The 144179-nt window shown below is 35.1% G+C and overlaps 2 protein-coding genes across 7 annotated transcripts; one reads left to right on the top strand and one right to left on the bottom strand.

Annotated features, from left to right (window-relative positions):
• Positions 1 to 25084: 25084 nt before the first annotated feature.
• On the top strand, positions 25085 to 123310 carry LOC145690891 (uncharacterized). Of its 5 annotated transcripts, XR_014132295.1 has the most exons (3): positions 25181 to 26081; positions 91151 to 91303; positions 122398 to 123310. XR_014132295.1 is itself a non-coding variant. In XM_081766299.1 (2 exons), exons 1-2 carry the CDS (start codon positions 25717 to 25719, stop codon positions 76750 to 76752), a joined length of 1014 nt encoding a protein of 337 aa, XP_081622425.1. In that variant the 5' UTR covers positions 25085 to 25716; the 3' UTR covers positions 76753 to 85844. The 5 variants fall into 5 exon arrangements, 3 of the variants coding, with proteins under 3 accessions (XP_081622425.1, XP_081622426.1, XP_081622427.1); XM_081766299.1 differs by lacking the exons at positions 91151 to 91303; positions 122398 to 123310 and adding an exon at positions 76104 to 85844 and having other exon boundaries at positions 25085 to 26081; XM_081766300.1 differs by lacking the exon at positions 122398 to 123310 and having other exon boundaries at positions 25182 to 26081; positions 91151 to 97089.
• A 4227-nt stretch (positions 123311 to 127537) lies between these two features.
• Positions 127538 to 142905, bottom strand: LOC145690890 (uncharacterized). 2 transcript variants are annotated; one of them, XM_081766297.1, is made up of 4 exons: positions 142208 to 142905; positions 135093 to 135241; positions 133398 to 133554; positions 127538 to 130631 (listed from the first exon to the last, which is right to left on the bottom strand). In XM_081766297.1, the coding sequence occupies exons 1-4, from the start codon at positions 142269 to 142271 to the stop codon at positions 130363 to 130365; spliced, it is 639 nt and encodes a 212-aa protein (XP_081622423.1). In that variant the 5' UTR covers positions 142272 to 142905; the 3' UTR covers positions 127538 to 130362. The 2 variants fall into 2 exon arrangements, with proteins under 2 accessions (XP_081622423.1, XP_081622424.1); XM_081766298.1 differs by lacking the exon at positions 142208 to 142905 and adding an exon at positions 141986 to 142178.
• Between the last annotated feature and the right edge of the window lie 1274 nt (positions 142906 to 144179).

Here is a 144179-nt window from a genome sequence, read left to right as displayed (position 1 = left end):
AACTATAAAACTCATTATCATTCAAATATCGACCAGCGATAGCAGCATAGAAACAACCACAATGTTAAATGGCGTACTAACTTGCCAAGAAAAATTCTAGAAAATAATTTACTTACAGTAGGTATTCCAGTTATAAACCAAAGCTTTTTCAGCAATAAACTCACTTATTTACAATTTATCAAATACACTATCAACACTTAATTTAATTTAGAAGCCGATTAGGTTGAAACATTCAATTTTGACACCAAATATAATCGTTTTCCTTCCTATTTGATAGCTGCCTGTGATCTGGCGATCCCAGGTAGCGCTGCACTTGAACAAAATTATCATTCCAAAAAGTACCACCAGAGGTCATTGAGAACCATAGCTTTTCTTAAAATGATTTAAATCTCAGTTAGGATACTATGATTATTACAAATCGGTGGAAAACTTACTAACTTCCTTTTAATAACAGAAAAATCGAGGATAATTACAATTTACAATTATTATTTTAGAAAATTCAAAACCTTGACTATAAATGACATATTACACACATCCTGCCCTCCCGAATTAAAAAGTTAACATTTTTAATATAAATGTTCCTAAATTATAATCCATTTAATAAGCAACTGCCATAAGGTAACTACTAATAATATCTCGGTTAGTTAATTTGAATCATCCACTCCATCATTCATACCTAACCCCCAAAAAGAAAAAAAGAAAAAGAAACGAACTAAACAAAATCAAATACTAATAATAACCAGAATCATCCATCGCCATACAAAATTCATTCACCCATGGACCTCTACTTCTAATCCATCACCCGTTAATAATTATGGCAATTAACTCATTAATAAATTATAAGAATACAACCTAGATTATTCTTCAATCTTGTCTAATATCGGATAGATTAATTTCAAATCTTATTCCTCATAAGCATTATCAAACTATTTATCAATGCTAAAATTAACAATGTTAGCTAACCTGGAAATGCAGAATTGATTTTTTTTTTTACAGATATTGGCTCTTCAAAACATCCATTTAGGCAATAATCAATAAAAACATACTACTTACATACAGCTGACAAATTCTGCAATAATTGACAATATCCGAAACCAAACTTATTCATGGACACATACATACATCAATGGTAGTCGCGACAATACACAAAACACGGCATTGCAGGCCTTGGTAAATCAGGATCTTCATTCACCAATTGGGATCGACCAAAACCTTGATAGCCTTCCTATTAGGAGTTCTCGTATCCTCTCGTACATTGGATCCATCCCCCTGTGTACCAGACTGTTGAAAATTATGTACCACCGCCCTGGATGTAGCTCTGCTGTTTGAAAATGTTTCTGCTTGCACACCATCGCGAGACGCCTGATGTTCCACAAACCATTTAGAAGTCGGAAACTTATGGGACCTGGAATGATTAGTTTCTGCGGCAGAATCATTTTTCAAAAGAGTAGGGGTATTATTTAACCTTATTGGAACTTTAACTTTTCCACCATCTATTATAACATGTTTCTTGTTAATGTCTATTGCTCCTTTAAGAAAACTAATTCCGTCTATTCCTATAATAAACTTAGGTGACAAGTTTTTATGCAAAAAGAATTTAAGTTTGTAAGTTAAACCACCAATTTTTGTCGGTAGAACAACACATTGATCTAAATAAAGCACTTCCTTTCCAATCCCCACTCCACGAAAAGTATCTTTAATATATTGCACTCTCCAGTTAGTGTTTTGTTCCCATTCTTTAAAAGAGTCTATATCACAAAGATTCACTGTACTGCAAGTATCTAAGGCTCCTTCTAACTTTCGTCCCAAAAAATACGCATCGATAAATGTAGCTATAGGTTTCCTATTATCTTCGGTTGACGTTCTATTCATCAAGGCCGCCTGTTGTTTTTGTTGTTGCTTTTTATACATACAATTTATAACCTTATGATCCCCGCCACAAAAATAACATTTTATTCTCTTTTTACACTCAATAGAAAAATTTGACCCGCACATTTCATCATAGACTAATTTTGATCTTTCATAATTCACATATTTAACAACTTCCTCATAAAGTTCTTGATAAGTTGATGGAATAATATATTTAAAGATTGCGTATCTAATATCTGGTTTCATACCCTGTAAAACATTCACTTTAATACCCTCTTCATTTAGAGTGCCTTGAAACACCACATAAGCATCATAAATATTACTGATATATTCTAATATATTTTCATTCTTGCTCTGAATACGTTCAACAAACAATCTATTTATTTCTCGTAAGCCTAATGGTGTCAACAGAGAAGTTCGTAAGGCACGACATACCTCCAACCAGTCATTAACATTGCCCAACAACTTAAGTAATTCTGTATTTAATAACCCAGTAGTTTTTCCAATAGCCAACATCATAATACATTCTAAGGGAAACAACCTTAGTTTATTAATTTTATAAACAGAAAGCAAAAACTGAAAGAGTTCTATATCTTTGCTTCCATCACAAAAGGGTATATTACGAGCAAAATCGTTTAAAGATTTTTGTGCTGAATGAGTTACAAGTTTACTTGAATCTGTTCTCAAAACAGAAGCATTAGTATTGCATGTGAAATTATTTACAACCGATTCTGAAGGAAATATCTGAGTTCCAGCCAAGTGCGAACGAATTGCTCGTATTTGTGCTGATAAGCTACCACTAGCTGTTGGAGGTGAACGGCCTTGACCGCCGACTGCTGTTTGCTCGCGGCCACCTGACACCCCCGGGCGACTAGGCGAAGCCTTAATACAAACGTTATCGCTCTGATTTTTATTGCCACTTGCAATAACAAATGAATCATTTTCTACCGTATTATTCTTTCCAGCGTCACTCAAAACACCAGGATCACTAGTGTGATTTTCCACACTAGGATTTGTCAATTGAGTTTGGTTAATTACTAAAACTCCAGTATCACCATTTTCGAAATGATCAAGTTCAAGACGTAGGTCATGATTAACAGGTCCGGTCGCCATCTTACGAACCACTCGGTGACGCTCAATACAATTTTAATTACTTACTATTTAACTATAATGCAACCCTTTTACAGAATAATCCGGCTCTATCTATCACATAACAAAAATAATAACATATTTTACATTCCCACTCACCAAATGAGATCACAGGCAGCTATTTAGATTTGTAACGTATATCCTGTTTCTAAATATATATTTATATTAATACTACAATTATTTTGGAAGGATATTAACACGTTACACGCGCACCTGCCTCCGCAAAGACAACTTAAACGTGCACGCTGGAAGGAAGGAGAATTTAATTCCCCCACTAAAAAATAAATTATGGTTATGTTGGTATAGTTCAAGTAACTGAACAAAAGTGGGAACTTATTAAATCCAATAGCTACTAGTAAAAATACTCTCATAGCACGCCAGGTAAACTAAGCTCTACATTAGTCAAATAATAGAGTTAAATCGGATATTATCAACTTTATATCTGTAAAATCGAACAATGTAATTAATTGCCAAATTTTGAGAATACAAAAAATAACACAAAATGAATTTAATTTAGATCACAAAATTGAGAACTCAACTATAAAACTCATTATCATTCAAATATCGACCAGCGATAGCAGCATAGAAACAACCACAATGTTAAATGGCGTACTAACTTGCCAAGAGAAATTCTAGAAAATAATTTACTTACAGTAGGTATTCCAGTTATAAACCAAAGCTTTTTCAGCAATAAACTCACTTATTTACAATTTATCAAATACACTATCAACACTTAATTTAATTTAGAAGCCGATTAGGTTGAAACATATTCAATTTTGACACCAAATATAATCGTTTTCCTTCCTATTTGATAGCTGCCTGTGATCTGGCGATCCCAGGTAGCGCTGCACTTGAACAAAATTATCATTCCAAAAAGTACCACCAGAGGTCATTGAGAACCATAGCTTTTCTTAAAATGATTTAAATCTCAGTTAGGATACTATGATTATTACAAATCGGTGGAAAACTTACTAACTTCGTTTTAATAACAGAAAAATCGAGGATAATTACAATTTACAATTATTATTTTAGAAAATTCAAAACCTTGACTATAAATGACATATTACATATTCTACTGAGACTCACAGAGACACAGGCGCAGTTAGCCCTATCACCCCCACCAACAATCAAGGGCTGCGGTCGCTGCCTATCCTTTGCCAACCCAAACATCTTACGTGTTTCCTACTCCATATGTTTGAATTAATTTAATAAATCTGTATGCGACATATCTGTAAACTACGGTTGTGCTTTTTTATTTGTTAAAGGTTAAAATAAATATTTAGTTTATTATTATTTTTAAACTAATGAGTTCTGTTTGACAAAAGAAGGAAATAAAATAGTGTGAAAGTTGGAACATATAGTATGTAGGTATGTATGAATCTGTGCTCTGCCAATGTGCTTGTAAGTCTTCAATCTTAGACAATTCTAGTGTACCTCTTAGGATACATTTGTTTTTGCTCTTGTTCAAATAAATTAACTTTCGCTTCAGACACTGGTCCCAGACCTTCTTACATGGAGCAACAGAAAATCGAACTACGTGTGTAGATAGAAACAATAATTGTGTCCCGATAAGATCACGCTCTGTGTATATGTTTTACGCTAGCCTATCTTCCATTCATTTATCACAATCTTTGTTTCTGTTCCCACCGTTTCTGGAAGTACGAGTTGTAAATATATGCATATACGTTTCTCCAATTGTGATCAATGCCTCCCCCTGATTTCAACCCACCTTCTGCTCTTTAAGTATGTCATGTGACAGGCAGGCTACTGTGAGTAGACGCGACTGCGCAAACGAAATTTTCAAGGTTGCGTCGGTACCAACAAGCACTGTGTAAATTGGCTTGTGTGTTTATTCCCCCTCACGACTCACCTCCTCTTTCCACTCCCCTTACGTTTCTCCATCCCGTAAGCAGGGCAGTGCCAATAAATGCGGTATGCGTCATATTTACACACCGTTTCTTAGTTAAAATGTGAGACCACCAGGAGGCAGCTAATTCGGTAGAGCATACACACGGTATACACAGATTCTCACATTTTTCTATAATTATTGGGACCTTCCCGAAATTCGGCCAGGAGGCCCAGGGCGTCGCCACGAAGCTCCTGTAGGCTTAAAAATTGTTGGCACCGGAAAATGTCCCAACAATTTTTCCGGTCCCAACTGGTAAGGTGTTAAACCATATGCAGGTGCCAACAAGAATAGGAATGCGGGAACACACACACACACACACACACACACACACACAGAGGAATCTACACTCCATCAAATTCCCACAAAATCCCTCTACACATTCCCTCATACAAAAATGGTGACATGGTGTACACATCATTGAAAATGTTTTATTGGAAGTCCAATGAGGTATAAACCGTGGTATATTGTAATTTTCGTGGAAATTATATGTGTTGAAGACCGACCCGACCCCACCCGTGACCCAAATTGACTGACCCGACCCAAGCTGACCCGATTGGCCCGACCCAAAGTGATCCGAGTGAACCAATCCGAGGTGACCTAACCCGACAACCGACCCGAGTGACTTGACCTTACAATCTAACCAGTTTGAGAGAGCTAGAACCTTACAAAACTGCCACCAGAAAAAAATGCTGACCAATTCTTATGCATAAACCATTGTTTCGGCTTTTTTAATTTGTAGTATAATTATCCTCCTCCTCCTCCTCAGTGTTCTGCCATTAATGACAGGCCAGTTTCCGTGAACTAGGTAAGAAGCTTCCATTTTTGCGATTTCCCGCTAATATCTGCCTCGCAACCAAACATAAAGTACCACCCTCCTTATTACAATCTATCAATTCCAGCCTTCTTACACACTCTCGCTCTCCTGATATCACCCCCTTTACTACATCTCTCAGAATGCAATCCCTTAGCAAGATCGAAACTTGATATCCGTCCATTTTTCGCTTCCTTATATCGTCTAATATTGCTCTCGTCTCTTGCATTTTTTCAGCATTTCCAAATTCGTTTTCCTCTCTACCATGCTAACCTTCTTTATTTTACTCCACATCCAAATTTCCAAGGTTAAAATTTAGGCAATCAAGTTCGAAAGTCAAAATAAAATTTGACTGAGTTCTGAAGACAAGTTCTGAAGACTAAAAGAATAAAAGTTCTGAAGACAACATTATTTTCTAGTAAGGAATGCATATAGAACTTCTTTTAATATTTTTTGCTGTGTAACAAACAACAATTTCATCACGTTAACATTCCGATTTTTCTATTTAAAAACAGCGTTGCTGTCTGATAGAATCATAAGGAACTAATTGCAATGAAATATCATTCTGTAGGGAATTACCTTTTATTTTTCTTGATTAATTTATCTAGAAGATATTTGCAACGTTATATAAAATTAGCAAGTATTTTATTGCGGAGAAAATCAAATCACTACCCCAGCAATAATAATAATAATAATAATAATCTGAAGGTGACCAAGAAAGTTCTGTCTCTTTGTGGAGGTCTGTGTTCAATTGGCCCTCACACCGTGAGTTGAATGCGAATGGATATAAGGTGAAGGTCAGTTTTGGACGAGACGAGACGAGACACAATTTTCATGAAGGGGTACGAGATGAGACAGAGCTCTTTCAATAGAAACATATGCACTTTTCGAGACGAGACTACCTTCACGACACATTTTCGAAACGAGAATGCCCCAAACCAGGTCTCGTGAGCAACACTAGTAAGTATATCCAACATACTACTTGGTTGTGGCTGTTCAGATACACCGTGAACGTGCGTAAGGACTGAGTGAACATGGGGCCTTCACAGAGCGTCATAAGGGCTTGTTTGCTGTACGAGTTCAAATTGCTGCTCCGCGGGGCGGAAGATATGACAGGCCTTCGGTGAGGGTGTCGTGACTACGCGGAGAGTGCAGTGGTATGACGGTTTAAGGCGGTGACGAAACATTCGAAGACGCACCACGTGCCGGAAGACAAACAGATGTTCAAAATAAAGATCTTCAGGCAGCAATTGAGGTGAAGACAGACATGTGAGGAACTGGTACTACATTTCAGTGTAAGTGGACAAACCATTCGGCACCACCACCATCAACTTGGGAAGCACTGCAAGTAGGGTTGATAGGTCCTACATGATTTGACTTGGAGCCAGAAAGCAACGCGAGCAGACACCTGTGTTTCTTTGGTGTCTCGTCTGAGGAAGGAGCAATTTCTGGACAGGGTGTTGACATGTGATGGGAAGTGGGTCCTGTACGAAGCTCCACGGCGCCGTCATTGTTGGTTAGCATCCCATGAACCGGTTCAAAAACAGCCCAAGCCAGCACTACGCCAGAATAAGGTTCTCCTGTGCATTTTGTGGACTGCTCGAGGCATCGTCCATCGGGAACTGCTACCAGCTGGTCAGATCATCAATGCAACTGTGTACTGTCTGGATCCAGCAGTTCTGAATCGCAAAGGGGTCCTCTTGTTACAAGGCAACGCTAAGCCCCACGTGGCTAAAATGACCCAGTACATTATTCTACGCCTTGGATGGAAAACACTATTGGATCCGCCATACTCCACGGACATTGTACCGTCCGATTATCACCTGTTCTATTCCTTGGACAATCACCTTAGAGAACGCCAATTGAAATCGCTAGTAGAGGTTCAATATGCACTTGATACCTTCTTCACTTCACGTCCCACCAAGTTCGACTGCGATGGAATCCATGGCCTTCCAGAACGTTTTCAGAAGGTCGTCGAGGCTGATGGAGACGATTTTTGATATTCCAGGTACGTCTTAGGTTACATACCAATGTTCGAAGGTGTTGGTGAAAAGGCGGCGGAACTTTTTTGGGCACTCTTAAAGTTATAATAATAATAATAATAATAATAATAATAATAATAATAATAATAATAATAATAATAATAATAATAATAATAATAATAATAATAATAATGTGTCCTGCCCAAAGGCAGATGTTTGACCCGAAGGTCCATGGGTATTGATTCCAGCTCGTACCAAGTAAGTTTTCTGGTGGACAAACACCATGTGCATGGGTTTTCTCGGTGTTCTCCCATTTCCTCCCACTTTCTTCATTCAACCACTTCAATTATTTCTCATCATCACTGTCTCTCTTAGCGTTGGTGCATAACGTGGGACGTTAACTTGATATTTCCTTTCAATTTTACTTAATGTGACATTTAACTTGACATAGAAACGCAGAAAGGAAAAAGTCAGTAGCAATATTAATTACAATTACAATGCCAATTAGTTAATATAGGGTAAAATTAAAATTTTATTACTATTTCACCTTCAATTTGTCACATTTATCATTCATTCACCAACTTCGAATTGAATTCTATAACAAAGCTCTTTATAGTATTCCGTATAGAAAATAAGTGAAGAATGTGACGACCCGACCCGAGTGACCGACACGAGCTAACCCGACTGACCCGACCCGACAACCCGACCCGTAACCCGACCCGTTTGAGAGCACTCTCAGAGGGGTACAATTTACAGTACAATTTATTTTGTATGGTTTAGCATACTTTAAGGCTACCATACTTTTTGAAAACAGAAAAAACTGGACATCTTACAAATTAGTAGTAAATATTGCATTTTGTATTAATTTTATCTTTCGAATTTTACTACAGTATCGCACTAGTTATAAACTTAAAATAATGTATTAATATAGTCCATACTTAATCAACAGTGCTAAAAATTATTACAGAAGCTAGAAGCTGTTATACAATATAAACGCAATCAGTAAATATACAATATTTAGGCAAAAATTATATTTTCAATATTATTACGCATACCACCTTTACATGCTCTACATGTCTATAAAGAAAAATATCTAGATTTATGAAGTTGTTTCAAAATTTCAATAGGCTGATTTATTTTTGTTAACCTAAAATGCGAACTAAAAGAAAGCAATTTGCATAATTGTTTTTCTGAAGCAGAAAAAAAATGTGTTTTCGGGGCTGGTCTTCAACGTCACAAGAATTTGTTGCCACCTCGGGGTATACATTCTTACTTTTAGTGATAAGAGTGCTACTTAGGAGAATTTAAACATTGCATGTTATATCCGGGGAAGCAGCGATTGGAATAATAATAAAGATTAGAAGGAAATTGTTCCTATAGTATTGTCGGAATTGAAAGCAAAAGGAATAAGTCGATTTTATTATCTTTTCAGAAATTTTGATATGTAATTAATAATAATAATAAAGAAAAAAAACAGGACAAGAAGGAAAATTTCTGCACACCGGGACAAATTTTAAGAAACCGGGGCGTATGGTAGCCTTACATACTTATTTGCATGCGGAGTGTCAGTACGGAGCCACTACGTAGCAGAGTTGAAACAAAACCTCGTAAATAGGTTGCCAACTCAGGAAAGCAAAATTACCGGCACACTCTCAAAATTCTCTGTACAAATGAGAAACTGAAGACTGTATTGATCGTTATTGTATTTACCAGCAATTGCCACTTGTTTAAAATTATCGAAACAGATGAATAATACTGGATATTAGTCTTTATGTAACAATAGTTGATTCATAAAATGAAATTTACTCTATAAACTTCACTTCAAACAAAGGAAATTGCTTTAAAAAGTCATTTTCTACTCTCAATAAATGAATAAAATTCTTTTATAATAAAATATAAGTGTTATCAAATTTGTTATGTTAAACAAATAAAAACACTGCCATACATTAAAAAAAATATCGATAATGTATAATACAACGGAAATTTGTGTTTGTAAAGGCACTGTTGAAAAATTTCGATGTTCAATGTTATATTCTGGATTGCAGATTCCAAAATACCGGTCAGAAGGGGTATAATAAGAAGTTTGTACCGGTCACCGGCCTTAATCAAAATCACAGCAAATACCGGCCAGTTAGCAACTCTACTCGTAAATCAGAATGCTGAATGCACCAAAATACTTCACCATGCATTCTATAGTTTCTGCAAAATGAGTTTAATGAAGATGATCAAATAAAATACTGTGTTATAATTTTCAATTTAACAGTCTACTTTGTGAATTTGTTATATCTTCCACTTATCAATTTCCTGTACAAGATGAGAGTAACGGTTTCTGCGCAAGATAGAAAGAAAAAAACAAATGTTTCTCATAAGGATTCAGTTCACGTAAGAAATAATGAATAAGTTTAATAATAAGAGCCGAGGAGTGAAAAACTAACTCAGCAATAATGATTGTAAGTATAAATATAAATATAAAAAAAACAAAAAAAAAACATTTAATTCCATCATCGTTAGGATAAGATCAATATAGTGAATCACACGATAGTGTGAACATACCAAACCACACAATAGTGTGAACAAAGTCCTGTTAGAAAAATACTCCATAAATATGACACATTTTTTTTAATGCTTCTACCATTTATACAGTCCGCCACATTGTTTTTGTTCTGGCGGCGCCCCTAATAGAGTACAAACGAAAATTTCGCCTGCACATTTCTGTGCAAATGATGTACAAGCGATTAATATAATTTGTGATTGAATTGGATATGGTGGGGGCTACCATTTAGACAGCCCCGCTTTGTTTTCGTTCTGGCGTCGCCATTAATTGTGTACAAACGAAGATTACGCATGCATGTTTCTGTACAAACGATGTACAAACGATTACGAAAATTTGTGATTGAATTGGACATGATGGAGGGGCTACCATTTAGACAGACCCCACATTAATTTCTTTCTGCCGTCGCCTCTAATTGTGTACAAGAGAAAATTTCGCCTGCACATTTCTGTACAAACGATTGCGACAATTTGTGATTGAATTGGACATGGTCGGGGGCTACCACTTAGACAGCCCCACTTAGTTTTCGTTCTGGGGGCGTCCCTAATTGTTTACAAACAAACATTTTGCCTGCACATTTATGTACAAACGACGTACAGACGAATCCGACTATTTGTGATTGAATTGGACATGGTCGGGGCCTACCACTTAGACAGCCACCACTTTGTTTTCGTTCTGGCGGAGCCCCTAATTGTGTACAAACAAACATTTCGCCTGCCCGTTTCTGTACAAACGAAGTACAAACGATTGCGATAATTTGTGATTGAATTGGACATGGTGGGGGGCTACCACTTAAACAGCCCCCTTTTTCTGTTCTGGCGGCGCCCCTAATTGTGTACAAACGAAAATTTTGCCTGCACATTTCTGTACACACGAAGTAGAAACAATTGCGATAATTTGTGATTGAATAGAACATGTTGGTGGGGGGCTACCAGTTAGACAGTCCCTCACTTTGTTTTCGTTCTAGCGGCTCCCCTAATTGTGTACGAACATACATTTTTCCTGCACATTTCTGTACAAACGAAGTACAAACGATTGTGACAATTTGTGATTCAATTGGACATCATTGAGGGCCTACCACTTAGACAGCCCCCCACTTTGTTTTCGTTCTGGCGGCGCCCCTAAGATTGTTCAAACAAACATTTCACCTGCACATTTCTGTACAAACGATGCACAAACGAATGCGACAACTTGTGATTGAATTGGACATGGTGGGGGGCTACCACTTAGACAGCCCCCATTTTTTCTGTTCTGGCAGCGCCTCTAATTGTGTACAAACGAAACTTTTGCCTGCACATTTCTATACAAACGAAGTACAAACGATTGCGACAATTTGTGATTGAATAGGAAATGGTCGGGGGCTACCACTTAGACAGCCCCCAATTTTTTCGTTCTGGCGGCGCCCCTAATTGCGAGCGAACATACATTTCACCTGCACATTTCTGTACAAATGAAGTACAAACAATTGCGACAATTTGTGATTCAATTGGACATGGTGGGGGGGGGGCTACCACTTAGACAGCTCCCATTTTTTTCTGTTCTGGCGGCGCCCCTAATTGTGTACAAACAAAAATTTCGCCTGCACGTTTCTGTACAAACGAAGTACAAACGATTGCGATAATTTGTGATTGAATAGGACATGTTGGTGGGGGGCTACCAGCTTTTACAGCCCCCAATTTGTTTTCGTTCTGGCGTCGCCACTAATAGTGTACAAACGAAAATTTGGCCTGCACATTTCTGTACAAACAATGTACAAACCATTGCGATACTTTGTGATTCAATTGGACATCGTGGGGGGAGCTACCACTCAGACAGCTCCCCACTTTGTTTTCGTCCTGGCGGCGCCTCTAAGTTTGATCAAACAAACATTTCGCCTGCACATTTCTGTACAAACGATGCACAAACGATTGCGACAATTTGTGATTAAATAGGACATGGTAGGGGCTACCATTTAGGGGAACTCCCTCGAGAGGAATCACTCTACTTATTTATTGCAAAAAGCAGAATTTAAAAATTCGCATTCGTCCAAAGTTATCGTGTGAAGTAACAGCCGTTTGTATGTACGTACTAATATTGATAAGTTCCACTACGCGATCCCAATTAATAGTTCATATACCCGCGCCACACACACACACACTAGCATTTGTACACACGAAAGTATACCTGGTAGTATCCACACGCTTACGCCGGAAACTAGAAACAAACAAACACACACACACACACACACACAGAGAGAGAGAAAGAGAGAGAGAGAATATCTTGTTGTACCTTTATACTGAATGCACCATTGCTCACAAAATCAGTTAAAAAAGAAAAAGGAAAAAAGTTGTAAATGAAACTTTCAAAGATTGGTACCACTGCTGCGTGTCACACATGAGATTGTTCCATAATGATTGATTCGTAATATTATGTATATGGGTTTCTTAATGGTAGTATAACAAAATGCCTTCAAATTGACCACTAAATAAAAAGTGAAATTTATTTCTCAAATTTTGTAAAATCGAGGTCGGTGGGCATTATGGGAACAGTCTACAATAACAATATATGCAAATAAATATTAATATACTTCACGTTTTCCAGTGGGTGCAAGAAAGCTTCGAATAGTATTTGTTGCCATAAGCATTAGCTGATGTAAATATATATATATATATATATATATATATATATATATATATATATATATATATATATATATATATATATATCCTTATTGCAATACTTTGACTCGAAAACATTCTAATTTACGTTTAAACATTACAACATAATTTCCTAACACTATATTTCACCATCTACATTTTTACTTTCTTTAAAGTAGATAATGGTCCTTTCCATCGTCACGGGTAGGACAGTTTCACTACATTTTTAATGCTTTAAACTTGTATATTTCTAAAAGTACAACAAAAATTCTGCTAATTGTATGATATATGAGCAGTACAGACTTAGGAGTATATGTAGCTGCTGTTTAGAGTAGAAAATATTAATTCTTAAACGTCTGTCAGAGCGGGGACAATAAAGAGAAGTGACTTTCGATACACCAAGTGAATATTACAAAACTCTGTGAATTCTTAACTGAAAATGTTTTTATTTAAACGGAAATGTATAAATAATGATTTTTTTTAACAAACTTCACATAAGAGAAATTTGTCAAATATTTATATTAATAAATAAACTAAACTTGACTGTGTCACGGGCAGGACATATGGTTGTCACGGGCAGTTGCAAGAAAAGCTGTATCATCCTACCCTACACTTTAGGAAATGATTTTTTTTTGTCCATTTACACCCACCTTGTAGGGAAATTCGTAAAAAAAAAACATTGTGTAACAGTATATAAAATAGGTGCTGGTATCCAGTGCCCGTGTCGTGGGAAAGCAGCGCCCGGGGCAAGAGTATACGACGCGTCGTGACGGCGCCCCCGTAAATATGATAGGTCGATAGACCAGCCGCAAAACGTCACCATAGTTGGCGCGACAGGTAAGAAAATTTTCAAAAAAAAAAACTCCTTTTCCTTGATTTTGAGCACTTTTTAATACTTAAACGTCTGTCATTTTTTAATTTTTCCTCCTGAATTTTGCGCCCCCTTACTTTGATGCACGGGGCCGTCACCCCGCTCGCCCCTTCCCCCACGGTACGGCACTGCTGGTATCACAGGTATTATTTGATCGAAATGCACGTAAGACACATCTTCAACAGTCTTGAAAATGTTACCACAATCGCTTATGGTCTTCACACGAATTTCCTTGACTTCCTTGTCCTCTTCCACTGGGCTTTGTGCGATAGTTGCATGTCTATTTTTTTCTTTTTTGTCCACTACAGAAAAAATCCATCAACAAAAATGTTCCTTGTGTTATATCTTCAACAGCTGATCTAACACAAGCCTTTTTAACATGCAAACCTAAGTCGTTGCTCAGGATAGCTTCATGGCTTTCGAAATCATCATTTTCAGAACCTGAATAAAAGTCTGTTCGAAATTTAAAGATTTTACACGGATGAAGATCTGATTTAAAAGTTCGACGAACTACCAAATTTTCGCTGTCAAATTGCAGGAAAAAAATGTTTTGATTGGAGACATTCAATTGACAAGAGCATTTTCCCGTCTTTTATTCAAAGTGTCTTTTTTTTTCAATTTCTGTTGATGATAGTAGTAAAACATATATATTTTGAAACGAAGAGTTTAAAACTGCTACGAAATCAGCAGCACATTCTACAATTACTTTCTTTTGTTTCACAAAGTTCCATACTGGCCTTTTTGTACGTACTCCAATCCCATCCACTTCTCCCTTGATATGAACAAAAAGGTGGCGCTAATGATAATATTTATATGACACTTATTTTACGTTAAAATATCATACTGATAGTAATAGATAATCCTCTATTTAAGTAAATAATGTTCATGTTTAGAAAACTTTATTTCAGTACACATGGAATCATTTTCTATCATGAATAACCAATGTACACAAACTTTACCCCCAGTGTCATGCCCACTGTCACGGGCAGGACAAGTTTTCAAAATAAAATAAATCGTAATATATTATTAGCAATAGTCCAAAATTTGGTAAATGTGAAATACATATGTAAATTTTTATTTCTACTAAGTACGAACCACATTCTCAATTTAGTGATTCAATACAATAACTTTTGGTTGTTTTCTGTCACGGGCAGGACACTCAAGTTGACGTTTATATCTCTAAATGATATTACAAACAATTTTTATCCTGTAAATACTTTCTCAACTGCAGCTTGTAGCAAAAAGAAGCATCTTGAATAGCTCGAAGTTACTTCAGCCAAACATGCATAATATACCGTAAAATGTGGCCGATAACAAGAATAAAAAATTTCCTCGCATCTGATATGTTACAAACTCACAACTTAGACTTAAAATTGTACGTGAATTCTAAGTATAAATATGTTTTTCTTTGTGAAAAAGTAAATTTCGTTCTATTTATTTCATATATACGTAAAAATGCACTGGTTTTGACAGTTTTCGAAAATTTAGGTTCAGGCTCACTTTCGCGTGGAATGGCCTCAATGTAAACAAACCCTCATCCGCCATATCATCAGTAAGTTCAGTTTGTAACTGGTTTCAAGTTGTTGGCATTACTTCCGAAAGTGTTCCGTACATTTTTACACTTGAACTCCGATGTTTCAGTTTGTGAATTGCATAAATGTGTCTTCCTTTATCACTTACAAGTAACAATACCTGCATTTTTGCACGTCCTTGTGGCTTTCCGCACCATAAATTACATAAGGAACTTAATTAAAAAATTTATCGCGACCAAAACATACAGACAACCATTTCACATTTGTTTTGCTGAGGAGATTCTACGGATGGGACCTACAGTTTTGGATAGACTGCGATTTACTGCTTTCAATTGCATCCTCAGTGGATTTGAATCCGCAATCACGCGCACCGAAGACAGTGCTCAGATCATTGCAGCGACTGTCTTTAACTTGCTGTTTCAGAAGAAATTAACTTTACTTAATGTGAAGGTACTGGAACCATGTTGTTTTGAGAACGCCTGTGAAGCACCTCTAATATTTGAAAATGGAAGGAAATCTTTGAGTTTCACGTCCCACAGTTATGCCGGTTAGGCTAAAGGAGACGGTGATGATGAGTGATGAATGAAATGGTGGAATGAAGATAGTGGGAGGAAACGGGAGAACTCCAGGAAAACCCCGCACACGGTGTTTGTGCACCACAAAGTTCACTTGGCAGGGGGCTGGGATCGAACCCGGGACCACAAGCACCAGAGGTAAACGCTCTAAGAGATTAAAAAATAACACAGGCATTTAACAATATAAGTCTGGTTAGTCACACAAACAGACACACACTCACTCTTCATTGCTCATGAGCAGTAAAATTAAATTTTCAATTTAGTAGACATTACACGCATGCGCAGAAATATTAAGTTGCAACTCTCGCTTCCGGTCCCGATTAAACAGTGCACCAGCAGCAGACTACAACGTAGACTACAAAGGTAACAACTATGAACACACATTCCAACTTTATATATATATTTCTTTACCTCTCTCTCTCTTCCTGTCTTTGTTACTTCTATATTCTGTTTTCATTTGGATTGTTAGGTAAGCCATTTCCCCAATAGCCTCCTTTAAACCGTGGTATTACAGCTAGCAAACAAGTATATATATTTCTCTACCTCTCTTTCTCTCTGTTAACTCACACACAAGTCTTTATTCAGCAAAATTTACCATGTATTTCCTATGTTAGTCCAGCAAATACAACAAACATTTCTGCTATTTTCCCACTTTTCATTCTTAAATTCTTGGTAGGCAAATCTTACCACCTTTCTCGTTCATAACAATGTTTACAAGCTAGAGTTATCCAACAAATAAAAGCAAAAACAACTCAATTTACTTCATGTAAATACATTAAAATCGCAGTTCAATATTTTTATCATATTCGTTTATATAAACAGAACATTTTAACTTACCTTTACTTTCAGTAATTCCAAATTTAATCGCCAAAAATCACACACACACAAGAAAATGCACAAACCAACTTTCCAGAACACCAAAATCAAAGTATTTAATTTTATCTTATTTCAAGCAGTTGTATATATACACCTTAAGCTACGTGCTATGATTCACACAGGCACACATCTGTTTTCTACCTTCCGTTCCTCACAATCAACAATAGGAAATCTTCAAAGTTAACAACGTCCTTTTTTACACAAAAAGTGGACATTATTTCTTTTCTGCTACCAACAGGACAAAAAGAAAGTTAACATAGCAAGTGGGATGCTAAATGTCACATTTATCTGTCTAACAGGTGAAATGATCTTTTTCTCATCTATTTGAAATGTTCTTAAAACAGTGTCTTTTCTGACTTTTATTTCTAAAAAAGGGACATCTTTTGCAATCATCTCAAAATCGTAAACACAGGTGTTCACAACTATTTATCTGTAACACATAAGATTCTCTCTCCGAACAATAAATGTCACAATAACTTTTCTCATCTTATTCTGTTCGGTTGTATATACAGTGGTATCCAACAATATGGAGTTCCGGTTCTAACATTTTTCCATTGAAATCTCAAAAATAAATGTCACAATAACTTTGTCAAAGCGACATCTAACATCTCTTCCTCTCATTTTCTTACCTTTGCAGGTGTTAGTCTAAAAATTTCACTTCATGACATTAATGAGTGCCATTTAAAAAAACTTGGGATCTTTTTCTTCTCTCTGCCACCCTCCAAAATCTTCAGCATTCTTCCATTCCATTTATTTATTTCAAATGTCTATAACTTCTATTCTTTTAAAGTTACAAACATCAAATTTATGTTACACGTAGATAATACTGTCTTTCTGCTTCCAGCAGCTGCAGTATTGTCCCAAATCCATCTGTCAATTCAAAATGTCTATAACTTCTATTCTGTTAAAGCTAGAAACATCAAGTTTATATGACACGAATATAATAGTGTATTCTTTCGAATTTTAAACTTTTGTAAATTGTTTCCTGCGACCCCCTGGGTAAAAATTTTGAGCTCATATTACTATAAGTCTAATCAGAATATCTCTTTGCTATCAGATAGGATGATTTTTAAACGTGTTACATAATTACATTAGCTTTTATAGAATATAACAGGAGCATATCCGTTTTGTTTGCAGGTACATTATGGTCGCGTACCATTGAACAGATCCTCTTGCAGCTTTGAACAAAGTGATAAATATAATGTTTCTGAGGCAATAATATAAAAAGAAGCCGTAAATATTAACAGTTATAAATTGCATTAAAAGGTTTAGCTATAAAAAGTTCCGCAGAATTGAAATTTTATTAATTAAATTAAAAATTGAAGAGAAGTTCTAACAAAAACTTGTGAACAATAAATTTGAACATATACAACTCTTACGATTGTTATACAATAAGCGAATATATAGAAACTGCTTAAAATTATAATTAATAACTTTTATATCTTAACCTAACCTATATAAAATATATCAATTGTTTTAACTACTTACATTGTGTAGCTTTAAACAGTATTATTTATCGTTCAAAGGTACAAGATGCATTAATGTTCATAGGTACAAGAGGGTCACAATTACGAAAAAAAAGTTCTCCACTAGCTTAAATATTGAACAGATGTTAAAACTAAAAATATTACTGTATTCACCAATGATTCTACCCCAAGTTTGGACAAATAAATATCACAAACTGCGAAAACCGAAGAACACAAAACTCAAAAGGTAACTACAAAAAACCTTCGTTTTGTGGGTGAAAAAAAAAAGGAACATTACTGGGCACAACACTCAGTAAACAGCAGCCAAACGCGTTTGTAGTGCTTTTTTTCTTCATTTAATGTTTCAAACGAAATTTAATCACTGCACCTAGATAGCTCTTGTTTCGAGAAAAGCACAGGTGTTCAAGGGTACATTGTTTCATAGGTACAACGCAATCCACTATATATTTTCTTGAGACCTTTAATGAATTGCAGAAAACCTCTTGCGCTTATCTATTACCATTTTTGTTTAATGGCGATAAGTGATGAAACTTGAAATTCCTAATTTCAACACTTCCGGTTTAAAAAACAATGTTGAAGATGGAACCTATTCTCTTGACAATTGCATTTCCATATCTCTTTACGTTTTTGATCTAGGGAAATCCGTATCGGAACCAGAAGCAATATTAAATTTGAAACACTTCCTGATTTAGTTGTGTGTTGTGGATTGTCCCCTAAATATTTTGCAAAAATTTACTTCTCTCTATCTTTTACCTTTTTTTGTAGTTTGGCAATAAACGCCGAAACCGGAAGTGGTTAATTTGAATTACGTCTGGTTTGAATAGAGTGTTCACGGGCTGTCTTCTCACTTGCGACAGTCCTATTAGCGACAGGAACTGTTAATTGTCCTCTGAGCGACCGATTCGATCTATTAACGCCCTATGAGTCACCTATTGGTTCATACTAAGATAATGGAAGAAGATAAGGTTCTCTCTTCTTTAACTTGTTTTATGCTAATGTGATTTAGAGCCGAAGAAAATGTACTATGAAAAATTTCGCTCTACCTGAATTTAATACGTGAGAATTCTTTCATTATATTAACAATCTTTTATACCTTTTTCCTAATATTATATTTTTGAATTAATTTATATGAATATATTGACTCTATCAAGGGGAAACTAACTAAATATTTAGAGTAGCTCCGCCTTTGTCTATGATTCTAATACAATTAAAAATTTCATGTTAAAATGATAAGAAGCATAAGTTTAGATTGAATATGTTTATGGCATAAGAAAGTAATCGGAAAGAGATATGAGCGCCCGAAGAAAATTTTCTAGGTAGGTGCATCTCAATGGTTGCTGTATCACGTCTGGTGTACCTGGTATTTAATATACGTGGTTTGCTATATTACGTATACATTTTTCTGAGTCAGGAGGGCGACCCACGGGGTTCCCATCTGGAGCCCATGGAAAAGAAAGGGTGTTCACCACTGGATGATATCAAAGAAATCTAAAAACACGATATATTCGAAGAAATTATTACACAAGTTACAAATCTATCGTAGGGCTTTACAGTTCGTCTAGTTATAAGGGATTATTTCAGATTGCTTCGAGACAAGCTTTTATGTATAAGTCAAAACAAGTAAGGAAGGCAAATTAAGCAATTAGTTTACGTTTTAGTAGCTCACACTAGGGGAATGGTAGTTTAAAGAGTTTGTTTACCTTTTGGACTGTTTTATCTTTAGGGATATACTTTTCATGGAAATATCCCTGTTGTCTCGTTGAGTTATTTGATATGTTTTATGTCGAACCTAACTGAAAATTAAAATAAGTTTTATTTGCACAAACAGTAGAGAAAAAATATATTTGACGAACAGTATCACTGGCACGTACATATTTCGTACCAAGGTTGTTCGGGCGCTAATAACGCCAGAGGCAAACATATTTTACGAGATGGAATCATATCATCTTCCATCATCTCAATGTAAATGAATCGGTCACTCATAGGACAGATAACAGTTTCTGTCGCTAATAGGACTGTCGCTTCTGGGACTAATTCGTTCACAGAAGATACGGAAACTTTTCTTGGGACGTTAAATTGGTTAAAAAAAGTTATGGACACATTTTTCCATTTTTGCTCTGATGCCTGTCGACAGACGAACAAGACAGTTCTGTAAGACTTCCGACACTGAGGCATTGCAAGGTTCGAAAGTATAAAAAATGGACAGCTTAGGTCTTTGGACATTGATCAAACGTCGGAAATGGCTGATCAAATCTGATTAAAATACCCTAACGATAGCGGTGATCAAGTGCTCACCCGATGGATATGGGATGCTGAGCCCTTTATTTCGTCCGCTTACATCTCGGCAAGAGGTCTGATGAAACTATGATGTATCGACTAACTAAGGAAAAAAAGAACTGATATTAAATTGAGAGTGCTAGCATGAATTTATCTTCCTAATAAAAAAAGACTATATTGGGTTTTGGGGTATTGATGAAACGTCGGAAATGGCTGAACAAATCTGATTAAAGAAATATATGTTATTTGGCATCCTCAAATACTTAATACAATGGATGTAGATTATTACCCTTGACCTACGCCGGCTCATATCTAGGTAAGAGGAGCCAGTCAAAGATTGAGAATGTTTGATGAAATCTGAAGAACATTTATGTATCGATTGGCAAGGAAAAAGATTCCATTAAATACAGAAGCTGGCGTGATGGCTCGTATGCACCAGTTACATGAGTTGAGACAGATTTCTCTTCACGAAATACGAGACGAGACAGGTCACTTCGAAAAGTAAAAAAAGACTCCTCTAGCCCTTTTAAGTTTTTTCGGTCGTTTTCGACCAATATTGTAGTGTCTTAAAGATTCGATTAAAAGAGAACTAAGAATGCTATTTAGTTCCGTTTTTTGTTTTGTAATTTTCCAAGAGAGGAGGCCTTCAAGAAAGCCTTGGAAGGGTGTATACGCTTCCGAGCGTCAGAATTTAGGGGGGTATGACGTCATCATTTTACAAATTCCTTTTTTTTACTGAGGTTTAACTTCAAAATTTTTTGGTGAGCTTCTCTTTAATCCTAGAATCCTAACATTTTCCCTAAACAATCAGTGGACCAATTAGTTTTTATGAGAAATTTTGCGGATCTCTTCGTCAACAGAGAAGGGGGGTTCAGAGAGACAAAATGGTAAAAAAGGGATATTTTTGACCAAAAATCCCACTTTCGCGATTCTTGCTCCGCTCGGTTACATGATAGGGACATTTGAGTAGTACTTTCTGAAAGCTTACTCGATTCTGAAGAGAACGACGTATGAATCATCATCCTACAATAATTAGGGACGTGTCAGGAAATTTTTGAAGTTTGTATAGTATCCTTGGGAAATTTCGGAAATATTCGCAGAAGAGGAAAATATTTTTCCCGCCCTTAGTATTGAAGATAGGAGACTGGTATTTGGCACAAGTAATTAGTACTATAAGGAATATTTTTAAAGGGATTTTCAGATGTCTATGTTAAACCTGGGCCGCGCCAGAGGGCCTCAAACGAGGAAAAATGGATTTTTTCTGCAAAAATCCCTATTTTCTTCACTTGTAACCTCCTTAGGAACGTTCTAGGGACATGTGGGTGATCCCATCTATAAGCCTACTCTATTCTAAAGAGAACGACGTATGTATCATCATCCTAAGATAATTAGGGACGTGTCAGAAAATTTTTGAATTTTGTATAGTATCCTTGGGAAATTTCGGAAATATTCGCAGAAGAGGGAAATAGTTTTTCCGCCCCGTCCTTAGTATTGAAGATAGGAAATTGGTGTTTGGCACAAGTAATTAGTACACTACGTAGTATTTTTGAAAGTGATTTCCAGATCTCTATGTTTACCCAGGCCCGCATCAGAGGAACCCAAACTGGAAAAAAGGGATTTTTCAGCAAAAATCCCAATTTACTCAATTTTTCCCTCCTTAGGGATATCCGAGGGACATAAGGGTAATACAATCTGGAAGCCTGCTCTATTCTGAAGAGAATGGTGTATGAATTGTGATCCTATGATAATTAGGGATGTGTCAAGAAATTTTTGAAATTTATATAGGGTATTTGGGACACTCGGGGAATATTCGCAGAAGAGGAAAATATTTTCCCCGTCCTTAGTGTTGAAGATAGGAGATTGGTATTTTGCACAAGCAATTAGTACACTACGTAGTATTTTTGAAAGTGATTATGGATCTCTATGTTTATCCAGGGCCGAGCCAGAGGGCTCCGAACCGAAAAAAAAAGGATTTTTAAAGCAAAATCCCTATTTTTCTTAATTTTTCCCTCCTTAGGGATATCCAATGGACATGCGGGTGATACCATCTGAAAAGCCACTTCATTCTGAGCAAATCTACGTACGAACCATAATTTTACGATCAATACGGGTGTGTCAGAATTTTTAAAAAAATTTGTAGGGTGCATGTTAGGGAAATTTTGGGCGTTTTTTTTTGATGCTCTCTCAACATGGGTGAAACATTTTCCCGTCCTTACTATTGAAGACAGGAAATTCGAATTTGTCACAAGTAATAAATACACTACGTAGTATTTTTTCAAATTTTTGGAGGTTTGTGCGCAGACCCGATAGAGCCTCAGGGGGCCCCAAACTTTGAAGAAGTTTTTTTTTGGTTAAAAAATCCCGATTTTCCCTCAAATAATTCCCTTCTGGCACGCTATAGGGACATGTAAGTGGTACCGTTTGAAAGGCTGTTCCATTCTGAGAAAAACGAGGTACAAACCATGATCCTAGGATAAATAGGGATGACACTGTCGCTGCTTATCTGAGACTCAAGAAAAACACCGAAAATGGTAAGAATTTAAAAGGGCTAGACGAAACAGCTCTCTCACGATATTTTCAAATCAAAACTGCACCAAATCCCATCTCGGTGGCAACACTAGATTCAGCACTTCATCACATCGTACGTTTGATGTTCGTTTTGTTCATACTTATTCAACAGTTTGAAGATTTTGAGCGACCTTACTGACAGAAATATGCGTTGGTTTTAGTAATGGGGCTTAAAAATATATTAATTCTACAAATAGTTTGATTAGGTTCATTCGATCAATATGTAAACATGAGATATAAGGTGTTTATTTATTTAGATTTAATCAATGATTTCCAGCATTTGATTGATTTAATAGACAGACATATCATATAAGCTACCTTCAGAAAAGAGCTAAGTACACTGCAGCTATCCCTCTCTGGTTACGATAAATTCGACAATTTTTAATGTAAGTCGCTTGATACTTGTTAGATCAAATTGATCAAGGGTTTTAAGCGATTTATCGTCTGATTTGATAGATATATAGTCCCTCTTTTCTAATGTTTATTTCTGTAAGTGAAGTCAATCAAACATTGGGAATTATTGCTCAAACTTGATCAAATGAGGATCATATGGTTAGCGTTAAATTTCGAGTCTGACGTGAATTTTGGGCTAGCGTGTAGTTAACACCAAACTAAATATAGCTTATATTTATGTTAGAAAAACAGATCAAAAGTTACAAATTCTTGATAATACCTGATAAAACAATGATCAAACGATTAGCATAACAAAGAGTATAATCGGAGATGTAGGGAGGGGGCTAGACCCTTTTCTAACCTTTATTACTGTTAGTAAAGTTGATTAAAGGCTGGAAATTGTTGATCGGCGTAAAGTGGGGCTAACTACACGTTAGGCCTCTACTAAATGTAGCTTATATTTATTTTAATAAAACTGATCAAACGTAAGAAATGGTTAAAATGTAGATCCACCTCTTATACAGCCTGGCTGCTGAAAAGGACACTAAAATCTAATCAACCAAACAAAAGTAAAACGAAAATTTAAAAAAAATCAAAAGGAAGAACTTCAATCAAAGTAGCATACAAACCCTCAAGCAATTTAAATATTTTATATTGCTTGAAAAGGAAACCCCAATAAAACACAATTTTATTGTGGTAGTCGTTAATCGTAAAGGCTATTCATTCCTGAATCACTTTAAAAAATATATATATATGAATAACTACTGAGATTTATCTGCGTTATTAGTAATATGTATGTAAATTATATTACATAGTATAATCGTTTGTTTTAGATATGTTCAGTATTACTAAAAAATTAGTCTTCAAATGAATTAGGACGTTGTAAGCTTAGATGGCGAGCTGATCAAGAACGAAGAACATCTCAAAACATTGATTTGTTTTCTTGCGTAGTACCAAGGGCGCCGATCCTGGGGGCCCGGGCCCCACCAAAGCTCCTGTGGGCCCCCTACTGTATTTATGAATATGTAATATTTGGCATAATTTGAATGAAAATTGTCTTAAGATCCTCATATATATACCTTCTGCGTGTGAGTGCTCCTCCACCAAATTTACAGAGAAACGGGCGCCCTTCCGTACTACTATATACCTAGGTACTTGCTAGAAATTACAGAAGGTTATTCGCTTTATATCCACCCATTTTCGATTAGGTGCTGCCACCTGCGTACCATACAGGAATTATGGTCTCCTTACAAGGGAAGAGTTTGCCTGACCTGGTATACTAGCAGACACAGTTAAAGATGTCCTTTTGTTGGAATCTGGAAAGTCCTCAAAACTCTCCCTTCTTTTTTTGAGACATTTGATAGAGATTTACGATCCCGTTACTTGAAAATCTAACCCAACTTTAATCTTCTATTTATTGCTTTTTTTTAAATGCTTATTTTTGTTCAGTTTATGAAAGGTTACGGAAGTACGGCAACATTGAAGAGAATGACAGCGCACGTGCTGCTTAAGAGCCCTGGGTATTGTGGGGGGTATTGGGTAGTAGTTGGGGCAAGAGATCTCAAACTTGTAAGTTTCTCTCCAATAGTTACAGTAGGCGCGTGAGTGGTGGTAAGGACTGTTATCAAATGGCACAGACAATCAACGTCCTATTCCACTAGACACTTACACATACACACAAAACCACGACCATTTATTGTTCCGAAGTGGCAAATTGTGTTAAAATATTAAATTGTTCGCACCAAATATCTTAAGTCGCGGCACAAGTCACAACTAAAAGTAGCACTTGAAGCAATAATAGCCCGTATATTAAATAAATTTAGTATACGAAACGAGAGTTCGACAGTCAACCAAACCGCAATGACATACAGAAATAAAGGATTTGCTATTCCCGCTAAAACGATAAAAATGGATGGATACCTTCTGAAACAACAGAATAGCGGTATGCGAGAGTGAGCTACACTAGCGACAAAAGATCTCACTTGAACGAAATCTGAATTAAAATAGAATTCATCCGGGTTCTATTTGGCTTTCCTCCGGCTGCTATAAACAAACAAACAATGGCCGAGAGAACGATCGTGAATAAGGAAATAAGCCCTAACACAAGAAGATTGGAAATATAAAGTTGCTTTTGTGAGCGTTGTTGTAAATAATTTCATTAACACTGGCAACATAAAATTTAAGGGAAGTATAAGAACAGTGCTAAATTCTTGTAATATTTTAATTCACAATGGCTGGTGAGGCATCTGTTAAGTTGGAATTGATGTGCAAAGAAGAACTTGATTATGACTTACCTCAGGAAGATCCACTCGAAGGGAAAGGATGGACATACGAACTGATGACTGACAAGAAAGAGTTAATATTATCTACAACGGAAGGAGAGGAAACAATGGACAAGGATACAGCTATGCGTTCTTTGGATATGAAACTAAACGTTGATAGGGTGAAATCAGAATTAGCAGTAGAAGAAGATCCTGAATTTGAAAGTAATATAGAAACGCTAAGAAAAATAGTGGTTCAGGAGACTTGCGCGTTGTACTCTAATGACTCCCAACAATTAACAACAAAAAGTTTAAATTCAGTTCGTCCAGAAAGGTAATGTTCAATTCTTTATATACTAATTGGCTCAGATTGATAAAACGGTTACATGCGTTCGGAGCCTTTGTTGGTTAAAAGCAATACTTCACGAAAAATATTTAGGTATGGGATATATCTCGAACGTAAGTTAGAAACATACAATTTGGAAATGGCATGGCACACATAGACTAGTTGTATACCAAATAAAAATAATAATAAGATCGACACGACTCATACAAATCTTATGTAGTTCATATTTTGATAAAATAATTAATTCTTTATTATTGATTAGACACTTCTCACTAATTGTTGCACATATTTAAAATATGGGTGCTCGTCAATATTGTTTTATTTATATGGAGACTTATGTAAAATAAGAAATCGTGAGAATGGTATTTATCGTAAAATTTTCCAAATTTAAACGTGCAATGTATTATATTGGAACAAAAACTGTGGAGGTTTTATTTTTTACTTAGGATTTAGGTCAAATGTGTCTAGCTTCATTTTTCCGGTGGGCTTCGAAAGACATGAGGAAAATACAAGATAAAGAATATTTTGGTTATAGTTAAGGAGCCGTACTTCCCATTTAGGGAAGGACGAGAAACGCCATACTTTCAGGAATTATTCATTGAATATCTACCTACTTAAAAAGTTGGTAATATACCCAATTTTAATTAGTTAATGAGTGATTTGAAATTAAAGAAGACGTGTGTGTATTCCGCTCTCGTTGTGTTGTCAACGTTGTGTATTTACATAGGCGTTTTGCGCTTTTCAAATGTTCTATGTGACGTCATTGAATCATGGAAGTGCGTCTGCGCAGTTTGATATAGGCGGCAGCTGAGTGGAGAAGGAGGCAGAGTAATATGGCGACAACGTGCACGTGGAATGTGTTGAGAACACGGTAAGAAAAAAATGTCGGGGGGAGTGATTAGCAGTGATTATAGTTATGTGAGTGTGTGACTCATGGAATATTATTGAGTAGATGTTGTTGAAATAAGAATTACCTCGAAGGGAAAGAAGACAGTTTGAACTCGCTCGGTTGTATCCTTGAATCATACGAGGTATATGAAAATGAATGCTTCGTGGCCCTTTTTCTCTTTTTCGTTGTAATTCTTAATTTGGCCCTTGTACTTATATGTGTATCCCTGTAGTGCCCTTATAATCCTTTAAGCATTTGAGGTATGTGAAAATGAATTCTTCTTTGCACTTTTTCTCTTTTTCGTTGCATTTCTAAATTTGGCCCTTGTACTTAAATGTGTATCCTTGTAGTGCCCTTGTAATCCTTGAACAATTTGAGGTATGTGAAAATGAATGCTTCCTGACCCTTTTTCTCTTTTTCGTTGCATTTCTTAATTTGGCCCTTGTACTTAAATGTTTATCCCTGTAGTGCCCTTGTAATCCTTTAACCATTTGAGGTGTGTGAAAATGAATGCTTCCTGGTCGTTATTCTCCTTTTCGTTGCATTTTTAAATGTTGCCCTTGTACCTAATATATATGTTTGTGTAGTACCCTTGTACTTAATATATATGTGTAGTGCCCTTGTACTTAATGTATGAGTATGTGTGGGGGCAATTGAACGCATATCGCATATTTCGTGCACGTGGATACTTCTTAGTGTTGCACTAGTTATAAAATTGATTTTATTTGATGTACAAGTGGTAATATAACACATAAGAAACCCAGATCACGTTGCATTCTCACTTCATATTGGAGTGTGAATACAACATGATTTTGGTTTTTTCTGTGTTGCATTACCACTTGTACATCAAATAGAATCAATTTTGTAGCTAGTGCAATAGTAAGAAGTATCCTCGTGCATGGGAGATAAGAAGTAGCTGTTCTTAACAATTACCAATATTTTAACCATCAATGGATCTTCATTAATTGTAGAGGTCCATACATGAATCCATTTCATAGCTGCAATCATTTCTTTCAAGGAAGTCGACTTTTTACATTCCCAGGAATCATTTCTAGGGTATGGACCTCCATTTCTCAATATAGGATCACTTTATCGGCTTAGTGAACGTACATGATATATGAATTATTGTACAAACAACGCTAACCACCATGTGATGGTCGGTAAAAATAAGACTGCTATTCAGATTAGGGCATTACGCAGACTGTTGGTAATCGAGGATAGCTCTAAACTCTGTATTTAGAATAAACTTACATGTCTTACGTGTTGAATGTGTTCTTATACGTTCCAAAGTGTTTTATGGGTAACATCCTGAATTGCTTTCTTTGCTTGTATATTTGTGTTTTAAATTAACACAATATATTAGGGACGTAATTGCTTAATTATATGGATTCCTTCTTTCCCAAACATTTTTCTAGTTTTGTGTCATGTTTTTCCACATTGAACTTTGATACTTCATTTAGCTTACAGTGGTAACACGGAGTTACTTTGCACATCGGGCATTACTTCCCACAAAATATGAAAAGAGTTTCAGTCCTTTGTTGGTAAAACCATGAACTGTAAACAGGTTGGTGGTAGTTCATATTTTTCTCACTGAGTGTCTCTGTACAGTCATATGGTAGTTTGTTTCTGCAACGTCAAATATTCTGTCTGCTTGTATGTGTGGAATGCGGTGAGCGAATTTTCGTTTCATGGCGACGTTCAAGTTAGCAAGTGCGATTGAGAAACCGTAACATGAATTTAATACAAAGAATTTGAACTTGTCGTTTTTAATAAGTTTGTATTAGATTCGGATATTAACCTAGGTAACTCATATCGCTTAGCAGCATTGTGTGGTTTAATTGAGTTAGAGAAAACCTATCATGGTTGTGGTAGAAGGCTGAAGATATTTCCGATGTATGGTAAAAATGGGCGTTTATTGGTTAGTCTTGTTTGTAATAATAACAAGTGTGCTCGCGGAAAGGAACATTTTTCAGTAATGTGAACTTGAGTATTGCGCATGTTTTCTTGCTATCTTATTTTTTCATGAATCATCAATTATGAGTTCATTATTTATGAGTGTTCTGGTATGGCGAAACGGTGAGTGCTTTCCATTTTTAATTGATATTAATTTTATTCTTGATTTGCTTTGCATTTGAGTATTTGTCAAAGTATTTCTTTTGCTGCTGGTGGTTGCATTATCTTGGTGAGATGTAATTTATTTTTCCTCGTCATGCTGCACTAATTTATAATTAGTGATGATTGTTTTTTTTTTTTATTTTTTTAAATTTTCCCTCTTACGTTAGCTTTATAGTACTGGTTTGAATAAATATTGTTTTATTGGGATGCTTTTATGGCACTTGGGTGGTGGCTGGGGAGCAGTAGGCCCTATTTAGATATCGATATTGATAGTCACCGCTTCACCTGAATTGGTTAGGAATAGCGTTTAGTAACATTTTGGCCCTTGTTCTTATAGCATAATTCTTAACATTGTATATTACTTTGACTCGGACAGTAACTGTAACCAACTCGTCTGATCCGGTTCCGGGAGCAGTTGAGGAATGATTCCTAAACTGATCTGGTAACCGGATCAGATGAATAGGTTGCAGTCACTGTTTGACTGAAAGTAAAGATTTGCATAAAAACCTATTGTTAGTGATTCCTACATGTATAAGCTACAAGCCCACTCCCAAAATCTAGTAATTTCTTAAACACTCTTTTTGAATAAAGGCTCTGTCAAACTACTTTTCTGGATACGACGCAGTTCATAATTTATTTTTTCTAACAAGAAATTCATTCCGACATCTACCAAAATAGAAAATTTACCTAAATTTAAAACACAGGAGGCTTCAGTGGTAATAATTTCCTATCTAAGCGTTATTTTGGACCGGTGCAAAATTACCGCTAGGAGAGGCTGAAACGCCTTCTCCCAGTTTTACGTTTTTTATGACTATAAAACGTTACACGTTTCAATTTCAGCTACTGCATCAAAGTTCCACTATACTTGGTAGTATTCTACTAAACTAACTTTGAGGGAAATTCATATAGATATCTTTTAAAATTTATCAGCATTTACAGTGACTGCTTTTAATACCTCTACAACAACAAACTTTCCCTGTAATTGGAACTGATTTTAACCGCCAATATTGTAGCCAAAATACAATTACATATTCTATGTTACGGTTGCAGTTGAAACTAACTCTTAACTGTTCATGGTTTTCCCGACAGAAAATTGTAAATCTCTTTTCAAATTTTGTGGAAAGTAACCCCGTCTTATGGTACTTCAAAGTAGTTTTATGCAAGACATCATAATTTTGAATAAACAGTAGGCTACATATGATTATTTGGTATACCTTAACTTGAAAAAAGGACGTGCGAAAATGTTGTTAATTTACTCTGTCTCTCTCTCTGTCATCACGTTCGGAGTATGAAGCTCGATTCGTAGACTAATTTATAACAGCAAGTTAATATGCACTTACAACTAACATTATGGAGAAGGGTACTATAGATGTGAAAGACCCCAAAATATTAGGAAGAGTAGAGATGAGAAAGTGATGAAATAGGGCGGCTATCTGTATTGAATCCATAGTCTTCTGGAGCAGTAAATGTTGCTCCTTGTTATTTATTTTGCTTAATTTTTATAATAATAGTTATTATTATAATTACGATAAGGAATTGGAAATGTACCGGGAACAGACATTAAAATCGCAAGAATGTTTTTTTTTTAATTTTTTTATTTATTCTCATCAGTTTCTTATTTCAAAATTCTTTCTATATGCATTTTTCCCCTGAAGCTAGTGCTATTTCGTCTGGCACCTGGTAAAATACAAGTTTGTACAGTATTATAATAAGCATTTTTACGTAATACTGCGCAAAAAATTCGTATTGTGTATCATTTGTTTAACATAGCATACCAAAGATATAACCGAAAAACATATATATAATTAATCACAACCTATTGAGTAATAGAAGACAATACATAATGATTCCAATGATATATAAAAATATTTATAACGATCTTTAAAACATTCACCACTCGGAATCGAAAATGGCATCAATAATCAATACAGTTTGGAAATACGTCTCAAATAAATAAAAAGTTAAAAAATTGTTTGTGATTCATATCTGTAACATCCTCGAAAATTATAAGTCATTTCGGTTGTCTTTTAAATGGTGTGATTTCAAATTATAAACCCTATGATAAAAAGCTGAACTCACGCTATTATTACATCCACATTCAAAACATGCTGCAAAAACGATTGAGCATATTTTTATAACTGTTACTTACCTCCCTAGATTATAGAAAATAATTAATTATTTCATTCACCGGATAGCGATAACGTGATCTGAAGTGAAACACTTCCATGCCAGTTCCTCAGAGCGCGTAAATGAGAGGTCAAAATTTAGAATAGATAAAGAATAGAAAAAATGGATAATTGTAGTTTCTGTTATCTACGGACATACTTGTATCTTTTATATTGTATCATATAGCAAAATGTGTTTCCCTCAGTTATTACGGATAAGACAATTCAAATTATATCCTTTGTGTTGAGAAGGGGAAAAACTGTTATTACCAATCACAAGTTTGATAATATTTCAAGAAAAGGATTGGGATTATTTTCCTAACTTGAATGGGATTTGTACCTTTTACTTGCAACTATTCTACAACCAACTTTACGGAATAAATAACTTATTTCTTTTCATTTTTAGTAGATAAGTTTAACAAAATAAGAGATTGTGCTTTTTACAATTTAGATATCTGTTAGAACATCTCTAGGTGGAAACTACAAAGAAAGTTTCAATTCGTTCTATTTCAAGCGCTTTCAAATACCAATTTTTGCTTGCGCTACTTGGAGCCAATCGTAGAAGTATATGTTTGACATACTGCTATTCCTAGTAGAAGAGGCAAGTAACAAGTGAGTATTTTTTTTAATTAAGAAGGAAGTGTTAATGTCCGTACTGACAAACAATGAAAGAAATTTTGATCGTAGCATTAAACTTGGTAATCAGAACGGCTCCTACTCTGCGGATGGTATAATTTGAGATCGTTTCACTTCTTTTAAGCGAAGGATCTTGTTTGGGAATATAAAAGAATGTAAGAATATCCCAGGTACAAATCATAAAAAAATTTCCAACCATTCTATTTGAAACATCTTTCAATATTTAGCAGCTATTGCCAGTTATTTTGCTTCTATCTGCAGAGAATGTAGTTTGAGATCATGTCTTTCTTATTAGGGGAGTGAAATAAATTTTTTTACTCTGCTTTTAGATTTTAGACAGAAGTGAGAATGGCCGTAGATTCAAGTTCCGCAGATTTTGTATTTTTTATTTAAGAACAGTTTTGGAATAGAAGATTAAGAATAGATTTCTCAATACAAAATAGCTATGCAAAGTATTTTTTTTAACAAAATAGAAGCTTGATATCTTTAAAAAATGTGCCCGACGTCGGTTTCTTCTTTTTGGGTTCCCTTTAAAGGGGGGGGGGATCATTTTGACTACAAATCGTTTTCTAAGTAACGTTAGTGTCAATTTTTGTTATGGGGCAGCAGCATTTTATCAGATAATGTTCTCGTTGTATTGTTGAAAAGTGTATTAACTTATAATCATAAACGACTTTTCGTTCTTCTATATAGAAATCCTTTAGGCTGACATCATCATTATTATTTAAATTCATTTCAGAGCGATGTTAACAAATTTGATTGTGAGTTAATGAGATGTACTCATAAAATGCCAGCGAAAGGTTACTGATTTATTTATAAATTAGCCCTGTAAAGTCCACATTAAGAATATGATCGTAAACATGAAATTATCAAGTAACAAATTCGAACAAGATTTCTTAGTAGGATAGAAAACTACACCGTCTAAGCTGCATTTCATTCTTGAATGCAGGTTTACATTAGAAAATCACGATAATGGTTGAGTCCAAGTTTTTATGTGAGAAAGATATAAACTGCTTTAAGAAAAGTTATTGTCCACTTTTATTATATTTCTTACACAGGAGAATATATTTTATGTCCACTTTTATTATATTTCTTACATGGGGGAATATGTTCTATGATCCAATCGAAATTGCAGAAACGTGAGAGTACAAGGAACCAAGACAGACGATAAGGTTATGGAGCTAATGATTTATAGTTTGCCTGTGTATCAATTTTCTGATATATTTTGTGTTTCCACGTATATTTCTCTTTCTTTAATTTGCACCTTTTCTCAATTTTAAGATTTTTTTCACAATATTTTCGATCGTATTCCACCAAAAAATGAGTTTTCTATCATTTTGTCAGTACTTCTGTGTATCGATAGCTTTTCCCATACTTCATACTGACTTTTTCGACAGGTCCATATTTTTGCACTTGAAGCTGTAAACGCTGAGTTATTCTATATAAAATTAGGAAGTTCACGAGTGAAAGCTTAAAAATTAAAGTTAGATTTTACATTTCAAATGAAATTGACGTTTGTTCGATTAGCACTTATTGATGGCTCAAAGCTCATAAGATACAGGCTTGCGTGTCCTTTTTAAGCTTATGCATCACCCTTTACAAGAATCTGCATTAACAAACCTGGATTTCTTTAATTTGTACTATTGTTTTCTTTTTAAAATTTTAGCCTGCATTCTCCGTTTCTGTGTCGACTACTTACAGTCTTATCTAGGGCACTTGCCTCATGTCTTTTTACTTCTTGTAATTGTCTATTTCCGTTGCCTCGCTTTTCTGGTTAATCATAACTCACTAGGTTATGATTATGCATTTTTAATGTATCGTCTCTGAAGTTTAAACTCAACCCCTTTTTCCTTCGTTTCCTTCTATTTTTAAAGATATTTTCTGAGTTTAAAAATTACTCTAACAGCATATAGCTCATAAAAATGGAAATCCTAAAAGAGCTGGGACTGAATGAAAAAGCTACTTTATCTTCAGTCAAATATAATGTTACTATTTGGATGAATCCTTCGGGATTAATTCTAATCAGTATTGTCTTAAAATCGACAGGATAATGCGTGAGTAAAATATAATTAAAACAATAAAAAACTTTGGATTAGTAGGTCAAGGTCAGGCAAATTTAATCCATTATCTTCTGAAGTTACTGTTACGTCTACATATATGTAGGATTAATCGAGGATTTCCGTTGAGAATAGCTAAAATATCTAAGCTAGAAGCACTTTGAATGTGATCTTCGCGCACAATGTTGCGTATATCCTGGACCGAAAGAAAAAGAAATGAACAAGGACTAGGGGTTGCTAATGAAGGACAACAGATCATGAAAATAATAGGAAAAAGAAGAAGCAGCATGCTTTGCCTTCTTATTCCGCACTCCGATATGGTCACCATGCTGATAGCGGGAAATGCAATAGAAATATCAGGAAGAAGAATGCCAAGGATACAGTATATACGCAGTTGCGAAGAAGAGAAGTTATCAAGTTTTAAAACTGATCTCCCAAGGTAGAGAAGAGTTTCAAAATTTCCATGTTGGCCACCTATCTATGGTTGGGGTGAACAGGATGTAATCGACGATTTAAAGAGTGATTTCCCAAATTTACTATATTCACACTAGTTCTTTAAGGATAATTAGAACGTTGATTTCATAAATCTACGAAGCCAGTTATACCTCTTGAAGGAGGTGTACTCACCAATAATCCATGCGGGAATGACATTTCTTAGCTTTATTATGTAATGTTCGGGCAGCGTAAATAAAACTTCGAAAATAATATTTGCAAACTCTCGCATGAATACGTCGGAACTAGGTCGTGATATTTTTTGAAATAAACCGCGTTCAAGTATCGGCTGGTACAAGCTATATTTTACTCTCAAAACACATTATTTTGTTAATAATAATTTGTTTTCTGCTTTTCTTGTAGATATCTTAAATTTTATTGGCCAGTGGTTAGTGGAGGCTAGTTTTGGTCAAATATCTTTACACTTCTATTTCTTTGTTTTAACTGCGTGGCTTATTCCTGTGTCCTTGAAATCGTGTTTCCTGTCGTTGTTAGAATCTTGTAAATGTATTCGTAAAGTTCATATTGATTTTCGCTTTTTTCCCAAAAGTTTAAACATCCCTCTCTCTCTCTCTGTCACTTGTTTATTGCGTTAATCCCAACTTTGCTACGGCAAATCACGATTTCTTTCGTACCTACGTTGTGTCATAAACCGAAGCTTGGGAGAACGGCAGACAAAACATAGATACCGTTAAAATGAAAAAGTGAACAAATGATCAAATTAAGCTCAGATATTAACAAACTAAAATTATCATGTGCAAATCACAAAACCTGGTTAAACTTTACAGAAAATATGATAATACCAAATATGATTCATACAAATTAAAAGAACATCAAAAGGTTACAAATAAAAAAGTAGGATTTACTGTATATATTTTCGGCCGTTTTAACTTCTTTTATTTCCCCTTTTATCTTTTATTATTTTCGGTATTATCGAAATATCTTGCTATTTTATTTTCGGGTTTGTCACACAAAACTGAGATTACAAACGATTGTTAGGATTAAACAGTGGGGTGCTTTGTTCCAAAGTGAACACATGTTATACTTTTATGAGTTCTCCAATTGTACGGATTGAGCTTCGCAAGCTAAATCACCGTTTGCATACGTGAGAGCCATTTTTTTATCATCAGTGGTTGTACGATATTTTCATAGGCCTCCGTGTAAAATAATTTTTTCTAATATTGTGCAGAAATCAGCAGTGAAGTGACTAGTACATATGTGTTAGCACCCTAACAATCGTTTGTAATTTCAGTTTTGTGTGTCAAATTCTGGCTCCATATAATTGAAAAGGAAGGAGTAATTGTGCCTGCTTGGACGATCGCTTATTACTATCTGTAGAGGACTCCAGGGGACCCTTGGGATAATCCGACGGGGAATGCCTGAGATCCTATTAACTGCAACGCCTCTGAAGGAGTTGACCGGTCGAAGATTATTGTGAGTAAGTGAAAACTTTATTGATCAATTGTGCCACACAGTACAGTATTAAAAGAAAAAAAGTTAACACGGCCGAAAATATATACAGTAAAAGCTACTTTTTTATTTGTAACTTTTTGATGTTCTTTTAATTTCTGTTAATTACATTCAGTATTATCACATTTTCTGCACAGTTTAACTAGGTCGTATGATTTGCACCAGAAGATAATTTTAGTTTGTTAATATCTGAGCTTAATTTGATCATTTGCTTACTTTTCCATTTTTACGGTATCTATGTTTTGTCTACCGTTCTTCGCAGCTTCGGATTATGACACAGCGTAGGTACGGACGAAATCGTGATTTGCCGTAGCAAAGCTGGGATAAACGCAACACACAAGTGAGAGAAAGCATGTGTAAACTTTTGGAAAAACAGCGAAAATCATTATGAACGTTACGATTATATTTACAAGGTTCTAACAACGACAAAAACCACGATTTTATGGCCACAGGAATAACCCACGCAGTTAAAAGAAAGAAATAGAAGTGTAAAGATATTTCACCAACACTAGCCTCCACTAAGCACTGGCCAATAAAATTTAAGATATCTACAAGAAAAGGAGAAAACAAATTATTATTAACAAACTAGTGTGTTTTGAGAGTAAAATATAGCTTGTACCAGTCGATACTTGAACGCGGCTTATTTCAAAAAATAACACGACCTAGTTCCGACGTATTCATGCGAGAGCTTGTAAGTCTTATTTTCGAAGTTTTATTTACGCTGTCAAAACATTACATAACAAAGTTCAGAAAAGTCATTCCCGCATGGATTATTGATGAGTACACCTTCTTCAAGAGGTGGAACTAGCTAGGTAGATTTATGAAATCAACTATCTAAGCATCCTTAAAGAACTAGTGTGAGTACACTAAATTTGGGAAATCACTCTTTAAATCGTCGATTCCACCATGTTAACCCTACGATAGGTAGGTGGGCAATATGGAAATTTTGAAACTCTTCTCCACCTTGGGAGATCAGTTTTAAAACTTGATAAAGTCTCTTCTTCGTAACTGTCTATATATTGTATCCTTGGTCTTCTTCTTCCTCGTATTCCTATCGCATTTCTCGTTATGTGCATATGAACCAATCGGAGTACTGTATAAGATGGCAAAGCATAGTGTTTCTTCTTTTTCCTATTTTTTTTTCATGACCTGTACTGTCCTTGTCCCTTAGTCTTATTCATTTCTTTTTCTTTCGGTCGATGATATACGCAACATTGTGCGGTAATACCACATTCAAAGTGCTTCCAATTTTGATATTTTAGTTTCTCTCAATGGAAATTCTCGATTAATCCTACATATATGTAGACGCTACAGTAAGTTCTGAAGATAGTGGATTAAATTTGCCTGACCTTGATCTACAAATGCAATGTCTTTTTTTTTTTTTTTTTTTTTTTTGAAGCTAGATGTAAACCCATAAACATATAAAAGCCGTAAATAAACTTAAAAATTGAAATGGAACCGGGGGCAACTATATGGCAGTGTGCAGTTTTATGGCTGATTTGAACATACGCCTTAGTTTGCGCACGTACTTAGACAGCGTGTGAGACCCATTCTAAATATTCTCCGTTCGATTCTCAGCCTGGAACTACAGTTTGTTTTTCAAGGAGTTGAGCATTGTAAATTACGTTCGCTATTGCAACTGAAAGCGATTCATTCCTTAAAGGAAATAGAAAAACCCAAAACAGAAAGATGGAGCAGGAGGGAAACGCAGACTGTCTATGCTTAAGAGTAAAAATTTCGTTGTTCTGTCCATGCTTTCTCTGTCTCAGCATGATGCATATTATTATATTCATTTTGTTTGCATTAATTTTCCTCTCTTAGAATTCAACGTGAATGTAGTTTATCAAATCTGTCTAGTGCGTCTCTAACTGATGGACAAATATTCATTCTTTCTCCCTCCAATTGGAGAAATATACTGGCATGTCATATTTCGGGGCATCCGTATTGCTGTGTTCGGTGTCCAGCTATCAGGCATAAACTAAAAGTATTCAACTGGAGGAAGGAGCTACTATTTCTTAGAACGCCAGTCCTCTTAAATGTTAGTGGTTAGCTGACTAGGACAAGTAATAAAAAATTGGATTAAGGAGAAATAAGTGAACATTTAAGAAATATTTGGAACAATTCAGATTATGTAGCTAAACGCAATCATCAAAAGAAAATGCATATCATGGTAAAAGTAATTAGAAAAAAACAAATTGGAATAATATATACCGAGCATTAAAATTAGGAAAGGGAAAAGAGATTTAAACAATGAAACGATGGAAATGTTTACAGGTCATGGTTCCTATAATTCTTATACCAGAAGATTAAATACCGAATATGATTAAACATGTTACTGCATGGTAGACCAAACGTCGGAAGAAATCAGCGTCGAACTAACTTAGTGGCCAACGGTTTGCGTATCCTACAAGCAACGCCTTTTGGGTCAAATATATGAAATGCCGTATGATCGTTTTTCTGAAGTTTGAACCCACAGAGATCAAATAATCAATCTATGTGACTACTCTATCCTTGAATTGTATTATATGCAACTTTTCAATTTGGATTTCAGGGTAAAATTTTTACATGTTTAAATATTTGGTCCTCTAGCTATATTTTGTACATTTCAAGTTGGTAGCATTGTTATCCCGGATGTATAGGCCTGAATCAGAAATATTCGATTAAACTTTTCTTTACAAATGTTAAAGTTGTAAAATGGGCTTCTGGCAACTTCGATAACTCACTACGCTACCTGTGATTCGAGCAGGTGTGTTTCCAAACCTAGTAACTTATTATGGAATAGCTATCATTTCGCTGCGTTTAGTTATGGAGAAAGAAGTTAAGATGAATACTGTGTAGAAGTTGTACCTTATACTGGATGAATACTGTATAGAAGCTGTACCGTATAAGAGATGTAAAGAGTATTTACCAACCTTATCTTTCAAGATTTGTGTGTTTGTAAGATTGCTGAAGGCAATGGTTTCATGGTTAATTCAAGGTGAAAACATAATAGTGTCTGGAGAAAAGTAAGACCATTATGTTGTTTCATTACGTTTCTGGTTTTGAGTTTGTTAACGTTGAGTTCTGCGCTTAAATACAATTACTATTAATGCGAATACATTTTACTAATCATCTGAGCTTTCTTGACGGTATATACTATTCATTTCACTCCGTTTGCTTGTTTGGAAATAGTTCTGCAGGTGTGAATTCGTTTTGCTAATGCTTACACTAGTTTTGATATTTCGTGAATTTTCACGTCACACTCAGTTAAAATAAAAATTAATGGTTTAACAAATTGTTCATTACCATAAACAAGTAATAAAAAATATAATTTAAATTACTTTGACGATTCTCATAGTGCTTATATACAAAATTCAAAATATGTATGTTGCTTCCGTTAGTGCGCTCTAGTTCTGAAACTGAGTTTTTAACCACTCGGAATTTACGTGTCATTTGACACCAGGTGTTCGCAATAAGGTAACTCTGGTTAACAAAAAGAATGTCCTTGTAATCCACAAGGAGCGTAGCAGATAGGGTGTCGCGCGTAGCGGGAGGTTGTACGGGTAGTAGGGAGTTGGAGAGGAGTAGGTGCCGAAGAAACCAGTAGGAGGCATGCGTTTTGCTGTGATCAAATCATATCAAACCATAGAACGTAATCGTTCGATTCTAACATTATAATTAAATTTAACGTATTTTTCGTCACATTAGCCCAGTTCGAATACTAAGATAAGTCACCACTATCAGGCACCCTTAATTTATACGTATATTTGATTGCATAACTTTCAAATTAGACACATCACATTCACCACAACTACTTTTTATTCTGTAATCTCCATTAATAAGTACCAGTTGCCATAGCAAACCGAAACGGAAATTTTATTTTATTACTGTAACCACAAATACAGATTATCTATCTAAAATCAACATATATTCTATGTTTTTTCTTCTTCTTCTTAACTACAAATTGTGCATTTTTAAGTAGTATCTTTGCCCAAAATAGCTACAAGAAAAATGGAAGTAATTCACAAATATATTATATCGTTGCATGTTCTGAATTGGCATGTCATGAAATCAGAGAATACAGAAGAGAAAAGTTTCAGACTGTTTGTTTTCAGTGATGTCCTTAACAAAATCATTCAAAGTGTGACTAACCGGATTTCGAAACACGAAAACCTTTACCACGACTTTGTGTGTTTTGATCCAAGGCGGATTTCTGATTTAAAAGACGAACTACCCTCAAACGCAATGAACAAAATTTGTAGCATAGATAAAGGGAAAACTGTCGAAGAACTAAAATTTAATGCAGATATTTAGTCCAAGGCATCGCAAGGAGATGTTTTGAGTGAATATGATATTAAATATATAGCTAGTGAGTATGAAGAGGAAGCATGGTGAAGCGATATTGAACCCGGGATGTAGGAAATCAAAGTGAGCTTGCAAGTCCTGCCTCACGTGTGCGTTCAAAATTATATATGAATATCACATGTATGCCTTATGTTATACTTACCTCTTTAAAATGTACAAGTTCCTCCTTACTATCCCTCTTACACATGTAGAAAGGAAGTTGTAAATAAGCTTTTCTTGAAACTCAATATTATAAAATAAGGATTAAGAGCTAACCTCGGACAAGACAACCTTCAATCGTTTATGTTAATGAAGTATGAAAGGGATATACTAAGTACAGTGAATAAAGATGTCTTAAATAAAAAATTCTATCATGATAATGCAGAATTGAAGAAATTTCTGATATAAGGTAAGGATGTCTTTTCTTCTTGTCATGTAAACAGATCAAAGTAATAAAAGTTAAATGCTACATATATATATATGATGCACTGCCACTACATATATATATATATATATATATATATATATATATATATATATATATATATATATATAGTGACAGTGCATCAATAGTAATTAAGTTGTCTGAAACCAAAGTGAACTATCATAACTCCATTTTCGAGCTGTCAACAAGTATGTGTAAAACTGGAAACCCAGGATGTCAAATACCACAAAAAAGGTTGATTGCCACATTGTTACATCACCTTTTCATGTGAGTTTATCCACCACACACAGTTTCCAAAAGTGATAATTTATCACAAATTATGAAAAATTACAAAGTTTAATTGGATGGTCTCATTCCAAAGTGAACCAACCGCCAAAAACAGCTTTTCGAGAAATCGAGGCTTAAAGTTTTAGTTGTTTCAAAAAATCTACATAACACTTGAAAATATAGCTTTATTTCTATCTTTTGTTACAAATATTGATCTTTTAACTACGATGAATATTAAGTGGGTAACAACAAAATAATAGTGCAAAATACAATAATATTAATACAAGTTGTAACTTAGTTCACTATGGCATAAGACTTTGGTATTTGATTTGCCATTGATACGAAGAGAGAACGCTGACAGTATTCTAGTTTGTGCGAGTTATATTTTCAAAAGTCTGTTGTAACTCGCAGAAAGTAATGGGGGCGCGGTGGCTCAGTGGTAGAGCGTTCACCTCCGGTGCTTGCAGTCCCTGGTTCGAACCCAGGTCGCGCCGTGTGGACTTTGTGGTGGACAAACACCGTGCTCGTGGGTTTTCTCGGGGTTCTCTCGTTTCCTTCTACTTTCTTCATTCACTCATTTCTCATTATCACCGTCTCCTTTAGCCTAACCGGCATAACCGTGGGACGTTAAACTTAAAGATTTCACTTCATTTTCATTTTCGCAGAAAGTAGAATACTGTCAGCGTTCCCTGTGTACTATTAGTGCTTTCAAACGGGTCGAATCGGGTGAGGGAAACTCGGGTCACGGATCTGGTCTTTCTAACTCGGATCACGGGTTGGGTCACAGTAACTCGGGTTACGGGTCTGGTTGGGTCAGATGTACTCGTGTTACGGGTCAGGTCAAGCTTTTAAGCTCGAGTCGGGTCAAACAGCTACTCGGGTCATGGGTTGGGTTCAGCCTTGTAATACTCTTATTGTTTCGTCAGTTGCTCATACATCAGGATTCTGAGAGTTCTATTTATTGGTATGATCCATCTCTTTTCGTTCGAACTTATGAAAAGTGATAATACTCTTGACATGCCAAAATGAACTAAATACAAATTGCTCTGGAAATAAGTATACTATTCCGTATTTGGTCACTAATACTCAATAATTTTAACATTTAGTGTGTGATATACTTGCGAGATTTGCCATACTATTATACATCTAATATGTCACTCACACGAGCGTTCGCAAACTGTTTTTTAAAGTTAGTTCACTTTGGCATATGAAGAGTTTAACTCGAATTCATAACACAGGATAAGAAACACAATATTACTCTGTTGATCTAATTTGACCAATAAACAAAATATGCCTGCCCGTCTCAGACGTCCCCGCATTAGAATCTGGTTTATAGACATCTGAGGATCCACAACTTATGTCAGAACCGTCTTCATCTACATAATTAACGCGAACATTTCTCAGCGTTCGTTTTGAACTAACTCCCGGAGAAGCCATCTTGTTTGTGTAGATAGTTCGTTCTGCCGCCCTAAACCCAGTGTTGTTAACCTCATGCCAAACAAAAATCCTATCGTAAAAAAATATCATTTTACAAAATAGCTTGGTTCATTTTGGCATAAGAAAGACTACATAATTTGCAACTTATTCCCATGTTTAACTCAAAAAATAGAAATTTGGAGTTAGTTCACTTTGGCGTGAGACCATCCAATTTGGTTACTGATAGTTTGAAAATGCATTTAGTTCACTGTTTTTTCAGACAGCTGAATTGAGGTCTCCATAATAAAAGGGATCCAAGTTATACGTGACATTTCCAATAAGTTTTTTTTTTTTATATTCGGAAAACCACTTTCCGGATCACAATATGCAAACTTCAAGAACCACATCGCACTCCACTTACCAATGAGTGAATTGTGTCGTGGTTATCATCCAAGCTTATATACAATATTTCACTATGGAGAGTCAATTTCCTAGGCATAAATTTACCTACTTCAAAAGTCAATTCCCTTGTCCTCCAAGGTCTTCACCTTATATTTGATGTAGATGTATTATTGAGTGTAACGTAATAAAATTATGTGGTTTTGAAACTTACAATTTTGAGCGTTTAAGCGGTCTGCGAGGATAGTTTGTAATAATACTCCACATACAACTGTTGATCAGCCAGTTAAATAAAAAATACGCATATGCCATAACGTCCCTATTTTACATTCAGTGGGCCTTATTAATGATTTTAAGTCCACGTCCCTCAGAGCTTCTCATTATAACCCTGGTAGAAATAAGAACACTATTGATATTAGAAAAATCCAGAGGCCAGACTAATCCAGAGGCATGGGATAACATCAAGTGGTAAAATAGGAAATTAATTTGAGAACTTAGCTCAATATATAGTAAGAAATATCGCGAGAAGAAAAAACAAAAAAAAAGAGAGAAAAATCATACATTACTTTAGCAGAAATTATAAATCTTTAGGAACGAAGCCGAAAACTTGTTATAAACAAAATTAACTTCTCTCGAAATAACCTGAAACAGGTGAACATCACTTCCGTTTAGTTAATGTCCGTTATAATACATGTTTGTAATTCCATAAATTGTTTGGCAATAGACCAAATAGAAAAGAGAAACAAACATAACAAAATGATATTCGGAAGAATAAAAAAAATCCAAGAACAAACTTTTAGATGATATCCCTGTTGATTGCCAGCAGTTTCTTCTTGTTTCCATTCCAGTTTACTCGCGCTTTATCCTATCGATTTTAAGACAAAACTGATGAGAATTAATCGCGAAGGATTCACCCAAATAGTAACATCATATTTAACTGAAGACAAAGAAGAGAAAGCAGTTTTTAATTCACTCCCAGCTCTTTTAGGATTTCCAATTTTTGTAAGGTATATGCTATTAGAGTAATTTTTAAATTGGGAAAATATTTTAGAAAACAGAAGGAAACGAAGGAGAAAGAGATTAAGTTTAAACTTCAGAGACGATGCAATATTCAAAATGCATAATCGTAACCTACTCAGTTATAACCAACCAGAAAAGAGAGGCAACGAAAATAGACCATTACAAGGAAGAAAAAGGCATGAGGCAAGTGTCCTAGACAAGACTGTAAGTAGTCTAGAAAGAAACGGAGAATGCAGGCTATAATCTTAAAAGAAAACAATAGTACAAATTAAAGAAATCTAGGTTTGAAAATGGAAATTGTTTAAAGGGTGATTCATAAGCTTAGAAACGACACTCAAGCCTGTATTCTATGAGCTTTGGGTCATCAGCCAGTTCTAATCGAACAAACGTCAATTTTACTTGAAATGAAAATCTAACTTTAATTTTTAAGGCTTCACTCATGAACTTCCTGATTTTGTATGGAATTACTGAGCGTTTACAGCTTCAAATGCAAAAAAAAAAAAAAAAAAAAAAAAAAAATTACCTGTTTAAAAAGGCAGTATGAAGTATGGGAAAATCTATCAATAGACACAAGTGCTGACAAAGTGATACAAAACTCATATTTTGTTGGAATTCAATCTAAGATAGTATGAAAATAATCTTAAAAGTTGAGAAAAGTGTAAATTAAGGAAAGGGAGAATACGAGGAAACACAAAATATATAAGAAAACTGATACACAAGTAAACTATAAACCATTAGCTCCATAACCTTTTCGTCTGTCTTGGTTCGTTGTACTCTCACGTTCCTGCACTTTCGATCGGATCATAGAATATATTCCCCCGTGTAAGAAATATAATAGAAGTGGAAAATAATTTTTCTTAAAGCAGTTTAAATCTTTGTCTCATAGAAACTTGGACTCAACCATCATCGTGCTTTTCTAATGTAAACCTACATTCAAGAATGAAATGTAGCTTATACGGTGCAGTTTTCTATCCTACTAAGTAATTTTGTTCGAAAATCGGGATGTACTGAATAAATTCGTGTTTACGATAATTTTCTTAATGTGGACGTTACAGGGCTAATTTATAAATAAATAAATAACGCTTCTCTGGCATTTTTTGAGAACATCTCTGTAACCCACAAAGAAATTTGACTTAACATTGCTCTGAAATGAACTTAATTAATAATGATGATGTCAGCCTACAGGAGTTGTATATAGAAGAACGAAAAGTCTTTTAGAAAATAACCTTTTTAAAAGTACAACGAGAACATTATCTGATAAAATGCTGCTGCCCCGTAATAGAAATTGAAACTAACGTTACTTAGAAATCGATTTGTAGTTATAATGACTATCCCCTTTTAAAGGAAACCCAAAAAGAAGAAACCGACGTCGGGTACAATTTTTAAATATATTAAGATTCTATTTTGTCAAAAAGATACTTTGCATATTTATTTTGTATTGATAAATCTATTCTTAATCTTCTATCCTAAAGCTGTTCTTAAATAAAAAAAAAATCCTGCGGGACTTGTATCTATGCCCATTCTCACTTGTGTCTAAAATCTAAAAGCAAAGTAACAAAATTTATTTCACTCACCTAATAAGAAAGACGTGATCTCAAATTACGTTCTCTCCAGCTAGAAGCAAAGTAACTGGCAATAGCTCTTAAAGTTCCAAACATGTTTCAAATAGAATGGTTGGGAAATTTTTCATGGTTTTTACCTGGGATATTCTTACATTCTTTTATATTCTCAAATAAGATCTCAATTCATTTCACTCGCCTATAAGAAATTAAACGGTCTTAAATTATACCATCCGCAGAGTAGGAGCCGTTCTGATTATCAAGTTTAATGCTACGATCAAAATTTCTTTCATTGTTTGTCAGTACGGACATTAATACTTCCTTCTTCATTAAAAAAAAAGTACTCACTTGTTACTTGCCTCTTCTACTAGGAATAGCAGGATGTCAAATATATATACTTCTACGATAGGCTCAGAGCAGCGCTAACAAAAATTCGAATTGGAAACCGATTGAAATAGAACGAATTGGAACTTCCTTTGTAGTTTCAAGCTAAGGATATTCTTACAAATTTCTAAATTGTATAAAGCACAAACTCCTTATTTGTTAAACTTAACTACTAAAAATGAAAAGAAATAAGTTTTTTATTCCGTAATGTTGGTTGTAGAATAGTTGCAAGTAAAAGGTACAAATCCGAAACAAGTTAGGAAAATATTTCCAATGCTTATTCTTGAAATATTATCAAACTTGTGGTTGGTAATAACTGCTTTTCCATTTCTCAACACGTAGGATATAATTTGAATTTGTCTTATGCGTAAAAAGTAAGGGAAACATATTTTTTACTATATAATACAATATAAAATATACAACTATGTCCGTAGATAACAAAAACTAAAATTATCCGTTTCTTCTATTCTTAACGTACTCTAAATTTTGGCCTCTCATTTACGCTTTCTGATGAACTGACGTGAAAGTGTTTCACTTCAGATCACGTTATCGCTATCCGATGAGTGAAATAATTAGTTATTTTCTACAATGTATTAAAGGATAAGAATATATGGTAAGGTAATATGTTCAACCACTTGCACCTTCGTTACTTTTTGATTATTACTAGTTCTCCTATGTTTCTGCTCTCAACATAGAGCTTATTATAACCTGCTCTAATGCTGTTCGCAAAAATCGAAATATATAGCCTACTAGGTTTGGAATTCTGCTTTTAGAGAATTTTTGCAAACGATGCCCCTCGTGTGTTATTAGCTTCGTGAAACACTCTTCATTATTGTTTTTTACGCTAAAAGTAAAAAGGGCATGCGAAGATAAATACTACACTCTGAGTACCGAAAAATTGAAGAAATATGTTATGCATCACATTCTAAAATACAGGGAGCTGAACTGTTTGAAATAAATATTTAATATGTTGAGCGTGTTCATTTAAGTGGCATTTTATTACACTACGTTCATTCAAATGTGTATCATAAAGACGGTAACGGTATTAAAATTGTACGTCAGATATTATAATCTGAGTGGTCTCTCTTGTTAGAGAAAGGACATTTGGCACACTAGCCCTTTTACTTTTAAAAAATGTCGCGTGCAGCAGTGTTTTCGGAAAGAAACATTCAAGAAAGAGAAGACAAACAATCTGCATACTATACTTCAGTACAAAAAATTTGACATCAACCTAATCTGGTATTAGCTACAGAAATGGCTGAATCGATTGATATTAAATGTTACATGTCTGCAGTCAGCCAGACATGTAACTCAGTTAGAAAAGTTTTTATTTTTTTCTTACGTTACTGTCACTAGAATGAAGATCTTACGAGTAAAAGAACAGATTTAAATTTTACGCTAAAAATGGTGAGTGGATTATGCTTAGGAGGTTTCTTTACGCTATACCAGTGAGCAAGTGATCTACGACTTACGAGATGAAAACGGGCAAATTCCGCAGATTCCGCCTTAATATGCATTTATGACTAACAGACAATGTTTTGTATATGGTACTAGTTTATATCTGTGGTTATTTTATATTGAAGCACTTCGCAAAGTGTAATCTGAGTTGTGAATAAAACAAGGATGGTTGTTAATGGTCGTAATATCAAAATTCTTAGTGTTTCATGTTTTAAGTGCATGTTTCTTATTTTCGTATTAAACTGAGACATTTATATTTTTGTACTTTGAAATAGTTGCTTTTAACTCATATCAATATGGAGGGTAGTTTTTTAGAACAATTTCAAGCAATGTTGACAGAGGAATTAGAGAAACAATTAGAAACCATTGCTCAGAAAATGGAATTGAATATTGGACGTCCAGGACAAAAAATAGATGAATCTTTAAGTGAATTCCAGCAGTCTGTAACAGAAGCGATTTGGGAGCGTAGGAAATAGCGAATTGAATGCCAAAGCTGACACTTTACGTAATAATATCAAAGAAAGCCAATAACTCATTAACTGAGGTACGCTGTGAATTAGTTAACGCAGCCAATCATATTGATTCAATAACTGCCGAGTTTAAAAATAGTGTAGTGGAATGAGAGAAACGTTTCACTGAGAATTGTGAATACATGCGAACGGCACAGGTTGTGTTTTCAAGCCACTAAAATACAACAGTGCAAGGAAGTGCAAGGCGAAAAAGAAACCGCAAATATTCTTGAATTCGAGCCGACCCACGTTGTGGAAGATATGTGCTAAATAAACCAGAAAGTTGATTTCAGTCAGGAATAGGAAATATGCACTGTAGAGATAGCGAAAAAAAAAATAGAATCGTTATGTGGAACTGTAGACAATTATGTTTCCAATGTAACTGTTTAGCCGGCAAGTGATGCCTATGTTTCACACATGATGAACGATATAGCTGAGGTTGCGCGTACCCATCCTCTCGGAGAATCCAGGGAAGGCTTGAGAGTTCGGTTGTTGGTTTTGTGTGGTAACGATTTTACAGTGTTTTCGTTTTTGTGTCGCAGGCAAATGGTTTTGCGCGACTTAACAAATTCAAATTTGTCTTCGTAGCCATGTATGTCGAACGTGAGTTGCATTTTAGTGCTGCAAATCCGTTCCGTCTTTATCAACTTTTAGTATTGTAGAAGGAAACGACTTCAAATTCACAGTTTAGAGTGTTGGCGCACGAAGAAAATTGTGTTTTACTTAGTGAACGTCTCGTACATAATCAATCGGTCGGAAATGTTTACCGTAAACAAGCATAAAAGTAACACTTCCAATAAAGCACACGCAGTCGAAAATATATTTCCGATATAAAGACGAAATCTAACACCAAGGTTAAGAAGAAAAATAAGATAGCCAATGATACCCAGTTGAATTTTGGTAATATATCAGTTAACATAAACTCTATTTGGAAGAGCACTATTAGCAGAATTAAAATGAGCAGACGTAATCATATCAGTCTATCAGATGCAACATTTATTAATTTTCAGTTGCCGAAATGTGTGAATTTTCAAGCTAGTACTTCACTATTGCGAAATTGTAAAGCGCGAAAATATAAGTGTAGGGCTACTCAGATGTAGAACAGTTGATTCCTCGTGATGATAATATTCGTCAACCTCCGTGTACAGCGTACTCTCAGCGGGCGCAAACACGCATTAGGCGTGCAGTAGGAAATAAGTTGAGAATAATAGAAAAGTGCTTTGGTAAGTGTAATTCGGAGCGAACTCAACTCGGTGCAACACCGGATCTGTACTTACTAACACAAATGTATAAAATACCAAACTGCTGGAAAAAGCTTGAAAATTGCTCCTCCATATACGAGCCTTGGTTAATAAAGTTTAAAATTAACATTGTCCTATTTCTTTTAAATTCCAAAAAGTGAGCCTCAGGTCGTTGATATCCTATTGTTCCCGAACAAGCGAGCGAACAAATTGATTCAATTGTGAAGAGAACCGCGGTCCCCAGAGGGTTAATGTTCTGTGTGTATATGCACATTTTTTTACAACAAACTTATTCAATACCCAAACCTTTTTATTCAAAAATATTTTGTAATATTCAACTACTAAATATAAACACATAATGTAGCATAAAATTTATAATATTAATTAATATATACATTCATACAGAAAAAACCTTAATAAAGCAAGACAATTTTCAAAACAAGCATTTCGTAAAATAGTTATAACATTACTTGTATACTGATTATTTAAAATACTGTATTACAACTTACTAATATCAAAAATTCTAAAGGAATGAAAAAACATTTAAAGTCTCAAGTTTCAATAATCATATTGCTCATACGGCAAATCGAAAGACTCATTAAAATGTTTCAAATACATTTAGAATAACAGGTCAACTCACAAAACAATCCCTCTTGTCTTGCTGTTATTTAAACACATATATATGAAAACTTACATTTTTTTTTTTTAATTATCAGTAGTACTCCCAAACAAACTTCTATTTTTACCAAATCATCAACTATAACAGGTACATAGCCTTCAAAACTAATGCACGGATCTTTACAACATTAGCGAACACGCGATTTTTAGCTGATACAATCATTACTTAATCTTCTTTTCAACAAACATCTTATTGGCAACGGCAAAGTGAAACTCTACTAGCACATTTATGGGCATTGATCATGAACGAACATCACAAGAGGGATATTCTATCCACCTCCAAAATATTAAAGATGCACAACAAACGTCATCTATCATTCATCTATCCTACTTATGTATCATTCACAAGCTAGGCATTCGTGAAGCAAGAAGGAGTAACTATCTACGGAGTGAACCGCCCTCTAATGGCCTTTGGCATCACGTTAAAATACGCATACATCATAACAGTAAATTCATTTAAGGATGCCACTCTAAATCAGCCTTTTGGCATCTTGAAAATAGCCCTAAATCATTTAAAATGCTCAATTGCCATTTAGTTGAACTCAAACGTACACAGCTCTAAAATACTTTATATGCAATCATTTTGTTCGCTTGACGAACGTTATCAATTTTCACGTGCCTAGTTGGCTCATGCATTACTCCCTCAACATACCATGAACAACTTGACCTACCCATCACTAGATTCCACAACGAATCAAAAAATTTTCGTATGTCGTTTTTTTAATATCAGCATTCTCAAATTCAATTTAAAATCCATTACATAGTATTACTGTTGTGTGAATACCATTCAAACCGTAATCAGTGGAAGATTTACGGAGTTTGTAATTTTCAGGTTGAAGTCCACCCAAAATTGCATAATTTCTTCTTTTTTAAAAAAAAGAAAAAAGGAAAATACTTAATTAGACTCAAACAGTGACTTTAATCGGTTCTTATTGTTTCAATCACTTCTTGGAACTGTTTCTGCGTGAGTCACTTGCTGGAAGTGTTCGTGCCTTTTGAGTGACGTCCTTTTTGAAAGATTGGTGGTAGTTCATATTTTTCTCATTATATGTCTCTGTACAGTCATATGGTAGTTTGTTACTGTGACGTCACATGTTCTTTCTGTTTGTATGTGTGGAATGTGTTGAGCGGGTAATTGAATTTTCGTATCATAGCGACAATCGAGTTAGCAAGTGCGATTGAGAAACCGTAACATGAATTTAATACAAATAATTTGAACTTGTCGTTGTTAAATAAGTTTGAATTAGATTCGGATATTAACTCATATCGCTTTCCAGCATTGCGTGGTTTCATTGAGTTAGAGAAAACCTAATATGGTCGTGGTCGAACGCTGAAGATATTTCCGACGTATGGTAAAAGTGGGCATTTATTGGTTAGTCTCGTTTTTAATAATAATAAGTGTGCTCGCTTTAATAAATCGACGTTTGTGCAGAAAGGAAAATTTTTCAGTAATGTGAACTTGAGTATTACGCATGCGTCGTTGCTGTCTTATTTTTTCGTGAATCAGCAGTTATGAGTTCATTATCCATGAGTGCTCTGGTATGGCGAAACTGTGAGTGCTTTCGCTTTTTAATTGATATTATTTTTATTCTTGATTTGTTTTGCATTTGAGTATTTGGCAAAGTGTTTGTTTTGCTGCTGGTGGTTCCATTATCTTGGTGAGATGTAATTTATTTTTCCTCGTCATGCTGCACTAATTTATAATTAGTGATGATTCTTTTTTCTAAATTTTTCCCTCTTACGTTAGCTTTATAGTACTGGTTTGAATAAATATTGTTTTTTGGGATGTTTTTACCATACTCGAGTGGGGGGGTGAGGGAGCGGTAGTCCCCATTTAGATATCAATATTGGTAGTCATCGCTTCACCTGGATTGATTAGGTATAGTGTTTAGTAACATTTTGGCCCTTGTACTTATAGCAACATTCTTAACATTGTACATTACTTTGACTCGGAAAGTGACTGTAACCGATTCATCTGATCCGGTTCCGAGAGCAGTTAAGGAATGATTCCTAAACTGCTCTGGTAACCGGATCAGATGAATTGCTTGCAGTCACTGTTTGACCGAAAGTAAAGATTTGCCTAAAAATGTATTGTTAGTAATTCCGACATGTATAAGGTACAAACCTACTCACAAAAATTTAGTGATTTCAAAAAAAAAAAAAAAAAAAAATGAATGAAGGCCCTCTCAAACTACTTTTCTGGATACGCCGCTGTTCACAATTTATTTTCTAACAAGAAATTCATTCCGGCGTCTAACTAAATAGGAAATTTACCTAATGGTAAAACACAGGAGGCTCCACCAGTGTAAATAATTTCCTATCTAAGCGTTATTTTAGACCGGTGCAAAATAACCGCGAGTATAAACTGAAACCCCTTCTTCCAGTTTTACGTTTTTTATGACTCTAGTACGTTAAACATTTCAATTTCAACTACTGCATCAAAGTTCCAGTATACATGGTAGTCTACGAAACTAATTTAACCTTGACGGAAATTCTTATAGATGATATCTTTCAAATTTTATCAGCCTTTACAGTGACAGCTTTCAATACCTCACAAGAACAAACTTTCCCGGTAAGTAGAACTGAATTTAACCGCCAACATTATAGCCAAAATGCAGTTACATGTTCTATGTTACGGTGGCAGCTTGAAACTTCCGGTTTACTGCTCATGGTTTTCCCAACAGAAAACTGTGAATCTCTTTTCAAATTTTGTGCAAAGTAACGCCCGATGTGCCAAGTAACCCGGTCTTATGGCACTTCAAAGTAGTTTTATGCAAGACATCATAGTTTTCAATAAAGAGTAGGTTATATATCATTATTTGGTTTACCTTAACTGGGGAAAAGGAAATGCTATGATGATGTTATTAATTTATTCTTTCTCTCTTTCTGTCATCACGTTAGAAATATGAAGCTCGATTCGTATACCAATTTATAACAGCAAGTTAATATACACTTATAACTCACATTATGGAAAAGGGCACTATAGATGTGAAAGACCCCAAAATATTATGAAGAGTAGAGATGAGAAAATGATCAAATAGGGCGGCTATCTGTATCGAATCCATAGTCTTCTGGCGCAGTAAATGTTGCTCCTTGGTATTTATTTTGCTTAATTTTTATAATAATAGTTATTATAATGACGATAAGGAATTGCAAATGTACCGGTAATAGATATTGAAATCGCAAATATGTGTTGTTTTTTTTTATTTATTCTCATCAGTTTCTTATTTCAAAATTCTTTCTATATTCGTTTCTTTCCTGAAGCTAGTGCTATTTCGCCTGGCACCTGGTAAAATAAAGTTTGTACAGTGTTATAATAAGCACTTTTACCTAATACTGCGAAAGAAATTCGTATTGTGTATCATTTGTTTAACATAGCATACAAAAGATATAACCGAAAAATATATATAATTAATCATAACCTATTGACTAATCGAGGACAATACATAATGATTCCAATGATGTATAAAACTATTTATAACGATCTTTAAAACATTCACCACTCGGAATCGAAAATGGCATCAATAATCATTTCAGTATGGAAATACGTCTCAAATAAATAAAATGTTAAGAAATTGTTTGTGATTCATATCTAGGCCCATTCGTTCTGTAAGATCCTTTAAAATTTTAAGTCATTTCACTTGTCTTTTAAATGGTGTGATTTCAAATTATAACTCTTGTGGTGAAAAGCAGAATTTACGCCATTAATAGATCCAAATTCAAAACATGCTACAAATGAAACGATTGAGCATATTTTTATAAAACTTACCGACGATATTCTTATTCTTTCCTAAATTGTAGAAAATAATTAATTACTTCACTGATCGGATAGCGGTAACGCGATCTGAAGTGAAACACTTCCACGTCAGTTCCTCAGAGCGCGTAAATGAGAAATCAAAATGTAGAATATGTAAAGAACAGAAGAAATGGATAACTTTAGTTGCTGTTATGTACGGACATACTTGTATCTTCTATATTGTATCATATAGCAAAATGTGTTTCCCTCAGTTATTACGGATAAGACAATTTCAAATTATATCCTTTGTGTTAAAAAGCGGAAAAACTGTTATTACCAATCACAAGTTTGATAATATTTCAAGAATAAGGATTGGAAATATTTCCCTAACTTGTTTCGGATTTGTACCTTTTAGTTGCAACTATTATACAGCCAACTTTACGGAATAAATAACTTATTTCTTTTCAGTTTTAGTAGTTAAGTTTAACAAATTAGGAGTTTGTGCTTTCTACAATTTAGAATATTGTAAGAACATCCCTAGGAGGAAACTTCAAAGAAAGTTGCAATTCGTTCTATTTCAAGCGCTTTCCAATTAAAATTTTTCTTTGCGCTGCTCTGAGCTTATCGTATAAGTATATATTTGACACCCTGCTATTCCTAGTAGAAGAGGCAAGTAACACGTGAGTATTTTTTTTTAATGAAGAAGGAAGTATTAATGTCCGTATTGATAAACAATGAAAGCCATTTTGATCGTAGCATTAAACTTGGCAACACCAGAACGGCTCCTACTCTGCGGATGGTATAGTTTGAGATCGTTTCATTACTTTTATGCAAGTGAAATGAATTGAGATCTTATTTGAGAATATAAAGGAATGTAAGAATATCCCAGGTACAAACCACGAAATTTCCCAACCATTCTATTTGAATCATAATTCAATATTTAGCAGCTATTGCCAGTTATTTTGCTTCTATCTGCAGAGAATGTAGTTTGAGATCATGTCTTTCTTATTAGGTGAGTGAAATACATTTTGTTACTCTGCTTTTAGATTTTAGACAGAAGTGAGAATGGCCGTAGATTCAAGTACCGCAGATTTTGTATTTTTTTATTTAAGAACAGCTTTGGAATAGAAGATTAAGAATAGATTTATCAATACAAAATAAACATGGAAAGTACCTTTTTGACGAAATAGATTCTTAATGTCTTTAAAAAATGTGCCCGACGTCGGTTTCTTCTTTTTGGGTTCCTTTTAAAGGGGGGGGGTCATTATGACTACAAATCAATTTCTAAGTAACGTTAGTTTCAATTTTTTCTCATGGAGCAGCAGCATTTTATCAGGTAATGTTCTCGTTGTACCTTTGAAAATGGTATTTTACAAACGACTTTTCGTTCTTCTGTATAGAACTCCTGTAGGCTGACATCATCATTATTATTTAAATTCATTTCAGAGTGATATTAACAAATTTCATTGTGGGTTAATGAGATGTAGTCATAAATTCCAGCGAAGCGTTATTTATTTATTTATTTATAAATTAGCCCTGTAAAGTCCACATTAAGAATACCATCGTAAACACGAAATTATTAAGTACATCCCGCCTTTCGAACAAAATTTCTTAGTAGCATAGAAAACTACACCGTCTAAACTGCATTTCATTCCTGAATGCAGGTTTACATTAGAAAAGCACGATGATGGTTGACTCCAAGTTTTTATGTGAGAAAGATATAAACTGCTTTAAGAAAAGTTATTGTCCACTTTTATTATATTTCTTACACGCGGGAATATATTCTATGATCCAATCGAAAGTGCAGGAACGTGAGAGTACAAGGAACCAAGGCAGACGAGAAGGTTATGGAGCTAATGGTTTATGCTTTACTTCCGTAACAGTTTTCTCATATATATTTTGTGTTTTCACGTATATTTCCCTTTGTTTAATTTGCACCTTTTCTCCATATTTTTACACTTGAAGCTGTAAACGCTGAGTTATTCCATATAAAATCAGGAAGTTCACGAGTGAAGACTTAAAATTAGTTAGATTTTACATTTCAAATGAAATTAACTTTTGTTGTATTAGCACTTGCTGATGGCTCAAAGCTTATAAGAAACAGGCTTGGGTGTCGTTTTTAAGCTTACGCATCACCCTTTACAAGAATTTCCATTAACAAACCTGGATTTCTTTAAATTGTACTATTGTTTTCTTTTAAGATTTTAGCCTGCATTCTCCGTTTCTTTGTTGACTACTCTCAGTCTTATCTAGGGTACTTGCCTCATGTCATTTTCTTTCTTGTAATTGTCTATTTGCGTTGCCCCTCTTTTCTGGTTAGTTGTAACCCAGTAGGTTATGATTATGGATTTTGAATGTTGCATCGTCTCTGATGTTTAAACTCAATCCCTTTGTCCTTGGTATCCTTCTTTTTTTACAGATATTTTCTGAGTTTAAATATTACTCTAATAGCATATAGCTTACAAAAATGGAAATCATAAAAGAGCTGGGAGTGAATCAAAAACTGCTTTCTCTTCTTTGTTTTCAGTAAAATATAATGTAATTATTTGGATGAATCCTTCGCGATGAATTCTAATCAGTATTGTCTTAAAATCGAGAGGATAAAGCGCGAGTAAAATTGAATTAAACAATAAGAAACTGCTGGCAATCAACAGGGATATTATCTAAAAGTTTGTTCTTGGCTTTCTTTTTATTCTTCCGAGTATCATTTTGTTATGGTTTGTTTCTCTTTTCTATTTGGTCTGTTGCCAAACAACACGTGGAATTACAAACATGTATTATAAGGAACATTAACAAAACGGAAGTGATGTTCACCTGATCCAGGTTATTTCGAGAGAATTTAATTTTGTTTATAATAAGTTTTCACGTCTTTGTTTATAAATATTTGTACTAATATAATAATTTGTACTAATGTAACGCATGATGTTTTCTTGTTTTCGTTGTTTTTTTCTTCTCGAGATATTCTTTACTACATACTAAGCTAAGTTCTGAAATTAATTTTCTGTTTTACCATTTGATGTTATCCCATGCATGTGGATTAGTTTTTTCTAACATCAATATTGTTCTCATTTCTACCTGGGTCATGACGAGAAGCTGTGAGGGACGTAGACGTAAAATCATTAATAAGGCGCACTGACTGTAACATAGGGACGTTATTACATATGCGTTTTTTTTATTTATCTGGCTGATCAACAGTTGTTTGTGTAGCATGATTACAAACTATCCTCGCAGACCGTTTAAACGCTCAAAATTGTAAGTTTCAGTAAAACGCAGCGAAATGATAGCTATTCCATAATAAATTACTAGGTTTGGAAACACCTGCTCGAAACACAGGTACCGTAGTGAGTCATCAAAATCACCAGAAGGCCATTTTATAAATTTACGTTTGTAAAGAAAAGTTTAATCGAATATTTCTGATTCAGGCCTACACATCCGGGATAACAATGCTGCCAACTTGAAATGTGCAAACTATAGCTAGAGGAACAAATATTTAAACATGTACAAATATTAACCTGAAATCTAAATTGAAATGTTGAATGTAATACAACTCAAAGATAGAGTAGTCACATAAATTGATTATTTTATATCTGTGGGTTCAAACTACAGGAAAACGATCATATGACATTTTACTATATTTGACCCGAAAGCCGTTGCTTGTAGGAAGCGTGAACCGTTGCCCGCTAGGTTAGTCCGACGCTGATTTCTTCCGGCGTTTGATATCGCATGCACTAACATGTTTAATCATATTCGGTATTTAATCTTCTAGTATAAGAATTACAGGAACCATGACCTGTAAACATTTCCATCGTTTCTTTGTTTAATTCCCTTTTCCCTTTTCTAATCTTAATAGTCGGTATATTTTTTTCCAATTTATCCTTTTATGGTTAATTTTTACCATGATATGCATTTTCTTTTGATGATTGCGTTTAGCTACATAATCGGAATTTTCCCAAATATTTCTTAAATTTTGATTTATTTCTCTTTGATCCAATATTTTATTACTTGTCCTAGTCAGCTAACCACTAACATTTAAGGAGACTGGCGTTCTAAGAAATAGTAGCTCCTTCCTCCAGTTGAATACTTTCAGTTTATGTCTGATAGCTGGGCATCGTACATGGCAACACGCATGCCCCGAAATATGACATGCCAGTATATTTCTCCAATTGGAGCAAGAAAGAATGAATATTTCGCCATCACTTAGATTTGATAAATCACATTCACGTTCAATTGTAAGAGATGAAAATTAATGTAAACAAAATGAATATAATAATATGCATCATGCTGAGACAGAAAGCATGGACAGAACAACGAAATTTTAAGTCTTAAGCATAGACAGTCTGCATTTTTCTCCTGCCCCACCTTTCTGTTTTGGGTTTTTCTCTTTCCTTTAAGGAATAAATCGCATTTTAGTTGCAATAGCGAAAATAATTTACAATGCTTAATTCCCTGAAAAACAAACTGTTGTTCCAGCCTGCCAATCGAACGGAGAATAATTAGAATGAGTCTCACTCGCTTTCCAAGTGGGTGCATAATCTAAGACGTATGTTGAAATGAACCATAAAACTCCACACTGCCATATAGTTGCCTCCTTTTCTATTTCAATTTTTAAGTTTATTTACGGCTTTTAGATATTTGTGGGTTAAGATCTGGCTTCAGAAAAAATCATTGTTTTTTTAGATCAAGTTCCGACAAATTTAATGCTGTATCTTCAGAACTTACTGTTGCGTCTACATACATGTAGGATTAATCGAGGATTTCCATTGAGAAAAGCTAAAATATCCAAGCTAGAAGCACTTTGAATGTGGTATTGGCGCACAATGTTGCGTATATCATGGACCGAAAGAAAAAGAAACGAACAATGACTAAGGGACAAGAACAAGGACAGGACAGGTAACGAAAATAATAGGAAAAAGAAGAAACAAAATGCTTTGCCATCTTATTCGGCACTCCGATTGTATCACCATGCTGATAGCTGGAAATGCAATAGGAATACCAAGAAGAAGACCAAGGATACAATATATAGACAGTTACGAAGAAGAGACGTTATCAAGTTTTAAAACTCATCCCCCAAGGTAGAGAAGATTTTAAAATTTCCATGTAGCACACCTACCTATGGTTGGGGTGAACAGGAAGGAATCGACGATTTAAAGAGTGATTTCCAAAATTTACTATATTCACACTAGTTATTCAAGGATGATTAGAAAGTTGATTTCATAAATCTACGTAGCCAGTTCTACCTCGTGCAGGAGATGCACTCACCAACAAACAATCCGGGAATGACATTTGTTAGCTTTGTTATGTAATGTTCGGACAGCGTAAATAAAGCTTCGAAAATAATATTTGCAAACTCTCGCCTGAATACGTCGGAACTAGGTCTTGGTATTTTTTGAAACAACTCGCGTTCAATATCGGCTAGTACAAGCTATATTTTACTCTCAAAACACATCATTTTGTTAATAACAATTTGTTTCCTGCATTTCTTGTAGATATCTTGAATTTTATTGGCCAGTGGTTAGTGGAGGTTACTGTTGGTCAAATATCTTTACACTTCTATTTCTTTCTTTCTTTCTTTCTTTTTTTTTTTTTTACTGCGTGGGTTATTCCTGTGGCCATGATATCGTGTTTCCTTCGGTGTTAGAATCTTGTGAATTTATTCATAACGTTCACATTGATTTTCGCTTTTTTCCCAAAAGTTTACACATTCCCCTCTCTCTCTCTATAACTTGTTTATTGCGTTTATCCCAGCTTTGCTACGGCATATAACGATTTCTTCCGTATCTACATTTTGTCGTAAACCGAAGCTGGGGAGAACGCTAGACAAAACATAGATACCGTAAAAGTGGAAAAGTGAGCAAATGGTCAAATTAAGCTCAGATATTAACAAACTAAAATTATCTTGTGGTGCAGATCACAAAACCTGGTTAAAATGTACAAATAATATGATAATACCGAATATAATTCATACAAATTAAAAGAATATCAAAAGGTTACAAATGAAAAAGTAGCTTTTCTGTATATATTTTCGGGCGTTTTAACTTCTTTTAATTCCCCTTTTATCTTATTTTATTTTCTTTTAATACTGACTATGTGGAACAATTGATAAATTAAGATTTCACTTACAATAATTTCGACCTGTTAACTCCTTCAAGGGTGTTGCAGTTATAAGGATCTCAGACGTTCCACGTCGGATAATCCGAAAAATCCGCTGGAGTCGTCCACCTGCTGAAATCCCATATGATGGTTTTTCTGAAGTTTAAACCCACAGAAATAAAATAATCAATCTATGTGACTACTCTATCCTTGAATTGTATTATATCCAACTTTTCAATTTGGATTTCAGGGTAATATTTGTACATGTTTAAATATTTGGTCCTCTAGCTATAGTTTGCACATTTCAAGTTGGCAGCATTGTTATCCCGGATATGTAGGCCTGAATCAGAAATGTTCAATTACACTTTTCTTTACAAACGTAAATGTTAGAAAATGGACTTCTGGCAATTTTGATGACTCACTACGGTACCTGTATTTCAAGCAGGTGTGTTTCCAAACCTAGTAACTTATGGAATAGCTATCATTTTGCTAATTTTTTTTTTTTTTAAAGAGAAGTTAAGATGAATACTGTGTTGAAGCTGTACCGTATAAGAGATGTAAAGAGTATTTACCAACCTCATGTTTCAAGATTTGTGTGTTTGTAAGATTCCTGAAGGCAATGGTCTCATAGTAAATTCAAGGTCAAAACATAATAGTGTCTGGAGAAAAGTAAGATTATTATTTCGTTTCATTACGTTTCTGTTTTCATGTTTGTTAAAGCTGAGTTCTGCGCGTAAATACAATTTCTATTAATGCGAATACAGTTACTATTCCTCTGGACATTCCTGACTGGGTATGTATTATTCATTTCATTCCGTTTGCTTGTTTAGAAATAGTTCAGCAGGTTTGAGTTCGTTTTGGGAATGACTAGGAAAGTAGTACCCGAATCATGTGCTGCCATGTCATGATATTATTGCCACCTCGCATCCAGTGTTGATATTTTGTGAATTTTCACGTCACACTAAGTTAAAATATAAATTAATTGTTTAACAAATTTTTCATTACCATAAACAACTAATAAAAATATCTTTTAAACTACCTTGACGATTCTCATAATGTTTGGGTACAAAGTTGAAAATATGTATGTTTCATCCGTTAGTGCGCTCCAGTTCTGAAACTGAGTTGTTGACCGCGTAGAATTTCCTTACGGGGCACTTCACACCAAGTGTTGACAATAAGGTACCGGTAACACTGGTTATCGAAAAGAATGTCCTTGTAAGCCACAAGGAGCGTAGCAGATTGGGTGTCGCGCGTAGCGGGAGGTTTAGAAGTAGTTAGGGGTTGGAGGGGGTAAGGTGCCTAAGAAACCAGGAGTGAGGATGCGTTTTGCTATGATCAAATCATATAAACTGTGCCTACCTTTCCCTGCGATAGTGTAAAACTTTACTTTCCATAGAATGTAATCGTTCGATTGTAACGTTATAATTAAATTTAACGTATTTTTCATCACATTAGCCCAGTTCGACTACTAAGATAAGTCACCACTATCAGACACCCTTAATTTATACTTATATTTGCAATAACTTGTGATTGCATAACTTTCAAATTAGACACATCACATTCACCACAACTACTTTTTATTATGTAATCTCCATTAATAAATACCAGTTGCCATAGCAAACCGAAACAAAAATTCTATTTCATTACTGTAACCACAGTTACAGATTATCTATCTAAAATCAACATATATTCTATATATATTTTTTCTTCTTCTTAACAACGGATTGTGCACTTTTAAGTAGCACCTTTTCCCAAAATAGCTACAAGAAAAATGGAAGTAATTCACAAATATATTATATCGTTGCATGTTCTGAATTGGCATGTCATGAAATCAGAGAATACAGAAGATAAAAGTTTCAGACTATGTGTTTTCAGTGATGTCCTTAATAAAATCATTCAAAGTGTGCTAACCGGTTTTCGAAACACGAAAACCTTTACCACGACTTTGTGTGTTTCGATCTAAGGCGGATTTTTGATTTAAAAGACGTATTACCCTCAAATGCAATGAACAAAATGTATTGCATTGATAAAGGGAAAACTATCGAAGAACTAAGATTTTATGCAGATATTTAGTCTAAGACATCGCAAGGAGATGTCGTGAGTGAATATGATATTGAATATATAAGTAGTCAGAATGAACAGGAAGTGTAGTGAGGCGATATTGAACCAGGGATGTAGGAAATCAAAGTAAACTTGCAAGTCCTGTCTCACGTGTGCGCTCAAAATTATATATGAATATCAAATGTATGCCTTATGTTATGCATACCTCTTTAAAATGTAGAAGTTCCTCCTTACCATCCCGTTTACACAAGTAAAAGACAAGTTGAAAAAAAGCCTTTTTCGAAACTCTATATTATTAACTAAAGATTAAGGGCGAACCTCGGGCAAGACAACCTTCAATCGTTTATGTTAATGTAGTATGAAAGGGATATACTAAACAAAGTAAATAAATTCTGTCAAGATAATGCAGAATTGAAAAGATTTCTGATATAAGGTAAGAATGCCCTTCCTTCTTGTCATGTAAACAGATCAAAGTAATAAAAGTTAAATGCTATATATATATATATATATATATATATATATATATATATATATATATATATATATATATATAGTAATTAAGCTTTCTGAAACCAAAGTGAGCTACCGTAACTCCATTTTCGACCCGTCAAAAATATGTGTAAAACTGGAAACTCAGAATGTCAAAGACTACAAAAAAGGTAGATTGCCACATTGTTACATCAACTTTTCATGTGAGTTTATCCACCGCTTTTTGCAAAAGTGATAATTTATCACAAAGTATGAAAAACTACAAAGTTTAATCAATTTACTGATAGTTCGAAAATGCATTTAGTTCACTGTTGTCAGAGAGCTCAACTGAGGTCTCCATAATAAAAGGGATCTAAGTTATACATGACGTTTCTAATAAGGTTTATTTATATTCGGAAAACTACTCTCCGGTTCACAATATGCAAACTACAAGAACCACATCGCACGCCACAAGAAGGTCTACCAATGAGTGAATTGCGTCGTGGTTCTCCTCACAGCTTATATATTTCACTGGAGAGTCAATTTCCTACGCATAAATATACCTACTTCAAAAGTTAGTTCCCTTGACCTCCAAGGTCTTCACCGTATGTTTGATGTAGATGTTTTATTCAGTATAACGGAATAAAAATAAGTAGTTTTGAAACTTACAATTTTGAGAGTTTAAACAGTCTGCTAGGATAGTTTATAATAATTCTCGACATACAACTGTTGATCAGACAGTTACATACAAAATACGCATATGTTATAACGTCCCTATGTTGCATTCAGTGCGCCTTATTAATGAGTTTAAGTCTACGCTCCTCTGAGCTTCTCATTGCGACCCTGGTAAAAATGAGAACACTATAGATATTAGAAAAAAACTAATCCAGAGGCATGGCATAGCATCAAATGGTAAAATAGGAAATTAATTTCAGAACTTAGCTCAATATATAGCAAAGAATATCTCGAGGGAAAAAAAAAAACAACGAAAACAAAAAATCGTACATTACTTTAGCACAAATTATAAATCTTCATAAACGAAGACGTGAAAACTTGTTATAAACAAAATTAACTTCTCTCGAAATAACCTGGAACAGGGGAACATCACTTCCATTTTGTTAATGTTCCTTATAATACATGTTTGTAATTCCACATGTTGTTTCGCAATAAACCAAATGGAAAAGAGAAGCAAACCATAACAAAATGATATTCGGAAGAACGAAAAGAATGCCAAGAACAAACGTTTAGATGATATCCCTGTTGATTGCTAGTAGTTGCTTCTTGTTTCAATTCCATTTTACTCGCGCTTTATTCTATCGATTTTAAGACAATACTGATTAGAAACTATCGCGAAGGATTCACCTAAATAGTAACATCATATTTAACTGAAGACAAAGAAGAGAAAGTAGTTTTTTTTTTATTCACTACCAGCTCTTTTAGGATTTCCATTTTTGTAAGGTATATGCTATTCGAGTAATTTTTAAATTCAGAAAATATCTTTAAAAAAAGAAGGAAACAAAGGAGAAAGGGATTGAGTTTAAACTTCAGAGATGGCGCAACATTTAAAATGCATAATCGTAACCTACTGAGTTATAACTAACCAGAAAAGAGGGGCAACGGAAATAGACAATTACAACGAAGAAAAAAGGCATGAGGCAAGTGCCTAGATAAGACTGTAAGTAGTCGACAAAGAAACGGAGAATTCAGGCTAAATCTTAAAAGAAAACAATAGCACAAATTAAAGAAATTCAGGTTTGTTATTTATTCCGTAAAGTTGGTTGTAGAATAGTTGCAAGTAAAAGGTACAAATCCGATACAAGTTAGGAAAATATTTCCAATCCTTATTCTTGAAATATTATCAAACTTGTGGTTGGTAATAATAATTTTTCCGCTTCTCAACACAAAGGATATAATCTGTAATTCTCTTCTCCGTAATAACTGAGGGAAACAGATTTGTTGCAATATGACACAATATTGATGATACAAATATGTTCGTAGGTAAGAGAAACTAAAATTATCCATTTCTTATATTCTTTACCTACTCTAAATTTTGACCTCTCATTTAGCGCGCTCTGAGGAACTGACGTGGAAGTGTTTCAGTTCAGATCACGTTATCTCTATCCGATGAGTCTAATGATTAGCTATTTTCTACAATCTAGGAAAGGATAAGAATATAAGGTAAGGCAATATGGAGAATCACTAGCACCTTCTTTACTCTTTGATTATTACTAGTGCTTTTATGTTTGTGCTCTCAACATAAAAATTATCATAACCTGCTGTAATGCTTTTCGCAAAAATCGAAATATATAGTCTACTAGGTTTGGAATCCTGCCTTTACAGGATTTTTAAAACAATGCCTCTCGAGTGTTATTAGATTCGTGAAGCACTCTAGTCATTATTGTTTTTTACGCTAAAAGTAGAAAGGGCGTGCGTAGATAAATACTACACTCTAAATACCGAAAAATTGAAGAAATACGTTATGCATCACATTATAAAATACGGGGAGTTGAACTGTTTGAAATAAATAATTTAATATATTGAACGTGTTCATTTAAGTAGCATTTTATTACGTCACGTTCATTCAAATTGATATCATAAAGACGGGAAGAGAATTAAAATTCTACGGCAAATATTATAATCTGAGTGGTCTCTCTTGTTAGAGAAAGGACAGTTGGCACACTAGCTTTTTTACATTTAAAAAAGTGTCGCGTGCAGCAGGGTTTTCCGAAATAAACATTAAAGAGAGAGAAGACGAACAATCTGCATAATATACCTCAGTACAAAAAATTTGATATCAACCTAATCTGGTATTAGATACAGAAATGGGTGAATCGATTGAAATTATATTTTACATCTCTGCAGTTACTCAGACATGTATGGTGAGTGGATTATGCTAAAAATGGTGAGTGGATTATGCTTAGGAGGTGTCTTTACGCTATACCAGTGAGCAAGTGGTCTTCTACTTACGAGATGAAAATGGGAAATTTCTGCAGATTTCATCATACATAAATTTACCATATGATATAAAATTAATATGCAATGTACAGTACTTCATCACGCATTGTCTCATGGACTAAAGTGATCATAATATTGCTAGCATAAATGGATTATTAAAAAAAACTACGTTTCCAAGGGGATATTGTGAAATTAAGCTTTCAACTTCAAATCAACTCTTAGACTTCTTTAGATGTTTTAAGAAGAGCAATGTCAAAAACAGCAAAAAGGCTTGTAGTATACGACTTAAAGATTATTTACTGGGAAACAAAGTATTTTCATCATTTCTCTTTCAAACAACACCTTTACCCTTTCCGAACGTGCTTCTCTACTTATATGGAGCAATCTACTTATATCTAGAAGGATATCCGCGTACTTCTTGGGAAAAAAATATGGAAGAATCACTATTTCTTCCTCCGCAATACACATTAGTATTACCTGTGTCATTCCCGTGTTACTACAATACAATATTCACGGAAGAACACTTACGGACACTCTTCACTAAGTATATCTACGTACCTTTAACGGCGTCGTATATAATATGCTATCTTTAAACACAAACTTGGAGGAATAAAATTACGTAATACTGTATGTCTAATGTTGTAGTGAAAACTGGACACTTATAAACACTTACAACGTAAAAACTACAAAGTAGTAGTAGTAATAATAATAATAATAATAATAATTAACATTCGAAATAAATTTTCAACAAAATCTTTTCCTGATTTTACCATCGCATTTCGAAGAAAGTATACATTTTATTTATACTATTTCAGAGAAAGTGTATCTTCTTTCGTCTTGAATCTAGTCCACATCTCATTAAAATACGAGTTAAGATCAAGATGCTGCACAAATCCTGAACCAGGGACAATAAGCGTAAGCTCCTCCTGGTCCTGGTTGTATTTACTGTATTATCTGTGAAATTTAAAAGTTGAAGTTAAGCGTCGGTTTTCTGGACATTCTTTTCAAGAGGTAGCACCCTCGTGATCAGATGTTTGTTTTGCTGGTTACAAGAAAGTACAACATACTGAGCATACATTCGCGAAATTGTGAATCAAGGCCTAAACAGTCAGTTAATTGCAACCAACGTGACCTTCATTTGAAGTTTTCAAAGTAATTTTTCCTGTGTAATTTTATCACCAAATATTAAAATCTTAAAAGTAAAAAATATATAAAATAAAATATATATATATATTCTTGAATATATGTATACATTCAAGAATATACGAAACTCATTCACCCAGTGATTAACCAAACCCTAAGTGTCACACCTCATAAATTTAACTTCGCAACTGGATATCATCCTACACAAAACCATGCCAACTTGAATTATTATAGCCCATTCTTAGAGTATCGTATTGTATAATATTATCTTATAGCTTTTGACACACTAACCCAGCGTTTCCCAACCTTTTTCAACTTGCAGCACGCTTCAAAATAACTTGAATTCTCGCTGCACACATATTATTATTATTATTATTATTTGAAAATATAAAATACTGTAGTATAATTTCTGATTACTGACATCCTTCTCAGAGAGAAGCAAGCTTGATCATTGCGAGTTGCTTCAATATAAAATTAACACAGATATAAACTAGTTCCATATTCAAAACATTGTCTCTTATTCATAAATGCATATGAAGGTGCTTAATGTGTGTGTTTATACTCAATCAGCTGTTCGGGATCCACTCACATCTACATAGCATTAAAAATCAAGAAGAATTTTTTTTATAAGATACATTAATCTCTGTCGCTCTCAAAGTCAAAACCTATATACTTAACTTACATGAAAAATCTACATTACTTACTTTGTGTTTATCTATCCCTGTTCTTTATTTTTAATTAATTGTGTTCGCGCATGAGCTGATGAAAATAAACTGTCGACACTAGACTAATCAGATTCAAAACTTAACACCTTATCTGTATAACTATTAGTATTGTAAAAGCAGTTGTAGGAAGACTACTATAATTTAATCCGGAAAACGGTCGCCATGTGGTTGCAATCGTGTTTTTTGGTAGTCGTTAGAATCTTGTAAATATAATCGTAACGTTAACATAGATTTTCGTCTTTTCCCCAGAAGTTTACACATCTCTCTGTCTCTCTCTGTCACTTGTTTATTGCGTTTATCCCAGCTTTGCAGATAACGATTTCTTCCGTATCTACGTTTTGTCCAGTGATCTGAGGTGGAAAATTTTCCGTTCTAAAATAATATCAGTATTCAAGTAACAATTCCTCAGCAATAATAACATTGGTTGAATTCATTTACAGAAATGTAAAAATCTGAAAGATCGTTTAAAGAATCTGAAAATTTTCATGGCTCACACAATTTTCAGTACTATGTAGGAACAAGTTAAACCATTTTTCATGAATCGAAATATTTTCTGTCGTATATGTAAAAATTGCAGAACGTTTTATGAGTCGGAAAATTTTCATCATTTTGAAGCAAAATAAAACAACTTTTTTTACGACCCGCTCGGGAGAGTAATACTCCCGGAAGTACGTTTTTCCACGCGCTACTCTAGCCAGCTGTTTTACGCGCTATTCTAGCCAGTTGTTTTAAGTTGGTCACAAAATTTATAGCATGAAGTACAAGGGGAACAAAACGAGCCCTATATCATGGAGTACAAGGGTATAAGTGCTACAACTACTTATCTGCACAAAAATAAATAAATCACTTTCTTAAGTATTATTTTCATATTATTTTAATTTAATAAGTGTTATAAAAATGTAAAAAAAACTTTCCTCGGGCCGGGTTTGAACTCGCTCCAAAAGAGTTGAGTTTATTTTAGTTTAGCGTCCATTTCAGCAGCGAGGCTATATGAGACTTGGACCTACTGATTAACGTGGAATCCGAACCACATGAGCTCCCGCCGGGAATCGAACCCGGGTCTCCCACGCCAAAGGCGCCTACGCTAACCGCTTAGCCACGGAGGAGCTCTCGCGCCAAAAGAGGCTTTTATTACTAGCATATAGCGCTAGCCCACTCAGCCACCGAAGCCAACAGCAGCAAACGTTTGATTTCTGCCATTTTAATGCAACGTGGCAAGAAGTGGATAACGCCAACTAATCAGAACTGTGTTTCTCATTTCTACTTCCGGGAGCATTACTCTCCAGAGCTAGTCCTCTTTTTTTTTATTTTTTGCATCGGAAAGTTTTAATTCTCTCTAGAAACAACTGAAAAGAATTTTCATAGATCGGAAAATTTTCATCACGATGTAGAAAAAAGTGGATAAAACTTTTCATAAGCCGGGCGATTTTGGATATTATGTATAGTGATGTAGGTGGAAAATTTTCCACTATATTTAACTGCACATCCAGCTACAAAATTGAATTTCTGTAGAGGAAAGTTAGTCAACAACAAATTATATTTTTCCAATTAGATTTCGAGAACCGGAAGATTTTCTAATATTTCAAGTTGGGAAGTAAATTTTACATAGTGTTTCTCTCTCTCTCTCTCTCTCTTTTCATCTGCGAGCTCATTCGTTGCTAAGCAGTTAGCATACGTGCCTTTGACATGGAAGACCTGGCTTCGATTCCCAGCGGTTGCTCATGTAGTGCGGACTTCACGTTAATCAGTTGGTCCCGGCTTATGTAGACTCGCTGCTGAAAGGTACGTTAAACTCAAAATCAACTCAATTCAACTCCTCTCTCTCTCTCTCTGTATGTGTGTGTGTGTATGCAAAGTGCAGAGAACATGAGTTCGTAGAGTACAAATATCCCATTCTATTATTTAAAATTTCAATTTATTAAAAGTCATTAATGTTTTCCGATTCATAAAAACATACTCCAGTTATCCCTACATCGTTGTTTAGTCGTAAAATTTATTTGTAATAAATATTATCTTAAAAAGTTTCATGAAGTGAAAATCTAACAATTCTTCATTTCAAGGATGTTTCAAAAACTTCAATGTTTCTTCCCTCAGAATCCACCTTTCATCTTACAATATAAGATTTCGTCAGTTTAATATGCATAAGGCGGTTTTCTCATAGCTTTACTACTTTTATAGATTTACATTCTGCAACATTTATAAACAAGTAGATATAATAGAGAGAGAGAGCGAGAGAAAAAAACTATATGTAAATTTTTACTTCCCAACTTGAAATATTAGAAAATTTTCTGGTTCCCGAAATTTAATTGGAAAATTATAATTTGTTGCTGTCTAATATTCCTCTATAGGAATTGTATATCTCAATGTGCAGTTAAATGTAGTGGAAAATTTTCCACCTAACATCACTATACATAATTTCCAAAACTTTGCGGATTATGAAAAGCGTTTTATTTGTTTCTACATCGTGATGAAAATTTTCCGATTCATGAAAATTCCTTACATTTGTTTCTGCAGAGCAATAGAACTTTCCGATTCACAAAAAGTTGTTTTACTTTTTGCTTCAAAGTGATGAAAATTTTCCGACTCATAAGAAGTTCTTCAATTTTTCCGTAAAAGACACAAAATATTTCGATTTATGAAACATTGTTTCACTTGTTCCTACTTAGTACTGAAAATTGTGTGAGCCATGAAAATTTTCAGATTCTTTAAACGATCTTTTACATTTTTGCATTTTTATACATGATTTCAATCAATTTTATGAATACTGAAGAACTGTTACTTGATCACCGATATTTATTAAGAACGGAAAATTTTCCGGAAGAATATAGAAAGAAATTTTCCACCTCACATCACGGCTACACAACGATGTAGGAATAAGTGGAGTATGTTTTTATAAATCGGAAAATTTTCATCACTATACAGGACAGACAATTCTTCGATTCATGTAAAGTTGTTTCACTTGTTCCTACATAGTACTAAAAATTGTCTGAGCCATGAAAATTTTCAGATTCTTTAAACGATCTTTCACATTTTTACATTTTTATACATGATTTCATTCAACTTTATGAATATTGAGGAACTGTTACTTGATCACTGATATTTGTTAACAACGGAAAATTTTCCGTAAAAGTATAGAAGAAAAGTTTTCACATCATATCACGGCTAAACAATGATGTAGGAATAAGTGGAGTATGTCTTTATGAATAGGAAAATTTTCGTTTCAAAATTTTCCGGAAAATTTTCATCACTGTAGGACAGACAATTTTTCGATTCATGAAAAATTGTTTCGCTTGTTTCTACACAGTACTAAAAATTGTCTGAGCCATGAAAAGTTTCAGATCCTTTAAACAATCTTTCAATTTTTAACATTTATATACATGAATTTAATCAATTTATGAATACTGAGGAATTGTTACTTGATCACTGATATTTGTTAATAACGGAAAATTTTCCGGAAAATATAGAAGAAAATTTTTCACCTCACATCACGGCTATACAACGATGTAGGAATATGTGGAGTATGTGTTTATGAATCGGAAAATTTTCATCACTGGGTTTGTCATATACCGAATTTGGGGAGAACGGTAGACAAAACATAGATACGGTAAAAACGGAAAAGTGAGCAAATGACCAAATTAAGTTCAGATATTAATAAACGAAAACTATCTTGAGGTGGAAATCACAAAACCTGGTTAAACTGTGTAGAAAATGTAATAATACTGAATGGAATTCATACAAATTAAAAGAACATCTAATGATTACAAATGAACAAGTAGCTTTTACTGTATATGTTTATGGCCGTTCTAACTTCTTTTATTTATTTTTTTTGTCTTATTTTCTTAAATACATGTAGCCGTGTGGCACAATTGATAAATTAAGATTTCATTTAATATAATCTTCGACCGGTCAACTCCTTTATGGGCGGTACAGTTATAAGCATCTCAGGCGTTCCACATCGAAGAATCCCAAGGGTCAGCTAGAGTCCTCCCTTGGGATTCTGATAGTAATAAGCGATCGTCCAAGTCGGCTCAGTTATTCCTTCCTTTTCAATGATTTTGAGCGAGAGCTTGTCACACAAAACTGAGATTACAAACGAATGTTAGTGTGCTAACACATATGTACTAGTCACTTCATTGCTTATTTCCGCACAATATTAGAAAAAAATATTTTACACCCAGGCGTATGCAAACATCGTACAATCGCAGACGATAAAATATAAAAAATGGCTATCACATATGGAAACGGCGATTTAGCATATGAAGCTCAATCCGTACAATTGGAGCACACATAAGAGTATAACGTGTGTTTACCTTAGAACAATGCACCCCACTCGCTTTCGTGGGTGCTCTTCCGAGTGACGACCAGGCGTTCGTTCAAAGCGCTGAAGGTTCTTTTAACAAATCAAAGCTTGTATATTGTCAGCCGGAAAAATCCCGATTTTCACCCGTAGCATCGGGACCAGAATTACCGTCCAATTAGCTTTTAGTTATAACAGTTCGTAAGTGGAGAATGATTGGCCCGAAAGTCAAACATAAAGAAACAGTCACCAGAAATGCAGGAGTCACGTGATCAGGGTTCCTGTTTCTTAACCACATATATCCATAAGACCGGAGCTATGCTTACTAACACAAATGTACAAAATAACAAACTGCTGGAAAAAGATTCAGAATTGCTTCTCCATACACGAGGCTTGGTGAATAAAGTTTAAGATTAAAATTGTCCTATCTTTTTTAAATTCCAAAAAACAAGCCTCAGGTCGGTGATATCCGAAACGTTGTCTTTAAGGGGTTATGCTGTGTATGGTACTTAATTTTTGTACGAAACAATTTACATCTTGATTTAATTTCACATTTTTGCACAGTAAATAAAACGGACAAACCAATACTTCCAAGGTTGATTCGGTGGTCAGATGGTTAACGCGTTGATGTCTGTAATAAATGGTCGTGGGTTCAAGTCACAGCTGTTGTAACATTTTTCTTTCTAAAAATGTTTCTATATCTTCACATATATTATTAATATTTCTTTTCTAGCATTTCACGTATGTTATACTAGATCATGTGTTCATGGATTAGGATAGTTTAAACCAGGTTTCGTTATATATACTGACAGTTTCCTATCTTTTCTTCAAAATGGATTTCAATATGTTCACATTGGTTAATAATTATTTATATATTTCAATTTTAGTATTCATAGGTTAGCGGTGATTAGGTAGAGATATGTTTGCAGAAAATATAGAACGATACCAAAGCACATTTTTTACACAGTAATGCGTAATTTTTCCTTTATTCAGAAAGTTAATCCGAGTGTGTGCTATGCAGCTAAACCTTCCACTCACTGTTAGTGCCAGTGGCATCAGTTTTCCGGACGTACACGCATTGTCAAACAGTTCTTTTTCTTCTAAAATGACCAATGGATTATTATTCTGATAAAATATAGCAAGTATCTGTGTTAAAATTGTATTGGTTTTGTTTGAACACGCACACATTTTTATTCTATCTTTTAGAACATTCATTCCAAAACTGGTGTCGGGTCTGGCGTAATATCACGACTATTTTTTTTAAAACTATATGTTAATAGGTTCCTTCTTACTTAACTCTCTATTCAAACCTGAATTGGTTCAAGTTAACCATTTCGAATTTCAAAGTCTATCGCTTTACAGCGCATATTGAAATATAGCGGTAAGCATTTGTTTGCAAACGATTCAGCGTGTTAACACAATTTCACTACCATCCAATGTACCTTACCGAAAACGAAGATGGTTCAAATTTGCTATTGTATCAAATTTCAAAAGTAATTTTTGTATAGAATAAACGGTCAATGCTTTCATTATGCTGTTTCTTATAAATTTTTCAGCGTTCCTCGAGTAGATTAAATTTCCTCCGTTAACCGTATAGTCAAACCGAAATTTCTTCACACTAGCCATTAGTTTCAGACTTAGCTAATGAAACCGTAGAAAGAACGGTAAACGATAACGACAAGTGATTCTTCCAAATGATGCTGTGTCTACACACACCACATAATGAATTGGTAGAATTTCTGCGAAAATAGGCTCTATTCCAAATTCTGTATTGCTGCCAGTTTCAGTACCGTTTTCATCGTCTATTGCTGTAGAACGAAGACGGTAACAGGAAAAGGGAAGCGGTTTGCTGCTAAGGGTTCAGTGTGTCAAAACAACATACCGCTACTTGTTCTTGGATATTACTAGTACTACTGGTTTCAAAATTGATCTACGTAGAAAGTACACTGCAAAAGCTATCAGGAAGCGACATTTTGCATGGGATGATGCATTGCAAGCATAGGTTCCATCTTCTGTGTTGAAATCCTAATGAAACCAAACCAGGTTATACAACCAATTCCAATTTGAACTTTTATCGCTAGAGTACGGATACATAGCAAAGAGACGTCTTTCAAAAAGCAATTGAGCTTTTCGAACATAAAATGACTCTACAACACTCTACCAAAAGAAGAAGTGGCTCAAATTTAGTATTAATTTAGGTTTCAATAATTATTTCTATACGACAATCGCGGTAAGAGTTATGGAGGTGCGTTTTTACAATCAGCTCAGTGTTCTAATATGAGGTTCCAAAATTTCCACTAAACCCTATTCAAATCGGACCGATCTAAATTAACCATTTGTGGTGTTTACATTTGTCATCGCAGAATAGAAACCGTAACACACATTAATAAACGGTTTGTGCAACTGACTGAGGTTCTGTAGTGTACATATCACAACCAATATTACGTTACGAAATCGGAAGTTGTTGAAATTTTCTAAACTGGTAATTTCAATACTGATTTCTGTAGAGTAAGGACGATTAGAGATATCGAGATACGGTTTCGTACAACCAATTCAGGTTCTCAAGTATAGGTCCATCTCCTCCGTCCACCCTCTATTGAAACTATGAGCGTTTCAAATTAGCAATTTCTGATTTCAACATTTATCCCTCCAGAACTGAGAAGGTAACAGAAAGCGAAATGCGGCTTAGGAGAAACATTTCAATTTTTAAATTGTAAATATCGTGATTACCACAGAGCTCTCCCAAAAACGAACGGTTTTCAAATTTACTGTTGCATATGATTCGATATAGTTTTCAACTTTCGTTGCCATAGAACACGCAGATAACCAGAATCAGTTTTCTGCAAGAGATTGAGGGTCTGAATAGAATATATAATGACTATTCACGACATTGTCAAATACGGAAATAGTTCAAATTTACTATTACATCCAATTTCAATATCTGTTTTCTTAGAGGTAGAATGCAAAAATCTATCACGTTGCAGTTTCTTGTAATCGATTCTGCATTCAAATAATTTGTTTTTTTTTTCGTTGAAATTCAATTCAAACTGGTCTTGGTTAAAATTATCCGTCTCCGGTTTGAATATTTATCGCTACAAAACGAAAATAGTAACACGCGTTTAGTAGCTTTTGTTTAGTGACTAGTAATCCTGTTATCTAATTTTCATAGAGAAAAACTGTATAAGATGTCGAGCAGCTCTTCTGCGGTCGGATCAGCGTCGCAACGATACCCTCTGCCTTCTTCCTTAACTTTCTATTCAAATTAGAAATGCTTCAAGTTAACGATTTTGTCAACATTTATCTGTATAGAAGTGAAAGAGTACCTACAACCTACCTCTCCGAACGTCCCTACAACTAGCGAAATGTTAAACTATACACATGTTGTATGTTCAGCACAATGCCCACTAGGCGGGAGCTTGGTGGAAGAGGTTGTACAGCGGGGGACCCTTCTAAATGGTACAGCCATATGGAGATTTACGGCTAAGGTGTACCATTTAGAAGTGTCCCCCGCTGTACCAATAAATTTACAACACTTCAATAATAATAATAATAATAATAATAATAATAATAATAATAATAATAATAATAATGCTATTTAAAGTTTTAAGTTGCCCTAAAATTTGACAAAACTTACCTAAACGTTTGGGTTTCTGGGTTGGGGTTCCGTAGCTTCATGAGACACCTCTAGAGCTACTCAAATTTAAACGAAAGCTTTCCGCTAATATTTTGTGTAGAAAATATTCTACTGTAGGTTTTCAGGAAAATAACTTGAATAAAAGGAACTGAATATAATTGAATACTAAAGCTTATAATAATCTAACTTGCGAATTTTTCAGATGTAATTATGAAAACTTTGCAACAAAAATATATACAGAGACCATAATTCAGTGAGCTCTGAAAGACAAAGTAACAAAATAATGTGTAAGATTCAGTGTACTGAGCAATGGTAGCTTAGAATGTGGTATACACCTTTTCAAGAATCGAGATAAGGCGAGAAATGTTAACGATAATTTTCGTCTCGTCTTGATTCTCATCTCCAAACCATGATGATAGTGTGAGTTAGCCTTGTCCCGTCTCGAATTAAGATGATATGTCACATCCCGATTTTGTCTGTTTTGTTTTAGAATCGAGATGAGAAATTCGTCTTCTCATGAGCAGCATTACACAAAATCGATTTTTTTTGCGTAACATCACGTTTTGGCTTGTAATGGTATGACCTGAGCGATAATAATTTTTTTAATTCTAAATATTCTTCAAGATAATAATTATCATTACTAGTGTTATTCCTGAAAAGTTGATGGTTCAAGTGTTGAAACAAATCAGTATTCAAATATCTGAATGTAATAAAGCGTGTATTATCGCCGATCAATCGCCATGAAAATTCCTAAAGTGAAAAAAAAATATTCTCGACGTGTGTTCGATCGAAGAACCTCCAGATTACTGGTCAGCCGCGTAGACCACTGAACCACGATCACTGCGCTGTAAATGATTAGTCTTTAGTCTAGTAACGTTAAGTTTCTCTGCCTCAGCTTGGAAAGTTGTATATTATTTTTTCTTCTCTTCGTTTTAAAATGCCTTTCGTGTTCCTCTTCTGATAATATAAGTGAATGATCTTCGGTAGAGTTTATATTAATAAGTTGAGTTGTGCTTAAACGTTTGGTTCGCAAGTTTGTTTTTTCTCCGCATGAAACTACAGATAAAACAGATTAATTTCTCATACTGTGCATTTGTTTCAAAGCATGCGCCATTATCAGGTCAAAGACTTATGACCGCCACAATATAAATGATTGTTCAATTTGATATAGTGAAAAAACTACATCCTCTTATTTTGAGAATAGAGAGATATGGAGACTTCTCAGTGGTACTCCATTTCATATTTGTACATTATTTCATGTAATAGAACAAATTCAGCGTAATTTTATCATGAAGTGTAGCGAATGATTACATTTTTTTTTGTTACTATTTAATCATTATCTCCATTTATATTTCCTTGTTTGTTGAATTTGTTACAGGCGCGATAGCGTATTAGCTTTCCACGGAGAAGAGGATACGTTTATTAAGTTAAACGAATCCATTTCTCATTCAGATGTGGAATCTAATACTTCGATGCAGTTTGGCAAAGCATTTCATCGATCACGTTTGTTACGAAATACGCTGACACAGGAAAGTAAAATCCGTCATAAGTGCCGAAAGAGTGATAAGCACTTTAGTCAAAGTTCAACTTTCTCAAACGGTAAGTTCGTACATACAGGTGAAAAATCGCACGTCTGCAGAGAGTGTGGAAAGTCATTTACTCGACGTTCACAATTGGCTACACACATGTTAACCCACACAGGAGAAAAACCTCACACGTGCCATGAGTGTGGTAAGGCATTTAATCAAAGTTCAACTTTTGGTACACACATGTTAATCCACACAGGAGAAAAAAAACATACATGCCTAGATTGTGGTAAGGCATTTAATAGACGATCAACTTTGGCTACACATATGTTAATACACAGAAGAGAAAAACGTCACACATGCCAAGAGTGTGGTAAGGCATTTAATCAACGTACAAATTTGGTGTCACACATGTTAATCCACACAGGGGTAAAAGATCACACATGCCAAGAGTTGGTAAGGGGTTTAAACATCGTTCAAGTTTGGTTAAACACACGTTAATTCACACAGGAGAAAAACCTCACTCATGCCAAGAGTGTGGTGAGTCATTTACTCGACGTTCACATTTGGCTACACACAGGTTAATCCACACAGGAGAAAAAGCTCACATATGCCAAGAGTGTGGTCGGGGATTTTATCGACGTTCAAATTTGGCTACACACATATTAATCCATACAAGGGGAAAAGCTCACACGTGCCATGAGTGTGGAAAGTCATTTACTCGACGTTCATATTTGGCTACACACATGTTAACCCACACAGGAGAAAAACCTCACACGTGCCGTGAGTGTGGCAAGGCATTTACTCATCAATCAAGTTTGGCTACACACATGTTAATCCACACAGGCGAAAAGCCTCACATATGCCAAGAGTGTGGTAGAAGATTTAGACAACGTTCAACTTTGATTACACACATATTAATTCACACAGAACCAAAATCTCACACGTGAAGAGATGTGAAATAAGATATCATGTACGCTCAAACCTTGCAAGGCATTTCAATACATTAGTAGAAAACCAAAGTGATGAATAGAGCATAGCATGGCATTTAGTCAAGGTTCACATACAGGATATTAAATGCTAATCCACACAGGACGAAAATTTCACACGCGGAGACTGTAGAAGGACATATTACTGGTAGTTCACGTTTGGCAAATCGCATATTAAAGCAGAAAGTTCAATAACCAAACACATGCAAAGCGTGTTCAATAGGATTTAGTTTGGAATCAGCTTTGGTAAGGCACGTAACTGGACATAGCATATGGAAAAGAATTTGCCGCACACCCAAGTTTTTAAGTTTTGGAAGAAATTTTAAGTGCACGATAAATACTAAAGAGGTCATTAATAAAATCAAATATTAAAGGAATCAGACCACATTACGCTCTTCAAATGTCGTACCTGCCCTTTGTAATGGAATGTAAGTTTTGAAGACAACTTGTTAAGTCCGTATTTTGGGGGCAGATGTTATTGGAATTTGGTTCAGCATCTACTCTGAGAACGGCGCTTCCGCTTTGCCGCCATAAGGATTGCTGCATAGTGTAAAGCTGGCTGACGCCGACGGAATTTCCAGTGACGATTCCACATATGAACATTTATGTAAAGATAAAAACTGCAAATATTTCACTTCTTGAGACTTTTTATATGTAAAGGGGTTAAGGGCAAAAAGTTTAAGCGGCATGTATAATGAGGGTGCACCTTCGTCATTAGCCACAAGTATAGATTCAGCGGAAAAGCATGTTCCATGACTATTCCAACACTAGGACTTTCTGGACCATCTGCGTTTTGGCTGCATCTTGCTGGCCGATATATGCTTGCGTAGTTCCGTTTCCACCGCATATATTTATATTTCCCATTTCCAGGACATTCTTCCATTCTCATTGACAGAAATTTTGGGATAATTGAAGATAAGAAACGAACAAAAACGCAAGTCCTCGTCACTTCCACATGGGTTAAACTGATTAGACAAACTTTAGGTTAAAATAGTATTAAGGTTGTATGTGTCAAAAAATGACTCACTAATAATAAGGAACATCATCTTACTCCAGTTTTTGACGTCTTTGATTTCAAAGCGACTTTAATGGCATTCTTATCCAAAGATTTAATGACTTTATCGGAATTCGTGCTGTATGTATGGAAAGAGGGTGTGTACCAAAAGGTCGTCACACAGTATCTTCTACTCTTTCTCGCTCACAGTCGTTTCTGAAGCGCGGGATGATGATATAAAATGAATGTGCATGTGGGTTGTTTAAAATGATGTTCGAAGCTATGTTCCGTATTCCTTACTTATTCTCTTGTATACTTAAATGTTTTTGAGTATACTGACTTACCAATTTTTCACCGTTTTATAAGAAAAGTTGTTAAATCAGATTTTAAATTTTATTCAAAAACGTTCTGTTTACCTTATAAGTATCTGGTACTGTTTACCTTATAAGTATCTGGACAGCCTCGCACCTGTCAAAATGAATCAGCATACAAAATTTTAGACCATTGTATTAATATACCGGTATTTCAACACATTTCTTTAAAATTTCAAGCGTGATCCTGTAAAAACTAGCAATAATGAGTTAGCAACTTCTGATTTTAGTGCGTCATATAGTTCGGCTTCAAGCTTGGCAAGACAAATTTTAATATACAAAAGTGGAAAACTTAACATATACGAAGAGTTTGGAAAAGTATTAGGTCTATGTTCAAGTTTGGCAGGACATTTTAATACATAGATGAATCTCTCACATACAGGCAAAAAGAATATTCATATGGAGCTCACGTTTTACAATGCACACGTTGAAACGCACAGGAGAAAACATATTATTAAATACTAAGGAAAAAAACTAAAGCGTTCTACGTGTGTAGAAAGGACTTAATTAAAGTTTATATTTCGCAACATATATATTAATACAGATGGGGAGGAACTGCTCATGTCAAGGCTATGAACAATGGTATAATCGAAGTTCAATTTTGGGGAAACATGCTATCTGATACAGGTAAAAGATGGCTGTGCATAATTGTTAAAAGCGTTTACATGAAGTCCATATTTTGCTAGTGGAAAGACATTATAAGATATGTGAAACTACTAACTGAAAAATTATGTTTGTAAATAAAAATGTATATTCAAGTTGCACACGTGATAAAAGAAACAAATGCGAAACAATTGTATCAAAACTGCGATAAAATTCGTTCAATATCACGTACCTTCATCCGCTCACGTGTTGCCAATTCACGTTTCCGCTCGCGACGACGGCAATTCGACCGTGATTGATTATTCACATTTTTCAGCATTGTCCATGATGCAAAGTGTACGTTTTGGAGCATTTAGGTTTCGTAAATTAAGACAAATCATTGTTCACCAATAGTATACGTTTAAATTAAATTACAACTCTGCTAAATATGAGTGAAGACACTGAACAAAACACAAAAGAACAGAATCTAACCAAATCAACATCCATGTCACTGAGCTTGTGATAATGCGGATATTTATTGCAGGGAGCAGTAATGATTGAGTGCTTTTGCATATGTTTTTCCACAATGTGTAGACTCGAGGCGGGTTCAAAGTTAATCAACATCCATGTCACTGCCCTCTTTCTGATATTCCTGGCATGTATTGCAAGTAGTGGTAATTGTTGACTGCATTCTGAGCACGTTTTTTTCCACATTCATTATATTCAAGGCGACTTCTGTTGTTTTCCCTTGACACGAGGATGTAGCAGATATCTCCTCGAATTGGTTAGACTGGTTCATCATCAGTAGTTTGTTTTCTGTTTTGTGCCAATCGCACCAGCCTTTTTTTTTTTTTTTGCAAAGTTGATATTTTTGGAGGAGCTTTCGGGTTTTCATTTATTAGTTCTAATGCTAACTCGTTCAGATATGCTCTTCTTGTAGAATCTTTGATGTTAGGATAGTTAAAAAAGAAACAGCGACAGAAAAATAATAAAATTTTTATTTACATTTTTATGTAAATGCGAAACAAAAAAATCACGTTTTGGCTCCCTCTGACGGCAGATTGGCCGTCCGCCCTCCACTACCAACTTTACGATTGTATTAAACGGAAAGTAATGCCTAACGTGATTCAAGTTATTCCGAAGGGACATAGAAGTCTGCTTGATCCAGGCTATGTGCAGGGCGAGGCCGGTCGCCAAAATCTAAGTCTGAAAACTACATCTTACAGACAAACTCAGCGCAGCGGCTAAGTCCACATATACCTGATTTTTATTGGAGACTACCGGAGCACGTCTGATCGTCTTGGAAGTTGGAGAAGAAATGAATACCGGAACTGATCAAGGCCGTTTTCGCCTCCTTATATAATACTTGCTCAAGGTCGACCTTGGAGAGAACACGGTGGGAGGAGGTGGAGTGGGGAGCTACAAAACAGAGTGCCAAGAGGGAGGTGGGGGTATGCTTCGACAGAGCTACACTAGCGCCATGTTCCAACCTGGCGGATAAACGGCTAATCTAACCGGCTGTATTTGCTACAGAAATGCTTCGCTAAGGATATTTTTTGATGTTACACATTTATTTTATTGTATTTTGTTATTTATTTTTTCACTTCCTTGTTTGTAGCTATTCTGTTACACAAGGTACAGTGCGATTTATATTAATTATTTATGCATAATTTCCTCAGCCCTGTAGCCCCTTCTGTCGGCTTCAGCCGGCTGGAGGCCTATGCAACCAGGTTAACAGAAGTAAATAACGCGTTCCCCGATTCAGCCATCCCGAACCTCCTCCGTCCGTTCAACGCCTCCACGTTCCCCACAAGGAGCGCGGAGTTCACAATCCAGGAATCGAAAGCCGGCCATCAGGCTTACGCGCCTTATGTAAAAAATTTGCCTCGACTCATAAAAAAAAGAAAAGAAAAGAAAAAAATCAAATTTATCTCGATACAAAACAGGCGACATACTTATGCATTAACCTTGCACATAAGTAGACATAGCTTAGCAGACTCGTCAAGAAAACACCGATCAAGGAAGAGAAAAATTCATTGTTTCGAAACGGACTTTCCTTCAAGGTCAAGTTCACTTTGTAATGTAGGACTGGCAACATTGCCTGTTATTAAATGTAGAGTAGTCTGTGTGTGTAGTGAGCGGGTAGTCAGCAACTGGTATTTAAGTTTTGTAATAAATATATTTTAACACATTTAACGTGTTAATTATTATTCAGAGAAACCTTAAGTATAATAAGAAAGACTAAAGGTTACGACACATGGCGCAGTCGTGAAAATACGCCAGTATCCAGGTGGGCATTAAGTTCCTATTAATAATATAGCTGTTCTGTGGTGAGTAAGTAATTTTCAGAACATTGCGAAAATGGAATCTGCACGCATACCAGAAAAATTAAATTTGGAGGGAAATATCCAAGCTTCATGTCGACGTTTTAAGCAAAGTTTCACTATCTACATGAAGGCTGCAGGACATAGTGCTAAGTCAGATGACGTAAATGTTGCTATATTACTCAATGTAATATGTAAGGAAGCAGTTGAACTTTTGAATACGTTTAATTTGACCGATGAACAACGTAACAATTACGATCAAGTACTCAAAGCATTTGAAGAATATGTTACTCCGCACAAAAATGAGGTGGTGTAACGTTATGTGTTTAATTCCCGCATACAAGAAGAAGGTGAAACGTTTGATTCCTTTGTGACTGACCTAAAGAAACTAGTGAAGACATGTGACTTTAGTGAGCAGAGAAATAGCGTAATACGAGATCGCATTGTATTAGGTGTTCGAGATAAAGAAGTACAAGGGCGCATGCTTCGGGTTGGAAAACTGACATTGGATAAAGCCATAGAAATAGGGAAAGCAGCGGAATTGTGTAAACAACAAACTGAAATAATACATCATAAAAACGATGCCTCGATTGGAGCCGTAAAGAAAACTGCAGCGGCGACAAAAAGTGCAAGTGAAGTAGAAAAGCAAAAGCAGGTGGGTACAGAAAAATATAAAAATATGGCATGTAGAAGTGACAGTACTTCACAGTTAGTGTATTTATGTAAAAAAAAAGTGTAACACGTCACACAGTAAAGCAAGTTGTCCGGCGTTTGGTAAGCAGTGTCGGAAGTGCAACGGCTACAATCATTTTGCAGTGGGGGGCAAAATGAAGGCGATAAAGCGAGTGCAACATAACCAAATTCAGTCGGAAGATGAAGACTGTGATTTGTTAGTGATATCGTCTGTCCAGATTTGTTCAGTTACACAAGTGGGAGAAGTGCGTGAATGGATTGAAATGGTAAAAGTTCAAGACCAAAACGTTAAGCTCAAGCTTAATACGGGAGCGGAAGCTAATATTCTTTCGTTACAGGTTTACAAGCAAATTGACACACAAGCACAATATAGGCCTACAAATGTGGTGTTTTAAGTTTATGGTGGTACAAAAATAAAACCGTTGGGAATTGTAAATCTGTGTTGTACTCACGAAAATGTAAAAGCAAACATAGGTTTTCTTTTAATTAAGGATAAATATAATACATGCAAGCCGTTATTAGGTCTAGATGGTTGTGTGAAATTAGGGTTAATAAAACGTGTGTCAATAAACCCCGTAAATGTTGTAAGCAAAGATGAATTTTTAAGGCACAACAATGATGTATTTCAAGGTGTTGGTAAATATCCTGGTAAATTGCATATTACGGTTGACGAAAAGGTACAACCTATAACTAGACCTCCCAGAAGGGTACCGTTGACAATCCAGCCAAAATTAACAGATGCGTTAAGTAGGTTGGAAAAAGAAAGGATCATTTGTAAAGAGGAAAATCCTAGTGGCTGGGTTAGTAATTTAGTTATTGTAGAGAAACAAAATGGCTCAATAAGACTGTGCTTAGATCCGAAGGATCTAAAAAGGGCATTGAAAATAAATTATTCTTTGCTTCCAACAGCAGAGGAAGTTAGTGCAAGGTGAAGTAATAAAAATGTATTAAGTGTTCTGGATTGGAAAAATGGGTTCTATCATGCAGAATTAGATGAGAGCTCAAGCAAATTATGTACGTTCAGTACTCCTTTTGGATGCTGGAGATTTTTAAGATTGCCATTTGGCTTTTCAGTTGCCCCGGAAATATTTCGAATCTCAACATGAATTATTTTCGTGACATTCCAGGTGTTGTCATATATTCTGATGAGTTGTTAATTGCAGCAAACTCAGAGGATGAACATAATAAAATAATGAAGCAAGTACTAGATAGAGCTAGGCAGCTTAATGTCAAATTTAATCCCAAAAAACTTCAGTATAAAGTGAGTGAGGTGAGATACTTAGGGTATATTTTTAATAAGCAAGGTATGAGACCTAACAATGATTTCGTTAAAGCTATCACAGAGTTGAGTATTCCATCCAATAAGAAAAAGCTACAAAGGGTGTTAGGCATGATTACGTATTTATTAGGTTTATTCCTCAATATTCAACTATAACGGCTCCATTAAGGGAACTGTTAAAAAAGAATGTATAATGGCAGTGGCTATCTATTCACACCAAAGTATTTAATGAACTAAAAATGATTGTATCAACTGCTCCGGTATTGCGTACATTTGACCCAAATAAAGAAATAGTGATACAATGTGATTCATCAAGCCAAGGGCTAGGCTGTTGCATAATGCAAGATGGGCACCCGATAGCGTTTAGTTCACGTAGCCGTACTCAAGTAGAGAAATCTTATGCTCAAATTGAAAAAGAATTGTTGAATATAGTGCACGCGGTTAAAAAGTTTCAGTACTACGTGTATGGCAAACCAATTACTATTGAAACAGATCATAAACCATTATTGGCTATTGTAAAGAAAAATGTATCAGATATACCATCAAGAAGGTTACAAAGAATGTGTCTTAGATTGTTAAGGTATGATATTTCATTGAAATATGTGCCGGATAAACTAATGTACATTGCTGATTTATTGTCTCGTGATTTTTTGCAAGAAACGGAGGAGTCAGATAATTTTATTACAGAGGTAATACATAGTTTAGCTGCTAATGTACAAGCTACTGAGTCAAAGAAAAAACTAATAATTGAAGCAACAAAAAGGACCCTGTTCTGTGTAAAATTATGAAAATGTATTATGAAGGTTGGTCTGAAGATAGAAAACAGCTCGATGAGTCAGTCAGGTTTTCCCACAAATTACGGCATGAAATTGTAGTAGAGGATGGTATTGTCTTCTTAAATCATAAGATAATTGTTCCTACAACGTTGAGAAAAGAGATTTTCAATCAGTTACATCAGGGACATTTTGGTGTACAAAAGACAAAAGCTAGGGCCAGGCAAATAGTATATTGGCCTGGATTATCAACTGATATTGAAACCATGGTTCTAAAATGCCGAATTCGTGAAAAATACAGAGTATCAAATTGTAAAGAACCACTGAAATCGCATGAAATCACAAGTTTACCTTTTGAGGAGGTAGGTCTAGATATTTTTGAATATGGTGGTGAATCATTTCTTGTGTTAGTGGATTACTATTCTAAATGGTTGGAACTGGTACCGTTAAATTCGAAATCCTCAGGCGAAGTGATAGAAAAACTCAAAACAATTTTTATGACGCATGGAATTCCACCTATTATTGTTTGTGATAATGTTCCGTTTGGGTCAAAATAATGTAAACAATTTGCTAAAGAGTGGGGTTTTCAGATTGTTAACAGTAGTCCTAGATATCCGAAATCAAATGGGCTTGCGGAAAAAGCGGTAGGCATAGCAAAAAGAATTGTTAGAAAGTGTAACGAGGAAGGAAAAGAGTATTATTTAGCTTTACTTGAGTATAGGAATTCTCCTATATTAGGCAGTGAGCTTTCACCGGCCCAAATTCTAATGAGCCGCACACTTAAAACAAGGTTGCCTATACACAAGGTATTATTAAAACCGAAAGTACAAGAGAATGTAGGTATATTGTTAAGAGAAAAACAAAACAAAGACAAAAGGTTTTATGATAGACAATCACAACAATTGGTAGAGTTAAAGCCTGGGGACAATTGTCTGATACAAACAGGTCAAACTTGGACTCCAGGTCAAATCGTAAGCGTACATGCAAATCCCAGATCTTTCGTTGTTAAAGATATTAATAACAGAGTTCTCAGAAGAAACAGAATTCATCTAAGAAAATCATACAATAAACCAGAATTTATAACGGTACAGGATAATGATAATTGTAAAACAGAAAATGTTACACACGATGATTCACAAAGTAATGTTAACAGTGAAGTAGTGGCTGATAAAAGGATTACAGGTAATAATGTTCCAGGTAGTGACACAGTAGCAATGCAAGATCATGTAAATGAAACTGACACAGGAGTTCGTAGATCTAAAAGACTAACAAGGAAACCAGTTTGGTTGAATGATTTTTGTTTAAGTTTCAAAAGGGGAAGATGTAATGTAGGACTGGCAACATTGCCTGTTATAAGATGTAGAGTAGTCTGTGTGTGTAGTGAGCGGGTAGTCAGCAACTGGTATTTAAGTTTTGTAATAAATATATTTTAACACACTTAACGTGTTAAATATTATTCAGAGAAACCTTAAGTATAATAAGACTTAGTGCTTCCCGTAGATGCTCGGAGAGGAACGCAGAGGTGAACAAAGAACGGAAATGAATCTCTGGCTATGGCACTTTCTAATATGTGTAAAACAAGGATCGGTCGTGAAGATCGACAGAGTAAAAAAATCAATCCTGGAGGGATTGACGTGGTCGTTTGGAATAGCCTCTTTGAATGGAAGGCCGTGCAACCAGTTGGTCCTTCTTACTCATGTTCATGCATGTACTGTAGTAATGAGATAATTACACAAGTTGATCAGTAACAACAATATTCAACGTGATCATTAAGAAGGTTAAAACATATAGGAAGCTTACGTTCCCTTATTAATACATGCTATTGCAACCATTACAGTAGGACCCAAAGGATTGCCATACAGAAGTTCTACTGTGGAAAGAGTTAACATAAATTGGCTGAAATACACTTTTCTAACAAGATTCAACTATAAAAACAAAAGAAGTATCGAAGTAGAACATAACAGTTAGTAATAAAAATTACACTGTTCAACAAATTTTGATCGAAAGTATGTAAATTTTTTGAAATTGCGATTTTTACATTCAATTAAGCATAATATGAAAGAAAATGATAATAGAACAATTTTCTTAGCCCAGGTTATGAAAAAAATGCCCTTGTACAACAGTAGCTGTATATATACAAATGTATTATTAATTATAGAACATTTAAGCAAAATCCTTGTAAAAACCTACATTTCACTTTTTTTTATCTATTTCACTGTGATGTGATAAGCTGGGGAGTTAAGAGGTACCCTAACCTATAGCTTTCTCTACCATTGTACTTTCTTTTTCAAAATTGCGCAAATACCAGTTTCACAGCGATACAGAAAATAAAGTAACCGTGGTCAAGTTAAACATTAACAATTCCGTAATAAAAATCAGTGTTAACATCAAAACATGAAAAATATAGACAAACACCTTTTTGTGCAAGAACTACACTGCAATGTAGACAAAAGTTTCAAGTTATCCCTTGTACAGGATTATGTTTATTTTATCTTGAGCGTCTTCGCTTGGTTTGCCTTTTGTAGGTTAGATCTGGAGCATCCCTTGCAATAGTCCAACAGTAGTCGGCCAATATGTTAGAACTCCACTTTCCCTCATATCTCTTCTCCATGGCTGCAATATATTGATGGAAACGCTCACCATGTTCGTCACTTACTGCTCCATAATCTTTGGGAAAGAAGTCTAGATGTGAATGAAGAAAGTGGAGTTTCAGAGACATATTGCAACCAAGATTTTCGTAGCACAATAACAACTTTTCTACTAATTGTATGTAATTTGTTGCTCAGTGTCTTCCCAAGAACTGTGAACAAACACTCTTCAAGCTTTCCCACGCAGCTTTCTCCTCAGCTTGGAGAATTTCGTCGAACTTGTGATCTTTGAATAGTTGCCTAATCTGTGGCCCTATGAAAACACCCTCTTTAACTTTGGCATCACTTAATTGAGTGAATTGTCCTCTTAGGAACTTATAGGCCTCATCCTCTTGGTTCATGCTCTTAACAAAATTTTCATAAGACCTAATTTAATATGTAGAGGGGGAAGTAAAATTCGGTTACGATCTACCAGTGGTTCATGCTGCACATTTTTCACTCCCGGCTGAAGAGTTTCTCTGGTACTCCAATCACTTTTGCGGTAATGAGATCCACGATCTCTACTGTCCCATTCACATATAAAGCAACAATACTTTGTATACCCTAACTTCATACCTAGCAACAGTGCTATTACTTTAAGGCCACCACAAATGAGCCACTGAAAATCGTAATATTTAATGGCTTGAAGTATAGTTTCAAGTTTTCATAAGATTCCCTCATATGAACTGCGTAACCTACAGGAATTGAAGGAAGTTCATTTCCAGAGCTCCCTCGTGGCTAAGCGGTTAGCGTACGCGCCTTTGGCGTGGGAGACCCGGGTTCGATTCCGGGCGGGAGCTCATGTGGTTCGGATTCCACGTTAATCAGTAGGTCCACGTCTCATATAGCCTCGCTGCTGAAAGGGACGCTAAACTAAAAATCAACTCAACTCAAGTTCATTTCCAATATGTAAAAGCACTGCCTTTAAACTCACCTTGGACGAATCTATAAAGAGCCTCCACTCTGTAGGTTCGTAATTAATTTTTAGTACCCTCATGAGACCATTTACATCTGTACATGCCACAAATGTGTCTTCCATAGTAAAAAATGAAGTGAACATCTCCCTATTCCGATATACTGAAATATTTACTTTTTCCTGCAATAAATTCCATTGCTTAAGCGTGACGCTAAAATTTCGGCTTTGCATTTCGAGAGGTCCAAGTCTGATTAGATCACTTAGTTCCTCTTGAGTAAGTCTATGTGGTTCACATGGAGGTTCTTCTACAACAAACGTAGGGTCCTTCGAAGTACTTGATTCAGGAGCTTCAACTTCTTGATCATCATCAGAAAAAAGATCGTATTTTTTAGGTGGGTCAGGAACAGGTAGTCCTTCTCCATGTGGATCAGGGCGCATTGCAGAAGGAATGTTCGGATAGATCAAGGCCCGCTTCTTCTTCGTGGAAATTCCCTTCTTGACGGAAGGAACCTTACAAAAATAACAGTCTCTGATATGGTCGCTTGGGTCCCTCCAAATCATGGGCACTGCAAAAGGCATTGAGCGCCCCTTCCCATTAATCCAATTTCTTAGATTGCTGGCACAAGTGTTACACACAATGTGCGGTGCCCAAGATTTATCTTGGTCTCCAATTTTACAACCAAAGTAATATTGATAGGCTTTTCTTATTAGTGGTGTTATAGTCTGCTTTTGTGAGGAAAATGTCACTTCCCCACACACGTAGCAGAAGCTATCCGCACTGTTAACACAATTTCGCGGCATTTTTGTTTATTGAAATCCTCAAAATGTCAATTCGAAATACCAGTATTTTTGCGTATTTGTTTCTGTGTTTTTATGTCCTGCATTACACAAACGTCACACCCAAAACGCTGATAACTGCACTAAACCTGTCTTTTCTAACAATAGCAGAACACTACTGAGATAAGGAACACAATGAAACCAAGCGTTCATATAGTTTCTCCAGTGATGCCGGATCAGTGTAACATTTTACCCCAAACGAAGCGAATATATTTATTTTTAAAGCGTTATTATTAGAGATGCCTGTAAAACGAAAAGTAGAGCTAATATTCGAAAATAACTTTCAAATTCGTGGTCAGCACCACAAAATCAATAAGAATTAGCTGATTTTGTTCAATTTACATTTTCGTTGTTGAACAATGTTATTATTAAAAGGCGACCTTTCATCACAATACCTTTCATTACAACAACAGTTCGGGACAAGATCATCTAACAGCAAACTCGAAAACAGTGAATTATAACATTTGAGTATAGGATGTCCCTGTATTCCAGTCAACCGTTCTGGACTGGCCCGATTACAGTACAATGACTATTTTATAACAAGATATTATTACCCATTTGGAGATTTAAAGACATTACTAACATTATTGTAAATAATGATAATATTGCAAAAATATCTACTCAATGAGAGACAAGGTTGACTAGTGTGCAATACTTCTTATGCAATACTAAGATAATAGCAATGGGTTTCCTATTTACAGCAAAGTACGTATTTGGAATGATATCAGTAATTAATATCAAATTGGTAACTGGTTACAAATACTTAAGCAAATGGTATAGGTTTGATAAGTAGTTAACTTTAAAAAGTTGTCGAGCAACCTGAAGAATCCTTACTCGAGGATTTCCAATGAAAGGGAGAAATCATTTCTTATAACAGCATACATTAGCGCTCCTCTACTGAGCTCATATTAATTTTATAGTTAATATGTTCCCTAGGTTATAGCATCATTTTTAACCCTAGGTTATACCAAGAAGCAAGCAAGACCAGAGAAAATAATTTAACAATATTGGCATACTAGCAAGTGGGCAATAATTAGAAAATACAATGTCCTAGGGCCTAGGATTCGAGCTCTCTACAATACCGAAGGGAGGATGTTATTGGTTCACAACCCGAACTTACGAACAGGAAGTAAAATAAAGTCAACTCGCGGTTTCCATGTGGCTCGGGTTCAAACCTTTCTAGGCCCTCCATGTTCATTGGGTATTCCAGCGAGTCGAACCTTATTATGGAATTGTGAGTGGAAACATGAGTGAATATATCTACTGCTTCCACTGCTATTCTGAGATACATTGCGTTGTGAAGTTATGCTGATTAACAGTAGTTGATCACATTTACCATTATCTGTTAATACCGTTTTAATAGCACGTTATGGACCAGTTCACAACCAAATGCCAATTTGTCTCTGATAACCAACTACCATTGTTTGAACATAACAATCAATAAATAAAACATTAGTTGAATACCATATAGGAATTCCAAGATAAACAATTCGACGCTGAAGGTATTTGATTGAAATTACAATAAAAAGAAATTAATTCTGAAGGCATTGGATTGAAATTACCATAAAAAGAAATTAATGCTGAAGGCATTGAATTTAAATAGGGCGCTTGGGAGAATATATTAATTGTCAAGACAGAAGTGCATAGAAATTAGCACATTTGTAAGGGAATGCGTCAAATCCATACGCGCATTTTCGCGTGACAATTATATATATTGTTAACAATGGATATTCAATTAATGCCATTAACGAGAAATGTGAACAAGGGGCACACGCACCCGTGTCCCCTCAAGTCGATCGCCGTATAGAATTGGTTTCATTCCTTTACTAGGGTTTGGATGAGGAAAGAGAAAAGAGACAGAACCAGAATCAGCACCACAAAAATGGTAGGTGATCCATCAAGACTATGAATTCTCGTTCCTCATTTTCGTTCTTAAACTGCGTTATAATTTTTATTTCCCATAGAGTTTGTTATAAGGTACATATATTGTATAAGGAAACACAAGCAATTGTCAAGGTTAACGGAAGTAGTTGTATACATTTCCTGTCTGCTCAGCTAGAAGCAAACAGCAACTGATGCAGCGAGTATTAGAGTTCTGTTTTTTTATATATGACGTATTAGAAATGTACTAAGGAGAATTTAAGAAATCGTTATGAACCAATGATAAGAATTTACCGTACATGATCCAATTAAAGTTAATATTCTACACACATTAATTTTGAGTCAATAAATTAAAAACAACCTTGGACTTTATTGTTCAACGTCTGTTCAGCAACAAAGCTACGCACAACAAACCTTATAATACGACGTAACATTCGTTGGTTTTAAGTAAATTTTAATCATTGTTATTTTCATCTCACACATAGTAGTTAATTAAATTACAATTTTGTTGCTAGTAATCATTTTTACTGTTCACATCTTGCTCAGCACCGTGACTAAATGCGGCACAAACTAGAATGTAATACAAGCTAAGTTGTCAGTTCATTTGCTCTAATCCAGTATTCTTGATTGTAGGGTTTCTCTCCTGGAGCGGTCTTTCGAAGTTGATGGCGGTTCTGCATTATTCCTGAGGAAAGTCTCTGGGTTGAAGACACAATAGGAAAATTCCTTTAATAAACTGGTGTGCGACGGAACAGGAAACGTTCGTCGAATCAAACCTAAGGATTGGTAGGTACAAACTGTGCTGGGATCACATTAGTTCACTTGCGGGGCTATATGCACTGTAGGATAACATACATATTCTGATGATGGGTGTTATGACAGAGTTCGAGGTAGAGAGTTCTGACAGGAAGAGATGATTAGCCCTGGACAGGGTGAGCCGTGACACTGCTACTTAGCTTTTTCGTCTTCTTGAGATAGGTTTGAAGCTCTTTAGGTTTTGAATTGCTATTCATTAGCGGTGGGATAGCTTTTTCCATCTGGGTTAAGGCTTGAACATTTTCAGATGGGGGCGGAGGTCATGTCCACTGAGCATGAGAGTTTTTAGAAGTGTGCTAAAAATGCTTAGGATCACTAAGACGTGGTTGAAGAATTGATAATGATATGTTCTTTCCAAGATGCTTGATTATGAAGATGTGATTATATAATGTTCATCGCCACAGATGCAGACTGCATTTCGGGATTGATGGAGTGCTTTGACTATGTATGACTGGATGGGAAAGAGTCCTGGTGACTGGATACTTGGTATGGCAGCAACACGTTTCTTGTCATTGTCAGAATTCTTAGCATTTCTCCTCCGGTACATAAACTGGATTGGCACTGTCCATGGAACAACAGGAACGGTGTACAGTAGGTGATATACTGCCTAATTGATGAACAAAGATCTGCAGGCAAGACTGGTTAAAGCTGGTGGACGTCTTAAATCTTCAGTCAGCAATCGGTAGGAAGACATGGCTGACGGCCCTAGCTCCGTAGAGGTCGAGACCCTAGGAGGGACCAGTTTGAATTGGCATCAGACATCAGAAATGGCACAGGCATGAAGTGGACCTGGAAAGAATAAGCTATAAACTCGGGCTACATATACATGAACAGGAAATAATGCATACCCTGGGGGGATCCATAGGTGTGTGGAGCCATTATTCCTGTACTCCATTTTCACGAGTAATGAGGTCGCAAAAGTAACTTGGTTATACCAGTTGGAAGTCGGTTTCACACTGGGGTGTTCCAAAGTATTGTTATTATTATTATTATTATTATTAGTAGTAGTAGTAGTATGGGTCATAATACTATTAATATGACATATTCGTATGAGATGATGCAGTGAAATACATGCAGTTATAAAACACCTGGGTATACAACTTAAAGATGCTTGTTACTACTAGGCTCCTTTAATCTTATTGTATATTTTACACAGTTCAGATGACCAAAGTAGTTTTAATGTACCTGTTCAAAATTTACTCAGTGTTATATAACTACCAATTTTGTAACACTATAGTTGGCCAATATGAGAGCAATTAGGTATTGTTGGTTTACAGGTAACGACTAGTGTGGCTGACCACACATTCTCATCTGTATTTTATTTATACTTTGGTAACAAGAAGTGTAATAATCTTAACTTTTAGTACATATTCTGGCTGTTTAACAATGTGCATGTTAACTAACGGAAAGTTCGCCGACGGTGTTGAACGGTGCGCTGACCACACATCAATAAGACAAACCTCAAAATAATTTTGCAACAATCTAGCGGCCAATAAACGAGTATTGACCCTTTAATCTGTATCAGACTGAAGTCTGAGATCTTACCAGGCTATCTTTCGGAATTCCAACTAGTACGATACCATACAGTGCACTTTAATAATGACATTTTAATTATTACATGACTGAAAATTTAGAACCTCATTAAAGATAAATTAGTGTAATATTCTACAGTGTGATTAACTCATGGTGGTTTAATAACAAGACAGAAAATTGAACTTTCTCACTATCTAGACATTCTGAATAGCGCGATTTTATACTGTACTATGTAAAGTCATTAAAGTTCAGTGGCGTACTTGGTCTAGGCGGTGTTCAGCTTATAACTCTGATATACAAGTATAATTCTTTTGCTCGACGGAGTGCGTTTTATAAGGAGTGAAGTGGCGACAAAAATTTTCTATTCTCAACTTCTCTCGCTTTATGTGGTTATGTGAGTGGAGTAGTTGCTAGGTTCCGCAGAGCAAGACTGAGTCTACCTCACGACGTTTTCTTGTGTAGTGATGGAAATGTAAAATCGGGACACTAGGGTTAAGATATAATTTAGCTTTTGTCTCATGTACTTGCAAAACCCTAAACCTGCTTATGCTTCTGCTAGCTTTGGGGGGATCACAGTCAGTTTAACTCTGGACAACAGAACCGCCCGTTACACGGGATAAAAGTTCGTCACGTTTGTCCGGCGATAAGTGGCCAAAATTACTACCGTTTACCTTTGGGAGAATCACAGACAGTTTATCTCTGGACAGCAGAACCGCCCGCAGGGATGAAAGTTCAATGGTCTGTCCGGCGATAAGTGTTTAAAATCCTTTCCCATGTAAGCTTGGGAGTCACAGGCATATTATCCTTCTGGTTCAGCAGGACCCCTCTTGTCTATACTAGGGCTGTACGTCCGTCGGCTGCCTGAGAATAATTACCTAAAACACCTAATTAGGTAAATCCTATACACCGAAAACCAAAATACAGGTACATGATCCAATGTTTGGATTGTTTCGTAACCCCCCTGTGTGCGTAAGACGAAAAGTTGTTAAAAAAGAAAGAAAAAGTGAAATTAAAAATAAAAGTTAAAAAAAGTAAACAGCAAAATCATCATAAGTGAATAAATAAGCATTTTCTTTACAATAAATAGCTATGTAGTCACTTTCCGTTTCCCATTCTAAAAATTAAAGCAAATTTATAAAGAAAGGGAAGTTGAATATTCAAGTTCAGAGGAAGTTTATAAAAAAGTAAGACATTGAAATAATATGTCTTTTAATATCTTAAATTGGCGTAGCATTTCCGAGGGAAATAGCTGTCAGTGATTAAATTCTTACTATATCGGAGGCAATAAGTCGATTACACACTGCACTGGTTTATGAGGCTACTGACTAGGAAAACAGAGTTTATTCATCAAAAATGAGCTTCGCACAGAAAATAAAAGAGAAACTCTTAGATTTAGGGCAATTCAATTGCCTAAGGCAAGCACCGTTATATTTTGGATCGGTGGAATAATTATTGTTGTATTAAAAACATAATAATACTAGTAATGATGATAAAAAACAAGAGGATTAATTACGGGTCTGAACCAGAAAATGATAGACACATTGAATATGGAACAAGAGAACCCCTAGTTGGTAAGTGTCTTTATACGGAAGTAGCTCATGGCTGCTGAGAAAAATCACCCGCAGCTTAAGAGGAAGAGCGATCTACGCTGAGAAGCCGACGCCGTGAAGTAGAAGCGAAAGAATCCAGGAAACCACGCTTAAGTATAATGTATCATTTATTTTTCTTTATTTGTTCTTTTTGGTTAAAGTAAGTGGCAAAAAAGTTCCTTAACATGCCTCATATAGAGTAAAAATAGCAGAATCATTCGATTGCGAAGAAGTAAGTGTATTGGCAAGATTACATTTGGATAATTGATCAACACCCTCTTATTGTGTTTCATCTTAATTAAAGAGCGTTTAGCAAGCGAATTTCAGATTGATTGGAAAGTGATAGTAAGATTATTTGGAATTGGTATTATAAAATAAATTACTATGAAAAATTCTGGTAGATGTTAGCATATATTTTTCTAAGTTGGTAATTTGAGATGCAAATTATTTGAATAAACAAAACAAGCAATGTCTTAATTGGCAGCACAACTCGTAAAAAGAAGGAAGAATACCGAATAGTTGTCCTCTTCTCCTCTCTATTAGGAATGCCTAAATTAACCTCATAAGAATAACGAAGAGATTTAAAACCCAGAACAATAGCAACTTATTTGAGCCAAAAGATAATGCTTATTTAACGGATGACGGATCTCACCCCCCGCTCCCCGCGGAAAGTCGGTCACGGAGCCACAGTGAAAAGAGAAGCATCAGCTGTAGTGAGAAGAATTCAATGCCTCCCAATTCGGTAACGGAGAGAAAAGCATACTCGCGTGGTGACAAATGATAAACCTGAAGCAGTTATCGCTACTTACCGGAAGTGTTGTGACGCGCTCCTATCTCCTCGCAAAGGTTTGCAGTTATGTACCTCGCTTGAGATCCTCCAGGCCACTATAAATCACGAGTTGACTCTATTTCTGAAACTGAAGCCCGAGACCCATATAGTCAACCCCCCTCCATAAGAGGATTAGTCTATTTACAACTCCTTAGCACAGTATGATGTGTGGTCAGCGCACGGTTCAACACCGTCGGTGAACGTATATATATAACTTATTTTATTTAAAATAATATTTCTTTCAGTTTTCTTACCCTCTCTAGTCTTTCATATTTTTCGTAGGCCCTCAGTAATACTTCATCTCCCCGTCATTTAAATATTGGTCAATTTTTTCTTGAACATTTCCCCCTTCCCCGCTATTTCATTCATTGATAGCACTTTTTCTTCTTCTCTTCCCACAATAGGCATTGATTCAACTTCCGTTTCTATTTGAACTTTCTCCTCCACCACTTCTCGCACTTTCTCTTTTTCTCGTAAATGTAATATAGGTGGTACTGGTGCTATTACTTTTACCATTGATTGGTAGCTCTTTTTTTCCTTCCTTTTAATGTGCTATCATTTCGTTTCCTTTTCTTTCCCTTTGCTGCGTCCAATAAATTGTTTATTTTATCAAACCAGTCCGAAGTAATGTCACCTGTTGATTTGAACGGTTGTGGTTGGACCTCTATTTTCTTCTGCAAAATGAAGAAATAAACAAAAGATTAGTAGAAGATATGTTTAGCGAAAGAGTACAAATTATAATCTATACTATTAAAATTATATATTACTTTACTTACAATATTAAGTTCTTTAAGTTGCAAAAACTTATGTACAATTTTAGGGGGGCAAGCTTCATAAAAATTTCACCGCTACGTAAAAAGCTATGTTTAATTCCCGGTGAAAACCACTAAAATCTGCATAGATGTATAAGAAAAATAATACTCTTAAATGCAAAATTAAATCACATTTAGTGGTACTGCGTAGCCTAACATAATCGTTAACGCTTTTCCCTTCGGTACAAACTCCTCCGGGTTGAATTTCCGGTGGTGGTAAAATACTAGTCTTGCATAGCGTAGTTACTAAAATTTTCGGCTTTTACTTCCAATGGTTCCAGTTTTAATTTATGGTAGTAGTCTTGCATATCATAATCTTGCTTTCCATGCAAACAATTCCACGCACAAGTTTCGTCTGGTAAATATTGTTCCACGTACTGTAATTCTTATCGCTCTTCTTTCAATGCAATAATTCAAGTGCAATCCCCCCCAAAAACGCAATCGCGTCCGTACGCTATAACAATTGCGCGCGGGGCGCCCGGCAAAATATTAACGCGCGCCCAATACTCGCCAACATTCGCGTGCGTTCGGTATGCTCGGGGGTTGGTAAAAAAAACTAACATGATTGCGTTACGGTTGCACGCATTTGGTACGAGCGGTTGCGGGCCGGGGTTTCATTTTCAATAAAGCAATTAGTTAACCATGCCATATAAGTTTTCTCATTCACATATTTCAAATTAGGTTATAAAGTAATTCCTTCCTTCCTTCCTTCCCCTTCCCGAATAGTATACTCGGCAGTGGATGTTATTTTTTCAAAACATGACAAATTAAAAGTCTGTAATACCAAAAAAAAAAAAAAAAAAATACTAATGTATAAAGTTAGATTTAATTCCCAACAAAAATAAACTTTTCGCAACTCTGAAAAAAATCCTATATTTCAGTGTTATTGCAAACTCAACAACAACAATGAAAACGTAATAACTTCATATGTTTAATGACTGTAGTTCGAATTTGGTACCCCTCAACTAAACAAAGAATTTATAGTTGATTCTAGTAACTAGGCTATATTAAATAATTATCTTTTATATTACATTTGGTTCTTTTATTTTTCTTGGAATTTTACAATATTTTTATACTAATATTATTAATAAATTAACAATGATACTACTACTCGTGACACCTAGCGGGAAAAGTATAAAATATGGCTTAGTACAAGACAAGGTGTTTTACAGTGAAAACGTTTGTTGTACCCTGTCCGTATTATTTGATATATATTTTCAAGGTAAAGTATAATATTTTATATTTTATTAAATATTATATTTCTTTTCTTAACCACTAGTTAATATTTAAAAAGGCAAAACATGTCTTCCATGTCAGACATTTTCAATATACTCATAAATATGTATGTATGTATGTTCTGCTGATTAGTTTAACCATTGGTGGTCAGTACATGTATAAGTAGAATAAACTTAAATACACCTCCGTTCCTTTAGTAACGCAATAAATATTTACTTAGGGAACCCAACACCCTTTATTTGCCCTAGTCGTTAACGCTCTGGCCTTTAGCGCGAGCAATTTTGAGTTCGGTTCCCGGTAAAAACAGTGAGTCAAAAAATGAAAACTTTTTTTTCAGGCTGTTCATTCTGAATGAAGTTTTCCTACGTTTTCCTCATTTACAACAGGTAATTAACGGGATGATACCTAACTTGTATGTTCCTGGGCGCTTCCCAATCCTTTCTTCCTTCCCTTTTCCCGGATTGTGTGCTCACCAAGGGACGTCATCCTTCAAAACGTAACAGGGTAAATGTCCTTAAATGCCAAAACCCCAAAAATCTAAATTCTTTCATTTGCCGGGGACATATCCCGTGTAGCACTATTATAAAAAAAATAAAGTACATAGTCAGGGGCAAACTCCCCCTTACAGTTGGATGGAAACCCTACCATAATATTTCCTACCCTACCCTACCATTTTCATAACCCTACCATACCTTTACTTTGTAATCCTATTATCAAAAACACATACTATATAGTCTTCAGTTATGAAAAAAGTGTAGGGGGAACTAGCTAAAAAACGGAGGAAAACTCCCCCTTTCAGTTGAAGGGGCCATCACGTGTTATTATTATTATTATTATTATTATTATTATTATTATTATTATTATTATTATTATTATTATTATTATAAAGGCTCAGTTGTAATTCTATTATCAAAAACACATACTAAATAGTCTTCAGTTATACAAAAATCTAGGAATAAACTGAGTAAAAATATACGGAGCAAAACTCCACCTTTCAGTTTCAAAATAGGTCTCCATACCCACTTCACATTGCAAAAGGTACCATTCAATTTACGAAAATTATATGTTTCAAATACAAAGGGAATTCCCACCACTAATTGTCCATAACATAACATAACATTAATTTTAATTGCGTACATCTTAAAACAAGTTTTGATAAAATGAGTTTCCGTAAAATACAGTCTTACACAAAATTTACAATGGGTAACGCAAATCCTGACGGGGGACTACGCAGTACAGTTCTATATTCATTATTTCTTGTTTATCACAAATTCAAACAATAAGCTAAAATTGTTTTCTTTTCTTTCAATCTATGTATAAAATAGCAATTTTTACGATGCTGTGATCTATCTCAGAAAAGCACGCTCACCAAAAACAGCTTTAAACAGTTTCTGAACACATATTAGTAAATAATTTTTAATATAATTGAATAAAACTTTATGATAATATTTTTCTAGTCGATCAAATTGTTCATGCAAATCGTATCAAATTATGAGTTTTCTAATACATATGCAAATTATTTCATAGTACAGTAAATACATAAATATTTATTACACATGTCATTCAGACATATATCAAGCGTCTCTATGTCAAAAAGTGTTCCATATGTGTACAGACATTTTTTTTTTTACCAAATCAGAGAAATATAATATTTTCTCATAGTATCTACAAAAAAATCTAAACCAGTATTATTTAGTTATACAATTGGTTCTGCAATAAGGTGAAAAATTCAGTGATGGTTTTTCAGGGACATCACCACCACATGTTTCCTATTCAAAATAGCATAGTTTTATTTAGCTCTACCAATATTTCATGAAAAAGGTTACTCATCAGCTGTAACGTAACTAAACTAATCTTTCTCTCTTTCTCAATCTTTAGGGTAATCCCCTTAAGTTTTGGTAAATACAAAAGAATAGCCTTCACGCACTCTAATGCTGGCGGGGTCCCCCTTCATTTACTTCAACAAGTACGTTTGTGGTGCACAAATACAATATGTGTCCTAAGGAAACAGTAGTAAAGTACGTATCTAAGCAAACACGAATGAGTCAGCGGTCAGGGAGGTCCCCACTTCAATCACGGTTGGCATTATGTTCGTCAGTTTCATTCATTTGAATTAATCATCATCTCCTTAGCAAGCTCATTCTTAACTAAGCGGTTAGCGTACATCCCTTTAGCGTAAAAAAATGGGTTTAATTCCCCCCACCAAAAAAACTCAAACGCGTGCCGTACGCGTTCGGTGCCCGCGTGTCGTAACCGGCAACATCCGCGCGCGTCACGGTTGCGTGCGGGGCCGGTATAAAAAACTAACGCGTCCGTGTCACGGACGCATTCAGTGTGCTCGAGGCCCCGGACGCGGGGTTTAATTCTCGGTAAAAACATATTGTCCAACTCCTGTGTTAACATAAAGGTTTACGTCTCATATAGCCTGAACAATAAACTCAAACAAAGATACTTTAAAAACAATCATTATCTTTGAAATGAAATCTTTAAGTTTTGCATCCCATAAATACACCGGTTAAGCTAAAAGAAAACGGTGATGATAAAAAATGAATGAAATAATAAAATGCAAAAAGTGAGAAAAACGGGAAAACCCCGAAAAGAACCCTTAAGCACGGTATTTGTCCACCACAAAGTCCATTTGGGACAAGCTAAAATCAAACCATGGACCCCAAACACCGGACGTAAACGCTCTACCACTGAGGCACTCCGTCCCCAACAATCATTCTCATAACTTAATTTCAACATATATCTAATCGTTTACATTTCTTGCCATAATCGATGAAACAGTTCTGCGTAAGCAAAAAATCAAGAAGACTTTAAAAATTACACACACACACAGACAAACAAGCCAGAGTTCTGTCTCACCGAAGGCAAAAAAAAAAAAAATCAAAAAAATATGGTCATTCAAATACTTATGACACGGTTTATTCACCCCCTTCGTTTTCTATCTATAATCGATTACGGAAGTTACCAGTTTCCAATGGACAATTTTACACCGTATCATGCCCTGGAAAAGCAATCAACACTTTTATCATTTTTTCACGTAGCGCGTACTCCAGTTAAACTTAGTTCTCAAAACAATGTTAGTGGGTTATACTAGTTGATAGCGTCAAAGATGTATCTACAAACATGCATTTAAAGGTAATACCTACAAAGTAACAAATTAATTTTTCGATTTATATTCTCAACAGAAAAAGGGACATCAAACAGTAATTTTCAAAGTATCATAAACATTATCTCGTGTTAAATTTTATTCTTGGTAAATAAAAACGCAAACACTGGTCATTTTTCTCTCTAAATATATAACAAACCGTAAGACATTCAACAAAGAATTTGGTCACCATCAGATAATGTTCAGTGAGGGTCATTCAACTTTTTTTAGTACAGGGAAAAACGATGACAATGAAAGGGGTCGTCAGTTCACCCAAGCACGTTCCAACTGGCGGGGAGGGGAAATGTATCCTGCTATCTGTAGCAGAAGCACTATGTTGAGGACAGGAAGTAAACAACGAATCAAATTCAAGTTCTATTAGTAGGACAGTGAAAGTCCATCTGTAGCTGAGCATTCGCAAGAAGAACTCTCTCTCGCATTTGAGAAGTACCTTTTTCGAAGAAAACATCACGTTCTCTACGGTTCTGCAAAACGCAGTTTTTTTCTCACATCTCGCAAATATGAAAAGGAAAATTACATAAATCAAATAAAATAAAATATACACCAACTAAATACGAAAAATTAAAATAAAATAAATGAATTATCATTCTTCTTCTTTCCTGATCCCTTCCCTCACCACCGCATCTCTTCCATTCCTTTGCAAAACAATATGTTTTCTATTAAAATCCCCCGCGGCGCGGGAGGGGCAGGTGGTGTGAGCTTACATATCAATTTTTAATATACTCAAAGTATGTTGTTGTTCGTAAACCTTTCGCACAAATTTTTCTTCAAATTTGTGCAACCAACTAATATTACTCTTGTGCAATTACGTGCTAATTAATTTTAATACAATCATAAGAATTAAAAATTGTTCGTTAATAAGGAAAAAGCTTCTAGGAGATAGAAATCATGTTTCACCCAATATACTCAATCTAAGACATTTTTAATTATAATTTCCGTTAAACAAACGTGTAGGATCGTGTTTTCAACAGAAAGAGGTCAACATTCCCTCCTACATCCTCCTCAATCCGTTTTATGACCCCCGAAATAAATTTAGCATGTCGTACTAACCTGTCGGGGCGGCGGCGTGCCCCACAGACAAGAAAATATACAAACTAACAGTTCAATGGACCACCGTCGGTTCTTTTGTTGTATATAAGAAGCGAGAGGACCATATGATATGGGTTGCCAGATGATCATATTATAACAATCAAATCTATTATATTTATGAACACAGTACATGCAATACAAACTGTCGGAAGCACGTTATTGGGTTACTGCGCTATTGGCTGTTAACGCCACAGTAAAATTTATTTAAGGTGAGTTCAAGCTCTCGATATAATAGTTTGTTTTCTTAGAAACTCTCCAAATGCATTTTCAAAATTGATATGACGTACAATTTGTTTGTGTTTGACTTGTAGTCAACATTAAATCTAGGCTATAATCAGGACTACCCATAAGCGGAGGGAAGCAATCCCGACAAATGGGGACACGAACCTTCTGGAGGACACACGATATATTTTTTTTATTATTTCATAACCTTTATGGAGAACAATTTAAACAAAATTAGATTTAAAAACATGGATTTACCAATCTTCTAAACACCTTTGCTGAGGTGAAGGAAATTTAGTCTATTGGTAAAACAAAAATTTAGTAACTTTTATATTGTTATTTGGTTATTTTCAAGTCCACATGAAGAACTTCTTAGTGGCTAATTTTGCGTCGGAGACCCGGGTTCGATTTTCGAAAGGAGCTCATATGGTTTGGATTCCACGTTAAACTTTACGTCCACGTCTCATATTGCCTCCATGCTGAACGAGACGCTAAAATTATAAATCAAATCAATCCCACAAAGATTATTAAAATACAAGGGTCGGCAATCCTTCCATAGCCTTCCTGAAACAAGATAGAATGGGCACGAACTGGAATCAATATGAGGTGAGGTGAGGTGATTTTGAGTTTAACGTCCCGTTCAGCAGCAAAGGTTGCATGAGACGTGGACCTACTGATTAACGTGGAATCCGAACCACATGAGCTCCCGCCAGGAATCGAACTCGGATCTCCCACGCCAGAGGCGTGTTCGCTTACTGCTTAGCCACGAAGGAGCTCTGGAGTAAATTTGAGTCAAGCATTCCATTCAGCAGCAGATTATGAGGCCTGGGCCTACAGCTTAGCATAGCTTGCGATCCATATGAGTTTCCGCCGGTAATCGAACCCGGGTCTCCCACACCAAAGGCGCGTACACTATTGACATAGCCACAAGGGAGCTCTGTGTACGATTTGAGACAATAAAACCTATGACAGAAGTAAATGGGCAGATTACATTTCTCTAAGTTAGAACCATTCATTCTCTCGGACGTTTGAAGGTAAAATTTAGACAATATCAACGTAGGAAGTTGAATGCCGCAATCGAAAGATAACTCATTTGATACTGAACCACTCCCAGAAGAGACCAAAGAAGAATAGTTTAAAATATTGGCTCTTTTATCTAATCGTACACAAGATCGTGTCTCAATTAGATTCTCGGTGCATAAATGAGAAATATGTGCTTAACTTTTCAAGCAATTCTCAGAGTAACACTTTGGATGACAGTGACGCAATCAAGAAATTAATTACAATCTATTCTGATGACATTAGTAATTATTTTGTCTAAACTTTACAAGGATCTCAGAATTTAGTTGCGTGAAGTGGCTTTTGTGGTGGACAAACACCGTGTGTGTGAGTTTTCTTCCCACTTTTCAAGTGTTTCCTCCGACTTTCTTTATTACACTATTTTCCATTTATTCTCATCATTACCATATCCTTTACTTACACGGCATTATCGTGTGACGTAAAATTGAAATATTTCATTCCAGTTCTTTAATCGCGTGGCATAACGGAAAACAGAACATTGTATAACAGGAGATTATATTAAAACTCCGTTAAAAGAGCAAATGCAATTAAAGGGCTATCAATTTACTATGCTATTGGGATATTAGTTATGATTTGTATTCATTTGTTTGGAGCTTAGTGTTCTCTTTTAGCAATGAGACATCTAATCTGTCTAATGAGACATCTCTCGTCCCAAAGGCGACAACATTTACCACTTGTTCAAGAGGATCAAAAACAGAGGTGCCTGGCAACTCTTCCTTTTACTTCAGGTGTGTGTGAATTTTCACGATAATGAGATATGATAAGATCGGAATGGAAATATGGTGGCGAAAAAAAGAAAATCAAGTCGTGGTAAACAACACCATGGCAAACAACACGCCACCACTGCACCGGGCAGCAAATAGGGTAAGGCCGGTCCTTACCATATTATATGATTAAAAGCAGACATTCCTTTCGAGGGTTAGGGAGGAAATGCCAATATTGATTTCAGTTTATCCTCCCTTTGCGGAACAAAGGCTGTAAGATGTGGGACCTGTTCAAAGTTGAATCCCGCACCGCTACTTGAGTATGTATCCCAGACTAGTTCCACACCGAATTTTGAACCCAAAACAACACACACAGAAAATATGAACGGTACCGTCCACGAGGAAGCGTACACTTTAGGAGAATTTAGACGTATTCGTCTGAATCGCGGAGGAGATTAGCGTCTCTGGTGTCTTCTTATGTATGAACAACTATGATTCGTTTATTGGAGTTATAATGTTAAAACAAATGTTAAAATTTCAGATGCCATTTCTAAAAAAGTTGACCACAAGGTCGAACAGACCTCTAATATTATATGTATAGTTGACTGGAGGATTTGGAATTTAGTGTCCGTTCAGCACCGAGGCTGCAGGCCTATGAGTTTTGGACATGCGGCTTAATGTGGGTCTGATTCACATGAGCTCCCTCCGGCAATTGAACTCTGGGTCTTCCGCGCCAAAAACGCTTGAGTGGATATAGCCACCTGGAATTAAATTTTATAGTACAGGCACATTTGAAGATTTTTAGGTATATAATAATTGAAGTTATGACAATATACATGATACGCTTGTTAATTCATAGCAAATTCTTAGTTCGGCTTGTGCATAAATTCTTGAAGAATGAACCGCAAATCATGACCACGAAGCAACTTTTTCTATCGGAAGAAATTAGAAAAAAGTAAAAAGATTGTTCTGAACATAAAGTTCAACCTACTTAGTTAGCTGTCATAGTTGTTGGCTGGCAAACGAAAGACAAACTCGCTAGTTAAAATTTCGTTTGCTAGGGAAGGGATATTAGCATAACATGTTGTTATATTAACTGTTATTGAATATAACCATTTCTGATTTCCTATGCAGTGGCGTATGTATAAGTTCGTCAACGGGGGTTCCAGTTCCAATTTCAGGTGTTTGCATATATGTATGTCCATGCTCTGCTCGTCCGCAATCGTGAGTGTCAATGTCCTCTTAAACCTAACAGACTTCGCTCGTGGCTATATAATTAGAACGGGATATTCGAGTTCGACTCCTGCAGGAGCTTATGTGATTTGGGTCCCACACTAAGCATTAGGTCTACGTTTCATGTAACGTCGGTATTGAAAGAGACGTTAAATTTCAAACCAACTGACAAACACATTTACCCATATGAGAAGATAAGTACAATAAAGAAATTCCGAAAAGGGGACTTAATTTATCATAGAGGAATCGAGAAGTACTGCGACTCAAAACATTTCATTATAATCTAAAAATCAAATTATATTTAACAGTCAAATATTCTCCATATTCTACTTGGTGAATCTCTCCTACTCTTCTCCACGATCACCAATTATTCGCAATTCTTATTAAAGTTATTGTGCAGTACGTCTTTGTTTCGTTACACCCTTGTATGAGATTTTCCTTTACTCCTTGTCTCTTGACAAACAATGAAAAATATCATCACTTCTCCTTGCAATACATCGACCAACTGCCACTTCAATACCTTCATTTTCGTGACAATATCTGCAATTCCTCTCATACTTGTGAACAAGTGATTCTTTTCCTATATTTGCGAATGGTTTTCAACAGTGTACGAATTAGATAATCTATATTGGGGGGATACAATTAGGCCAACAGGACAAAAGGTCTGAAGGTGCAAATTTCAAAATAATGAGACGATAATGCTTACTCTCATATATATATATATATATATATATATATATATATATATATATATATATATATATATATATATATATATATATATATATATACAGTGGCGGATCCAGGATATGTTCAAGGGAGGGGCTAAACCGTATTTTGCCGTTCTATCCAGTGTAAAGCAGGATTGAAGCCCATTTTATCCAGTGTATACCTGAGCGTCAAGGGGGGGGGCTATAGCCCCTATAGTCCTCCCCTTGGATCCGCCACTGTATATATATATATATATATATATATATATATATATATATATATATAAATAATATGACATCTGTAATAAATAAGAGATTTATTAATTTAATAAATCTACCGACAACAACTACGTACGTATATATTGTCTGACATACACACAATATATAACTTCGTGGAAAGTGTACATAAAAGTTTAGATAGTAAGGAGAAATGTATAGGTGTTTTTCTGGATCTTTCGAAAGCATTTGACTTAGTGTCACATAGAAATCTTCTCTCAAAGCTACAAGATTACGGAATAAGAGGCATTGCATCCAAATGGTTTCAATCGTATCTGAAAAATCGGCAGCAAGTAGTGGAAATTACATGCAATAACAGGGATACAAACCAAGCTACACACTACATATCAGAGAAACAAGAAATAACATGTGGAGTGCCACAAGGATCCGTATTAGGGCCGCTATTATTTTTGATATATATTAACGACCTACCAAGTAATATTGCTCCAGCAGAAGCATCCCTTTATGCAGATGACGCTAATATTATAGTAAAAGGTAAAACAAATGAGGTTGTTGAAGGTAGTGCAAACGAAATCCTTTGTAAAATCTCTCACTGGGTTAAAGAAAATAAGCTTAAATTAAATATTGATAAGACACAAGCAATCAATTTTCATCACATGCGCAACAAACATGCACAGCCTAGAAACATTGTAATTCAAAATAATGAAATAGAATACGTAAACTCAACTAAGTTCTTAGGAATTTGGATAGATAAAAATCTTTCCTGGGATGTGCAAATAACTAAGCTTAGTAAAAAATTAAACCAAATATATTTCGCAATTAAAGTTCTTAAAATGTCTTAAGAGAGTCTACTTTAAAAACAATTTACTTTGGATTATTCCAATCGAATTTAACATATGGTATTATATTTTGGGGAAATACACACAAGGCCAAAGTAATCTTTACGATACAGAAACGAATAATAAGAATGATGGCAACTGCTAAGCCAAAAGATCATTGCAAACAAATATTTAAAAAACTTCGTATACTTCCAGTACCCTGTTTGTATATTTTAAATCTATTGATATTTGTAAAGAAATACCTACAAGGTATCCTTACGCGAGTAGAACAGCAACATGATCATGATACAAGAAACAAAGAAAACTTTTCTATTGTAGAACACAGAACAGTATTATATGAAAAAGGGTGTAAATACGCGGGTATCATGCTTTACAATAAACTTCCGAAAGAAATAAAAACTCAGGACTCTGTTGCTAAATTTAAAAAAGAACTCCAGAAATATTTATTACAACATTGCTTTTACTCGGTAGAGGAATACATGAACTGCTAAGTAAATAGAAACGTTACAGGATGTACAGTAAATCAATGTCATTACTTGCTTTTAGCATTATATATTTGTTGGAGGGTTTCTAAATACACTGCAAGTAATAATTGCTAAGTTTATTTTTAACAATGATGTCATGTAAAATGTATAGTGTAATAAGATGTAAGAAGTAAGGCTTAATTACTAACCTAGTGTGTGTAATTTTCACTATTATTGTTTCTTTTACTTTGTATTCATATATAAATGACGTGTCCGCTTCATATGCATTGTATTACAGTGCTAAATGTATGAAAAAACGACGAAATAAATACAATACAATACAATACAATACAATACACCCCACCGAACCTTTCTGAACGTGTTTAAATGTACTCACTGCTGTTCCCGTAGCTCTCTAAGGTTTATTTACTTAATAATTCGGCCCGAGCGATAGGCATGGTCACAAGCATACGTTAATTTTTCACTCATATTGAAATCTTCCACTTCGAGTTATTATATACAGGTTCAAAAAAAAACTACTTGTCTTTTGAAAACCACTAAAATTATCAGTTAAACCTGACATATTTTTTAAAAAAGAAAATCTAGACGTTAGCTTACACTAGTTAACAAAGGTTTTGTTACATAAAAGGAAATACCTGTTCTTAAAGGAACTGTTTGCGCTGAATTCAAATATGCACTCGGTTTTTCTCCATCATTTACGATTTTCCCGTAGCAGAGGGATTTTCAGGAAAATCCCTCAAAAATTTCCCTTTTCGTTTATTTTACACCCCAAAATCTTGTCCCCTTGCATATACTAACATAGAAATTATACCTAAGTATACTTTGATTCATATTTAACAAACCCTCCAAGTTTCGTAATAATCGCTTTTTTCTTTCTAGAGAAATAAATATGTTTGTATGTATACTGTGTGTACTGTTTATTGCACCTTATAGTAATGCTTTCAGATCTCTTAAGTTGAGGTAAAACGTTTTGCTTTATTACCACAAACACATATATAAAATATAATACAATATAATTTACAAGTGTGACAATTTACAATAAACAATAATACAAATGTATCAAAAGGTCATGAAAAGACAATCAAAACTATCACAATATATGAAACTTCCATTGGGTTACAAAAACGTACACTACTTCCTTCTTTTGTAAGAAATGTTGCATTCTCTAACAAGACCCCAACAATAGTCCCCCATCATTGAAGGATCCCATCGTCCCTGGTACCTTTTTTCCATTGCCATTATATCTTGGTGGAATCTTTCCCCCTGTTCGTCGCTGAGAGTACCTAGGTTAGCATGAAAGAAGCTGAGGTGGGAGTGCAAAAAGTGGATTTTTAAAGACATCCTACAACCCAACTCTTTGTATTTCTGTATCATGTCCTGTACGATTTCTGTGTAACTCTCAGCTTTGTTATTGCCCAGAAAGTTGCGCACAACACACTTAAATGCTGTCCAGGCAGCTAGCTCAGCACTGTTTAACTTGCTGTCGAAGCTATCATCAAGCATTAATTTCCTAATTTGGGGACCAATAAACACTCCCGCTGAAATCTTAGCATCACTCAGGTTAGGGAACTTATCTCGCAAATACTTGAAACCTTCACCAGATGTGTCCATGCCTTTGACAAAATTTTTCATAAGTCCTAACTTGATATGAAGTGGCGGTAGTAATATCTTATTAGGATCTACCAAATGAGCGTATTTGACGTTGCATTCTCCAGGTACGTAATTCACTCTAGGTTCCCATTCCTTCACTTCATAATGTTTGTCATCAGCTCGGCTATCCCATAAACATAAAAAACATTGGTACTTCGTGTAACCGCACTGCAGTCCTAATAAAATACCAACTACCTTGAGATCACAACATATTTGCCAACAATGGTCCTTGTAATTTATTAGATTTAGCAAAGTTGACATGGCGTCATAGGATTCCTTAATCTTCACTGAGTGCGCAAGTGGTATAGAAGGTTTTTTATTTCCATTATGTAAAAGGACAGCTTTAAGGCTGACCTTTGACGCGTCGATAAATAACCTCCATTCTTCTGGAACGTAAGGAATTCCTAGCTCCGCCATCAACCCATTTATATCCGTACATACGCACACATTATCTTGCATTGAGAAATAGCTTGAAAATTGAACATGCCTTTTCCTGTACACTGATATGTTCGTTTCTTCATCCAATAAGTTCCACTGCTGGAGCCTTAATCCCAGAAGTTCCGCCTCTTGTTTTGTCAGGTGCAAATCACGGACTAGGTCATTAAGTTCACATTGCCGGATGAAATGTGGCTCGCGAACACAGTCAGAGATGAACGTTGGATCCTTGGATGTACATGTTGATGTCGATGGTTCATCAAGGTCATGATCATCATCAGAGTCTTTTAGCCATATCTCTTCCCAGTTGGTAGGGGGCTCGGGAAGTGGAAGTTCATCCCCGTGCGGAATAGGTCTAATTGCGGATTTAACGTTGGGATAACTTATTGTGTATTTGCTTTTTTTAGAATGTCCCTTAACTACTGTGAGACAAAAATAACAATCATCCAGATGGTTGGTGGGTTCTCTCCACACCATTGGTACAGCAAATTTCATGAACCTCCGTTTCCCTTTGGCCCATGCAAGTAAAGTGATGTAGCACGACGCACAAATTATGTTGGGTGCCCAAGTTTTGTCCTGATCTCCCACACGACATCCGAAATATATATAATATGCTAGTTTCACCGATGGCGTAATGGATCTACACTGTCCTTTAACTACAAACTGGCCACACACATAACAAAAACTATTTGGTGAGTTAACACACGAACGCCGTCCTCTTGACACCATTGTACTGATCACAAACTAAACTTCTGGTCTTAGTTGGGTACAATGCCGTTAAGATCAAACATGAAAGCACTCTTAGCAGCAGAGACAACTTTGAAAGTGAAGTAGTGTTAAACCACACGTCAATATAAAAATGTACAAAACTCCCTCACCAGGTGTCAAGAACACAAGAAAGAGAGAAATGCGCGGGGGGAGGGGGGAAACGATATCGTAGTGGAAAATTCAGACTGCATTAGTTCATTGTTGTCAACAATGAGTCTGTATTCCATTCTTTCTTTCTTTTGCATTCTGTTACATTTGATAACAAATATTGATAACCATTTCATGAACAAAACGAAAAAACTTGGAGAATTGTATATATATGTATTAAGATATACATATACTGTACGTTTAAAAAAATATACGTTGGAAGTACATTCTATTTTTATACACGTTTCTAATTTACAGAGAGCAATACAAGTGTGTTGTTGACTATTGTAAATATTCATTTTTATGTCTGTGTTTGTAGTAATAAAGCAAATCGTTTTTACCCCAACTCAGGAGAGCTGAAAGCATTACTATCAGGTGCAATAAACAGTGCACACAGTATACATACAAATATATTTATTTCTCTAGAAAGAACAAAGCGATTTTTACGAAACTTTTAGGGTTTATTAAATATAAATCTAGGTATACTTAGGTATAATTTCGATGTTACTATATGTAAGGGGATAGGAGCTAGGGGAATAAAATATCTGAAAAAGGGAAATTTTTGAGGGATTTTCCCGAAAATCCCTCTGTTAGGGAAAACTGTACATGATGGAGAGAAACCGAGTGCATATTCGAATACAGCGCAAAAAGTTCCTTTAAGATCAGGTGATTTTTCCCATGTAACAAACAAAAAGTTTAAATTTGTTAACTAGTGTTATCAAACAAGAAATGGGTTGTTGCTTGTCACAATTTCTGACATCAAGGTCAAATCGAAGGTCAAATATTTAAAATCTCTCGATTCAAATTTCGAGTTGTGCTTCTCCCCGCTAAAGCTGCGCCCCTCACGACCTTTTTTTCAAATATCGATTCCGTATTCTTCAATTCAAGACTACTAGTATGGAGTTGGAAAGTTAATTGTTATTTGTTTGATTTTTACAATGCAAAATATTCCAGAAAATGCTTATTCCAAATAACTTTATTAAGGTATATGGACTTACCAAGCATAACAAAACTCTATTATACCCAGAGAGCAATTTAAACTTGCTGCAAGTTGCCACAAACTTGCTGTTGCAAGGTCAATTAGCTTGCCGCAAGCTATATTATGCAAGCCAATTAGCTTGCTGCAAGCTAGTTAGTTACATCTGGGCAAGGCTTGCGGCAAGCTTGTGTTCACAAGTTAAACACAAGTCAAATTATGTCAAACGCAAGCCAAGTATAAGCATATTCTCATCAATGACAAGCTTTATTAAGCTTATTGCAAGCGAAACACGCGAAACAAGTTATATGGAAGCTTGCAGTAAGCGAATTTAGATAAAACAGTATGAAATCCGTATAATTTAACCGTCTGACTAAATTTATGCTATAATATATTGTCCCCTCACTTTCCCAATTATTGAAGCAAATGCACAACCGTGAAAACACCTAAGTCTCCTATCCGCTTCTACAAAACATCAAAATAAGCATAATTGTTACGGTTTAGTTGTGCCAATAGGGCGTGTCATTTTTGAGGATGAAGTATACTTTTTGCAATTTTTCATGATGAGGGGTCTTAAAAGTATGTTTTTAGGTATGAGAAATTCAAATCCGTACTTAGTTTTGTAATTAAAGAAATTCTAGCTAGGTAAATCAAGATTCGAATATAGCACAAGAGCAGTTTCGGAATTTCATACTCAAAAACTTTCGAAAATGCCATGCAATGCTATAAAATAAATTATTTTTCGGTATAAAACATTTTATTAATAATCAAACATATTAATAAAGCTAGAGGTACAGTAAGAAAGCGTATATAACCAATACTTTGAGAAGACACTTAATAAAATTTCTGCATACATAGACGTACTTACTGAAATACTGTATTTAGACTTTATATTGTTGCATTGAAGTTACTAAAAACAAAAAGCATTATTTTGATTACGTACTATTGTACTTTATAATTGTTTTTGTAAAACCATGTAACATTCTCCGTGTTTGAAGTATTTAGCTTCTGTTACAAATCTTGAGAAAAAACATTTTTCATTCATTATAAAAATACCTTACTCAACCACATTGACAAACTGCTAAATTTCAGTTATAATGAATTATTTTTTTAACTGCTGCATCATACAGTTCATACACTTCTTATTACTATAGTATTACTATATATGTGCTACATTTGTGTTACATTTTGTGAAACAGCAACAAGTAACAATACTATTAACGCACAAGTTATTCACAAAACAAGTTCAATTATGTCCTGTTTTGATTCATTTTCGGACTTCATCTGTGGACTTGCTTCTTGAACTATCATGTACCCCTCACGTTTCTTATGGGTATAGACTTTTGCTGCTGCCTCTGTGACTTGTTTCATACACCTTTCCATAGATTGAGCGTGATTTAGCCCCTGTGGTACTTTCATCGGAACGTCTACAAATTTCTTTACTACTTCAGTTAAAAATGTGCATGTCAAGGGAGGTTCATAAACACCTTTAGACCAGTCAATCATCTCTAGCACGAACGAGGCATTTGAGTCGATAGCAGGTGTTTTCCTCGGACGTACAGAGAGATTTCCTTATACTGCCTCACTTCTCAAGTAAAGTATCTTTTGAAATACAGCATCCACAACAATCTTCTTCTGCATATTAAGTCACTGCAGTTTAAACAAGATGTGGTGTGTCCCTTTTTCTCAGCAATGTTTGACTTTGATGTTGAACCAGCAGGGTAATAGACACTAAGGCTAGTTTTAGACGGAAGCATTTATCGTAGCAAAAATCGTATCATTGATATCCTACCGTGTAAAGTAGCAAATGCTATAGCATTTCCCATGCCATGGCATATCCTATGGCATTTCTTGTCGATAGAACCTGCTCCATTTCGTAGCATTTTCCCCAGCATTTCTGCTCCGATTGCAGCGCCGTGGTGTGTTAAAAGGAAGCGATGTGTGGGAAATTGAATTGTAGTAAAGAAAAAAGTTGGAGTAGGGATACTATTATTATGTTGATTAAAAAAATATGAGAAACATCCTTGTTTGTACAAAGTTAAAAGTGTGCAGTTTCACTATACGGATACACACAGAAATTCATTTAAAAAACTTTCTCGTTTCATTTATTGGTGTGCTCTTGCATTCTCCGGTGCAGGTTCACTTTAACAGGTGGTTACGTGTAGTTTTACTATACGGATCCATAGTATAAGTAGTAGTAGTAGTAGTAGTAAGAGGAGGAGGAGGAGGAGTAAGTAGTAGTAGGTGTATTAATAGTAGTAGTAGTAAGCAGTAGTAGTAGTAGTAGTAATAAGAGTAATAGTAGTATAAGTAAGTAGTAGTACTAGTAGGAGGAGGAGAAGTAAGTAGTAGTAAGAGTAGTAGTAGGAGTACTTAGTAATAGTAACAGTAGCAGTAGGTGTAGTAATAGTAAGAGTAGTAGTAGTAGTAGTAGTAGGGATAGGAGTAGGAGTAGGAACGGGTAGTAGTAGTAGTTGGAATAGGAGTAGTAGTGGTAGCAGTAGTAGTAGTAGTAGCAGCAGCAGTAGTGGGAATGGGTTAGAAGCCCCGATGGGGATGGTTGGGTTCTGTTTTCGATACAAAATAGGGAAGTTACAGACTTGCCAAAATTTTATGGCAGCTTATTGAAAATTACGTGCATTTCAGGTTCGACTTTAATTTGTATATTTCCACATAAATACGCATCTCAGATGTAATGCACACCATATTTCCATTACTTATACACTAGTCTATTAAAACATTAGAAATTTCTTCTGTAAATTTTAAAATCTATGGATCTGTATAGTATAACTGCACCGTTAAAAGTCCTTTGTATCATAATAACCATATGCGAAAAAGGGCTTTAGAAGAAATAGTGACTGAAATATCTGTTTTTAGTTTTGGAGTCATAATTGCGCTCTTCTCCAGTGATTTGTTTGCTACGTCACGACAAAGTGCTTATCAAAATGCTACCATGTAAAAGCACAATATACTTTTGATGCCATAGAATATTATACAAGATTTTTGGCAGCACATCTGCTGCGAGAAATGCTACGATAAATGCTTTCGTCTAAAACTGGCCTAACAATGTATTTCACTATCCGCCTAAGATTTATGAGATATTTGACGTTAAGTTTATGTTTAAAAACCCACAAACAACGCAGTCTATTTGCTGTAGTCAACATCTTGAATGACTGACTGGACCAATTTCAAGAAGCACCAGATCCCATAGAGGTTTCCCAGTGTGAATGGCCTGTGTAGTCTGATATCCGTATGCTTGATCTGTAGATAAATCATTTACGATATTTTCACTCAGCGCAATAAGAGGCTCTCCAATCGGGAGTTTTTGCCATGAAGGATCGATTTCAAGTCCAGTAACTGCGTCTAGCATATCTCCAATAGTACCTTTCCACTGATTGCTAGACAAAATTATGCCGTCAAGTGCTGTGATTAAGTGTCGAAAAGGTAACCCGCTGGTGTGAAGAGCACACACTAACCAATTTAGCTTACGACCGAGTTTGACTTCTACCTAATGCATAGTACGACATTCCCAACCAGTGTTGACGTTAGTAGAATCACCTCCAATTGCTTGTAAGATTTTATCAATGCCCTTCTAAAATCTTCAAGATCATCAGCAAAAATTTCAGCTTGCTTTTTATTGTCACAATCTTTCTGAGGAGTGAAATGATAAAGATAGCGTCCACCTGGCTCGCTGTAAAAAGAATAGTGTTATTCTCATATAATCAAAGGAAACTGGTGATTTGAATTTTCTGCTACCAACATAACGTTCGTAGTATCTTCAAGGCCGTCAAAGAAGATGCAGTCGATTATACCTGGCTGACAGAACTCACCAAATTCTTGGTCCACGGATTTCTTTTTTTTTTCTTGTGCTCTCTTCACTTTATTGTAATCAATCACAAATCTTTGCTCTTTGTCGGTCATCAAGCCAACATCCATAAGGGTGGCAGTAGATAAGGCAGCTGTTGCACGCAAGCCTACCAAATGTTCTGCATGACAACATAGCTTAATGACGGGAAGTTCAGAGGGTAACAATTATTTGCCGGTTCCAATCAAATTACTCCTATGTGTAAATGTATTACGTTTTGTTTTTGTCTTAGAAGTCATTGTAAAGAAACATCAAGAAACCACTATGTTAGTATAAGGACTAGTTGAAAAAGTTTACACACTCAAATTTGAAGCTCTCAATCTTATACCCTTGGAGTTATTATATAGTAAATGTGAAAACTTTAGCACCCATTTAAAATTGAAAATGTATCTAATTTAATGATTGTAGAATATAAATTTGACATAACATTAAAACTGTGATTCAGCAATGTGTAAATAGATAAAACTAATCTTAACAAGCATGTATTTTTGCTCAGTAAATGAAAAACAACGCTGGCGCCATCTATGAACAACAAAAGTAAATTTGTAAAAAAAGAACGAAAATAACAAAAATTTTGAACTAATATTTACCTAGCAAAAAACATTATATCGAATTTCTAAATATATGCTTCGAAATACAATGTCAGGTCTCAACTTTTTAGCACCCCTCATTTTAGGATTTTCAAAATTGAAAAAATCGACACGCCCTATTGTGCCAAGAAACGCGCCGTTGCTTCTTACAAATATCTAATATGTTGTTATATTAGCCGCGAGTACTTGAAATTTCTACGTTTTTATATGAAAACGCAGAAAAATGTTTATACTTTAAACACAGCGTTCAGACAAAGTTTATACTGTAAGTTAAACTTGAAGTTTATATTAAAATATCTGCAACAGTTCTGTATTCTTTCGCGAAATAAGTAGGCTCAAACCTCCTGCCATCTATGCTCACATTTATGCTTTATCCCTTTCCGGCACCTGGTTTTTTGGGCTATTTTTTAGGCTTTCAGTCAACCTGCTACTGCATCGTCCCTATTTGTCCTAGGATCATGGTTCATACCTCATTCTCTTCACAATGGAGCTGGCTTTCAAATGATATCACTTGCATGTTCATACCATATAGAGCGGGAAAAGTGATGTCAAAGGGAAAATTTGGGAGGGAAAAATTTTTTCTCGCATTTTTGGGTCCCTCTGGAGCGGCCCTGTTTAAACGTAGTCATATAAAAAATCTGATAAATAGTACTTGGTATACTGAATGTGTGTGCCAAATTTCAAGTTTCCATCTTGAATACCGAAGGCGGGAGAAATTTTATCAGGAATTCCCACCATGCCCCAAATTACCGTAATACACCATGATCTCAGGTAAAAAATTTCCTGAGACATCCCTAATTACCCTAGGGGCATGTTTCGCCCATCATCCTCTTCAGAATAGAACTGCCTTTCAGGCGGTATGACTCACGTCTCTCCATCATGTATCTAAGGCGGGAAAATGAGGAAAAACGGGATTTTTTGAGTCTAAATATCCTTTTTTCAACTTTTAGCCCCCCTGGACCCCCCTGTTTTAACTCAGAGATCTGAAAAAAATCTGGTAAATACTACTCGGTGGGCTGAATGTTTATGCACAATTCCAATTTTCCAGGTGCAAAAGTAAGCCCGCCCCCAAAAAAATATACCGACAATGTCCCATATTCCCGTATACAGAGGGAAATTTTTAAACAATCCCTGAGACATCCCTAATTACCCTAGGGGCATGTTTCGCCCATCATTCTCTTCAGAATAGAACTTCCTTTCAGGCAATACCATTCTCTTGTCCCCATCGTGTATCTAAGGCGGGAAAATCCAGTGAAAGGGATTTTTTGGTAAAAAATTCCCTTTTTCAACGTTTAGCCCCTCTGTACCCCCTGTTTTAACGCAGAAATCTGAAATAAATCTGGTAGATACTACTCGGTGAACTGAATGTTTGTGCACAATTTCAATCTTCTACGTGCAAAAATAAGCCAGCACAAAAATAATACCAAAAATGTCAAAAATTCCCCTATACAGAAGTATATTTTGGTAAAAATTCCCTGACACTTCCCTAATTACCCTAGGGCCATGTGTCGCACATCATTCTCTTCAGAATAGAACTGCCTTTCAGGCGGTACCATTCACTTGTGTCCATCATATATCTAAGGCGGGAAAATGAGGAAAAACTGGATTTTTGGATATAAATATCCCTTTTTTCAACTTTTTTAACCTCTGAATACTCCCTGTTTTAACGTAGAAATCTGAAAAAAATCTGGTAAATACTACTCGGTGGACTGCATGTTTGTGCAAAATTTCAATCTTCTACGTGCAAAAATGAGCCAGCCAAAAATACTTTACATAACCCCCCCCAAAAAAAGTATTACACGAAAATATAAATTTTAGACTTATGACGTCATCACCTCTTATGTCTCGACGCTGGAAGGTGTGAAACCATACGTAATGTCTTCTACAATGCCTCTGGACTTGAAAAACAAAAAAAAAAAAAAAAAAAAAACGGACGAAAAAGCTCAAATAGGAGAGTTATAACGCAATGTACCATGAAACACCCGTATGGTACAAATTGTACCATGGGATCCCCAAAGGGTTATACATAAATACTACAATTCGTTATGCATCATGGTTACCAAAATATGAGGAAATAAAGAGCGACATTACAGGTACGTGGGATTAGAGTACTAGACGGCACAATTAAAAAAATAATTTTGTCCTTTACTCAAGCTGAATGCTAACAAGACGCTAACAACGCGAACACTACCTTGTCGCCGAAAGTTAAGAGGTCTGCGTCACGTAGTTTTTGAGAACAACTGAAAATCGAACGCGCGCTGGCTTTTTACTTCAATCTAAAGAAAAGCGTCCTGCAAGTGAAGTGTGGGTTGTCCGCACTATAGCTTGGGCTAAGCAGAAATAAGCTTTTGCGTTTAAGCCAAAGCGAAATAAAATCGAATAAAAGCAACAGGCAAGCTTGCGGCAAGCAAACATGGTGTCTGGGATAGGTTCGCAGAAGAGTTCAGGGCATCTAAATAATTATACAGTTTCTTCAGGAATCCGGTAGTGGAAGATACCATCAATATTAAAATGTTTTCTCATTTTCGACACGTAAGAGCCGCGATGGCTCGGTGGTAGATCCTTCACCTCTGGTGCATGGGGTTGGTGGTTCGATCCCAGCTCGTGCCAAGTGGACTTTGTGGTAGACAAACACAGTGTGTATGGGAAGGGGGTTCTCAGAGTTCACCTATTAACTCCCACTTTCTTCTTTCCACCATTTTTATTCATTTCTTATTATCACTGTCTCCTTTAGCCTAACTTGCATATACGTAGGACCAGGCCAGGACCAGACCAATACTCAGAAACTCATGGACCAATATATTACACAGGAAATTCATCTCTATAACACGGCATTGCAAAAACGAAAATGTACATAATGAGCACTACAGTGGTATTTAAAATATTTAATGTTATTTCACTCAGATGAAGGTGAAAGCAAAGTTAAATCTCTACCGGACTATATAACAAACGTAAATAACCCCAAAAATTATATCATGCAACATCTCAAAGAAACGTTTACTTTCAAATCAGATATGCTAAATGCTTACATGAATTTATAAGTTTAAAATGGGGCGCAGGTTAAAAATCACAGAGAACAGAATACAGACCGTTAGAAAAGAGATAGAAGTGCACAGAAGAAGGTAAGATAGATGCTAGATACTACAAGGAAAGTCTGTGCCCAGTATATAATTTTCACAAAGGCAAAGGCTTTGTGGAAATCCTACTGCTTACTGTGTCCGGTCTAACTATTTTTGATCTCGGAAATACTTGAAGGTAAATATGGTTTCTTAATTTGGAAATTTCTATTACAAAAAATATTCCACCCCTCAGAAAACAGTAAGAAAATAGTATAGAAGTCAGCAAGGAAAAAAGGGATCCTAAATCGGATTAGCCAGAAATAAAAAAAAAAAAATAAGTAAATAATATTGTCCTAGCAAGTTGTTTGCCAAATTCTTGCTAGATATCCCAATTCTGCAAGGTCACTAACATTGTACTTCTGCTTCCAAGTAATCTCTAAAATTGGAAACAATAATAGTTATATAATAAAGGGGGGACTAGAGTCTGATACGTAAATTATGAATCTTTACTGCATGATACTATTCACTCTCATTCATCCTGTTACCTCTATGAACAGTGACGAACTTAACTTAGTAATGTAACGTTGAAAAAAAAATATCTGAAAAGCAACCAAGTACTAACCCACAAAGCAACGAAATATTTTCAAAACGTTTCTAAAACCTGCCATAATTTTCCCTCAGAAAATTTATCTTACTTCAGGTAAGGAAATATATTCCGTATATTGTTGAAAACTTTTTCCAAATAATACTGAAAATATTCTCTGAAAACACTCAAAAACATTGTAGAAATATGTTATACGCCGTTAGAAAAGTTTTCCAGAAAATGTTTTCTATACGATTTCCAAATATTACTGAAAATATATTTGAAATGTTTTATACAATGTTAACAAAATGTTTTTTTAATGCTTCGCACGGAATATTTTAATATTACTTACCACTAACAGTAAATAATTTGTCAAGAATAAATATTTTTTTTTAAATATTTACATTGAATGGATAGACTAGCTGAAATGTTTTCTGAAGATTTCTAATCCATTTTTAAAAAGTTGTATAAAATAATTTTAAAATATTTTCCATACGTGACAAAAAAATATTTTCTGTACATGACAAAAAGTATTTAGATAATATTTTCCTCCATATGACAAAATATTTTCTTTATATGAGAAAAATATTTTGCGAATATGCTTTGTACATCACAAAATATTTAGAGAATACTTTCTGCACATGATAAAACCCAAAGCCCATAGGCCAATTTGGTTACTATTGCAAATATGAAAACAAGGCAACGAAAAGTACAACGCTGCCACTGTTGGACAGCATTGAATGAAAGAAAGTGTGGTTCGAAATTATTTGTACCAAAGAGAAGGGAAAGAAAGATATAATTCAGGACTCAATTTGCCGTCTTTTGTATCTGCTCTCTCCTCCAAACTTGTGGTTGCTACGCACTGGCGTGGATATTGAAGTCGTATGTTTATACTAGAATGTGTCTCCTTTATATTCTTCTCAGTGTAGCTATTTTCAGGCCACACATTCTCTCATTAGTGTGGTCCAACATGGCTTAAGGCAACGTATTTTCTTTATTGGGCGGTACACTAGTACAGAAACAAAACTGTTGCTGGAATTTAAAAATATTCTTTCATATTTTCGCTTGTTTTCATATCTGCAAAAGTAACGCAGTTGCCCTATGGGCTCCGGACTTTTGTGTCACTGTGTGTATATACCGCCTCTTTGCTGGGAACAAATAGTGGGTTGAAAACAAGCCGCCCAGGCTGCTACATAGCAGTTGGAAGAAAAGATAAGATTCTTCTCTAAAATTTCACCTGCTTAGACGCTTTTGTCTCCCTCTGTCTTCATCACGAGGAACCATTGAAGTCCACAGAATCTAAATAATAAAAAAGGGAGTGACAATACTGGTGACTTGCGCTTGAGTGTATTGTGGAAGGAACATCTGCATATAACAATCCAGTGACGACATCTTAGATTCTGGAAATCGTATTGAGAATTCGATTAAATCAAATATTTTGCTTAATTATTTCTCAATTTCCTGAGAGCAGCTTGTTTACAAAGAAAGGCTATTGCTTAGAAAAGAAGGAAAATGCCTGGTACAAATTCCACGCGACGTAAATGTGGCATCTTTGCGATCTCCAAATGCCCGCTCTGTTTACATTTCATGCGATGTTGCTGGGTACTCCAAATATTCGTTTTGGTTACACCCTTGGTATATCCCACGGATGTCCAAGTGCTATCCACGTCATCTCATTGGAACATAAATTGTGACATGTTCCAATGATGTTGCGCTGTTACTAGTGGTGCGCATGTATGTTGGAGTGTCTTATGTGACGTTACGAGATTCAAAGTGCATATCAGTGTATTCATAATCGTCGCCTGTCAGTTTTCAAAGTGGCCATATTGGATTTTTTTTAAATAAGAAAAGGATTGAAGTTTAGACATCAAATTCAAGAAACAGATGTTAGGAATCCCTTTCTTATTTTAAAAATAATAAATCAAATACAGCCGCTTTCAAAACTGGCAGGCAATGATTGAGAATACACTAATACGCAGTTTGAACCTCGTAAGATCACACAAGACAACCCAACATAATGCATGGCTTGGCTACAAACCAGTAGTAGCAGTGGGGCACCAGAAACATTGTGTATATAAATAACATTGAGTAAAAACATTATGTAGTCATAATTTACACTCTCCACTATAATATATATACATATATATCAGTTTATCTCGGTTGGGAGTAACAAATATATAAATGTACATTATTCTGGTTTTATTTCTTTATATTCTCTTCAGCAGCATCTCCATGCTGCTCGCAGTATTTATTTCTCTACATTAAGGGGATCTGATACCTCTTCGCTTAGGTTTCTAACTCTTCATTTGATAACATGTAAAATTTAATATGGTAATTTTTAACAAAGTATTGCAGGTAATGACTTGAAATTTTTAACAGAAATACACAAGACCCATATAAATCCAACCACGGTCTCCAATTTACGTTACATGCGTTAGATTAATTGCAATATATTCTTCAGTAAGTTTGGCAACAGAGAATAAAAAGTATGTTGTATACAGTATATGGATTGATCTTTTTCCAGGAATTGAGAGCCCCCTGAAACTGTACCCCCTACTAGTTTCGCGACACGTGGTAGTGATTTATGAGCGCTCCTGGCTAAAAACCAATGTTGTCTCTGTTACTTTTCTTCTAATTTTATGTGTTTATTTCTTTTTCAAAAACTTGTTTCGGGCAGTTTCGCCCTTTTGTCGGTTGTCTCTATAGAAATAGCAGTGATACTCCCTGAAATTGTTGATTCTCGGTTGGAACGATCACTTCCTCTCCGTGAACCTCAGTGTTAGAATCGAGAAACAAAAATAAACTCGAAGACAGTAAATGTAAAAAGACAACAGCTGTAGTAGTTTGTATTAAAAAATTGGAACGAACAAAAATATTGTATCTAAATAACGTATTTGTGTTAAATGTACTTTATCATGATAAAAAGTTCTTTATTCTTCTCGTATAAGATGCTATAAGTGCTCTACTTTGTAACAAAACTAAAAGTGACGTCTTTGAAAGATGTTATTAGACTTGGCAAAAAATGGTTTTGTGGGGTCAATTTAATATTTCATACATACAATAATTTTAATCAATTGCTTTTTGGATGAGTTAACTTCAGGCATATAATCATTCTATTCTTTCTATAATGTACTTAATATAAATGTGTACGTAAGTATAAATGTTGTTTGACAATAGTAAGGTATTTCGTTGAAAAAAATGCTTTTTTTGGATCATTTTAGTTTCAGATATATAGTCATTCTACTCGTTTTCATAAAGTAATATAAATATATCAAGTTTTGAGTGTAGAAGACTAAGATGAAATAGAGGAAGATGTTGTCGAGTAGTGACTCTGAAGAAAGTGGTAATGACGATTTGGAAGAAATAGAAGATGAAGAAAGCAACGGTGTTATCCAGGAAGACGGGTTTCATGGCAAATTTTACATTGGAAAGGACAAAATTACCAGATAATATATTGATCCCGTGCACCCAAGAAATACGCGAACACAACGTCATAACACCATACCATTTGTTTTCAAAGTAAATAACAATGATGCTATGATCAACCGTAGATACTTCCTGAAATCTGTGGCTATAGAACTTATCAAACCTCTTTGTAGAAGATGAAGAAATAAGAGTACTCGAAAAAGATGTTTCCGGTGCAGTAAGTGGATCTGCTCTGACCACAAGCACACTCTTTGCACTGACTCTTATGACTGAAACACCCAAAATGTTGTCAAAAATGTTTCCAAGTGTAAAAGTTATACTTGCAAACAATTTAACAACTTCTTTTTATTTTTTATAGCAGTTTTTGACATTTTAAATGCAAATGTCCTCTTTTTTTTCAATTTTTAATCAAATATTAAGAAAATAAACGTTCGGGAGGTCGTGGGTTCGAATCCCGCTGCCGGCCATCCTGACTGAGGTTTTCCAGGGTTTCCCTCAGTCCTACCAGGCAAATGCCGGGATGGTACCTACTAAACAGGCCCTGGCCGATAACTTCCCAAATCCTTTCCATTGTTATTGTTGTTGTTGGATATCCAGTGTAAAATGGCCTCGGAGCTGTATCTGGTGATTGTTAAATAAATAAATAAAATAAATATAGTAAATTGCATACTCATTGTAAAGTTTTGGCTTCTAATTCTTTTTGTACATTAAAAAACAAAATGTTTGCACTGAAATGTGTTCTTTATTGCTTGTGAAAACCACAATAATAATGTAAAAAATACCAGTTGAATAACCACTAAGATATATATATATATTTATCAAATGGACTACAATCGTAATCCGCGCGAGCACTAATGTTTCAACAATTTCATGCGAGTACTGTAGTGTTAAGCTACGACCCACTCGCCACTATTCAACATTAAATTTAAGATGCCTCGATATATTTGCATAAGTTTATAATTTCCAAAAGAAATATTACGTAAAAGGTCTATTCAAATAAATATCAAGTTTTTCTGACGTTTGTATGATACGCATATCTTTCTTAATTTGCATTACTCACATTACCCTAGAGAACGAACAAATTTTAGAGTGCTCGTTTGAACATCTCTTACAATAATAAGGAAATATACGGGGAATAAATTTACCATTATTGACGATGCGGAAGGGAGAAGATTTTCTGGAGTAGGAAGGAATGTGTGCAGGTGCAGAGTAGAGGTCTTCACGGGCCGGAATTTTTGCCCGGGCCCGGCCCGACCCGTGAATTTACAATGTGAGACCCGACTGGAGTCCGAAATATGTCTTAGCATTTAGGCCCGAGCTCGGACGGAGCTCTGTGATAATCAAATTAGCCCGAATCAATTAAAATAATTAATTCAAAATTGTATTTTTATTTACAGCAATTCGAAGTTAAATTTTGCAGTTGTGTTTTAAAAGTTCTCCAGAAAGAACGGTGCAATTTGTATCGTTTTACAGTATATTTACAAAGTTAGGCTGGAAAAAGCCCGGGAAACATGTTTGTATATTTAAAAATTCAGAAACCGAGCCCGATCCAGGCCCGAAGTGATAGATGCTTTGTAGGCCCGAGCGCTGTCTGCGGGCCGGGTCGTGCTTAAGCCCTCGGGCTTGGTCCGAGCTCGTGTAGACCTCTAGTGCAGAGGCGTTTGTCGATGCAATAATAGAAACAAATATGAATTCGGATAAGAAAAAATACACAAGGCTTCAAACTAACTTTTAATTTATTCGTAGATATTAGATCGCTAGCATAGGCGGCAAGTTTATTTTAAGATTGCAATAATGAATGTGTATAAGTCTTTAGCGTTGAGATAAATTGTTTTCGATAAATTTTATTATAATTAGCAATTTTTAAAACGGCGGGGGGGGGGGGGGCAGGAAGGACTCGTAAACCTTACTCGCCTTGCTGTGCAGATGATATGGTCAAAATCAATACTGGATAGTGAAATTGTAAGTGTAAAGGCTAATATGGAACAGAGAACTTCTTCAGAAGGTAATTGGAAGGGGAGGGGAGGAGAGTACAATACTGTAACACTTGAAATGCGTCTTGATCTGTATACTTCAACAAACGTTTCTTATTAGATTACGACATTTCTAGTTTCTTACTCCGATTATTCAAAGTATTCAAATGTTCTCAGAAGGAGTGACCGCCCCTCCCTTTAATTCTTCCGTGGTGTCATTCTGATCTTAGTGTTTTTATTTTCGCCACTAATTCAAAATGCTTACGCAAAAAAGTCTTTTTCTTGTGACTGTGGGGGGTGGAAGAAACAAACAAACTGTGAAAGGAAGAAAGAAGTGGTTTAGGGCTCTTCTAGTCCAGACCATTCTAACCACTGAGAAATGAGAATTACAACATGATGTTTCTAGTAATAGATTCCTTTTAAAAGCAGCTAACAAGCAAACAGATGGTCAACCCTCTCTCCTAGCAAGCCCTCGCCCCTCTGGAGCATAATTTTTATTCTCTGTGGACAAACTTACTGAAGATTATATTGCAATTAATCTAACGCATGTAACGAAAATTGGAGAACGTGGCTGGATTTATATGGGTCTTGTGTATTTCTATTAAAGATTTCAAGCCATTACCTGCAATGCTTTAATAGAAATTACCATATCAAAAGTTACATGTTATCAAATGGAGAGTTAGAAACCTATGCGAAGAGGTATAAGATCACCCTAAGAACAATCTTCTCAAATATAAGAAATTCGCCTTCTAACTTGCCAACACTTGTTCTAGAAAATTATGTCACTGACACACTAGTTACATGAAAAAACAATATTTACGTACTTTGCTGAAAATAAGTTCTATGCCACTCTTTATCACTTTCAAGAAATATCACAAAGGTGAATAACCAGAATATTTGCTCCTTTATAATGTTACTTTTGATTACTAACTCTAATTTCGAATCAAACTCGAATTTCGACGCTGTGATTTGTCAGTTAAATTTCTATGGAACTGCAGCTGAAATCTTAACTGATTTTGTTGTTCGGCATGCTGAAGCCAATTCTCAATAATCTCGTTAGTTACATTTTTCTTGTGTTGGGGCACAGTTTCTGAAAATAGAAATCGGCAATATTTAATAAAATAATAACAGTAGAGTATGATTAAGGATCAATCATTACATCTAAAAATTACAAAAACATTTAAAATGTTGGCGTGGGAGCTGCATCAGCTTGTGAAAACAATATTGTGTTACAAACGTTACACCCTGAAGAAAATGAAAAGAGCAAGGAATACAACATCTACAGCTGAAAATGACACAACTCAGAGTGTATCTTATTTACGGACGTTGTAAATTGTTCAAGCAGTCACAATTTTATTTTAAAAAAGTAAATTTTCTTGTAAATTTTACATTTACATAATACATTTAGTTAACACTGTGCTGTAACTAAACTCGTTCACTCTCTCAATCTTACTAGGTAAATCGAAAATGAGAGTGTTACTACTGAGGCAAATTATAATCTCAATTACCTGCATAGAATAGGAAAAAATCATTGAAAATATTTTTTTTAAAAAAATAAAAATAATTTGAAAACATGTGGCAGCATTTTAGTTAATTATGAACTAGCGTCCCATTCCGAAGGCTCGGATCTCAAAACCTTTTTCCTCAGTCGCACCAGGTGAATGCCGAGATGGTTTACTAAGGCAGTAATGACCGCTAAATTCTTCGATTTCTTTCCCATGAAGCAGACCTTACATACTAATTTGCCTTATACAAATGAATAATTTTCATAACGTTGCACTGAGAAAATTTTTGGGGTTAAATTAGCCAAAATTCGGTTGCCAGTAACCAAGTTGCTTTGTCAATATAGAGCATGCCCAGAGCTCGGTTACTGCAACCGAGTGCTACTCGGTTAATTAACTGTCGTGCATTTAACCGAGTAGTTGGCTAATTCAACCGAGGGGGTAATCAACCAAGTAGTACAGGGTAAAAATAACCGAGCAAAATTCGTTAATGTAGCAAATGTACTTGGTAAAAATAACCCCCTGTACTCGGCTGCCTTAACCGGGTATTATTATTCTTGCCAAGGTACTTGGTAAAAATAACCGTCTATGCTCGGCTGATTTAACTGAGTATGTTGGTTACTGTTGCCAAGGTAGTTGGTAAAAATAACCTTCTAACTCGGCTGATTTAACTGAGCATGTTGGTTACTGTTACCAAGGTAGTTGGTAAAAATAACCTTCTAACTCGGCTGATTTAACTGAGCATGTTGGTTATTGTTACCGAGGTAGTTGGTAAAAATAACTATCTAACTCGGCTGATTTAACTGAGCATGTTGGTTACTGTTAGCAAGGTAGTTGGTAAAAATAACCTTCTAACTCGGCTGATTTAACTGAGCATGTTGGTTACTGTTGCTAAGGTAGTTGGTAAAAATATCCTCTCCACTAAGATAATTCTCAAAATATTTTTCAGATCTATAGCTCTTGTCCGCGCCAGTCTAATCTCCAAAAGACACGTTTCTTAGCATAAATCTGTTGACAGAAGATAGGTACATAAATTATTGTGAAGTCAAGTTTTGATTGTTTCCTTAAGGAGATTTATGTCGAGAAACGCGTCTTTTTGCGAATAGAATGGTGCGGATAAGAGTTATAGTTCTGAAAAATATTTTACGAATTATCGTAGCAGAGATAATAATTTTACCAACTACCTTATAAACAGTTATCAACTAGCAGAGATGTTTTAAATACCAACTACCTTAGCAACACTAACTAAAGAAGGAAAAAAAAAAGCTCTGGATGGGCCACTGTGTTGTCATAAGTTCCTGTCAATAGCAATACGCATTTACGTAAGACGACGTAAGAAATGAAATATGAAAACAAATATGAAATAAAATATGGAATCAAAATATATATATATAAAAAATATGAAAACATTTAATTTGAACTGAAATAAACAAGATTACGGTTCTATTTTCAGTTCAAAAAATGACAAAAACGCAAAAGAGTAGAAAAATTTCTTCCTGATATTTACGGAACATAACCGTAGCTAACTCTAGGAATTTCTGACACTCAGATATTGCAAGAGGGAAATACGTATTACTTATTGAAAGAAAATCAATTATTTATGCTACATAATACACTTTATTTCATGAATTCTAGTAAGTAGAGAAGAAAGAAAACAAAGGAAAGCACATTTATGACATAGATAAGATTCAACAAAACAAATCTCTCTTCGTAAGAGAAATACAGATAATTCAAAGCTTACTTTGTTATTTTTAGGTAGTCAATACTCTCTTTCAAAACAAGTACCTGATTATTTACATTGGTACCCTTATAACTTTTAACAGAAAAAGAAAATATTTGAACATACACATATATCTTATATAGGCCGAATTTGTAAGTGCAAGTAAATAATTTTGCAGACCACCTATGCTCACTTATAGCTTATTCTCTTTTTGTGCCGCATTGATTCGAGATTGGTTGTAGTTTGACGTCCTACGTTTGTACTTTGATGGCTAAAAGAGGCGTGAACTTATTGATTAAAATGAATCCGAACCACTTTTTCGTTCAACTGTACTCCACCGGTAATCGAATTAGGGACCACGCACACAGAGGGTAAGGATTCTAGCCACTGGACCAAGTAGGGTCTGTATTGGTTCTAGACTCAAGAATAAAAACACGCTCAATGGCATAGGAGAGCACTGAACTAGTTACTTTCCTTTAGCATAGTTTTTTTTTTTAATGCGAGTACAAATTGGGTGGCATTGGCTAAGTGGTAGAGCGTGAGGTCCGTGGTTCGATCCATACTCGCGCCAAGTGAGCTTTCTGGTGGACAAACACCAAGTTTGTGAGTTCTTTCAGGGTTATCCCTTTCCTCTCATTTTCTTTATTTTACCATTTCATTCATTGCTCATTATCACCGTCTCCCTTAGCATCAATGCAGAAACGTGGGACGTTAAACTAGACATGTCATCATTTCAAGCGATTACAAAGAGTTGGAACAGTTATTTACTTACACCTAAAATTCCGGAGTACGATCATAATTAACATGTTTACCAAATATGAAAACTTAATAATAAAAAAAATCAATATAACATTCATAACATTTATATAGACTTGAAGGTCTTCCTAAAGAATATAAAGGTAAAACAAAACAACTGTCTAATAATGAACATTAATTCTCAAACGCACTATTGAACACGTTCAATGAAAAGTCACTCGAGAAAAATCTCCTGACGTGTCTCTGCCGTGACTACCCACACATAAAACTGATAAATGTTAACTTTTAAAATATGGACAGTTTCGTCTTTATGAACTTCACATTTTAACATAATGTTATTTTTAAGTACAACGTTTCCCCTTCATTTTCAAAATTACATTTCAAAAGAGCTGGGGAATTTGTTTTGAAAGCCTTACTGAGAACACCATTTTCCTGAAATGTCGCATATGATAATTTTGAATAGATCTTGATTTTATTTTATTTGGAGGTACCAGCAACAAGACTACATGCGACACGGACCTACAGCTTAACCTGGAATCCGAGCAACATGAGCTCCCATCGGGAGTCGTACTCGGGTCTCCCACTCAAAAGGCGTATATGCCACCCGCTTAGCCATGGAGGGAACTCAATTACATTAATAATGTACATGAAACTGTATGAAACTATTTGATATATTTAACTTCAAAATTAAATTTCTCATATATTTCATATTTTTATATATAGTAGGACGTCGATAATCCGGACGTCAAAAATCAGAACGTGGTCCCTAGAAGCTAGTGACAGTACACTAATTGAGTTTTCTTTGTCTGAAGTCAATGACTTTACAAAAGCTCATTCATATGTAATTATTTGGCATACATATTTTTATTTTCCCTTAGGCCTATAAAAGATAATTTTAAGAGTGTTACAAGAACAGTGTAATTTAGTGTACGAGCAGGTTCTTCAGAAACATTAAATGTAAATAGTCTTACGTACGGTATTGTAATTACTGTATGTACTGTATAACACTGTATCGATAAAAGTGCATACCGTACAGTATATTTAAGCCTAAATGGCTTTCTTCTGGTCATTTTCGAAAATCCGAACTACCTGTGGCCACAAATAGTTCGAATTTTCGACGCCATACTGTAATTTAGTATTTTTCATAACAGACACTGAAGGCCGCACTTTGAGATCTTCCTCTTTGCTAAGTAAATAGTATACGAGCCTTTGGCGCGGGACACCCGGGTTCGATTTCCATCGGGATGCTACGATAAGCTGTAGGTCCACGTCTCATAGAGCCTTGTTGCTGAAGGGGAGTGAAAACTCAAAGGAACTGAATTTATTAGCTTCTTATTTCTCTCAGCCCAGGGGTGGAGGTCGCATGTTTTCCATCCCTGGGCTAGGAGAAATAAGAAGACAATTATAAGTGACAACGAAGTATCACATATTGCTTACCGTTCATATTGAAAAGTTATTATAACAATTAATGACTGTTACATTCAAGTTACACTTTTATACATATTATTACAAAAGCTATGAAACTAAATATACTTGGATGGTAATTATTTAAGAATTGTTGTTTCGTAAAAGATAAAAGTCAGAATATAGAACATGTATATTAAGCTACTCCAATGTCACTAAGGAGAGTGTTGATGGCTGTTGATTCCTTGTCGTAAGTTGACGATAAATGGTAACATGATCTTTGAAGGAATGCCCACACATCATGAGATTCTACCGAATAACTAGCATTTAAGGACCATATAATCTTAAAACAGCAGTCCACGGCACTCATTATATTTGGTAACGTATATACCACATCATCGACTATTACGTGATGCCACTTACTTCATTCAGTTCTCTTCCTACAACCATGACGTATGGCTGTACTGTTAAATGCAGATCTTTGAACTTCGCTTGCCTTGCACTTATGCTGTCTTTTAGTTCTGTACACGTTTGTATTCTTGAGATGAAGCCCTCTTGTACTTCGGCCTTAGTTGGTCTCCAAATCTTCTGCGAAGTTTTCACATGAACGCTATTTACGTTCATAAGATAGGGTATGAGTAGAAAAGCTGCTAATGTTGATACTTCTTCCGAATCTGGAATAAAGTTGAAAAGTACTAGTAAATAAATTTATAAATGAATTTCTTACAAATAAGATTTAGTTCCATTGCAGAAATATAATATTCTTTGATGACGACAATGACAAAACCTTCACACACAGTATTTGTCCCCTACAAGTTTCACTTAGCATGAGTGGGATCAAACTAGTGACTCCACGCACCAATGTGAGCGCTGTAACATTCAGCTACTGAAACTGTACGAATTCTCTGCATAACTCGGCTTTATTATTGCCGTGTCACGAATGAAATTTTCTCAGTTGCTACTAATTATAATTGTATTGTATTGTTTTGTATTTATTTTCATCCAGGCCCCGCCAAGTGAACTTTGTGGTGGACAAAAACCGTGTGCATGGGTTTTCTCGGGGTTCTCCCGTTTCCTCCCACTTTCTTCATTCCACCATTTCATTCATTACTCATCATCACCGTCTCCTTTAGCCTAACCGGCATAACCGTGGGACGTAAAACTCAAAGATTTCATTTTTTTTATTTTCATCCTTTTTCATACAAATTGTTCACAGCGTGAACGTATGAGTTGGACACGTCATAAGAACACTGAATGTGTACATATGTATAGGTTTAAATCTACATGCAATATTAAAATAATGTGAATTTATGTTAAAAAAAAAAAAGATACAATTTTTCATTATCCTAATTTACATACATCGATATAAAACAGCATAACAGTTAATAAAACCTTACATTATAGATATACAAAATATATATACTTTAAACATTATTTACTACAGGCGAGATATTCTTGTACAGAATAGAAACAGTGCTCGAGTAGGTAGGACTTGACTGCTTTATTGAAACCAGATATTTTGTTTTTTAAAGTGGAAGGAAGCTTGTTATAAATATTCACTGCCATAGGAAATGTACTATTCTTATGTACTTTTAAACGTGAGGACTCTACATGAAGGTCAGACGCTTGTCTTGTATTATGCATATGAATAGTTCAACCGGAACCTGCTTGTATCTATCTGTATATCTTTTCTTACAAATTTTAGAAGTTCATATATATATAAACATGGAAGAGGTAAGATTTCCAGAAATTTAAATAGAGGTTTACAAGAAGGTCGAAGTTTACTTCCGGTCATAAACCTTAAAGCTCTCTTTTGTAAAACGAATATGGAATTTAGCAGTGCAGTAGATCCCCAGAATGTAATACCATATTTCAATTTAGAATGAAAAAGTCCAAAATAAGTTGTGAGCAGAACATGTTGACTGAATGAAAAAAAAAAAAAAAAAAACTAATGCAATTTCCATAATATTTCAAGCGCTTTTAACCGGAAAGACATTTTTAAAACAAAAAATCTTAGGACTTTGTTTAAGAAACTACAACTATATAAGTATTTATCCAGTTAAGAGTTAAAACCCCAATGACTAAAAGGTCTGCCCTGCAGAGGCAAAGTAGGGCTGGGAAGTATCGTTCTGAACCATCTTTGCTGGTATTGTCCCATAATTTGTTTGGTACATCTATAGACAAACCTTGTTTCTGAAGATCTTACCAAGGGATTGAACAGTGACCCTGCCGACAGAAATAAAGATAGCATAATAGCTATTGAAGAAATATGTTTCTCATGCAGGAACTAGATGCCTTGATCTAGTTTAATTTCCTGCTGTTGTGACTGTAGGTTGAGTGAAAAGAACAGATGAATGATAATAATAGACTTGCTGGAAGGAGAGTAAGAGGAAATTGAAGTACCATGAAGAAACCTATACACACCATTAATACACAATTGGTTACTCAGCAAAACCAGATATACACAAAACACTTGTCATATTTTTCAAGAAGAGACAGAAGTGACGAATTACATAATGTAAACAAGTAAGTATTATTCCACAATTTAAAAGTACAGTATACTTCAAATATACAAATGCAATAGTAAAACCCTGAATCAATTTGCGAAAACTGTTTGAGCTACCTATTACCGTTTTTGGGTTGTAGTCCTTACTGTTGAAACAGGAGGTAGTAGATTTCTACCACTTCCGGTTCAAGGAAATGGGATCTAATCTTGCGATGCTAAATCAATTCCCAAAAGCCGCTTGTCGATACCACTGACTATTTCTTATTTATGACCATTAATGTTGAAACCGGAAGTAGTAGTGAATTTCTACAGTTTTCGGATTTAGTATAAACGCAAGAGTAGAGATGGTTTATTTTCTTGAAATCGTTAATCGATTTCCGGAAACCGTTTGTCGCTAGGCATTACCATTTTTGAGTTATGACCATTAGTATTGAAACCAAAAATGGTCCATTTCCACCATTTTCGGTATAAGTGAATGGTTGTTGAAGGAGATACAACCAATTCTTTGGATGCTGAATCGATTTCCGAAAGCCGTTTGTCAATAATTCTCAGTTTTTGCTGTGACTGACAGACCCCCCCCCCCCAAAAAAAAAAAACTCTCTTTATATATAAAAAAAAACTTACTTCAACCCTAAAAACCTGGTTTAAACCATAGAACTTGCTTTCTAGTTAGTACAGATATTTTTCTAATCTTTTTTCATATTTTCCTAAATGATATGTAAAAAAGAAAGTCCATCTTTAGCGTAGAAACTTTTCTTTCCTTAAGCAATTCGTTTCAGGATTTCCATGAACTTACTTCAATAGAATTAATGAAACAATTTACTCTGGATGCACACTTACGTTAATTGTCAAAGCATAGTAATACCCTTTTTTGGGATCACTGTTTAAAGGTTCTGCTTTGTTACATACTTTTACACAGGGAAAAGTTACGTACCGTTCTTGTACTGTAGGAAATGAAACAGTCGACCATCAGAGTTTCGTGGTTTCTTCTTTTTCGTGGCAACGTCAAAAAGTTTTGATTTTAATACTGGGAAAGTTTCAAATAAGCTGATTGTGTTGTCTGAGTACATGTACTCATAGTCCTTAAGGAGCTGGAAAGAAAAAAGTAATTATTTTCATTATTGTAGTAGCTAATTGCAATATAAATTAATATTACTTACAAAGACATTAAGATATATTATCATTACGGTGTTTCGCTGCCAGTACTTGAGCTAGTTAAAGAAACGTGCCTGAAGAAATTACGCCTACTTCGTTAAAATACAGAATACTAGTATGTTTGATTCTTTCTTGCTTACAACAAAAGGCCTGCCATTAAGTGAATATTGTATATCTTTCCACATTTACTAGTTCGACAATAAGAAACATTTAATAAATGATGTTAGTAAGCATGCATCCAAAATCTAAATGAGATAGATATGAAATTTATTCCAATGAGCAATCCTGCGAGAAATACTGATAGCGAAGAACAGAAAGTAGATGTTATAACACGACAAGAATATCTTGATATATTTCCAAGACCAAATGAAAAGTGTATGGTTACTTCTGTTAACAAATGTTCTTTTATGCATCATTTTCTATTACATTTTTAAAATTAAGATCTTAAGCCATTAAATACATTCAATATTAAATATAAGTCCAAAAACCTCAAGGTATTCTAATATCAACTTATCCCGTTTGTCGTGGATGTCAAATAGAAGGAAGACGTGTGGTCATTTATGCTTCCCTGTGTGTGGTCATTTATGCTATTATTTTCTGTTGTGCTTACTGTATACTGTGATCGGCAGAGAAGCGGGAGGTATAGTTGAATTTTATGCAACTCTGTTTCAAAGTAACTGTTTATATAAGGAGCCTGTTTGATTTCTGCTGTTACGACTAAAAGGGAACAGTTATTCGCCAATGGGAATGTCTCGTCTAACAATCATTAACGGGGAAATTAGAACATCTTTAGGGTAGCACGTATGCTCCTTGCTCTCTGGTACTATATTTTATTAGGTTTACAATAATAATTTCTAAACCTATATTTAGTCACAAACACCTTTGTTGGAATTTAATATCCCAAAATGCCATTATGTAAAAGTTATTATGACAAAAATAGCTTATGTGCGCAGGTCATCACTACTGGAACATATGTATTAGGTAATTTATCACAAATGGAATAGTATTGTGCAATCAGAGTTATTAGTTAACTATATTTCAAATCAGAAGTAATTAAAGGTATAAAACACATTCTAAATTTAACATACTAACATTATATGTTCCAGCAGTGGTGAGCTTTTCTGCTCTAAAACATCTCAATAGCTCAGGTGTAAATAGAAAATAGAAATAAAAACCAAATGGGTATTATAATGGTTGGCTAAGCTGAAATTGGTGTACAATTAATGTTAGAAAAATATATTTTATAAAATTTCCCTGACTTTCCCTGATTGCCAGTCTTTTCCCCTGACCTGCAACATTTTCTCTCAGTTCTCTCTGAGAAGTAGGAACCCTGTCCTTACACTTATGCATAGCATCGTTTGGAAGTGTAATATAACTATACGATACCTTTAAATACTTCAGAAGCTTTGTCATTTATATACTTCAGATATGTTAGTAATGATAAAACTACGAATAAGTAAAATATACAACTAACCGCAGAATCACAGTCTACTAGTGGATGCATATCTTTCTTCCACATGTTCCAATGTTTCCTGAACAATGCTCTGTGTCCCACTTTTGGAAACAGAGAATTTATGTCTTCGCCTTGGAGCATGGCCATTATGTTGCTAGTAATTTCATTCTCTGGAAAATATATTAAATAATTACACTTCTGTAGGACAAAATAAGACTGCAAGGTGTGATGTGATTACGGGGGCAGACTACTAAAAATGATACAAAAGCTAACATATTTTCTTTTGCCTGTTTCTCGTAAGTGGAAAGAGATAATGAAATGTAACTTACCACAATAATAGATAATGTTATTCTACACCCGAAATATGAATCGGAAGAATTTTCAGTGTTGCCATCATAGAAATTAAAGTGTGGCCAGAATATGAATTACCCAAAAATCTAGGTTAAGGCAGGACAAGAAGAAAGAACTCAAGGATATTTGATGACTTATCATGTACTGGTTCCTTGTTAACTACTTTCTAAATAATATTTGTAATTATTTTGTAATAACTTTCTGTATTTGTATTTATTATAAATTTTCTGTATTTGTGTTTATTATAAAGTTTATTAATCATCTCTGCCGATGTTTGAATGGTGCAAAATTTCAACGTTTTCTGTCTTAGTTTTTCAGATATTTCCAGAGTTTTAAATGCCTCACCCTATATATAATAGTAGCTTCACATACCCACTTCGCGGCGTCTGACCAACAATTCCACCCTAGTAAACAGAATTTTCGAAATTCCCATTTTTACTAAGATATCAAAAACCACTGAAACACGTGTCAAATTATTTAAAATCAGAATTCCAAATACACAACTTCAAAATTTCTAACTTAATGGCCCAAAAGGGTATTCCGAAGAATGCTAATGATTAGGAAATATGCCCATCTTATTAAAATACTTTCCCCTCTTCCTCGTCGAATTTCCATAAATCATTCCTTAGAGATACTCTATGTCACGAATCCTACGTCCCTTCAAGTTTCTAAGTTAAGCAATTAAAATCTTATTAAAATATTTCGCACCCCATTTTCCCCCTGCCATCCTTTTATTTTCTTCTAGGCAATATGTCAAAAAACCCCGAAGCACGTGTCTAATTATTTTAAATGAGAAGTCCAAATCCCAAATTCCATGTTTTTAACCTTCAATGTTTCGACATATCGATATTTTACTATAATACTTACAAACACACACCTCTCTTCATTTTCTTTTTTTTCTTCCCATTTTTTGTAAAATATAATAAAAAACTGAAACACGTGTCACTGTTTAAATCAGAAGTCCAAATACAATTCGTCAAGTTTCTAACCTTAAAGAATTAGGAGATACGGCCATCTTTACAATATTTCCCACCCCCCTTTCCCACATACCCGCCGAATTTCCAGAAATCCTTGTTTAGTACTACCCTACGTGACAAACCCTATGTACTGACCAAATTTCAAGTTTCTAGCCTAAGCGGTTTGGCTTGTGCGAGGGTCAGTCATTCATTCAATCAGTCACTCAAGATTTTGCATTTTATACATAAAGATCTGATATTGACCCATTGCACGATGGCACCATACTTCAAAAGAGGTTGGTTTTAATCCAAATTAATATTAGCTTTCGTATAAAGTAATTGTATCACCATATAGTATAAGGGAATCGTTTAAAAAATCACTCTCCATTATAAAGAATATTGTATGTACACAGCCTTAAAATTTGTAATAATTTCAAAATCGAATAAACTAATCACCATATAGTATAAGGGAATCGTTTAAAAAATCACTCTCCAATATAAAGAATATTGTATGTACACAGCCTTAAAATTTGTAATAATTTCAAAATCGAATAAACTAAGTTGAAGGCTATGAATTTGTACTACTTCCGTTGGTAATGAGTGCTGCGTCTCAAGCACTTACAGCAAAAGCCAATAACTACCATTATCGAGCATCGAACAAATGAACCACAGTGGGGACTTGTGGTCTTGCACTATTAACTTTGTCCTCTGGTTATTATTTTGACTAAGACACAGCCACAACAAGATTTTAATAAAATCTATTTAAACTTTCACTTATTAAAATTTAACTTTTTTAAATACCGGAAATCAAATACGGAGTAAGTTCAATATCTGAAAGGAGCATGCAGCACTGAACACTTTGACCTTAGTAGAAAAAAAAAATATCTTTTTTTTTTAAGATACTTTCAATATTCACACTCTAAAACTATAGTATGACTTACTGAAAGACTTTATGCCTAATTTCTACCATCTTAAGACGTATAGTACGTATAATAGTTAAATAACAATAAAATACATTGTATTAACACATTTAACATTACTAGATCCTAAAGACAACTTTCAACTTTATGTCGTTTAGCATTTATTAAAAATTCAAATTGTGATAAAATTTAGTTGTGATTAAATTTACACTTGTTGATCTTCCACTTAAGATTTAAGAAAAGTAATATTAAATTATTAGAAGACTAACATTGCCCTGCAGACAAGTAGGACAAATTCAAAGAAACAAATTTTATCACATGATCTCACCCCACTCCCTTCTTCTTTGCTCCTCCGAGTGCGAGTTATTCGTTAGAAAATCTTGTTTTTGAACAACCATTCTTTAAGCTATCAGAAAACATTTGAAGAAATCGGTGTATAAACTGAATTTGTTACATGAAACCTTTTATCTAAATTTTTCTAAATGATTATTGTAAGCATTACAAAAGATTTTTTTTTTTTTCGCAGCGATTTGACCTCTTCATTATACATGTAGTTAAAGCTCTGTTATTACAATTTTGCGGCTATTTACTGATTCCTTTAGTTTTAATATTAATAAAAGGAAACAGCTACTATGGAGGCTAGTCGTGAATGTATCATATCCAATTAAAAATCTGCGGAGAACACATAAGAACATATTCAATTTCTACAATATTTATTATTTTTATATGTATACCGTTGGAGAAGGTAACTTATATTATTTATTTTCATTACTTTTACTTTCGCATTCTCTGTTTGTTTATATTTCTTTTCAACACCCACATTATACCTAAGCAAATAGACTATTGACAAAAAGCTTCAGACACTCCGCGCTCTCGGTCCAGTCGTAGCGTTTTAGCATCTTGGAACCTGAGAGGATGCAACTTTATTCTTTTGATAACATATACACTGGTTAACCCATTGTAGATTTACTACCGGTATTTTATATGCAAGTCACAACAACTTTTCACTTGCACTTACTAGAATCTCATAAAGATGCATAAGCTATTGAACATTTCATGGACACGGTTAATTAACAGAGCTGCAACATCGTACACTAACACTAATTTTTAATTAATAAACACGGAAGAGAGGAAAGGACTCAAAGCAAAAGGGGAGAAAATACAAAAACTGAGACTTTCTATCATAAACGAACAGATTCACATTATGGGCCTCTTCTATATTCCCTTTCTTTTCATATTAAAAGCAAGAATAAAACAACTCCTAACCAAAATTGACACTTTACAACACAAAGATATATATATTAGCTGAACGTACTCGATTCGCTGCGTCAAACAAAAGAGCCCCTTTCACCTTCAGTGTTGCTAACAACCTCTGAAGAAAAAAAGGCTAGATGGCCCTAACAAGTAAGCTTTTTTTGATTTTGAGCTGCTAACCTAAATTATAGATTCTAAATGGCTTTTAGTGTGTGCGATTAAAAGTAAGTTATAGTAAAATTTGAAATGTTGAATTTTATTCAGTGAAGACTAACAGGTAACATATATGACTCTCAATAACAAATTACTTTGTGAAGGTAGACAGCCAGAATTATCAGTCGAATATAAATAAATCATAGATGACGTCGCAGCTAGCAGAGGTGTGGAACTGGATGCACCGTCGTTGGATTGCGTATTGGTTGTGTAGGCTGGAGGGCGCCATGGTTTAGTGGTAGAGCATGCGCGTAGCCTCTGGTTTGATCTTAGCTCGTACCAAGTAGGGTTTGTGGTGGACAAACACCGTGTGCATGGGTTTTCTCAGTATCCTCCCACTTTCTAGATTCCACCATTTCATTCATTTCTCATAACCAGTTGTTTTAACCTATGTGGCGCGGCATATTTGTGGGTCGTAAAACTCAAAGATTTTTTTTTTCTTTGTGTAGGCTGCCATTCTCCCAATTTTCAGTAGTATTTCTTTCGATCCTTACAACAGTATAATTTCTCCGCAGACCCACACGAATCATCATGGTTGCATTGAGTGTTTTCAAGCTAATTAGAAGTCCTATTTGTTTCCTTTAATAAACTAAAACAATCTCCGTAGCATGAAGAACCGAAAAAGTTAATAAATTTGTATGAGGAAACTCTCATTCTTGCAATGAAATGCGAAATTTAAAATAATTTAAAAGCACTTCACCGTTACGGGAGCGACATTAAAATTATTTCTCAGTCGACAATTATTGTTAAGTACCTGTAAAGCTGTAGGTAGGAAGAGAGAAGAAGAAAAATTAAGAGTTTGTTGCGTAATAAAACACCCTTTCATGGGAAATCAATTAATGCGATTGTATATAATGACAAATATTCTTCTCTTTTTATGTTTACACTTTATTTTCAAAGAAACAGTATTTTTAGAATTAATTTAAGGGCTAACAAAAAAGGGAAAAAATGGCAAAAGAGCTTCATCAAATCAACTATATTTAAGGTTTTCGTAAATTTGCATAGCTAAATGCCTCTTCAAATAGACTAGATTTTGTTCTTTCCGCCTCTTTTCTCCTCCTTTTCACTAAAATATCAAAACAATTAAACACGTGTCAACTTATTTTAAATAAGTCGTCGAAACAAACAACTTCAAGTTTCTAAGCCTAAGGGATTCAGAGATATGGACATCTTATTAAAATAATTTCCACCCTCTTTTCCACACCTACGCCGTCAAATTTCCAAAATTTCTTCCTTAGCGGTATCCTACGTCACAAATCATATGTACTGTCAAAATTTGAAGTTTCAAATTCAAGGGTCACTCAATAATAATGCCGGAAGGGGCCGCGGTGGCTCAGTGGTAGAGCGTTCACCTCTGGTGCTTGAGGTCCTGGGTTCGATCCCAGCCCCCCCAAAGTGAACTTTGTGGTGGACAACACCATGTGCGGGGGTTTTCTCGGGGTTCTCCCGTTTCCTCCCACATTCTTCATTCCACCATTTCATTCATTACTCATCATCACCGTCTCCTTTAGCATAACCGGCATAATCGTGGGACGTAAAACAAAGATTTCATTTCAATTCATTTCAATAATGCCGGAAAGGATCTTAAAAATTTCGCTAGTTTTTACGAACAGCCTCACTTGTGCTGATACATTTCATTTTTCAACACTATGATACCTCCCTTGCATTGCTTTTGCAAATTATAAATCTTGTCATTCAGTTACACCAACTATTTCTCAATTAATTGTTATTCTGGTTAAATTCATTCATTCAATTTCTTTCGTCTTTATAATCATGCATATTGCACGAATTTGTGCTGGTGAAGAAGACTCGTCAGGGTAAAAGATACATAAACATATATACCAATTAAATTGAAATACTAAGCTACATCTACTACATAAAAGAAACACAAAAATAGGCATTGCAAATACTATCAGTAATCAAATTCATTTACACATCGTATATAAAAGAAATGAAATAGATATCAAAGGGAAATTCAGTTTGTAACATGCAGTGACTTTCGGCATTACATACTGCATTAAATACCATATTCGCCGTCACTGTCATGAAGCCAACAAAATAAGCCACAATTCGGTGCTGTAGTAGTTTTGGAGCACCACATTTTGAAAGATTTACAGGCAAATTTTTAATACTTTCCATGAAAAGACATTTATCAGGATGAAATTTCTGCAGGCTACAGAATGAAACAAAATAATACGACTATATTTCAGGTTTACAAGTGTAATAGCGTTACAAGTTCTTTACGACCGATAAAATAATTGAAGTTTCTATTTTCCACCGGCTGCATATTTCTCCACCGTGTACAGATCCTGTTATGTTTAAAAGTGGAGCATTATACTACTATGAAATCATGACAAGCTTTAATGAAACTTGTATCCTGGCCTAAACCCACTTTCTGCTACCCTTGCCTTCGCGTATACCCACCATCGCCAACGCGCAGTCCCTTCGGATTCAACCCGCGCTAAGCGACGGCGAGTCAGCTTCGCCCTTCCATCACTCGGTTAGATACGATTCGTGCTTTTAGTGGCCGCCTATCATAAGTTGGTTTGTGTTTTGTGCACTATAGTTTTTACGTTACACATCCGAAAGCCGTATTTATGCACAACTTGTAATTTTTTAAGAACTTTTTTGTTTGCCTCCTTGAATTTTATCTATGTCACGTGAAATATTTTTATACTGCCCAGTAGAATCCTTTTAGGACACAATAAGAAGAAAACTAGTGAAAGAATTTTAATTTTCCAACAATTCTTTCGGCTTAGTCCAGTTTCAAACCTTCAAAAATGCAGTTAAACCATTAATAATTGTTCGGTTAGGTTAGTTTAGGGTTCCCGGTAATACTTTACTTACACTAGAACTGTGACTTTAGCCGCTTTTCACAGAAGTTGGTTTTCACTTAATAATAGATTCTATTTTCTTGTGTAATTCGGTAAAAGTCAAAGTCAAAGTAAAAGAAATATCATATTCAACGTACCGATTCACCATCCTATACGATTATCATGCTCCTTGATCATCGGAACATTCCTCGTATTGCAGATAGTATCAACTTCTACATGCATTTTCTCTGTGTTAATGAAATTCGTACCCTTGCCAAAACCCAGTTTCTAGTATTCTAGCCTATTAAACATAACTTTACTGCCAAGAATACACACATAAATAACACATAAGAACTCCAAATCACCATTTCTTACTTAATTTCTCTTTTTTTTTTTTTTTTTTTAACCTTTAAACTTAACCCATCCTTCCTAGTGGTGCGCCAAAAGTAAACCTGTACGCACAATTCAACAGCATTATCACATCAAATTTATGTGTGAGGTGTCTCGTACAGACGTAAAGTGAAAGCTACGTTTCAGTTTATGTTAACAACTAGCAAGACACTGCTATTTTTCGAAGGTCTATGAGCCGGGTGTAACGATACATACATACATGATCAACACAAACTTACCTTCGAATAATGGTATATATTGTTCCAATTTCCATGTTGTTAATAATGTTCTTGTTTCCTGCATCTTAATCGATTTAACGGAAATATTACACCACTTTCCTCTGTGATTACACTATTGCATACACATATGCCGCCTTACAGATAACCGCGACAGAACAGGGGTTAAGTTCCAAAGTTGGGCGTCCGTTTCGAGCAATATTTTTAATTTACAGGAGATATGGATAATTTGTTCGTTTGTGTGCTTGATAATACATAAGGGTCTCGAAAAATCTTGTTTATTTGTTATATATAAGCGGTTATAAACATGGGATTATACGCCGAGCGGAGGGAACTACTTGGCGCAAGGTAACCGAACAGTTGTATTGTGGGAAAGTAACGACCACTTATGTTATCAACATGGCGAATGTACAAGGGCAATGAACTAAAAGTTTTAACATTTGTGAAACAATATGTTGATAACGAGCAAAATCTTTTAAAAATTTGTGAAGAGCACGGATTAATGAACCTAATAAATTACAGAAAATGTGGAAAGAAGATAAGAACGACAAAACGTGGCGAAAGAGGACGCCCAACTTTGGAATAAATGCCCAGAACAGCGATGTTATTTTTTCTTTATCATAAAGCAGAGCGCCAATTTCCCTGCAACGGCAATTTCATTGTCTAAAATACCACACGTACTCGGTAATTATCAAATGCGTTGCGTGTTTACCGATCTCTCTTTATTTGAAGTAGCCGAGTAAATTAGTTAGATATAATTTTTCAAAATTAGTAGCCTAGAATTAGGTTAAAACAGCAAAGTATGATTTAACCGAACACTGCTAGGTTACAATAACCCAGAGAATTTCTTCAATGAGAGTATTTTTAACAGAAATTCGGCTACTGTCAAACGAGTTTTCATTTAACCCTGGCTTAGCAAACCCTCCATTTTCTCAGTGTGCATAGCAGAGAATACAGGAAATCGCGAATGTAGGAATCAAGTCATGAAATGCTCAAGAAATATACCAACGTTGCAGAACAGTTTACAAAAAGGCTGAAATGTACTTTAGGCCTGGGCGAATGGTCCACAACCTGAAAATTATCTGTCCAATGCCATAAAAGTACTACAGTTTGAACACAAACAAAACATTTTTTCTCTAAGATTAACATTTAGAAATAACTCTTTTTAACGGAAAGAGCAAATCAATGTACTTCTGTCTGCTGGTGACAATCGCAGTTAGCTTACAGTTGTAACGATGGCAAAAGTTTTAACATTAACTGTAAGAATGTACCATTCACGCCCATTTGATAGTTTTACTGCTAATAAAGAAAGTTGGTTTACTTTATATATGTTTTCATTTCATGTTATCAACTGCACAGCTCAATGATTACCAGGTAAATCCTTTAGGCGTCCAGTGACAGAGGGATCTTCGAAACAGTTCTAATTTGAGCTTTTCAATGTTCAAATACACAACAGGTATAACATAAACGATATTTCGGAAACATGGCTGTAAGTCCTGAATAATTGTGGGATGAAAGAACATGACAAACTGGGAATAGCATTGAAGTTTTCGCCAACATACATATTTAAGTCTCTCTTCCACGGATGCTTATATTTAACCTGTCAGTTGAAGATGTGAAAATTGCACGTTTTGCCAAAATGAGGACTTCCAACGTCTTTTAAATGCTATAACAGCGGTTGTAGTACATGCTTTTGGGAAATAAAGTTTACAGGAAGATGGTTTGGGCAAGTATTCATGGCAGAATGGTATATATTAAAAGGAAAAAAATGGGCAACTGAAAGATATTTTTGACAAACATTTAAACATAGAGTATTCCTTTTCAAATGCCAAGTTCTACAATTTTCCACTGTGAAAATGAGATTAAAGAACAATAGGGAGAGTTTATTACCTATTATTGTGTTAATGATTAATGAGCGAAAACTCTCTCTCCTTTCGCAATAACAAATTAATTGCTCAGCTACTCCATTTGTTAT

This window comes from Thermobia domestica, chromosome 7 (assembly GCF_964235325.1).
Source record: "Thermobia domestica chromosome 7, izTheDome1.hap1.1, whole genome shotgun sequence".
In the NCBI taxonomy this organism is placed as follows: domain Eukaryota; kingdom Metazoa; phylum Arthropoda; class Insecta; order Zygentoma; family Lepismatidae; genus Thermobia; species Thermobia domestica.
This window is presented reverse-complemented; position numbering and strand designations above follow the sequence as displayed.

Coding starts and splice junctions, on each gene's coding strand:
- LOC145690891 (XM_081766299.1), top strand. CDS start 25,717: ATGGCTGGTGAGGCATCTGTTAAGTTGGAATTGATGTGCAAAGAAGAA. Junction 26,082..76,103: donor AATTCAGTTCGTCCAGAAAG/GTAATGTTCAAT, acceptor AATTTGTTACAG/GCGCGATAGCGTATTAGCTT.
- LOC145690890 (XM_081766297.1), bottom strand. CDS start 142,271: ATGCAGGAAACAAGAACATTATTAACAACATGGAAATTGGAACAATAT. Junction 135,242..142,207: donor ATATATACCATTATTCGAAG/GTAAGTTTGTGT, acceptor TATATTTTCCAG/AGAATGAAATTACTAGCAAC. Junction 133,555..135,092: donor TAGTAGACTGTGATTCTGCG/GTTAGTTGTATA, acceptor TTTTCTTTCCAG/CTCCTTAAGGACTATGAGTA.